Source organism: Trachypithecus francoisi, unplaced genomic scaffold (assembly GCF_009764315.1).
Source record: "Trachypithecus francoisi isolate TF-2019V2 unplaced genomic scaffold, Tfra_2.0 Contig01665, whole genome shotgun sequence".
Lineage (NCBI taxonomy): Eukaryota > Metazoa > Chordata > Mammalia > Primates > Cercopithecidae > Trachypithecus > Trachypithecus francoisi.
Genome location: NW_022681447.1, coordinates 824,367 through 965,388, shown reverse-complemented (window position 1 = coordinate 965,388; position 141,022 = coordinate 824,367). Strand labels below are relative to the sequence as shown.

General features: G+C 52.9%; 3 protein-coding genes and 1 non-coding gene across 9 annotated transcripts; 2 read left to right on the top strand and 2 right to left on the bottom strand.

Annotated features, from left to right (window-relative positions):
* Nucleotides 1–5,366: 5,366 nt before the first annotated feature.
* Nucleotides 5,367–19,227, top strand: MED9 (mediator complex subunit 9). The gene is made up of 2 exons (XM_033196827.1): nucleotides 5,367–5,713; nucleotides 18,488–19,227. Exons 1-2 carry the CDS (start codon nucleotides 5,490–5,492, stop codon nucleotides 18,702–18,704), a joined length of 441 nt encoding a protein of 146 aa, XP_033052718.1. The 5' UTR covers nucleotides 5,367–5,489; the 3' UTR covers nucleotides 18,705–19,227.
* Nucleotides 19,228–21,960: 2,733 nt separating this feature from the next.
* On the bottom strand, nucleotides 21,961–24,599 carry RASD1 (ras related dexamethasone induced 1). Of its 2 annotated transcripts, none has more exons than XM_033196810.1 (2): nucleotides 23,397–24,599; nucleotides 21,961–23,210 (listed from the first exon to the last, which is right to left on the bottom strand). In XM_033196810.1, the coding sequence occupies exons 1-2, from the start codon at nucleotides 23,680–23,682 to the stop codon at nucleotides 22,657–22,659; spliced, it is 840 nt and encodes a 279-aa protein (XP_033052701.1). In that variant the 5' UTR covers nucleotides 23,683–24,599; the 3' UTR covers nucleotides 21,961–22,656. The 2 variants fall into 2 exon arrangements, with proteins under 2 accessions (XP_033052701.1, XP_033052712.1); XM_033196821.1 differs by having other exon boundaries at nucleotides 23,054–23,136.
* Nucleotides 24,600–32,674: 8,075 nt separating this feature from the next.
* Nucleotides 32,675–118,008, bottom strand: PEMT (phosphatidylethanolamine N-methyltransferase). Of its 5 annotated transcripts, none has more exons than XM_033196761.1 (7): nucleotides 117,795–118,005; nucleotides 104,130–104,237; nucleotides 49,318–49,433; nucleotides 39,549–39,694; nucleotides 36,510–36,621; nucleotides 33,331–33,405; nucleotides 32,675–32,959 (listed from the first exon to the last, which is right to left on the bottom strand). In XM_033196761.1, exons 1-7 carry the CDS (start codon nucleotides 117,888–117,890, stop codon nucleotides 32,902–32,904), a joined length of 711 nt encoding a protein of 236 aa, XP_033052652.1. In that variant the 5' UTR covers nucleotides 117,891–118,005; the 3' UTR covers nucleotides 32,675–32,901. The 5 variants fall into 5 exon arrangements, with proteins under 5 accessions (XP_033052652.1, XP_033052681.1, XP_033052671.1 ...); XM_033196790.1 differs by having other exon boundaries at nucleotides 104,130–104,233; nucleotides 117,795–117,929; XM_033196780.1 differs by lacking the exon at nucleotides 117,795–118,005 and adding an exon at nucleotides 117,578–117,668.
* Nucleotides 106,117–106,223, top strand: LOC117074925. The gene has a single exon (XR_004433768.1). It is a non-coding gene; the product is annotated as a U6 spliceosomal RNA (small nuclear RNA).
* Nucleotides 118,009–141,022: the final 23,014 nt, after the last annotated feature.

The following is a 141,022-nucleotide window of genomic DNA, read 5'->3' as shown; positions in this document are numbered from 1 at the left end:
AACCATTTTTGATAAAAGCTAGTTCCTGGAATGGATTGCCTCTCATTTGTATTATATCAAAAGCCATTTGGTAATTTAAGGGCAGCTGGTGAAGGTCTGGTGAAAGATCATAAACAGAAGGACTAAAAGAAGGGACTCAAGGAGAACATTCTCTCAGTCTGAAAAAAATACAGTTGGATTTGTATGCTGAAATGCCCCCAAAACAAATGACTCTGAGAAATGAAACCACGACCAGAAATGAGTTGAGAAAATGAACATAATGGAGTGTCTCAGAATAAGGATTGAACGGCTGAAAAGAATAAACAGGAGAGATTCAAGTGGGGCTCAGAGAGAGAAGAAAGACAATCTGCAGGGTAGACCCGAGCAAAGGGTTTTTGTCTGAGGTTTATGCAATGAATCGTGGCTTCAGTGAGCTGATTCCTGGTATACATTGCACTACATTTGGCCAGAACAATGATTGCTGGGTTTTTTTTTTTTAACTCACAAAAATCAAAGTATTGTGTAGCTGTTTCCACCTGCCTGAGGCTCCAGGTTATGAAAAGAAAAGGATGAATCATAAGTAAGAATATAGCTTTGATGAAAAAGCCCTCTATCATATGATGACATGATCGGTTTAACAAGACCCATGGTGTTTGTCTGACGGAGACAAGACTATTTTTGGACTTCACGTAGCAGAATTCTTGTATCACAAGAATATTCGTAGATATTTGCGATATGGGTCCACTTTGAGCATCTGAAAGTTCAATTCTAGGTGCAGTCTGGTTTTTGTATGTGTTCTTGTAGTAGCAGTTTATTGCATAAAGAATAATTACTCAGGCCGGGCGCGGTGGCTCAAGCCTGTAATCCCAGCACTTTGGGAGGCCGAGACGGGTGGATCACGAGGTCAGGAGATCGAGACCATCCTGGTCTACACGGTGAAACCCCGTCTCTACTAAAAAATACAAAAAACTAGCCGGGCGAGATGGCGGGTGCCTGTAGTCCCAGCTACTCGGGAGGCTGAGGCAGGAGAATGGCGTAAACCCGGGAGGCGGAGCTTGCAGTGAGCCGAGATCGCGCCACTGCACTCCAGCCTGGGCGACAGAGCGAGACTCCGTCTCACCAAAAAAAAAAAAAAAAAAGAATAATTACTCCAGGGTTTTTTGAAAAAAAAAAAATTAAGTAGCAGTAGTAGCTAACACTTAGATGCTTACTATATGCCAGGCACCGTTTGAAGCTCCTGACATGCATTCACTCTTGCAACTGTTTCAGCAGCCCCATTAGGTAGGTACTGTATGACTCCATTTTGCAGATGAGGAGACCGAGGCTCAGGGAGATTAAATAACTTGCCCAATGTCATAGAGCCAGACAGGAGTAGAGCCAAACCCCCTTGCACCCACCCCTCTGTTTGGCAATTGCTCATATTTATCCTATTTGCTTCAAGTTATCTTATATACAAGAGATAAAACACCACGTAGAAAGTTGCTGTGCCTGTTATATTCCCAGTCCCTGCTTCATCCCCTGTCCCATCCATGTGGGCTGTACCCTCCAGTTCCTTTTTCAAATACATTTACATAGATGTCATATTTATAGACAATAGAGAATGTTAGTTTTCATGTTTCAACATTTGCATAAGTGGTAATACACTCTACATCCATTGTATTTTCCTCCATTTCCACCATTATGATGTGAGTGTCGTCTACATCGATATGAATCCATTTCTCTGCACCATCCAGTTCTGCAGTTGCTGGCCACATTTGGCTGCTGAGCAGTGATATATGACTAGTTGGAATTGAGATGTACCGTAAGTGTAAAACAGATACCCGGTTTCAAAAACAGTAGGAAAAACAGTAAAATATCCTATTAATAATTTTAATATTGATTACTTGTTGAAATTATAATATTTTGGATGTATTGGGTTAAATAAAATATTATTAAAATTAGTTTCACCTATGTTTTCTTTTTTCTTTTTTTTTTTTTTTGAGACAGAGCCTTGCTCTATCGCCCAGGCTGAAGTGCAGTGGTGTGATCTCGGCTCACTGCAACATCTGCCTCCCAGGTTCAAGCAATTCTCCTGCCTCAGCCTCCCAAGTAGCAGGGACTGCAGGTGTGCGCCACCATGCCCAACTAATCTTTGTATTTTTAGTAGAGACGGGGTTTTACTATGTTGGCCAGGCTAACCTCAAGTGATTCACCAGCCTTGGCATCCCAAAGTGCTGAGATTACAGACATAAGCCACCACACCTGACCTGTTTTCTTATTTTTTAATATGGCTGCTAGAAAACTGAACACAGCCTCTGTGGCTTGCGTGTTTGGCTTACATTTTTATCAAAGCACAGTGATGTGGATCATTCCCCTTAGCTGCAGTCTGTCTGGGTTTTGTTAGTTGGCGAAGTAAGCAGCCCTAAAACTGAATAGTAAGAAGAATTACTATTTACTGTGCACAGATACTTACTCTAAGTGCTTTACAAGTAATGACCCATTCAATCTTGCAAGATGGCATGGCTGCACGAAGTGAGTTTAAGCAATTGTCCAGTCACGAAGCTCCAAGGAAGCTGAGTTGAAGCTGAAGTCAGGCTGCTGGCTCCAAAGCCTGACCTTGTAACCACTAACTGGATAAGGCCCAGTGAGAAACGGCATAAATCCACCTAAGAAAGCAATGACCTTAGAGCTTACCTTGTGGTGGGGTGAAGTTTCCCTCACTACAATACATTCTCCTTACATATCAATGGAGTGTCTGTCTTTCCTGACTTTTAACAGAGCAGGTTATAAACAGACACACATTTGTTGCAGCAATTTCAGCTTTAATGAAACCAGCACAGGCAGTATTTTTCTGATATCCGCTTGCAACATTATGAAGTCAGCTTTACTCTTTGCCACTAATTATATTAACTATTTTTAGGGCAAACTGTCAATGCACCATACTGGTTCATGCTTCCTAGGTTTTCAATTTGTTTTCTTTAGCCATATCTATTTATACCTCAAGTGTTTTTCTTTTAAGAGGCATCCTCCTTTTCCTGACAGCGATATAGTTGTGGCTCACAATTAAGTTATAAAACATGCTGGGAGGGCAAGGATGACGTGTGATTGCCATGGGGGATATTATTGATGAATATTGGATTGGTTTTTGAATTCTGAATTCAAACCCACTTTAACATTTTGAATCATAAAGTTACAGAATTGGTAGGGACCCGAAGTCTCTTTAGTGTTGGTTAAGATCATAGGCTTGGAGTCAGCAAGCAGCGTGGACCCTTGGGCTAGGATTTTTTTTTTTTTTTTTTTTTTTTTGAGACGGAGTCTCGCTCTGTAGCCCGGGCTGGAGTGCAGTGGCCGGATCTCAGCTCACTGCAAGCTCTGCCTCCCGGTTTACGCCATTCTCCTGCCTCAGCCTCCCAAGTAACTGAGACTACAGGCGCCGGTCACATCGCCCGGCTAGTTTTTTTGTAATTTTTTAGTAGAGACGGGGTTTCACCGTGTTCGCCAGGATGGTCTCGATCTCCTGACCTCGTGATCCACCCGTCTCAGCCTCCCAAAGTGCTGGGATTACAGGCTTGAGCCACCGCGCCCGGCCGGGCTAGGATCTTAACCATTGTCTTGGTTTTCTTGTCTAGAAAATGGGGATCCTGACATCCATCTTCTAGACCTCTTTTTGTGGATTGAGACAGTGACTGTAACTCTGTTCCCTGTATATACTTTTATTCCATGGTAGTTGTGGTAATTACTATTATTATTATTATTACTATTACTATATCATTTTTCCCCAGATGACTCCAAGGGTATACAGTCTCTTCAAGCACATCTGGCCCTATTCTAACAGGCCTTTTTCTCCTCCATGCTCTACCAGAACTCCTGGACTTTCCCTTAGTTGGAGAGGTTCATGGTTAGAAGGAAGAAAACTCCGCAACCCACTCCCTCCCTTTGCTCTCTCTCTGGGGCACCCTGGGCAGCTCTTGCTGCAGAGAGCTGTGCTGAGGCCCTTTACTTCAGAACCTGTACAGCGCACCCTCCAACAGCACTTCTGTCTATGGTCCTACTCCGCAAGGATCTGCCTCCACACAGCCCTCCCAATGTGCCTGAAAATATCAGCATTGATCCTTTCCCTGGCCACCTTGCTCTTAAGGCTCCTGTTCATAGTGCTATGTGGATGTGGACCTCCTCGCCTCTCTGTAGTGCCCATGATGGTGGATCACAGCAGAATGGGCTCGCCAGTTGACAGTTTTCCCCACTCATGTCTTCTACTCACTAGCTAAGCTTAGGGTGGGTGTCCCCATTGCGCAGAAAATTGCTACTTAGCCTCATATCAAACTTGTTTTGAGAAGCATAACCATAAACCCATCTTTGGTCTACGATCCTAGGGAGTCCTCATGCCAACAAGACCTTTTGGGGTCAGCCACGAATGTGAAGTTAGAATGCAGTTTAGGCTCTGCCATGACTCTGAACTAAATATGATTTTAGGGGTGAGGAAACTGGGACCTAGGGGTTTCAGGAACTGGCCCGAAGGTATGGAGAATACCTGACCTTGTCGTTCTTCCAGGATATGATATTTATTCCTGGCACAAATCCCCTCTACCTTGTATTGAAAGCAAGGACAGCCTCCCTGCAACCACACATGCACCTGGCCATCCAGCAAGTGCATACTAAAAGTGTGTTGAGTTGAATTATCAGACTCTCAGCAGCCATGCAGCACTGAAGGGACCGCAATCCCTTTGCCTCTGCGTCCTTAGGGCTAAGCACGAGGTCTCGATGTCCCGGCACTGTGGGCCGGGACGGGTTTGGTGCCTCAGCCAGCAGGTAAGTGCTGTCTACGTCTCCTGCAGGTCCAGTGGTTCCTCTCCAGACTTGGGTGCACTGGGCCAGGCTGTGCCTTACTGACCTCAAGGCTTCCTGTGTTTGTGGCTTTGGGGCCCTCTTCATCGTGTGAATAGGAATAAGAAGATTGTTATTTCTGGCCAGGTGCGGTGGCTTGCGCCTGTAATCTCAGCACTTTGGGAGACCGAGGCGGGCGGATCACCTGAGGTGGGGTGTTCGAAACCAGCTTGATCAACATGAAAAAACCCCGTCTCTACTAATAATACAAAATTAGCCAGGCGTGGTGGTGTATGCCTGTAATTCCAGCTACTTGGGAGGCTGAGGGAGGAGAATCGCTTGAACCCGGGAGGCGGAGGTTGCGTTGAGCCGAGATCGCGCCACTGCACTCCAGCCTGGGCAACGAGAGAAACTCCGTCTCAAAAAAACAAAAGATTGTTATTTCTGAAATAAATCCCCTATTTCTCACTATTTAATAATTAAGCAATCTTGACTCAACCCAAAACCAGGCACCCCAGACCCACCCACGGCCCGTCGCCTAGCAACAGCCTCCCCACCCCGCCTCCGCCCGGTTGCCAGCCGAGTGCCCAGTGCGCACGCTCAGAGCCTTCCTCCACACCCCGCCCCTGCAGGGCGCGCGGTGGTGACGTATAGAGTCCGCGACGCTTTCGGTGACCCGACCTCTGGGTTAACCTAACCCCGGAGCCATGGCCTCTGCTGGGGTGGCAGCCGGGCGACAGGCGGAGGATGCATTGCCGCCAACGTCCGACCAGCCGCTGCCTGACACCAAACCGCTGCCGCCCCCTCAGCCGCCGCCTGTCCCTGCGCCTCAGCCGCAGCAGTCGCCGGCGCCACGGCCTCAGTCACCTGCCCGCGCGAGGGAGGAAGAGAACTACTCCTTTTTACCTTTGGTTCACAGCATCATCAAATGGTAAGAACCTAGGAGAGGACCAGGCCCCATACTCCCTCCGGCTTCTCGTCTCAGCCGTTTCAGAGCTTCAAGAGGCCTTGGCGCTCTAGGGCACGCCCCCGTTTCGCAGATGGGGAAACTCAGACCCAGAGTGGGAAGAGGCCTTTCCCAAGACCACAGAGACATTCCATGAGTTAAGCAAAAGATTTGAGCCCCGAGAGGTGCGATATCCTTAAGAATGAAGCCAGCTTAGAGACTACATACAGACTCTTGTCCAGCGGCTCAAACGTGCATCCCATCGATCTTGAGCAAATTAAATCTCTTTAAGCCTCAGTTTTCTCACCTTTAATGTTGGTAATACTCACTTTAGTTCCTTATTTCTACAGACTAACAGATAAGCATTATCTTCCCTGTGTGGAACACTGCCAAGTGCTATGGGATGGACACAGTAAAAGGGGCATAGAAGGAAAAAAAGACATGATTGGGAATAACCCGTAATTCAAAAAGATTGAGAGGGGAGCGGTGGCGATGGGAAACATTAGACTAAGCAAAAACACAGAAGTTGCCTGAGATGATTAGACCCACCTGTACTGACTTTGTTCTAACAGTACCAAAGGAAATAATTGTCATCCTTTTGGCCAGCCTTCAGGATAGCCTGAGTTTTCAAAGGGACTCTGTAAAGGAAAAACCAAAAACAAAAGCACAAAAGTCTTACTGATCCCCATGTTTGCCTAAATTATTTTTTTTTTGAGACAGGGTCTCGCTCTGTCACCCGGACTGGAGTACAGTGGCGTGATCTCCTCTCACTGCAGCCTCAACCTCCAGGCCTCAAGCCATCCTCCCACCTCAGCCTCCCAAGTAACCGGAACCACAGGCATGAGCCACAGCACCCAGTGAATTTTTGTATTTTTTGTAGAGATGGAGTTTCACCTTGTTGCCCAGGCTGTAAATTATTTTCATTATGTTACTTCACTGTATATCCACATGATAGTAGGTGTAAACCCTTAGGCTTATAATTCTTATTCAGCCATTAAAGACCAAAACAAAGTAAATTAAAAGAAAATTACGAATCCAGTAACATTCAGGTGAACATGAATGTGCTCTTCACTGTTTTACTGAAATGGAATTGTTACAACGTGAAGGTCTTGACTGTTAGTGGCCCACCCACTTTTGAGTTTAAGCAAACTAGATTCGCTTGCTGTGGGATGACCTGATGCTCTTCTGTCACTTTTCCAATAACTACAAAGGCTTTGTTCTCACATTAGACCCTGGCTTCACGTGGCTTCACTTGGTGTTTACTGTTTATAAGGGCCGGGCGTGGTGTCTCATGCCTGTAATCCAAGCACTGTGGGAGGCCAAGGCAGGCGGATCACGAGGTCAGGAGTTTGAGACCAGCCTGGCCAACATGGTGAAACCCCGTCTCTTACTAAAAACAAAAATTAGCCAGGTGTGGTAGCGGGTGCCTGTAATCCCAGCTAATCGGGAGGCTGAGACAGGAGAATCACTTGAACCCGGGAGGTGGAGGTTGTATTCAGCCGAGATCATGCCGTTGCACTCTAGCCTGGGCAACAAGAGCAAGACTCTGTCTCAAAAATAAATAAATAAATAAATTTTTAAAAATGTTTATGGGATAAGGCAGCCTGTTCAGTTTTTGTGAGCCTGTGATAATGATCACAGACAGAAATACATATGGAGCCCCTATAATCCCAGGGCAGTGCCGGATTATAAAGGGTTTAGTCAGATTAACCCCAGTTTACTGGTTTTAAGAAAAATGTGGAAAAATGAAAACACAAAATATACACATTCACAAAGACAGCCCGTGAACCCCCCAAGAGTATATTCTTGAGCCCTGGTAAAGCAGCTGGGTTGGGCTCTCCTTAAAGATGAAGTAGTAAGTTATACTATAGAGAAGAAGCTTTGAAGTTAGACAGTCCTGAGTTCAAATCTGTATACTGACACTTTCTTGCCTTCTAATCCTGATATAAATGCCTAACCTTTCTAGGCCATAATCTTCTTATCTCTAATATGTCCATAGTGGACCTCAAAAGAGAGGTTTAGATTATGTAATAGCTCTATAATGTGCTGACTGGGTGACCTGGGCAAGTAGCTTAGCTTCTCTGAGCCTGTTTTTCTCTTATGAAATGGGAATGCTTATGTCATAGGACTGCTGGGAGATGTACTCAAGAGCGTACCTGTGAAACCTGGTGGGTTGATCACATGTGCTTGTCTCTGTTTCATCTAAAGGGACACAGTAGGGACTTAAAAAAAAAAATACATAAAACCTTCAGACGCAGTGGCTCATGCCTGTAATCCCAACACTTTAGGAGGCTGAGGTGAGCCAGTCGCTTGAGCCTGGGAGTTCAAGACCAGCCTGGGCAACATGGCAAAACCCCATCCCTACAAAAAATACAAAAAAAAAAAAATTAGCCAGGCGTGGTGTGTGCCTGCAGTCCTGGCTACTTGGAAGGCTGAAGTGGGAAGATCACTTGAACCCAGATCATGCCACTGTACTCTAGCATGGGTGACAGAACGAGACCCTGTCTCAAAAATAAAATAAAAAGCATAAAACCGAAAAGAATAGGACAGGAGATGATTGCTACAAAGTGAATGACCAGCGCTAATTCATCTACCAACTCCTAAGCAGCTGGCTTGTTAACCATGGCCTACCCCCAGATCTCAGGAACTCTAGTGCAAGGACCCTCTGGAAATAGGGGTGAAGGTGGGTCTAAGAACAGGATGATTACTTGGAAGTCTGTTTAAGAAGCAGTCCCGTCCCACCTCCCATCCCCTCCAAGCGACCAGGTGACTACCCTTCTTCCAACTTGGTGGGTGGTTAAAAGATTACTCTCCCAAGATTTATTCTTAGGAACGAATAAGCCAGAGAGAACCTGGACTGGGGGACAACAGGCACACTGCAGGGGTAGGTAGGGGGAACCATAACTGAAAAGAGGGATTAAGAGAAAGTTCACAGTCTGAAGAGAGACCCCACCCAAGCCTTCCCCCACCTGGCTTCTAGATTGGCAGCCAAAGAGAGTGGAAGTGCCCTCTCTATCATGTGTGACCAATTAAGAGAAAAGACATTAAAAAAAAAAAAAAAGCCTACTCAATTAATTCTGAGAAAATGAACAAGCATCACTCATTTGCAGAGCTTCCACTAAGCCTTTTAATGTTTTATTCTTAAATATATGAGTGGATGGCCAAGGCCACTAAGCATAGGAAGAAACCCCCTGGTAAGAAAGACACGGGTCAGGTGCGGTGCCTCATGTCTGTCTGGAAGCCCAGCACTTGGGGATGTTGAGATGGGAGGATAGCTTGAACCCAGGGAGCTGAGGCTACAGTGAGCCATGATCACACTGCTACATTTCAGCCTGGGTGACATAGACTGTCTCAAAGAAGAAAGAAAGAGAGAAAGAGAGAGAGGAAAAAAGAGAGACAACACAGAAGAGCAGAAAAAGCCACTTGGAGGAAATAGTAGCTGCAAAGGAATGGAGTGGTTCTGCAGCTGTAAACATGAGAAGAGGCTAGGATCCAACCTGAAAACCTTCAGTATAGGCGTGTCTTTGAGTTTATAGGCTAATGAGGGAGGAATAAGGGCAGAGGAGGAAGGGAGAGGAGACCTCGTGAAGCCTGGGGGAGTCAGAAGGCTTGGTAAGAGTGATGCCAACAATGAGTCTTCAATTAGGAAAGGGAGGCAGGAGGAAGGGTGGTATAGGAAAAACATGTAAGGACACGAAGCCAAGAAATAGCATCTACTCATGGGAGTCAGCTTCTAGCTTGGTGGTGCTGAGCATACATCCAAGGCAGGAAGAGGGGACTGGGGAGAAGGGAAGAGCCAGGAAACAGCGCAGGGGTCTTCTGAGGAATGGGGAGCTAATGCAACTGTCAGGCTGGAAGCCAGTCAAGACACAGTCGTGGCAGGCGGAGATGAGGGCTAGCACCATGTCCAGTCCACCCAGGTGGTGCTCTCTGGCCCTGGGTCCCTTCCTTTCCTGTAACTTTCCCAGTGATCCTTTTGTTATTTGTTTACTTCTTGCACAGGGGATGAGTAAGGAGGTAAAACCTGAAGTAGTGAATTTAGCTTTTCTTGTTCTCATAAATCAGAATTTTTGAAAAATTATTTAATAAAAGTAACAACTGCAAGTTTAGAAGTACAGAGAAATGGAAAATGGAAAAAGGGTTCCTTCCCCCAAGTCCCCTCACCTGTAGTAACTGCTATTAATACTTTCCTAAGTTCCTTCTGGGAATTACATACGAATGGAATTTCAAAAATTTATATGTACTTGACTTTTTTCACTGATTAGTCTATTTTGGCCACCTTTCCATACTGCACATAAAGATCTGCCTCATTAAGACAGCTGCAGAAAATTGCATCTTGTGGATGCAGCATGACTGATGTAACTGGTTTTCTGTTGATGGGCTTCTAGGTGGTTTTCTTATTCTTGCTATGACCAGCAGTGCTAGGGTTAGCATCTTTGTATAGGAGTAAGTTATGATCGGACAAATCCCGGCAGTAGAACTGCTGGAGCACATTTTTTATTGTGATAGTTATGCTAAATTTAGAGCACTACATCTTTTTAGCTAACTCTTTTCCAAAATTCAGTCCTTGTAGACTAGACTGCTTCAGTTAACCTAAAATGGCCTATAAATCTGCCACCCAGAAAGCATTAAACAAAAATTAAAGTTGTAGATGGATCCTACAAGTACCCATGGATATGAAATGGAAAGAGGGCCTCTCCCTTCCCTCCTCCCAGCTCCCTTGCAAAGCTGCATAATATTCCACTTTCTGAATGTACTGTCGTTTATGTAAACAGTTTCTTGCTCAAGGACACTGTCGTTGTTTCTGCATTTTGCTGTTGGAATCAGCACTGCAGCAAGCATCTTTGCCCATGCTGTCTTGGTGAACTCTTGGTAGTCTCTGTGGGGGTAAATTTCTAGCAATGGGATATGTGAATTTACCGTTTGGGTCACTGTGAGCAAATTCAGAAAGAATGCCCTGATCTGTGCTTCCACCGACAAGGTTTGTGTCTTTCCCCATCACCTGCCATCACCATTAAACTTTTAACTTTGGCAGATCTCATATGTCAGAAATGATATATTGATTTCTCATTATGTTAGGTAAAGCATCCCGTCATAGGCGATTTTATATGTCGCTTGTATTTTTCCCTATAAACTGCTCATTTCTCTATCAGATTTTTTTATGTACAGAAAGGAAATAATGTCTGTCAAAGGTACTGTAAATACTTCCCCCAGGGTTATTGCTTTTCTTTTGACTTTGTTCATAGTTATGGTTTTTGTATTTGTTTTTCATTCAGATGCATAGAATTTCTTGTAGTCAGATTTGTTAAGCCTTTCCCTTATGGCTTCTGAGTTTTGGTCCTACTTAGAAAGGCTTTCCCACTCTAAAATTATAGGTGTTGATCCCTTTTTTCTAGAACTTTCATGGTTCCATTTTTTACTTTTAATTCTTTGAGGCTCCTGGAATTTATTTTGGTGGGAAGAGTAAGGGGGCCCTAGTTAGCCACATCTTCCCACTGCTGTTTTTGAATATTTGTTATTTTCCCTGCTTACCGTGCCACCTTTACCATGCACTGAATTCCCATATGTTTTCTGATCTACTTCTGGACATTCTCTCCTTCTCCAGCATCAAACTGTTTTAGTTCTTAAATCTTCATGATACATTTAATTATCTTTTAAGGTTAATTTTCTGCCCTTCCTCTTTCTTGTCAGTATTTCCCTGGCCCTTCCTTTCCCGTGGAGTTTTCTAGCAGCCTGCCTAAGATCATGATGCTTTTGGTTAGTGGAACATTTCGTCTTTAATCTTCTTCTTTACTTCCAAGCCTGTTGATACCACTCATTGGCCAGGTCATTCAGCCTTGCTTTTGGATATTATAATCAGTATTTAATTAGTATCTTGGCCTTTATGCTCATTTTATCATGTGACTATTATTTGGTTAATTGTTCTCTGTTCTCCGTTCTTCCCAAATTGAACCCAAACTTAGCCCTTCACTCAGGGATCTCCGCAGACCGTCTTCAGGTTGCCTGCCCGAATAACCCAACACAAGGCCCACAGAGGGTCCTCGTGCTGCAGGTGCTGTTGGGTGGGCGGAGTCCTCCAGGCTGGCAGACCCTCCAGCCCCTCCACTAGAAGTGCCCACGGAAATGCTCCACAGAGCCTTGTGAACCAGAGCCTCTCCTGTACCCGAGGGACCCGCCTGGTTCTGGAAGTGCTCTGGCTGGGACAGCCCTGCTTGGAGTTGGAACCCATAGCACTGTCATCTCTTCTAGTGTCTTTCCCGCAGTTGAATGAAAAATTAAACTACACATTTATGTTATTTTTAAAGAATGAGGAAAGGGAGGCCGGCCGCAGTGGCTCACTCCTGTAATCCCAGCACTTTGGGAGGCCGAGGTGGGTGGATCACGAGGTCAGGAGATCGAGACCATCCTGGCCAACGTGGTGAAAGCCCGTCTCTACTAAAAACACAAAAATCAGCTGGGTGTGGTGGCAGGCGCCTGTAGTCCCAGCTACTAGGGAGGCTGAGGCAGGAGAATCGCTTGAACCCAGGAGGTGGAGATTGCAGTGAGCCATGATCATACCATTGCACTCCAGCCTGGTGACAGAGCAAGACTCTGTCTCAAAAAAAAAAAAAAAAAAAAAAAGAATGAGGAAAGGGAAAAGAAATCACATTTTCGTGTCTGTAAGAAATATTATAAATCCCAACTTTGAGACTTTCTTGATATATATGGATGCTACATTTTAAAAATACATCATAAAGGAGTAATGAAATGGGCTCTGTTAGATTGGGGAAAATTATTATTTTTTCCTTCAAACTTAACAAATCGAATCTGAGTTTGGAACGAAGTAGCCCAGCCTAGGCCTTCTGAATTACAGTTGTTTCTGCCTTGCCTGATGGTTTTGGCTCCCTTAGTAAGGTAATCTGTTGACGTGGGTACTTTAAAAACATTTTTTAAATTCAATTTTTTAAAATTCTTTACAAGATCTGAGGCTGCTAGGTAGGTAGAGGGGAGCCGTCCTTGCCACCACAGACAGGGCTCCAGTGATAAGCACGCTGTCCCGGCCCCTCGAGCTTTTCAGCAGGTCAGCAAGACCTCAGAGCCCCAGCCAGACCTCTTTCGTGGGAACAGGGTGTTATTGACTGTCTTCTGCCCACTCAGGTGTCTGTTTTAATCTGCCCGGCCTTCCATGCCAGCTGAGACCTGTTCCCGGGTTGTGTAGGAAGCAGCCCCCGCTAAGTGCCCACACTGGCTTCCCGGGGATAGTCACGCAGTTACTGAAGGACTCTGCCGTTCACTTTCTTCTCCCTCAGCCACACCCCAGGGAGCAGGATGAGCGGCCACAGATAGAAGGTGTTCATAGACTGCTCGGACGAGGTGTTTCCAGTCTGCCTAAAAGCCTCTTCACTCCTCTGCCATGTCATTTCCATCCACTCAGTATGAATTATAACCAGAAAGTGGGCCCCACCAGAAGGCAAGCCCCACAAAGGTAGGCCTTTGCAAATGAGCACTTCCTTAGTGGGCGTGAGAAATGCCAGGCAGGCATTTACATGGGTCCTGGGAAGAGTGGGAAGCTTTGCCTGGAAAGGCTGGAGGTGCTTGTGGTGGCACTGGGGGGCCTCCTTCACAGTTTGAATTTGCCTGAAAGGTGTTGTCTGTGGGTAGGAGGCCATCATTTTTGAAATGGAGTCTCACTCTGTCGCCCAGGCTGGAGTGCAGTGGCGTGTCGTGGCTCACTGCAACCTCTGGCTCCCAGGTTCACTGGAATCACTTGATTTTCGTGCCTCAGACTCCCAAGTAGCTGGGACTGCAGGCACACACCACCACACCTTTGTAAAAAAAAAAAAAAATTGTATTTTTAGTAGAGACGGGGTTCCGTCTCTGTCTACACGCACACGCTACCATGCCTTTGTAAACATACAAAAAAAATTTTTTTTTGTATTTTTAGTATAGATGGGGTTTCGCCATGTTGGCCAGGCTGGTCTCGAATTCCTGGTCTCAAGTGATCTACTCACTTAAGCCTCCCAAAGTGCTAGGATTACAGGTGTGAGCTGCCACACGCGGCCGCCATCTGGGATTTTTAAGCAGCATAGTGACCTGCTCAGACTTGGATTTCTTTTTTTTTTTTTTTTTCTTTTTCTTTTTCTTTTCTTTTTTTTTTTTTTTTTGAGACGGAGTCTTGCTGTGTCGCCCAGGCTGGAGTGCAGTGGCCGGATCTCGGCTCACTGCAAGCTCTGCCTCCCGGGTTTACGCCATTCTCCTGCCTCAGCCTCCCGAGCAGCCGGGACTACAGGTGTCCGCCACCTCGCCTGGCTAGTTTTTTGTATTTTTTTAGTAGAGACGGGGTTTCGCCCTGTTAGCCAGGATGGTCTTGATCTCCTGACCTCGTGATCCGCCCATCTCGACCTCCCAAAGTGCTGGGATTACAGGCTTGAGCCACCGCACCGGGCCTGACTTGGATTTCTAAAGGTGGGTGGGGCAGAAGTGTTTCAGAAGAGGAGAGGACCTGGATCCACAGGAAGGCAGTGGCAATGGGCGGTGGCTGGTCTAGAGGAGATGGAGCTGGCAGGCTGGAGGCTGGGAGAAGGGGGCACACAGGTGCAAGTCTGGGGGTCTGGGAGGGCAGGCTCCTAGCTCGACCAGTAGAGTGTGTAGGTGGGACTGCGCCCTCCCCCCATCTCCTGCTGACAGCGAGTCTATGCTGGACGTTTGCCGTCTCCCAGACTCCAGGCAGGAACGCCTTGGTAACTGTGGGGAGGAAACTGAAGTGCAGGAAGGAGGGCTGGCTGGGGAGTGCTCCTGGTGTCCAGGGCTCAGGAGTGGATGAACATGTTCTGGGCATTTTGTAGAGCAGTGATTTTTCATACTCCATTTAGCAGCAAAACCTTTTGTCACTCTTTGCTAAAAAGAATATTTTTTACATGTAATGCTGTGAGCAGATGAAAACAAGGGTATAAGTTCAAGGCCTTCCTCTCTGGAAGGCCTCATAGGTCTTGGCAGAACTGGAGCAGAGAAACACAGTTGATAGGTAAGTAGTAGCCAGTATCATCCAGGGCGGGAGGGAGAAGTACACCCTCTGTGGCTACAGAGAATCTGCATCAGTACAGTTTTTTTTTTGGAGGACATTTTGGTAATATCTGTCAAAAATTTAAATATATATAACCTTTGACCCAGAATCCCTACTTTTAGGAAATGATCTTACCAAAATAGTTGTGCAAGTACGTAAGGGTATAAGTACAAGATGTTCACTGTCATTCTAGTACATTACAAATAGTACAACCACCCGTGAATAGCCAGGGTGATTTAGCTGTCTGATTGTATACGTGCTAGTGTGGAAAGACATCTGAGGTGCACTGTTAACTAGAAAAAGCAGGAATGAGAACCATGGATGGTCACATTTCTGTCAAATAAGAAAAGTTTGTGTGTTTTTTATGCTATTGTAGATTTCAAAACCATCTGAAACAGTGGACACCACGTGTTAACAGAGGTTCTCTCTGGAACAAGGGGTTAATGAGATTTCCCTTTTCTAAGCCTTGGCTGTCTGTCATTTTTGAATTTTTTCCCTCAAGTACCTATTACTGTCATTTTTTAAAAAATGATCTTAGAAAAATGAAAGCCACAGGAGTTAGTACGGTGTGAGGAGAGCCTGTGGTCAGAGGAGTGGACTGGTAAGGGCTAGTCTGAGGGCAAGGCAGCTAGGACAGAGTGGAGCATGAGGCACAGTGCATGGAAGTTGTGAGGAAGAAGAAATGGGAAACGTGAGTCAGATGCCACCAAGAGGTCAAAAGAAATGACTGTCAGGTTTGGGAGGAAGTCCATGTCAGTGGTTCTAATACAGTTATTGGCCAGTTTGCATCTGTACTAAAGCATCCATACCAGAAAGAAGAACAACAAAGAAAATCAGGGCATGATTCTCAGACACACCCACCTAAACCCTGTGATATTGCCCGTGAGTCTGGTGACACAGATACAACTGTCTGTTATCCGTGGGAAGGATGCTCAGAGGATCACCCCTAGCGGTAGTATTTTTGTCTACTCTTTAAAAAACCATAGTAGGGGGCCGGGCGCACTGGCTCACGCCTGTAATCCCAGCACTGTGGGAGGTTGAGGTGGGTGGATCACCTGAGGTCGGGAATTCGAGACCAGCCTGACCAACATGGAGAAACCCAGTCTACTAAAAATACAAAATTAGTGGGGTGTTGTGGTGCATGCCTGTAGTCCCAGCTACTCAGGAGGCCGAGGCAGGAGAATTGCTTGAACCCAGGAGGCAGAGGTTGCAGTGAGCCAAGATTGCACCATTGCACTCCAGCCTGGGCAACAAGAGTGAAACTCTGTCTCAAAAAGAGAAGAAACCACAGTAGGTGGGACCAAAGTGCTCTGACCTTGCCTTGTTTGTACGATGTTCATCCTCCTTGACCTACTGGCTTTTTTCATTCCTTCTATAGTTGGCCGATGACTAACCTTGAACACAAAGGCAGGCCCACTTAGAGCTTTCTGCTTTTATTCACTCAGTATTTGGGCCTGTCCCTTTTCTTTTGGCTTGAATATTTCACAGTCATCCTGGCTTAGCAGGTGCCCACTTCTGAATAGCGTGTTTTCTTCACGCCAGGAGTTCTGTGCTATTTCCCTCCACCAACTAGGGCAGTTGGGCTTGCAGAGGTGCCTCCCTGTGGGCTGCACGGCCCCTTTTGGCTCAGCTGCCCTCCAGGTGGCTTGTCTTACAGCTCCTTTTTTATTATCTGAAGAGTGTCTCCTTTCCCAAAAGTTCACCAAAGAACAGGCAACCCTTGCGATTTGGGGGTTTTCAGAGATGAGCATCTTAAACATGACCCACTTTCAACTTTCAGAACTAAATTTTCTTCTGGGTCAGGTTATGTTTGCTTCAAGAATGGAATTATCTGTCATCCACATTTCTATTTTAAGTACTTTTTTGTTTGTTTTACCATGTCGTTTCAGACTTATGTGAGTCGGTTTTTTAAAAAACTATATTTTAATTTTAAAACTTCCTTGGGACTTAAATTCATAACAGTATGTTAACATGTATGCCATCCAAGTAGAAGGATTTCAGAAGTCCAGATGGTTTCTGTCCACGTTTGTGGATCAGAGCTGAGACCTCAAAGAATTAAAATAAAAGAAGTTCCCTATTTTCTTCATTCCAAAGGATGTTTAGTTCTCATGAATACCAGTTCATCCTCTCTAGAATCTGAGATAAGGTATACTGTTAATGGTGTCTCTCAGTTGAGGGCATCAAATGACAAGAGATGTTCGGCTGGCCTCTGATTTCCTGGAAAAAGTGATTGATTCTCCATACCTCCCTCTGAGTTTAGAGCTGTTGGTAAATACTGAGCTGCCCATGGTGGCCATCTGATTTGCAAGGTGTGAGATGTAACTGATGGATCGCCAGGAAAGATGGATATTTTGCCTGCGTAAGCAGAGAAATGATGAATAGTAAACATGAATTAGCACCATCTGGGTTGAAATTTCCCGCTACGGATGAACATTTATTTAAAAAAATTAATGATCATTGACAGTTTTTCCCTCTTATGCCTCAATGGCTTACTTTCAGAACAGCTTACTGAATTGCCTTTTAGTTTTGGTCTCAACCACTTGTTTTCAAAAGCTCATCCACTTACTAACTTTTTAAAAATGTATAGGAAGTTGGGTGTGGTGGCTCATGCCTATAATCCCAGCACTTTGGGAGGCCAAGGCAGGTGGATCACCTGAGGTCGGGAGTTCGAGACCAGCCTGGCCAACATGGTGAAACCCCATCTCTACTAAAAATACAAAAATTAGCAGGGCGTATTGGCACGTGCCTGTAATCCCAGCTACTCAGGAAGCTGAGGCAGGAGAATTGCTTAAGCCGGGACCCGGGAGGTGGAGGTTGGAGTGAGCCGAGATCGTGCCACTGCCCTCCAGTCTGGGCGACAGAGTGAGACCCTGTCTCAAAAAACAAACAAATGTATAGGAGCAACTGCCAGGCTGTTTTTTTTATATTAAGGGAGATTGTTCTTGCCTCATTTTTCATTGAGTAGGACCTCTGTGCAGCTAATAGCTGTGAGATAGAGCGAACGGTCTGCCTTGAAAGTGAACTTGACTCAAAGGCAGGGAGTGTCCATCACCATGGCAGAAGAGAGTCTGTGTCTGCTGAGACATTTAAATCAGTTCCATTTTAACTAATTTAAAATTTATGAACAGCTCTGTGGAAATTAGTCTTTATGTTAACAGGTTCAAGCCAGCATCAAAATCTCAGCTAAAATTAGCTCTTGCTAGCTGGTAAAGCCTCCTGATTGGCCTAGAAATGGCTCCAATTAGACAAAATGTCATATTTTAGCAAGTTTTGTTTGGCCTTTGTCACCTGATATTGGTATTGGTTTGTTGATTGAACCAACATGTTCATGAGCTTATTTGCCAAGCATTCATTCTTTCCACGGACATTTCTTGAGTGCCTGCAGTGTGCCACACACTGGGCCGGGGGTAGGGAGACACCTGTGACCAGGCAGACATGGTCCTTGACCTCAGAGAGTGACAGTTGACTTGACAGAAGATCAAGAGTGTCTGTGTGTGATCTGCAAGTGTGCTAGGCCTGGGAGCTCTTTGCTGGCTGCCTAAAAAAGAACCCGTCCCTTCCCTCTGGGGGTGGACAGCCTAGTCAGAGGATAGACACATAAAATGAAGTGTTCTAAAAGCTATCGCAGGAATGACAGCGAGCTCTGGGGGGTGCAGGACGGGAAAGCCAAGACATGTATCAAGCTGCGAATGCTAACAGCTGTTCTTCCCCCACAGCATGGACAGGGACAGCCCAGAGGTCCACCAGGACCTGAACGCCCTCAAAACCAAGTTCCAGGAGATGCGCAAGCTCATCAGCACCATGCCCGGCATCCACTTGAGCCCTGAGCAGCAGCAGCAGCAGCTGCAGAGCCTCCGGGAGCAAGTCAGGACCAAGAACGAGCTTCTGCAAAAGTACAAGAGCCTCTGCATGTTCGAAATCCCCAAGGAGTAGAGTGAGGCCGACTTCCTGAGAAACAAGGGGAAGCCAATGGCCTGTTTCCCCACTGCCATCCCCAAAGGCTCCTTGGGGCGTGGTTCCTGTGGACCCCAGCTCGGAACGTCAAGGTGCAGAGGCGGGGCTCCTGTGCTGCTGCGCGCCCGTCGCCTGTGCGGGAGCCAGCCTCCGAGCTTGGCTGCGCTGGGGCTTCGTGTAGATCCATATGTCTAGATGCATAATAACTGGAGTGCCTGCTGGTGGAAGTCAGAATGCTCCTAGAGGCAGCGGAGGGGGTGGAGGGCTCTCCCCTGCCTCTGGGGAGGGGGCCATCTGCTGCGCCGGGCTCCACTGACAGATCTGAAGAGCACAGTAGGAAGGGAGGGAGCTCCTCTTTGCTTCCTTCCCTCCCTCTCCTCCCACCCCCATAGGATCAGTGTGTACCAGGTACACATTGTTCCCGTTAACAGCAGCTTCTTGAAACATTTGCATAGAATTCACTGGACGAAGTAAACTTGCGCTCATCTTGCGCTCATATGGCATAGAACTGTGAGATAATGTTTTGAAAGGCCAGAGGGTGGCCTTTTTCCCAGTTTGGTTCCTTTTATGTTTGAGCCAGTGAATGGAACTATAGCTGTGGGGGTGTCAGCCCAGAGCCCTGCCAGGCAGCCCCTGGCTCCAGGTTCCCTGCCTCCTCCAGGTTCCCTGCCTCCTAGGCGCTCCTCGCCTTCACTTCTTGCTCCCTTCCTCGCTCATCACCCTCAGTCAGTGCCCAAGAGTGGCCAAAACGCTTCACATCTGCATTGCTTCCCCAGGGTTGACAAGGGGCCATCCTTTCCACGCAGGCTCGAAGAGGTCTTCAGGCGAACAGACCTTCCGCCTTCTCGCATTTCAGATTCCCATTGCTCTGGTTAAAAGGTCTTTTCCTCCTGGCCTTTGCACTTGTGGCAGCAACATGTACTACACTGCAGAGGGGTTCACTATGCACCTTGTGTTCAGAGAGAGGCAACCCTGGGGGCCAGTTCAGGTGGTCCCCAACCGTGAGCTAGGTCCGAAAGTTACACAGCCAAGTTTGAGCTCTTAAAAGTTTGTGAACAGGCCGGGCGCGGTGGCTCAAGCCTGTAATCCCAGCACTTTGGGAGGCCAAGACGGGCGGATCACGAGGTCAGGAGATCGAGACCATCCTGGCTAACATGGTGAAACCCCGTCTCTACTAAAAAATACAAAAAACTAGCCGGGCGAGGTGGTGGGCGTCTGTAGTCCCAGCTACTCCGGAGGCTGAGGCAGGAGAATAGCTTAAACCTGGGAGGCGGAGCTTGCAGTGAGCTGAGATCCGGCCACTGCACTCCAGCCTGGGCAACAGAGCGAGACTCCGTCTCAAAAAAAAAAAAAAAAAAAAAAAAAAAGTTTGTGAACAGCCCTCATTTCCCCAGCTTCCCTGATTTCTTCCAGATGGGATGTTTTGTGTGCTCTCCCTTGACTGTCAGACTGAAGTAAGAGCAGTTCTCTCCCTTTCCTCTCGAGGAGGAGGTGTGAAGTCCTAGAGTATTGTTTGGGTCTAGGAATGGGCACAGAACCTGTGCTGACCAGTTTAGGGGCTTAACAGATGCCCGCCAACTGACCTCGTTGGCAGGAGGATTGGGTGGAGATGTTTTTAGCAGAGCTTCCATTATTGTAGACCTGTAGCCACGTGTCAGAAGGTGGGTGGCATATTGGGGACCTGGGGATGTGTGAAGGAGGAGATCAGATTTCAGTGGCTTTGGGCAGAAAAGCAGGCTCTGGATTTAAGTGGATGGTCACCTGTGAGACCACTTCTACCTTGGGACTGTTATTTAACTGAATCAGTTATTTCCTTGAAATGTCACAGCAGTGGGTGGGCCAGTTTTAAGGCTCTGACAGATACCATGAAACATGAAGCACGTGGAAAATACAAGACCGCCAGGGTCTTTCTGAGTGCAGGGCTGGAATGGACAAGGCCTCCTCGTGGGGGCGGAGGGAGCTGGAGTCTGCCTGTGTTCCTTTTTTGACTTGGGACATTTTTCAAATGCATAATTAAAAGAACTTATGCTCTGCTGTCTCAGGACATCGTGCTTTTTGGACTGAGAAATGCATAGTGGGATGGCTCTCAGGTAGCTGAGAGGAAACTGTTCTGTCTGTTCAGACACAGAACCACACCTCTGCTTATCACCTCCCTCCGCCAGGACACACACCTGCTGAACCAGTGTGGAACAGGAACTCCTCTCCCGGCTGGCCTCAAGGGCAGTTTGCCTGGCGGGTCGTCCCTGCCCCTGCCTGTCACAGGCCCCTGGGCCATCCGTGTGGTTGCCTTTTTTTTTCCGGTGGGGCGGGGCGGGGTGGGGGGTGCCTTTTGGTGACTGGAGGAGGAGCCACCCTCACCGGAGCAGGGTTGAAATCCTTCTAGGACGATTTTGAGTGTCTCTCACAGGGCTGAACACCCTCTCAAAGCCACCAATTATTTGGATTACTGGGTAGCCAGCATTTGTGCTAAGTGCTTTTCAAACTTCACACTTAATCCTCATAGCGAGCCCATGCCAGGGGTGTTCGCTCTTCCTGGGGTGAAGAATTTGAGGCTTGGCAGGTGTCGCCCACCACAGGTTTACAGTACTAGTGGCAGAGAGAGTGGTGCTCCAGGGTGCCTTAGCCATGAGAGGGAGACAGCAAGGCTGAGGGGGGCATGGGGCTCCACACCTGGCCATGAGCACTGCCTGGAGCTAGTGGGGAGCAGAGGCCAAGGAGTTTCCTGTCTCCAGACAGGGTGGCACCCTGGAGTGAGGGGGTGGGGGTGGCCACCAGGATGGGCCTGCTTCCAGATGGGTCTCAGGCTCTTTCCCCAGGGCCTGAGTGATGCCTCCAACAGTCTGAAAGTTTGCCCGGGCCCACACTGAGTCTGGTGACAAAATGGCTAGGCACAGTTCCAGTGGCCTTTACGCTGAAGAATTCAAAACATTCTCTCAGAAAATGAGGCCTTTTGTCATCAAACCCAAAGAAAATTAAGCAGATGGATGGCTAGAAAGAGTTCATCTCCGGGGGAACCCTGAAATCCTTTATATTCATCCTGGTTTTCTAGGGAACCATCCCCTGCATAGATGCCCCAGGCATCTGGGGCTTTTCTGGCAGCCAAAGCTGCTTTCAGAAGGCCAGGGTTATTTTCCAGTTCTGGGGAAGTTCTAGTTCCACCTAAGTCAGAGCCCAGCCCCTTCCTTCTCCGCACCCTTCCCCACTCCAGCCATCTCTAAAAGCAAAGAAAAACTGGTTTTCCATTTTAAATTATTTTATTGTATATTTAAAAAACAACAGCAATAACTTTAAAGACCTCACACACACACACACAGTATAAACACCTGGGTAAGGTTTTGTTCGTGTCCATGTTGACACCGGAACTACCGTTAAAGTGCAAGTTTAGTTTTGTGTTCCTTTGTGCAGTTTCACTCACATGTAAACGAGTCACTTGGCTATGATTTGACCCACCCCCCCCTTAGTTTCGGGAGGGCAGAGGCTCTGCCGGCTGTCACGGCAACCCGGATTCACAGACAAGATAATGCCCCGTGGGTCCTGACCCACAAGCGGGCAGGACGGTTTCTTGAAGCCTAACAGGGGCTGGATAACTTCACATCCCCCCCCACCCCGCGCTCATTCTTAGGTCTTTGAGAAGACAAATCCACCCTCAGCTGGGCCCTCGCCCCCCAAGTTGTGGGGGTGGCTGGCGCCAATGGGGGAACGGGGGTGGGGGAATAGTCCCAGTCTTGGCCAGTTCTCTTTCCTTCCGGAGCAGATGACCGACCCTTCTCGGTTCAGTGGCGCCTCCCCAGTGCTGGGGGCGAATCGCGGGGAGGGGAGACGCCAGTCCTCGCGCTCGCGGCCCGGGACGCACGGGGCGTGCCGGGCCGCTGGATTTGACTTTTAAACAAAAAGGTCCTCCTTAGGTTGTGTCGCCGGCGCGGCGGGGCTCCTAGCTGATGATGCAGCGCTCCTTGTCCTTGGCCTGGCTGCCGGCGCTGGCCTTCTCGCGGATGTACATGAGATCGCTGTGCACGCTGGGGCGGCGCGCGAAGGGTGCCACGATGCCGAAGGCGTCGCCCGGGTCGCCGCCGCCGCTGCCGGCCCGCAGCAGCTTCTTGTTCCGCAGCGCCTTCTTGTGCAGCACGTCGCAGTACTGCACGGAGACCTTGCGGTGCAGGTCCGGGCTCATCTCGCTCGGCAGCTTGGCCATGGCGAAGAGCGCGCGGAACATCTGGTCCAGGCTGCTGTTCTTCTTGGCCGAGATCTCGAAGTAGGCGCAGCGCTGGGGGTCGTCGCCCACCAGCTGCTCGATCTCGCGCTGGTCCACCTCGCGGTAGAAGTCCCGGTCACCCTTGTTGCCGCAGATGACCAGGGGCACGTCCACGTTCTCCTTGGTTTTGTTCTTGAGGCAAGACTTGGTGTCGAGGATCTGCTGCCTGAGCCGCTGCACCTCCTCAAAAGAGTCGCGGTTGTCCAGGCTGAACACCAGGATGAAAACGTCTCCTAGAGGGGTCACAGAGAGTAGAAAAGGAGAAGGTGAGGGTGGCCGCCCAGGGGACAAGTCGGGCTGACTTTGAGGCCGCGCGGGGCGCGCTACTCGGCGCGTGGCAGCGGGACCGGCGCTCACAGGGCGCCCTGGCCGAGGGTTGCCCGCCCTTCCCTCCCGTGCCTGTCCGGCCCCCGGCTCACCTGTGAGGATGGAGAGGCGCCGCATGGCGGGGAACGGGTGGTTGCCGGACGTGTCGAGGATGTCAAGCTGGTACACCTCACCGCGGATGGAGTAGAACTTGCGGTGGAAGTCCTCGATGGTTGGCGTGTAGGCGTCCTCGAAGCGGCCGGTGAGGAAGCGCGACACGATGGCCGTCTTGCCCACCTTGGACGAGCCGAGGATGACCATGCGATAGCAGTTCTTGGCCGGGATACTCAGCTCCGAGTCGCTCGGGCACATCTTCTTGATCATCGCGGCCAGTTTCATTGGGCAGAGGGGCCGCGAGGGCGGGCACGGGGGCGAGAGAAGGACTGAGAGCCGCCGGGGGTCGCTGGGGTGGCGCACGGGTGAGCGGCCGGAGGGCTCTGCTCGGGCTGGGCGCGGTTCGGGCTTGGAGCTCCGGTTCCACTTGGGCTGGGCTTAGGCTAAGCTGGGATCGCCTCGGGCTCTCCCAAGCTCTGGGCAAAGGCAGCTTGCTCTGGCTTTGGCGCCCGCCCGCCGCCCTTATATACAGCCTGCGTCGCTGCCCCGCCCCGGCCCTCCCAGCTGCGTGCGTCACGTCCCGCGGGGCCCGCCTCCCCCGCACCCGCTCCCAGCCCCGGCGACCTCGTCGCCTGCTGCCCGGCTCCTGCCCTCTGGGCGCGGGGGCTTGAGGGAAACAGTCCAGGGTCGGGCTGAGGCTGGAGGCGCTCGGACTCCTCCACTGCCGCTTGCTCGGCGGGCGCAGGGGCGTCGGGGTTCTGGTCCCGGCCGTGCCCCTGTCCCTCTGCGACTTCAGGCTCCCGCGCGCGTACACTTACTTTGTTTGGTTCTGTTTCCCCAGAGAATAGTTATCTAGTAAGTCACCCAGTAAGCGCAGCAGCGTTTGCTGGGTGCTTGCGCGGACCGTATATTGCAGTCCTCAGAGCACAGCCCCAGCCCCAGCCCCCTCCCGCTCCAGTCCCCAGCCCAGCTCTTGTTCTCGGGAGGCGACCGCCGGGCGGACGTGGGGTTTTGGGGCCTCCGGAGCGGAGCTTGGCACCCCGCGCTCGGGCCGCTAGAGGGCAGCAGAGAGCCCGGCCGACGGCTCCGGGAGGCTGCGGGCGCGGCGCGCAGAGCTGGAACAGAGGCTAGGCAGGCAGGTGGGGAGCGGGAGGAATGGGGCAGGGGCCTCAGGTAGCCAGGCTGGGGCCCAGCAGAAGCGGTCCCCAATCCCGCGCTCTGCTGCAGGCCTCAGCCTGCTACTTTCTCCCAGCCAGACAGGCTCTGTGGCATGGAGCGCTCTGCAGCCAGCGGCCCACCCCCTCCATCATAGCATTTTGGGCCTTTACTGTGTGCCGCGTGGGCCGCCGTTTTCATTGTCTAGCTGAGAGAGCTGGAGCTCAAAGCCGCACCGCGCCCAGAAAGGGCCCTGGGAGTACAGTACAACCTCTTGCCTCCTCCTGGGCCTCAGTTTTCTCTTCTGGAAGATAGTGATTCTGGTTCTGTGATTAAGGATGAAAACATGCAAATGTTTAGGAGGGCGGGGCCTGGCAATAACAATAGCAACAGTAACAGTAGTATTGACCTGGAGGCCTGGTGGGGTACTCTCAAGAGCACACCGGGTTGATCAGTAACCAGGAGTGGGGTCATGTTGTTGAACACTGGCAACAAGCTATCTGGAGCCAGCTCCTCAGCCCTGAGCTCTTGAGGAAGTCACTGCTCCAAGCCATGACAGACAAGCTCTGTGCTCAGTGTTTTGCTTTGGCCACGTCTGATTTAGGAGAAACCTAGAGGGCCATTAGCTGGCACCACCGGCCCAGCTGTCAGGTGGGTGAAGGTTGCATGGGGGCACTCAGTCAAGGTACGGACCTGAACCACCTTCAGACTGAGCACCGCCTTCCCATGCCTCCCCAGCGGCACTGCATGGGCAGCCAGGCTCTAACTTGGGATGACTGATGGCCAGGGCTATAGTGAAGGTGGACCCCACACAGCCATTGCCTTCTGGGGCCCTAGTCCCAAGAGAGTCCATTTGATATGAGTGGAGGGCCTGAGGGTCAAGGATCACAGCCCAGCTCTCCCCTGGTCAGTGTCCAGGCTGGCCCCTTAAATCAGGAACATGACACTGGCAGGCACTGACCCAGCCTGGGTTATCAGAAACAGTGACTCCTGGTACCATCTGTGCATGGCTGTCTGCCCTACGGATGCTGAGTTGTGAAGACCCAGGCCCACCTGCCATTCCCATTCTGAATGCCCCAGAGCGCCTACGCCTCCTGTCGAGGAGGTGGCCTCTGGGACTTTACTCTCAAGCAGCAAGCCGACTTCCTTGTTTCTACCCCCCTCTTTTCTTTTAAAAGGGCATCTCTTTCTTTTTATTACAAAAGTAATAAATGCTCATGGTTTTTTAAAAATCCAAACCATTTCAGAAAGGACCAGAATGAAAGGAGCGCTGGGACCAGGGCCTCTCTCAACCACACCCAGGACAGCTTAGCCACCAATTCTGTGGGATGGCATCTCCTGATGTCCCCACATGGCCAGACTCCCAACTGCATGAAGGAAGCCTTACCCCGGCGCAGCCTCTGCCACCCAGCTCCTTGTACATGCAGGTGCCCTTTTTCCTTCTTCTGGGGTTTGCCTGTGTGACTTTATATAAGGTCCTGCCCTAGCCTAGAGTGACTGGGGAGGGCCGGGGGATGGAAGACAAGCAGGAACAACTCGCAACTCACAGAACCATCCGCCCCTTGGATCCCGGAACCCCACACAGAGGGAACATGTGTACTGGGCTTCTCAGCACTTGGGCCACCCGGGTCCTGCCAGCTCTCACAGCATTTGATGTCCAGGTCCATCACAGTCCCATGCTGTATGCAATAAATAATTCTGTTTTCTCTGTGTTTGGGGAATGAGATAACAAACGGCGTGTGTGCGACTATGAGCCTGTCTGTAAATAGTATTTACCTGCAGTGCAGTGATTTTCCTGCTCAGAGGGGAGGGGAATTGTTTAAAATATTTGACTAAATGTCAGGACTGGTCTGGGGGTGGGCAGCTGTACCCACCCCCCCGCACCGGCCCCAGGCAGGAAATGCCAGCCACACAGCCTTGTGTGAGGGCAAAGAGCAATTAGAAGGTTCTTGAGAGCTGGGCCAGAGGAGAATGCTGGGCACCCCATCAGAGCTTTGCCTGTGGTGGTGTCCTGAAACAGAGTCCACACAAAGGCCAGAAGTGGGCACTTCAGGTGACAGGAACCCAGAGCACCCTCGGGCCCGGGCACTGCTGTGCTGGCCTATGCGGCCAGAGCCCATCTCTACCAGCGCCTTGCACAGAGGAGGCCTTGAGGTGTGCTTCTCTCCTGTGTGACCCTGGTGTACGCCACCTCCTGAAGAGGGGGAAAGGAGCAAATAGCGCTGGCTTTGCATTCCCTCTGACAGGCTCCCCTCATCAAGCTGAGATCATAACCTTGGTAGATTCTTCATCAGTGATGAGCTCTGTTCCCGGTAGAGCAGACCCTCCCAGCAGAAGCCAGCTCAGCCCAAGGCTCCCGGCTCTGCCCCAAGAACCAAGGATCAGGATGCACGCAGCTTTGCTGCCTGGCTCAGGCCATCCATCAGCCTCAAAGGCTGTGTGTGCAGAGGTGTTGGCGGAGGGAGTGAGCACCTGTGCAAGCAGCTTAGCAGGACCGAAGCACTGGATATGGTCAGACCGGATGCCTCTCATGCCCCTCAAGCCCTGAGACCGATTCTGGATTCTAGAAAGCAAAGAGAAAACCTTGAGGAGCTACATGGGCGACAAGGGAGGGAGGCACTGCCTCAGCACCTGCTTTATACACAAGGCAGGCATGACTATCATGTCCATTTTACACATAAGGGGCTGCAGGGTCAGTGTGTACAGCGTCCCCAGGCTGTGCCTCTCCTCCCTTGCCGTGGGCTCAAGTATTGCGAGTGGAATTTGAAGAAGTGAACCCCTCTCTCTGCCCCTCAACCCCAGCACAGCACGTTCCCACAGCCTGGCCCTTGCCAGCCTACAGGAGCCCCTCAGAGGCCGAAAGAAGGTGGAACATCAGGCTGGGCATGGTGGCTCATGCCTGTAATCCCGGCACATTGGGAGGCCAAGGTGGGCAGATCACATGAGGTCAGGAGTTCAAGACCAGCCTGACCAACCTGGTGAAACCCTGTCTCTACTAAAAATACAAAAATTAGCCAGGCATGGTGGCGTGCACCAGCACTCTTGGCTACTCCGGAGGCTGAGGCAGGAGAATCACTTGAACCCAGGAGACGGAGGTTGCAGTGAGCCAAGATCGCACCACTGCACCCCAGCCTGGGTGACAGAGTGAGACTCCGTCTCAAAAAATAAATTTAAAACAATTTTAAAAAATAAGGCAGAATGTCAGGCGTGTGGCCAGGTGGCAGAGGGGCATGCCCACACTTTCTGACAACCCTTGGATCACCCCACAGAGTGACTCTGCCTCCAGGGGTGGCTGACCCTGCTGGCCCTGGTGACCTGGGGTTCAGAACAATATAATAGTCCAGGCCCAGCTTCCTGCGAACACACGGGTGCCCAGAGGCTCAACCCCTTGGCCTGCCCCTCGAGGGACCAGGTGCCCAGGGTTGGCACCCTTGGTAGCTCAGTCCTTCAGAGCTGCTGCTTTGGGGGCACTGGGACCTTGTTTTTACTTCAGGACCTTTGCATTGCCACTGCCAATGCCCGGAGGCTCTTCCTGCCTCCTGCTTCCTCTTGCAGTTGGGTCTTGGCTCAAATGCCACCTCCTCAGCGAGGCCCACTTGACCACTATGGCGAACACAGGTCACACTGCCTGTGTCCCTTTCAAAATTTCCCATGTGATGGTTGTCACTGATCATTTTCTGGTTCATACTATTCACACTGCTCCATTTTCTCTTAAGTTTTTAGGATACTAGTTTGAATCATAGAATTTTTTTTTCTTTTTTCTTTTTTTTTTTTTGACGGAGTCTCGCTCTGTCACCAGGCTGGAGTGCAGTGACGTGACCTCGGCTCACTGCAACCTCCTCTCGGGTTCAAGCGGTTCTCCTGCCTCAGCCTCCCGAGTAGCTGGGACTACAGGTGCGTGCCACCACGCTCAGCTAGTTTTTTGTATTTTCAGTAGAGACGGGGTTTCCCCATGCTGACCAGGATGGTCTCAATCTCTTGACCTTGTGATCTGCCCGCCTCAGTCTCCCAAAGTGCTGGGATTACATGCGTGAGCCACCGCGCCTGGCCGAATAATACTGCTTTTCTAAGTTAGAAATGGTCACATGCAGTATTGGCAACTTTATATGGTCCAGCTTGATATGACTTGGCTATAGTAGTGTGCGCAGATGGAAAGGTTACAGCTTGAAGGTTCCCCTATATGCACACCTGTGACAGCACCGCATCCAAGCACAGGGCACCTTCAGTTCTGAAAGGCTCCCTCGTGCCCTCACCTCGCTAAGCCCCTGCCTGGCTGAGCCCCTGAGGTGGCTCACACCTGTAATCCCATCACTTTGGGAGGCCGAGGCGGTCAGATCACCTGAGGTCAGAAGTTCGAGAGCTGTTCCTGACCAGCATGGTAAAATCCCATCTCTACTAAAAATACAAAAAATTAGCCGGGCGTGGTGGCGGACACCTGTTAATCCCACCTACTCAAGAGCCTGAGGCAAGAGAGTCGCTTGAACCTGGGAGGTGGAGGTTGCAGTGAGCCGAGCTTATGCCACTGCACTCCAGCCTGGGCAACAAGAGCGAAATGCCATCTCAAATATAAATGAATAAAAATAAAAAGTTATCAAGGTGGGCATGTAAGAAGATGCAGGTGCTGTGAAAAACAGGCTAGAAGTTCCTCAATGTGTCCAACATGCGAGTTACCATGTGACCTAACAATTCCACACGGAGGAATTTGCCCAAAGCAATGAAAATGTGTCTACACCAAAACTGTCCACAAGTGTTTACAGCCACATTCTTCACAACAGCCTGAAGGTGGGGGCAACCCAAGTGTCCCTTGCCTGATGGATAAACACAGTGTGTCCATCCACACAGTGGAACATTGTTCAGCTGTAAAAATGAACAGTGCTGAGGCATGGCACTACGCAGCTGAACCTCAAAAACACAGTGCCGAGTGAGAGAAGCCGCACACCAATGGACAAATACCGTGATTCCTTCATAGGAAGTGTCCAGGAGAGGCAAATCCATAGAGACAGAGCGACTTGGTGGTGATTAATGCTGGAGAGGAGTCGGGGGTGACAGCTCAGGGGTACAGGGGTCTCTCTGGGGAGTGATGAAAATGTGTTAATGATTGTGGTGATGCCTGCACAAGTCTGTGGATAAACAAAAACTCAGACTTGTATGTATGGCTTGTCAATTATATCTCAGTAAAGATGTTAAAATTATAATAGAAATGAAAACATGAAGCTGGCCAGGTGGCAGAACTGTGCACACCAGGTTGAGAATTGTGGATCTCGCCCCCTGATGAATAGGTACTGGTTCCAGCCCAACCCTCTCCAGGCACCCAGCAGCCACCTGCCTGTTGCAGAGGGACTCAGGATCTCTCCCAGCTCGCCTGGATCCGCCCACCATGGGGGCTACACCCCTTTGTTCCCTCATTCATCCCCAAATCCTGGACATTCTTCCCCTTACACATCTCTCACGTCCCCTCTTCCCACCTCACACCTCTGTCCAGGGCCCAGCACCATCACCACTGCCCAGAACAACTCTGTACGTGCCTCCCCACCCTGGGGGCCTCCTCACAGTAGGAGACCCTGTTTCCACCCTGCAGCCAGGGGGAACCTGTCACTTTTCTGCAATACTCCATTTGTTTCTTGGAAACTGAGCCCCTCACCAGGCCTGCCTGTTGCAAGGGAGACTCGGGGGCCCTGGACCCTCTCCTGGTCGGCCCACTGCAGCCACGGCATATGCTGTTCCCTCGGGTGCGAAGGCTCCTCGCCCACCCCACTGCCTCACCTCCTGACACCTGCCCATGCCCAGATCTGACTTCAAAACTCACCTCACCAGCGAGAATGATTCCGCGGAACCTGAGGACACAGATCGATTACGGCAGCGATGAGATGAAAACATTCAGCCCTGTCCCCATCCTGCAGTGGCTTGTCCCAAGGCGTGGCATGCCCCTGAGGGCAGGGCATGAAAACCATGCTCATAGCCAAGTGAGTCCCCTGCCCGTGTCCTAGAAGGACTAACTCAATATTGTTGGATGGACGGACGGACGGACGGACGGATGGATGAGTGTAAGGGGAGGGGTGTCCAGGTGGAGGGAATGGCGAGGGTAGACGCAGGAATAAGCGGAGGTGATCTGAGACCTGAAGACATCGCAGGAGCCCAGATGGAGGGAAGGAGGCGACGGTGGGACAGGCTTTGGGGAGAGAATAAGTCCTGGGCCCCAGGGGTAATGGGCCAAGACTTACTTCCGAGGACAACAGGGAGCTGAGGGGGTGTCCTGACCACATTTACATTTGGCAGGGGGTGGTGGTGTGAGGGTGAAGCTCAGGGGTGAGTGGGGAGTGGGCGGGACGTGGGATCCCTGAGGGGAGGGGCCCACCAGGCTGAGCCAGGCCGGTTGCCAGGGAACCAGGCTTCCTCCGGCTGCACACACAGCTGGGTGCTGAGTAAGTGGTACCTAAAAATAAAGCCCCCAGCAGGGGCTGGGACTGACGGGGAGTGGAGGTGGGGAGCAGGGAACTGCCCAGGAACATGAACAGTGCTCAGCTGAGCCTTTCTGGCACCTCCCGTCCGTGGCCCGGATCCCAGGCTGAGCATCCTGGCTGGGGAGACGGGGAAGGAGGCCCAGAGAGAGAAGGAACCGGCACAGTTGAGGGATGGAGGGGCTCTGTGGCCCAGACCCTGAGGGCCACCTGCCTGGGCTGCGGGGCCCGGTCAACTGGGCACCTGGGATTGTGAAGACACAGGTGAGGGTCAGCTTTGCCCAGCAGCCCTGGCACCATCATCCTCTGTACCTCCACATGCAGAGTGGGAAGTTGGGGAATCTGCCTAGGGCCAGGGGCGAGGCGGCTGGGGCTGGGGCAAGAGGAGTTCAGGGCTGGCAGCCCTGCCTTCACCGTGTGCCCTGGGGGCCAAGAGGCCATGTGATGAAAGGGTCAGGTTCACTCCTCACAAGCTCTGTGGCTTCTGACAGCTCTGGCCTGGAGACTCCTGTGCTGGGGGGTGAGTCTCCTTGCACCCACCTCCAGCCCTCCCAGGAGAGGGCCAGGCTTGCCTAGAGGGCTCAGGAATGCAGCCCGGGAGCCCATCTTGGCGGTGGGAGCAGGAAGATCCTGGACTGAGGGCGCTTTGTAAATGTCCACTCAGGCCATGGCTTTGCAGCCCTGAGTGAAAGTAATGTCAAGGGAAAGCCGGCCCTCGGTCACTGTCCCTGAGCTTAATTGAGGACGCCTGGAGCTGGAGGAGGGCAGTGACCAGCCTGAGGAAGAGGAGAGGAGCTGGAACAAGTGGAGGCCTCTCCCTGCAGAACCCTGATCCCCACACGGCCTCTGGGAGCCCCTGACTGGCCTTCGGGGCTCACAGACCCTGAGGGATAATGTTGACCAAAGCTGAAGGACTGAGGGCCTCTGGCACCCCCAGGAGAATCACCCCAAAGCCCACCAAGCTTAGAAGTCCCTGACCTGCCCCAGTCAGGGGGCCTGGTGTCCTGGGGACTGAGGGGTGACCCTGCCACCAGCAGCAGAACTGGAATGAAAACAGGAAGTGGCGGCATGGGTGCCAGGAGAAGGGAGGAAGGGTGTCCTCTCTGCCCACCTCGGGAGCCCCAGTGGCAATGCCTGAGCCTACACTCCTGGTCACTGTGTCCGGCTTCCCCCAGATGAGGCTTCCCCTTGCAGGGCCCACTTCCCCCCTGTACAGACACATAGGGCGCCCAGCGTGTGTCCAGATGCTGGTCAGCACAAGGCCATTCATTTAGGAATGACAGTGTCATCTGCCCAGCTAGACTGGGGTGGCCAAGGACAACGTGACCACACCTCTCCACCCTCACGCTCACAGACACGGGGCTGGATCCTCCAAGGGAACAGGCAGCAGAGGAGCTGTCTTGGGTGTGCTGGGGGGGGCGTGGGAGCAGGTGACACAAGACACCAAGTCTCCTGGGGGTGAAACCATGGCCATGGCCAGGTGAGCCCCTGATGCCTCTTAAGTACCTCCTTTGGAGGCCTGGAGACAGGTGTCCACCTCCCAGCTCTGAGATTTCAGAGAGAGAAAGGCTGGGGCCAGCCTGGCCCGGGAGCTACTGGACCCGATGCTCATGCCCCAGGCCTGCTCCTTCTCCACGCAAACAGACAGAGGCTGGAGTAGATGCTGGGGTCAAGGTGCCTTTATTGGTGAATGGGAATGTGTGGGTTGGAGCTCAATGGCCACATGTCGGCATGTCCAGGGTCCCCAAGGCAGCAGGTTCCAAGGCACTGGAGCAGCCCACGCCAGGGGCAAGCCCTGAGCAGCAGGCACCATTCTCGCCCTGTGCAGGGCCTGGCACTTGGGGCAGGCCAGGAGGCCGGCCAGGCCTTCAGCAAAGCTGTTGCAGCTCAATCAGCTCCTCTTGTGGGGCCCGGAGGCTTTCTGCCGGTAGATCTCAGCGGTGAAGGGCCTGCCGGGCAGCAGGGGGAGGCTTCAGTCAGCAGGTCCTGGGAGTGACCCACTGCCCACACCAGAGCCCTGCCTCCACCAGCTTGAGAGTGTCCCAATGGGAACAGGATCCCCTTCATCCCCCAGAGCCGCTGCAGTGGCACTGACTTGGAGCCTTCAGAGAGCAGGAGGGAGGGGAGAGGGGCCAGGTGCCTGCTGGGTCCTGCAGGCCGCATGGTAAGCTGCTGTGGCCGCTCTGACCTGGGAGCCCTGGAGTGGGCCTGGCTGATGGCAGCCTGTCCTGAGCCTGCCCTGGCCATAAGGAAAGGTTCTAGAAGGAGAGACAGGGCCAGCCGGGCAGCCACGCCCCCACCCGCCACAGCCCCTACTCACTCTTCATACAGGAGGGCCACCATGTAGGTGAGGGCCACCAGCACTGTCAGGAGCAGGCCCGTGGGGCTGGCGTGCCTGCAGGGAGAGAGGCAGGTTAGGCCTGGCTGGAGCCAGGGTCTCTCAGGGCCACTGCCCTCTTGCCCTGGCTGGCCCTTCCTACTGTGACCCGGGTCTTCCGGCCGACGCTGGGGCCACTTGGGCCGACCAAGCCCAGGCAGCACTGCCCCTTCCTGAGTGGGGTCCCCATGTTCTCAGTCCTGATCCATTTATCATCATTGTCTGCCTGTCCGTCCTGGCTGAGTTGCCTCAGGGTGGGGCCTGCTCACTCTTTCCGGGTCTCCAGCCCCCAGCCCAGAGCTGGAGACGCAGCCCCAGGCAGAAGAGTCCCAGTGGCTAGGGCTGTTTGTCCCGCACAGGAGGAGGTTCTGGGGCAAAGTGCTCCACTGTCTCCCAGAAACCATGCTCTGAGGAACAAAGGCTGTTTTCTAGAAATGGGTCCAGGGTTCCCCAAAGCCAGTTTGGTCCACTCTGAGCCCCCAGCCCCCAGCCACAGGTGCAGCCCCATAGCCATGCCCTGGGAGGATCTGGCTGTGGGGAAGGGGGCTTAGGAGCTCCTGCCCCACCCAGAACCTCAACACCGAGCCCAGCTTGGGCTCTCCCAGGTGGTAGGACAGCAGCCCTATGCCCAGGAAGCCCCTGCTCGCCCCGGCCCAGAGGATGGGAGGCCCAAGGCAAAGTGTGCAGCAGGCCCAAGGCTGGATGGAGCATCGCCAGGGACTCTGTGCTGGTGACCAGCTCCTGACCCCGCCACACCAGTGAGCAGCGGCAGCTCGTCAGTGACGGCACCGAGGAGCCCGGGCGCAGCTGCCTCAGGTTTCCAGAAATAGCTGCCGTCAAGCTGTCCCCCAATCTATTTCTATAGTTACCTCTGATCCCACAGCTCCCGCAGGCACTGGGTTGCTGCCGGGGAGGAGGGAGGGAGGGAAAGAGGGAGGAAAGGACTTGCCTGGCAGGCACAGAGGGCGCATGGGCAGGCCTGGGCCAGGGGCTGCACCCTCCTTGGCTGCCTCTGTGCCAAGTTGCCCCCTCCCCAGCCAAACCATCACAAGAACCCCAGGTAAGGCTGGATCAAAGTGAGGGCTGGAGGGCACCTGTGGCCCCTGTGGGGACCCTCTGCCCTGCCCACTGCCTTCCACCCCTGGACCTCACACTGGTCTGCCTGTCTGGGAGCTGCAGGGGGCAGGGCAGATGTAAGGACAGCAAAGATCCAAGCCCAGGTTCCAGCCCCAGGGTTGGCATCCAGCAGCGACCCCATTGTGGGCACTGAGGGGGACAGGAGCCCCTGCTTACACGACATGAAGCAGGAGGCCCACCTGTCCCTCACAGTCAGGCCCCCACCTCTGCCATCTGTCCTCTGGCATCGGGCTCACTGCCACATGGCCTGCCGGGGTCCTACATGCCAGGGAGCTCAGACACCTGGAAGGCCCATCTCTGGGGCCCTGGCAGGTGAGAGACAGACGGGCTGTGGGAGGCCTGCGGGGGTCCCTGCTGTGTCAGCGTCTGGCCAGGTAATGGCTCATCTCTAATGAGCTCCTGGACCATTGATGCCATCTCCCAGCACACCGCGTGGCTGATGTCCTCTGGAGGCGGCTTGTGTGTCCTGAGCCCCAGGGTGACTCTCACTCCAGGGCACAAGGCACTGCTGGGGACACTAAGCCACTGGGGAGGCACCGAAGGTTGGGGGGTGTCAGGGAGGGATTCTTGCAGGAGGGGACACCTCACGTTGGGTTTGGAAGGACTGACAAGGGGCAGAAATGGGAGGGTTCTAGGCAAGGGAACAGCGTGTAAGTGCATACGTGCATGTGTGTGTGCACACAGACGAGACAGGGGGCCAGGTGTGTTGGGAACCCTAAGCCTGCAGGGACGACCTGGGTGGGGGCGATTGTTTGAGTCTGGGCTCACCCTGTGGCCCCAGTGGGGGTGCTCCATGGGCCGGTGAGCCTGGGGGCACATAGTCTGGGCCTCAGGAATGCACTGCCCGAGTCCGGGCAGGGGGCCCAGGCTAGGAGGCAGGTGGGAGGTGTCCCTGGGGACTGCCTGGCCTGGACGCGGGGTGGGTCCCAGCCAGACCCACAGCCCCCCTTCTAGCTTCTGCTGTCTCCAACCCCAGCGGCTACGGTCCCAGCCGCTGAGGGCAGGGAGCCAGGAGGCAACATCTTGCTCTTGACATTCACCGTTTACAATTCACTCCTTTGGGATCCTTTGGCCCCTCAGGTCCTGAGGAGAACCTGTAAATTCTAGGCCAGTGGTTTGCAAGCATTAAACAAAAGCAGTGGAACACTGTCTGCCAAAAAAAACCTTCTATGGAAGAAAATGGCTAAACTAGAACTGCCAGGGTGGGGGCTGGGTGTGAAGCCCAGTGCAGCTCCCGCTGTGCCATCCTTGACTGCAGGCCCTCTGACCCCCCTGCGGGAGCACGTCCCCACACCTTGTCAGTGCCTGTACCTGGCTGAGGCCGACAGCACTTCTAGGCTTCCCTCGTGGCATGGGGCCCCCTCTGTGGGAAGGGGTGTCTGCCACATGGGCAGAGGCTATGGGGCCACAGGGAGTTCTGTCAGCTGCAGGTGAGGTGGGCCCTGGTGGCTCTGGCTGACCCCTCCTGCAGGGAAGATGACTCGGGTGGTCCCAGCCCTGATGTCCCAGCACAGGGGTCCGCAAACTACAGCCTACGGGCCAAGAACACCTGTTAAATTTTTAAACAGTGAAAAGCAAAAGGATCAAAAGAATGTTTCATGACATGTGAAAATGATCTGAAATTTAGGCTTTAATGTCTGTAAGTGGAGCTGTGCTGGCGCCAAGCACACGCATCCGTTTTCCTGCGTCCGCAGCTGTTTTGCGCGGCAGGACCAGGGCTGAGCGGCTGTGACCTGCCTGCGGCCTTTGAACCTCCACACTCCAGCCCTCTTGGAGAAGCTGGCCACCCTGTTCTGGGATGTGCTTTCTGTTACCATAGATGAGACGCTTCTGAGAAAGGGAGAACCAGGGCGCCCTAGGCCCCCGCAAATGACACGTTCTTCCTTTCTCTCTCTCCAGGGGCCCCGGCCCCCGCGTCCTGAGCTGCAGCAGCTCCTCCCCGGGAGGTGGCCAGCAGGGCAGAGGGCAGCAAGCCTGGTACTCACATGACGGCCCAGCCCAGGTAGTTGGCTGTGCTTCCCCAGTACATGGGGTTGTCCAGGATGCTGAAGGGGAACACAGTCACTCTCGCCTCCTTGAGGATCCCGAAGTAATCACCTGTGGATGAGGCAAGGCAGGGTCCCTCGGCTATTCATCAGCCCTGGCCACACCATCACTGAGGAAGGCCCCAGAGCGGGCTGTGGCGGGACCTGCAGGTGAGACAGGGCCCTGCACTCCAGGAGGCTCCAGGGGGTTCAACAATGGACAGAGTCAGAGGGACCCACCAGGCACGCAGACAGCAGAGGGCGTGGGGCCCAAGGACTGAGGTGCTGAGCACCGCCCCTGCCCCACTGCTCCTCTTCTCGTGCACTCTGACCCAGCCACGCTGGCCTTCCTCTTCTTCCAGGCTCGCACACGCTGTTCCCTCCCCTGCGATGCCTTTCCCTGCTCTCTGTACAGAGAGCTCCATTCCTCCTCAGGACCTTCTCCCTCTGCTCATGGCGCCTCTTTATGCAGACCCTTCCTTTTCCTGACCTACCTCCCACTCTGCCTCACTCTGGTGAGTTCCTCACCCTCTGGGGGCCTCAGCTGGTTGCTAAGGGCTGCTCTGCTCCACGCCCCCAGCTGCATGGCCCTGGCACCAGGGCCCGGCCACGGCACGCCTCCTGTCGCTCTGGGAGGTCAGCCCTGGTATTATTGTTTTCCCACCCAGCTGCCCAGAGGAGCTAGACCCAGTGGAGAGAGGGTGACTATTGGACAGCCTGTTCCAGACAGGCCAGCCATGCACCCGTCAGCCACATGGCCACAAGGCATCCCCCGGCAGGACTGCTCTGAGCCATAAGCAGTGGCCAGTGTCACAGTCACAGAGTCTGTCCCAGGCCTACAGAGGACGATCCCACTGGACACAGAGTAAACGCTCCATAAAGGGTGCGGCTTTGTTCCTCCCAGCCTTCTGTCCCCAGAAACCCCTAATTTGTCTCTCCTCCAGGAGGACAATGGAGCTTTATCCGAGGCGGAAAGTAGGGCAGCTGCCTGACAATGGGCAGCACAGGCAGGAGGGGTCCAGGAGCTGCGTCACTGTCTGGGGACACGGGGCAGGGCCCAGGACCACTGGGAAGTTCTTTCTTCCCAGGAAGCAGGAAGTGGGGCAGCAGGGTGTGGGTAGATGGCACAGAAACCCAATTCGGGCTGAGTCACAGTGGGAAGTGACCACCTTTGCCTACATCCCGCGCTGCTGGCCCTCGGCGTTTCTAGGCCATGTCTGCTGGCAGGGCCGCCAGGAGTCTGTGGCCACTGGTGTCTGTGGGCTCCTTCCCTCCCTCTGACTATCCAGGGCCCTTCAGCTTGTTCTTCCACTGCCGAGGGGCTCCACCCACCATCCTGGCTCTCCCTACGATGCCTGCAGCCCTCCCTGTCCAGATCCACCCGTGCCCTGACCGCTGGAGGGCCCCTGCCGCTGGTCTCCCATAGGACCTGACTGCACAGCCCAGAGCCCCGTTCCATGTGGCTCTCATCGCCCTCATATCCTGGAAGGGCCCTCCACAGCTCCTGAGCCCCACCGCTGATCCTGGCTCCATCAGTCCAACCTCTTCCTTGCTGGGACCCCCTCTGTGGCTCCCACTTCTCTGGGGATGGAGCCTCAACCCCTTGCATGGCCTTCAAGCCCTCGGCTCACCCTCCAGCCCTGTCCCGACCGACAGCACCTGTGCGGCCAGTCCAGCTGCTCCCCCACCTCCAGCCGCCCACCACTCTGCCCTCAACCTCCCTCTCCTTGCACCAAGGCCTTTTCCTCTTTCTACCTGCCCACACCTGCCCCCACCTGGCAGATCCAGACACTCCTGGCTGCTGCCCCCCTTCCTAGACCAAACTCCCTACAGCTCCTGCCTGAGCAGGAAGCACTGAACCACTTGTGGGTGCCCCCGACAGTCCCAGAGAGGCCTGGTCATGGGCGATCCAGAATGCTGCACCCACAGATGCCACTTCCTCCCTCGGACGACCCCTGCTGCCGAGCACAGGCTCCTTGAGAACTTGGAGTGCCCTGTGAGAGCCCACAGTGCCCTGGGGGCTGGGCCCAAGAAGCTGCAGCCAGCATCTAAGGATGGGGGTGGCAGGTGGGCCCGGGAGCTCCTCAGGACACTGTTGGTCCCAGGAGGCCACTGAGGCCACTGAAGCCGAGTGACGTGCCAAGCTCCTGCACCGGCCAGGGCTGACGGGGAGGAAGACGTGGGTCTTCCCACCCATGACAGAGAGTGGGCAACGCCCCGCTGGGCCAACTCCCTGCTCACTGTCCCCTTGGACAGGGGCTGCCTTCTTCTCTCCTTCCAGGTTCCGAAGGCTCCCTCTTGTCCCCCACCCCTGCCCCCATCTCCCCTCCCACCCCCACCCCTACTGCCTTTCCCATGGCTGCTTTTCTTTCCCAGCTTCCAAGGAGCTGGAAGTTGCTGCCATCATGAGGGTCATTGGTGGGCGTCTGGCCAGGCCAGCACTGGGCTCACAGCCTGAAAGCACCTCAGCCACAAGCAGAGGGGAATGGAGAAGGGATAAGGTGCCTCCACCCCTCATCTCTCCCCAGACCTATGATAGCCCTGCCTGCGGCCAAACACAGCACAAACCACAAGCCTGCTTGGCCTGAGAGCCACGCGTGGCGGGAGCTGCCGGGGAGGTGGCTGACTCACCACCACCTCAGGCTTCTGTGCAATAGGGCCTGAGAGCCTTCTGCAAGAGGGAGCTGGTGTGGAGCTGGACTCAAGGAGTCACAGAACAGGTGTTGAGTGCATCTTCATTAGCTGGAGAGAAGCAGCAGGAGCTGTCTTCACTCCACACAAGGCAGCTGCTCAGCACCCTGGGGTAAGAGTTGCTGTTGGAGCCCAGCCTCCTGTTGTAACCATGGACAAGCCAGACCTGGAGGGAAGATGCCCTGATGGAGCAGGGCCCCCAGCACTCCCACTGATGTCACAGACAGCAGGACCGCAGCCACCTGGCCTTGCTCCTCCCTAGGGCTCCAGTGGGCCTGCTCAGGGTCACACCAGCCCTCAGGGTCTTACCTAGGAAGGTTCCAGCGAACCCCAGTGCAAAGAAGCTGGAGAGCACGAGCACAATGCCCAGTCCCAGGAGCGCAAGGCCCAAGCCGTAGGCCGCGGGGGTGTCCAGGCTATCCATCTTGGGCTGGCTCGCCATGGCCTGCGTGAAGCTGCGGGCAGGGGATGGAGAGGGAGGATGTCATGGCCCAGAAGGAGGCCAACCTCACCTTCTCGCCCTCTCCCCAGGGAACCTGAGAGAGTAGCCAGCCCAGGGCTGCCAGGCCAGGCAGGCAGCAGGTGGGGTCCGGTCCACCCGGGAGAGGGCGTGACAGCAACAGGGAGGGGCCCAGGCCTGCCAGATATTTAAATTTTTTCAAGAGAAGCCAGAAGTCCTGACTCATATGTGAACTGTCCTAATTTTCAGAAATAGACAATTCATGAAAACCACTGCAGACCCTGCATGTGAGGAGGCTGGATTCAGCCCAAAGGTCACCAGCTTGCAAACTCTCATCCTGTCCAATGAGCAACGCATACTATGGAGAAAAGTGAGGCTCAGAAAAGATGCAGGTGCCAGGTTGCAGGGCAGGCCCAGGTGTCCCATTCTCCAATTAGACTCAGTGCCCTGAGGCCTGGGGCGTGCTCTGTGCTGGGGATTCCACTTCCACAGTCCCTGCAGGTCTGGCCACATCCTGGGTGGCTTGACTTGCATTTAAAGGCACTTTGGGGGCCCTTTATGTCCTCCTCCACACCTGAATTCCCCCACCAGGCTCCCTTTGGGGCCAAACCACTGAAGGCCTTGTTAAAAGGTAGTGGGGGCCGGGTGCGGTGGCTCATGCCTGTAATCCCAGCACTTTGGGAGGCTGAGACCTGTGGATCACCTGAGGTCAGGAGTTCAAGACCAGCCTGGCCAATATGGTGAAACCCTGTCTCTACCAAAAATACAAAAATTAGCTGGGCGTGGTGGTGGGCACCTGGAATCTCCGCTACTCGGGAGGCTGGGGCACAAGAATCGCTTGAATCTGGGAGGCAGAGTTTGCATACCACTGCACTCCAGCCTGGGCAGTAGAGCGAGATTCAGTCTCAAAAGAAAAAAGAAAAAAAAAAAAAGGAAGTAGCATGACCAAAAGGGGCTGACTATGATAGCAGTGGGTCTAGAGGCTCAGGTTCTCCAGTTGGCTCCAGGCTCCAGAGGACTGAGGGCCTGGTGCAGGGAGGACACAGGGGCTAGGTATGTGCTGACACACCCGGGCCTCACCACAGGGGAGCGGGCGCTGGTGGGAAGGGGGCCCTGGGTGCTAGATGAGAGGCACACTCACAGGAAAGGCTGTGTGTGGGAGCACAGATACGTGTGACCAAACGTGCACTTCCCATGCTCGCAATAATCACAACACAGAAGAGACATGGAGATCTGCTGCCTCACGCAGGGCAGTGCCTTTTACACTCAGTCTGGATGGCATCTCTCAGCAGGGCCAGCTCACCATCCACCCACCCACCCATCCTTCCTCCATCAATCTATCCTCTGTGCACCCACACATCCATCCATCTGTCCATCTATCCATCCCTTCATCCATCAATGTATCCTCTGTCTGCCCACACAACCATCCATCCATCCACCATGAAGTATCTTTGCCAGGCTCTTTCAAGCAGATTGAAGCCCCCATCTTCATCCACCCATTCCATTCATTGGTGAATTCAGAATGCTGTGACCCTCCTTATGCTGAGCTAAGGACACACAGGCATGTCTTTATGCCTCCCTGGAACTCCTTCCTCCAGCTGGACTCGGAGCTCTTGGGGAACAGAAGCTGCTCCTCCTTCCCTGCATGTCCCCCCGGCACTTGGCCCGGGCCACAGAACGGACATATTTAGTGCATATTCATTGACTGGAGAGAAGCAGCAGCTGCTCCTTCCTCCTCCTCCCATCCCCCAGAGCAGAGAAGGAGCCAGGGCAAAAGGGAAAAGGGCCTGTGGACAAAGCCACCAGGACCCGGTGTCAGAGGTGGGCACACCGACCTGTCAAACAGCGGCATTCGGGTATCAGGGCAAACCCACTGCAGGTCATGCTGCCCACACCCTCAGCTCTCCACCCACCAGCGCCCTGCCCTGATCCTGCTGCTGCCTGGGCTCAGGGTCACCCCGCAGCTCCAGGCCAAGCCTCTGGGATTGGCTCAGGGTCACGGGCTGCCATGGAGTAAGGTGGCCACATGCACACCCAGTGTGGTGCCACAATCCAGGCACACCTTCTCCCCTGCCTGGCACCCTCCACTCTCCTGCCTGCAGATGGTGGAGTGGGAGGGAAAGGAAGGGTGCCGGCCCCGCTCAGGAGCATGGCTCCCCTGCAAGCATCTGGCTCCTTGGCTGCCACTGCAGTGGGGACTAGAAAACAGACGGGGGTGGGGAGGGGTGAACAGGGGAGAGCATTCCAGAAAGCGGAAACAGCAGGGAGCTGTGCCTTAGAGTCTGGGGCAGAGCATGGAGCAGGGAAGGTTTGACGGAGCCCGCCAGGTGCAGGCCTCGGCCCAGCAGGGTTTGGAATGCACTCTGCCTGCTGTGGAAAATGCAGAACCAGGGAGACCCATCCCGTGCTGCATTAGGGGGAGGGCGAGGAGGCCAGGCCTGAGGACGCCGGAGGGTCACTCTGGAGGGAGACCCTGTCGCTCTTACCCCTTCCTGCGGAGACCCGAGCCAGGGCCTGGGTCCACACCCCATGCTCAGGGTTCCTCTGCCAGAATTCATCTGCATCACACAAGCAGGCAGCAGATGAAAGGGAACTTCCTCCCTCTGGTGCGGCCCAGCCCAAAGCCCAGCGTGTTCAGGGCCCAGCTTCCCTGGGGGCGTGGCTCAGTAGGAAAATCAGATCTGTCTGGAAGCAGATTCCTGATGAAGGGCAGATCTGGGGCCAGGGGAGCGGGTGGGAGAGGCCCCAGATCTGCCCCAGACCTGACCCCCAGTCCTCCAGCTGCTTCCCCGCCTACGGCCCCAGTCCTGGGGCCTTTCCTTTCCTTTCTCTGAGATGACAGCCTGAGTGCTCTGCGGGTCGTTTGCTCAGAGTCAGCAGAGGAACTGGGCTGAGCTCCTCCCTGGCGTTCTCACCAAGTGGCCCCTTACCTAGTCAAATACACTCTGATTGTAGAATCCAGGTTTACTGGAATCTCATGGCCCCGATTAGGCAATCGACAGTGTTCTAGCTCCTCCATTAAGCCAGGAAAGCACAGTCCGTCCATTCCACAGGGAAAATTAGTGGATGGATGAGTAGCTCTGTGACCACAAGCTCCCTAACAGAATGAGGTAATAGGACGCAATTTCCCCTGGAAGTATTCCGCACTGGGGGTGGGGAACGGAGATTCATTCATTTGCCTTGGGTTCTATTTTTAAGACCTGGATTGAACCTTCAGTCATTAATATGATTTGAGGCTGTCTGCACTCTGCTCCCATAAAATCCCGGAAACCCTGGGGTGGAGGTGGGGAGGGGGCATCGCTGCCTTCAGTGTCCCCACCCTGCCCCCAGCTGGGAGTCCTGGGCTACACACCAGGCCACAGGCACACGGCCCCACCTGGGACAGGCCTGTCCCGTTTCTGTCTGCAGCCGACCAGAAACACTTCCCTGACTTTGATCATCCCGGGGTGTCTCTGCAACGTCGTCCACATCCCCGTGTGGCCTGAGTGCCGTGTATTCCACATCCTTCACCCAGGCTTGGAGTGACTCGCTCTTTCCACTCCGTCTCAGCTACACGACGCTAGCCATGAAATGAGTCGTCTGATGGGCTCATTTCTTTTCCAAGACATATTAAAATAAGCATGTAACTACTCAAACAAAAAAATGTTCAGCTATGCAACCCCCGAAACCATCAAGGGGCTTGAAATTCCGGGCTTTGACGTTGCACTAATTCTGAGCATCTGAATAACACGTCATCTTTCCAAAGTGTTTCCAAAACCCATCAATAGCTGAGAGAGAGTCTGTCTTGTTTTACCAACACGGAAACAGATGGTAGAAAGCAGGAGGGGCAGGACGGCTCTCCTGCCTCCTCACGACCTGTAAACAGTGGGACAGGCTCAAGCCTCACGGGCAGGCCAAGGACAACAGGCAGCAGTATCCCAGCACCCCTAGCACCTGGGAATCCTGGGCTGACACCCATTTTCCTTCCAGACTTCCTGGTGGTGTGTGCTTTGGGGATGGGGAGGGTGCCTCTTCCCTCCTTCCCAGCTGCAGCCCCTCAGGTGCTGGCCTGGCCTGGTCTACCAGGGCCTGGGCCCCACTCTTGCTGAACTGCAGCCGCTTTCCCTCCTTCCTTCCCAGCAGCTGGGGCCCCTTGTGCCCAGGTTCCCTGACCTAGGTGCCCCTCCCACCCCTTACTCTCCGGCTGCCTGCATGGATCCTGCCCAATCGCTACTCCAGGCCGCTGCCCTGAGGGAATCACTCTGGTGAAGGGATTTCACAAATAGAATTCAGGTCCTGATCAGTTGGCCTTGAGTTAATCAAAAGGGAGGTGACCCTGGGTAGGCCTTTCCAAAAGGGTCTAGAAGCCAGAGAGACCCAAAGCCAAAGCCGCAGAGCTGCCTGCTGTGCTGTGGGGAGGCCACCAGGAGCTGGGCCTCACGGACCCACATCCTGCCAGCAACCTGAAAGCGTGGAGGACCCTGCCTCGGGTGAGCTCACACCCAGCAGGCACCTTGATTCCAGCCTGGGGAATCCCCGAGCAAAGACCCCGCCCCCCATCCAGCCTCCTGGCCACAGAAACTGTCACATAGTATGTTTGTGTGGTTTAAGCTGCTAAGTTTGTGGGAATTTGTTACACAGCAGAAGGAAACTAATACACTTGGCTTCCCAGTGCACAGACTCTTCAAAAATTCTGGAGTGTTCTGCCCAGACGGCAGGAGTCACTCTTTTCTGCCGTGGAACGCTGCACACGCCCAGCCCTCCATCACTCCATCAAAAGCAAACTGTCCCATCGGCTCCATGCCCTCCCTCCTTCATGCACCCACTAGACCCCTGGCCTGGCCTGACCACATCCTGGAGCAGGTCTAGCCAGGCACTGGGATGCATGCAGCAGTGACTAGGACATGTGGTCACTGGGACAGAGGGCCACGTGTGCCAGCCTCCTCCAGGGCCATAGTCCCCAAGGGCCTGGCCTCGAATCATCAGGGAGTTTTTGAAAACAGACTTCCCTGGGGGAGAGGGGCTCTGGGGTGACTCTGGTGTCCCACAGGGTTGCACCTGCCCCGTGGCCTCTAGTATACAAAATGCTGAGGTGTGTCCCCACCTGCCCTGCCCCTGCTGCCCAGCCTGTGAGTGCGGGCCGCCCTCTCCCGGGACTCACGGGCCCCACCCAGCCATCTGAAGAGCCAGCTCACTCCTCCAGGCCTTGGTCACGACGCTTCTTCAGCCAGGGCTCTGCCTGCACCTCACCCACCCAGACCACCTTCCAGAGATCATCCTGCCCCTCCAGTTGCCTCTTTGCCCAGCCTGGGAGCACCTCCAGGTCGAGGAAGATTCCTGATTGACAGCCACACTCTGAGGCCAGGATGCAGCTTCTCAGCCTGGCTGTGCCCACCACACCAGAGCACACAGGAGCTTCTCCCCTCAGAAGACCCAGAGGGAGCCCTGGGAGACTCCAGATAATTCCGATGTACACGGGAATACAGTTCCATCCTGTGACTGGTGAACAACACCAGGAGCTCGCTGATGCTCTAACAAGCTCGGCTGTCTCCTCCCACAGCCAGGAGGGAGGAAGGGCCGCAGCCCAGTCCTGTGAAGCATAGTCGGGCCCTGCCTGGCCATCCATGCCTTGCCCGCCCCTGTGGGCTTTCTCGAGACCAGCCCTGTGGCTCATCAGAGGGTAGCGCTCCAGCCAAGGCTGGCCAAGTTCAGTTGTGCAGCGGGCAGCTCAGGCAAGGAACTTCAACAAGTGCCGTGGAGTCCATCAGCCTTCCTTCCCATCCATAGTCCACAGCCAGAGCAAACAGGTCTATGCTAATGGCCCCCTTGGGACTGGATGGAGCACATCTGCTTCCAGATCGCAGTGGCTCATCCTGCCCCAGGCCTCCCCTGACCACCTCTGGATGCACTGCTGGTGCGGACCTGCTAACACAGTGGCCTGCTCTCCCCTGGGACCTGCTGGCAGGTCAGCTGCTGGTAGCCTCTCGGATATCCTGGCCATGATCCAGGCTTGGCTCAAGCACATGCCTGTGTTCTCCGCCCACCACCCGACTTCTGCTGGGTACAGAGGCTTTTGAGCACAGCCTGGACCCCACGAAGCTTGCCATCTCCCATGGAGAAAGATGCCACACCCCAAAGGTCCAGAACAGGCACACCCATGAGGACAGAAAGCAGATGAGTGCTGCCAGGAGCTGGAGGGCGGGAGGTGACTGCTCCAGGTGTATAGGGTGAAGAAAAAGCTCCAAAACTAGTCAGGAGGAAGGACTGCACGACATCGGGAAGCTGCTAAATGTCACTGAACTGTAAAGCTTAAAATGGTTCAAGCGGCTAATTTTATGTTATGTCTATTCTACTGCACAAAAAAGAATACCCACCTCTAGGCAGCCACTGAAGCGATGCGTGCATGGGAAAGGGTGTGGGGGTGTGGGGGTGCAGGAGCTGGTCCTGAGGGTCCTGTCAGAGCCTGGCCCCAGAGCCCGGTCCAGGAGCCCCAGCACCTACCACCTGTGTGCCTCACTGGCAGGTGTGGGCAGGAAGGATGGGTCAGCAGTGCGTGCAGCAGGGGCATGACAGGACAGGGTGTAGACAGGGGCCTGGAGGGGAAGGACAGTGGGGGAGAGAGTAAGGACCATGGCACGCCTCTGCCTTTCAACCCAAAAGGTGAGAGTAGAAAAGCAGTCCTGCAGCAGCCCAGGACATCCTTTCTCTCCTCCCCAAAATCCAGGAGTGGCTAGACCAGCCGAAAGTCATGGCCCTGTTGGCCAGGCAGACGCCTGGTGAGGCCAACACTGATATGAGAGGTCTGGAGAGGAGGAAAAGCTGGGAGCCACCATCTGTAAGAAGCTGACTTCCTCCAGCTACCCCAGGAGGACTCCCAGGGCCTGGGATCCAAGAACAAACCAGACAGTGCTTTGCTGCTGTCTATATGCCTGGAGCTGGGCTATGAGTAGGCCTGTCCCCCTGGTCTCCTAGGTACACGCAGCACTAGGCTGGGGCCTGGAGGCGGAAGGATGACCCCTGCCAGGGCCCTGTACTCTCTGCCTTGAAAAGTGGTGGATGACGGGGGCGGACCTCCAGGGTCACGTAGATCACAGGCTGTGCTGCTGGACCAGCAGGGAGGTGATGGGGAGCGCTCAAGGAAGCCTCTGGGGTTTCTAGCACAAGATGGGATTGGGCAGGAAGTCAGAACTCAGCAGACTCAGAGCAGCTCCCAGGGGCAGGGTCGGCAGGAGGGGCTCGATCCAGGCAGCTGCCTTGTGGCACTGGCTGGTGTTTCTGGGCAGTTACCTGGCCTGGCCTAGCTGCCCCTGGAGCTGTGAGCGCTGTGGGCTCCAGCCCACTCCTCCTGCTTTGTGCCAGCCCTGATGGTGGTCCCAGCATGCTCTGGGGAATAGGGGTGGTGGAACAGCTCAGCGTGCCAGCCCTGGGCTGAGTCTCAACCCTCTGCAGCCCTCTACCTGTCCTCAGCCTTGCCGCTCCTGTAGGGGGCTCCGAGCTCCAAGTGTTCACTCAGCCAGCACTAGCCCACTCCCTCCTGGCCACTGGGAGTGCGGATGTCTGGGGGCTGGAAGGCACAGACCCCCGCCTGTCCTGCCAATGAAGCCAGGGCCCCACCCCGGGTAAGGAGGGATACTCTGCCGGTGGCCCAAAAGGCAGCAGGGGTGGGAAAGAGGCCCATCTCCCGTACCCTGATGTCCCACTCCCATAACCCAGCCTGGGTGGTGCCAGTGCCTGCCAGGTTCCTCTGGCCTACATGGATGGAATCTTTTCTCCCTAAGTCACTGCTGATCTGTTCTCAGACGCTGGTCAGTGCTCCCTGAGCTGTAAAACCTCAGACAAACCATTGCTTCTTAACAAGCCTCACTTCCTCCATCTGCACAATGGGATCCTCTCTACCCAGAGGCTACAAATGTGAAAACGTTCCCGGGGCCGGATAGCCTAGGCGCTTGTGCGCACGCAGGCTGTGCAGACCCCGAGGCCCTGAGGCGGTGCCATGGGCCAAGCCCCTTGCCCTCCGAGGGGTGAAAAGCCCTCTCTGGGGAAGCCTCTTCGCATCATTCAACCCAGGGCAGGTGCCAGGGGACCCACCCCTCTGAGGACCACGACCCTGGGATACCCACCCAGGCCTAGAGACAACAGGCAGCCCTGGCCCAAAGGGCCAAGAAGCAAAGCCCAGGAGCCAGGGGTTCAGTGCAGAAGGCTGACCTCAGTAGGACCCTGACCATGCTGCTCACCAACATTCCTGTGGCTAAGCCCACAACAAGGATGGGAAGGCAGCAAGGGTACCTGGCCACAGACGGGGAAGGCCTGGGCCACCCTTGGTGAGTGTGCATGGGGCCTGACCACCAGCCAGGCCTGCCCCAGCTCCACACATGCCGGCATGGAGCATCCGTAGGCCCCTTCCTGTGCGCACCCAGTGCCTGCAGGCCAGGCTGGTCCGAGGAAGATGAGGCCATGGGGAGAGCCAGGCTGCACGCACCCCATCCAAAGGGGCAGCTGTGCCTCGGCCCCAGCGAGTGTTCCATGTGGGGTGTGGTCAGGCACACACAGAGCTTCTGGTCTGTCTCGACAAGTCAAAAATGGGGATTCTCTCTGGTGCAGACAGTTTCTCATTTTTTGAAGCACCACGTGGTCCATGTTTAGTCCATGAGCTGCCATGTGCAACGATTCTCAGGGTATGGTGGGAGGTGAGACCGGGGCCCAGAGATGGGACAGCTGCCCTGCACAGCCTGCATCCCCAGGTCGCCTGCGGCCATCACAGTCCACGCAGGTGGGCCTTGTCTAGCCTGGTGTCTGGGCAGACAAATTCGCTTCTAAGTGCAGTGGGCTGTGCCTCATCACCTAGTTCCAGTTCCTCTTCTCTGACCTTTTCATTTGACAGCAGGAAGGGGCCTGTCCCAAGTCCAGAGATGGGCAAAGAAGCTTTCTTTTTTAAAAAAAATTTGAGACGGAGTCTCGCTCTGTCGTCCAGGCTGCAGTGCAGTGGTGCAATCTCGGCTCACTGCAACCTCCGCCTCCCAGGTTGAAGCAATTCTCCTGCCTCAGCCTCCCAAGTAGCTGGGACTATAGGCGCGTGCCACCATGCCCGGCTAATTTTTGTATTTTTAGTAGAGACCAAGTTTCACCATGTTGGCCAGGGTGGTCTTGAACTCCTGACCTCAGGTGATCCACCCACCTTGGCCTCCCAAAGTGCTAGGATTACAGGTGTGAGCCATCGCGCCCGGCCTCTAAGAAGCTTTCTGACGCTGCTTCAAGCCTGACCTGACGAGACGGTCAGGCCTGACCCCTGAGGGCTCCCAACCTGGCATCTACCTTCTGACTGGGTGCTTCCTGGAGGAGACTCCTAAAACAGCTTTGGCTGCACGGCAGAGGCTGGGATGTGACCTTGGGACCACCCAGGCATTGTCCCCGGTCCCCCATTCACATACCCCCATTCCTGAGGTCACTGGGGCTCCTCTGCTGGCCAGAGTCTAAACAACTGGGAAGGGTAGGGTGGCTCACTGTGGCAGGTGGCTCTGAGAGTTGACCCCTGCGTGCTCAGACACAAGGCTCCCGCATGGTGAGGGACGAAGTACCACCAGTCGCGGCCCTCCCGCTAGCCCAGGGGTTGTGGCTCCCCAGTGAGAGGGCTGTGCTTACCAGTGTGAGCGCAGGAAGTTCAAAAGCAGGATGGTGACACTCAGGGAGTAGCAGGCCAGGTAGGGGGATCCGAAGGCCCTGCTCAGTTTGCGGGTCTTGTGTTCCCATCGTGCAACCTAAACCATGGGCAGAGAACAACAGCGAGATGTTTGCTGGGGAGACTCCAGGGTGGGGGTGGGGGGCACATGCCTCTCTCTGTTTCCCAGTCTCCAAAGCCCCCATTTTTGAAGAAGAAGAATTACACAGGAGCAGCAACCACGCGCACCCCAGCCGCCCATTATCTGCCCTAGAGCAAGTTCCACAGGGATTTTCATACTTGCTCCGTTCATCTGGACGGACAAGGTCCTTCTGGAAACAACCCTTCAACCAGACACAGCCGCGAGCCCACCAAGAGGCAGAAAACAACCCTTCAACCAGACACAGCCGCGAGCCCACCAAGAGGCAGAAAGAGAGTCTGGCTGAGAAGATCTGTCCCTGGGCAGACACATGGGGTCTGACCTCAGGCCCTACCTGGGAGCTGCTGAATGCCTCCCACAGACTCTAAAAGGGCCCAGCAGAACTGCCAGAGGAGCCCAGGGCTGCAGGAGCACACAGCCTTCAGGGCACAGGCCCACATTCCCGCTGGGGGCCTCACAAAGCGTCCATCACAGGCGCAAAGCAAAGCAAATCCCTCAGCCTCCTCCCTCTGCCCAAGTGCTCTTCCCAAGGCACAGACTTTCAAACAGTGACTTGTAGCCTCAGAATCCTTTTACTTTATTTTTTTCAAACTAATCACATCTGGAATCTCAACATCTAGCCACCAACAGTGGAGAGAAGGGAGCTCTTCCTGCCTCTCTGCTGTTTCCATAGTCCTGAGCTGGTCATCCCCTGGGGCCTGGCCCAGCACTCTGAGGAAGGAACGGAGGGAGAGAAGGGGAGGGGGCAAGGAGGATGCAAAAAGACAAACATTGCAGCCTGGAGTCAGGTGCTGGGCTCTAGGTACGTGAGCAAGTTGCCTGTGGGCCCAGAACAGGTGCCTGTGTGTGCACAGAAAGAGCCTCAGGGGCCTGCTCCCAGCCACCTATCTCCACCCCAGCCCCAGCCATGACTGCTGCCTGCTCCACTTCCCAAGTGGACCTGCCTTTCCCAGCAGTTGCAGTGGGAGAGTGATTAGCAATGATTTTGTCAAGGCCACTGACTCCCAGGAGGTGGCTCCCTAGTGAGTCCTCTGGCCAGCCCTGGCCCCTGTCCTCAGAGCCCCTTGGCAGTGGTAGGCCAGGGAGCAGCGGATGGTGGGGGCGGGGGACATGCCAAAGTTTACAGGAAGGAGAGGTGACGGAGGTAGCTCCCGGGCCTTCCCCTCAACCAGCTGTTGGCACTGCAGCCAATTCTCCCAGAAGGTAAGAAGGCCCTAGTCCAGGTCTCAGCAGGTGGCCGCTGCTGACTCTGTGGGAAGCTCAAAAGGAGGAAGGAATGCGCGCTGCAGGGGTGAGAAGGGGGCTGCGGTGACTCTGCTGGGAATGTGTGGGTCAGAGGTGGGGGCAGAAGAGAAGCAGCCTGCAGAGAGCGCTGCGGGGGCCCAGGACCACAGCCTGCTTTCTTCTGTTTTGTTCCAATTTTGAGATAAAACTCAAAGTGGTTTTTAGTTGTGCAACCATCACCACGGTTCAAGTCCAGAACATTTCATCACCCCAAGTAGAAACCTCATCCCCATCGGCAGTCCCTCCCCATCCCCCCTCTGCCAGCCCCTGGCAACCACTCATTGCTTTCTGTCTCTATGGATTCGCCTATTCTGGACGTTTCATATAAACTGAATCATGGTTTTTTTGTGTCTGGCTGCTTTGACTTTATGTAATGTTCTCAAGGTTCGTCGGTGCCACAGCGCATAAATGCACTTCATTCCCTCTTACGGTTGAATACAACTCCAGTACATAAAGATTTTGTCCACCAGTTCAGCAGCTGATGGACACTTGGGTTTTGCGTTAGCAGCATTGTTCACAGTGACCAAAGCCAAAGCCAAGCAACATTCAGGCACTTGCTAGGAACAATCGTGCCCAAGTGTTTTGTGGATGTGTGTTTTCATTGCTCTCAGGTACACACCTAGGAGTGGAATTGCTGGGTCACATGGTAAATCTATTTATTGAAGAGCTGCGAAACTGTTTGCCACAGTGGCTGCCCCATTTTCCAGCCCTACCAGCAACGCGTGAAGATTCTAGTTTCTCCACATCCTCCCCAACACCAGTTATTTTCCGTTTTTAAAAATTATAGCCTTCGGAGGGGGGGAGGACACTGAGCGTGGTGGCTCACACCTATAATCCCAGCACTTTGGGAAGCTGAGGTGGGAGGACTGCTTGAGCTCAGGAGCTCAAGACCAGCCTGGGAGACATAGTGAGACCCTGTTTCTCAAAAAAAAAAAAAAAAAAATCTAATTAGCCGGAAGATTGCCTGAGCCTAGAAGGTCGAGGCTGCAGTAAGCCAAGATGGCACACCACTGTACCCCAGCCTGAAGACAGAGCAGGACCCCGTCTCAAAAAAAAAAAAAGGAAAAAAAAAAAATTTTTGTAGCCATCCGAATGGGTGTCAGGTGGCTTTGGTCTGCATTTCCCTAACGATAAAGAAATACCTTTCCGGCCGGGCGTGGTAGCTCACGCCTGTAATCCCAGCACTTTGGGAAGCCAAGGCAGGTGGGTCATAAGGTCAAGAGATCCAGACCATCCTGGCTAACAAGGTGAAACCCCGTCTCTACTAAAAATACAAAAATTAGCCGGGCATGGTGGTGCATGCATGCCTGTAATAACAGCTACTCGGGAGACTGAGGCAGGAGAATCGCTTGAACCCGGGAGACGGAGGTTGCAGTGAGCCAAGATGGCGCCACTGCACTCCAGCCTGGCAACACAGCAAGACTCCATCACAAAAAACAAAAGCAAAAACAACAAAAACCTTTCCTTCAAGGGCTCTCTCTGCCATCCTCGGCCTCCCATACAGCACCCCTCCCCCAACAGAGTCAAGCCACACCTGTCCCTTAGCCTCGGAAAGGGCCAATGCTAAATGAGCTTTCAGAACAATCTAACGACAGCAGAAAAGCATCAAGCAAGACTAGCCCATGTGGAAAAGAAAAAGAGGAAACCACGCCTTGCCTCCCAGCAGGCTGGTATTCGATGGGGCTATTATTCCGAGGCAATCGATAAACCAGCAGCCAGCAGGACTCCCAGAACTTCCTTCCCTGCCTGGCAGCACCACCGTGCCCTCTCTGGGAGCCCAGCTGCTTGTTTCATCCAACAATGAGCAGGTGCGGGACGCAGTCGCCTCCCAGGGCCATGCATGTGAGCCCTTAGTGGCAGCAGCGTGGCCCGGCGCTCTGCTGTCACTGCTCCTGGTTTTTGTCTGTCTTCTAGATTTCCAGAATCCTAGAGTGGGGATTCATTTGCCCAACCCTTCATGCCCCTGGCTCAAATTCCCTCTCCCCGGGGCTGCCAGGACCCTCCAGGTAAATGTAAGCTTCAGATAAACAACAAACTGGCCAGGCGCAGTGGCTCACGTCTGTAATCCCAGCACTTTGGGAGGCCGAGGCGGGAGGATCATGAGGTCAGGAGTTTGAGACCAGCCGGGCCAAGATGGTGGAACCCCATCTCTACTAAAAATACAAAAATTAGCTGGGTGCAGTGGCGGGCACCTGTAGTCCCAGCTACTCAGGAGGCTGAGGCAGGAGAACCGCTTGAACCCTGGAGGCGGAAATTGCAGTGAGCCGAGATCACGTCACTGCACTCCAGCCTGGGCAACAGAGTGAAACTCCGTATCAAACAACAAACAAACAAAAAGCAAACCATGTTTTGGTGCAAGCTGTCCCATGGGACTGCTTTTAATCCTAAAACAGTCTGTGCTGTTGACCTGGAACCCTAATGCAACCAGGCCCTGGGTGTGTGTTTGCTCCATTCAGTAGCCCAGCCTCTCCCAGACCCTGGCAAGGAGTCCCCAGCTGAGCTCTGGAACACACAGGTCTCCTCCCCAAATGCTGGCTCCCTTTCTTTTCTTTTTTTGCAAATCTCACCCACAGCCTCTATCCTAGGGCAGAAGAGACAGGCCCAAGGCAAGTGGAGTGGGAGGAAAACGGATGGGGTCGAGACCCAGGGACACCATCCTGGCCTTGACGTTCGCCAAAGCCGACAGCACTTCATAGGCAAATCACTCAGCTGTCCGCTACCTCAACTGAGTTACCTGCAAAGTACGAAAAACAGGATGGACAGTACCCCCCACCCCGATCCCTGAGCCAGCGTGGTGGGAGGGGCAGAGCAGGTGAGGGATGAAAGGCTCCCGGCCCTGGCATGTGGCCCAGGGCATGTGAGAGCGCCCGTCTCTCCCCCTATTCGTGGCTCAGAGCAGAGACTGGGTCTGATTTCCTTCTGGCTCCCACTCAGATGGGAACCACCTCTGCCCATGCACATGCCCGTGGTGCCTGTCTGGCCTGAGGTGGCAGCTCTGGCCTCCGTCTCCAGGCCAGGACCCATGCTTCTTCCCTGCCCTTTCCAGGGCACTATTCTTGGTGTCCTCGGACTCAGAGGTTGTAACTGGCAGACTAGATGTGTCCTGGTCAAACTCATAGCATGTTTAAAATATTTGGATCAACAATTAAACACTCAGTGTTTTTCACATAAAAGCCAGGGCTTCCCAAATCTTGGCAATGAGCACAGCCTCCCAGCCTGCAGGGCCTCCACCAGTCCAGCTATGCAGTGAGGGCCCAAGAAGCAGGACCCCCTTCTGGGACAAGACCCTTTCCTAGAAACTTCCCATTGGCCTCTCAAATTTCCTATGCGTCCTTGAAGTGAGGCCGCAGAAAGCAGAGTTTATTTTTGTTTTTGTTTTTAGATGGAGTTTCGTTCTTGTTGCCCAGGCTGGAGTGCGATCTCGGCTCACCACAACCTCCACCTACTGGGTTCAAGCGATTCTCCTGCCTCAGCCTCCCAAGTAGCTGGGATTACAGGCATGCGCCACCATGCCCAGCTAATTTTGTATTTTTAGTAGAGACGGGTTTTCTCCATGTTGGTCAGGCTGGTCTCAAACTCCCGACCTCAGGCGATCCGCCTGCCTTGGCCTCTCAAAGTGCTGGGATTACAGGCGTTAGCCACCATGCCCAGCGAGGGTAGAGTTTTTTCTGTTTTTGTTTTTGTTTCTGTCACCCAGGCTGGAATGCAGTGGCGCAAACTCGGCTCACTGCAAGCTTTGCCTCCTAGGTTCACGCCAGTCTCCTGTCTCAGCCTCCTGAGTAATCGGGACTACAGGCGCCCGCCACCACGCCTGGCTAATTTTTTTTTGTATTTTTGGTAGAGGCGGGGTTTCACCATGTTAGCCAGGATGGTCTCGATCTCCTGACTTTGTGATCTGCCTGCCTCTGCCTCCCAAAGTGCTGGGATTACAGGCGTGAGCCACAGCGCCTGGCCTGTAGAGTTTTTTAAACCCCCTTTGAAGTGAGACATGGCTCCTTCACATTCATTGAAGGACTGATGGGCGAGTGTCTACCCCAGTGCCCAGCAGGGCAGCTGACGGTTCCCAGCGCCGGGTTCTGGGCTCAAACACCGGCTCCTCTACTTGCAGTTTTGGCAGGTTATTTCCCCTCTCTCTGCCTGTTTCCTGATCTGTAAAATGGAGCTAATAATACTCTCTACTGCGTCACAGAGTTGCTGTGCGGATTAAGCTAATTCCTGCCCATGAAATGCCTGGAGCGATGTCTATACCACGGCGTGTGGGCGCATGGCCGTGCTGCTGTTTGTTTTGTTTTGGAGTGTGCAAAAGGGTGAGAGTCAAAAGGCATAAGACCGAGCTATTGGCCTGATGGGCCCCAGCAAAGCTGATGAAGAAAGTCTGTTGTGAAGCAGTGTCCCTAGGGAGAGGACAGGCAGACAGAACTGTGCCACATTGGGCTCGCCAGCTGCCAGGCTTCTCCCTCTGCGGCCAGCCCTTGACTGACTCTCAGAAGCACCTTCTGTCCCACCTCGTCCTTTCCTGGCTAAATCCGCCTAACACCCAGCTGCAGTGGCAGGTCCCATCTGGATTCCACAGCCAGGACCCCCACCAGCTGGCCCAGGGCTCCCAGCCTGGGCACCTGGGGATCTAGAATGCCCCAAGCAAAGGGCTAGTGCTTCGCATTGGCAATGGATGCTGGGGACGAGCTGGTGCTTCCAAGAGCTTTTCCAAGGGCCCACAGAACCACTGAAGGAGCCCGTCCCTTTCATTCAGAGGACGTAGGACGTGGGCCGTGCGCCAGCAAAGAGGGGCTCATGTGCTCCAAGCTTCCTTTTGCCTTCCTGCTTTTGCCTCCTGAACTGCCCCTACCTAGCTCCTACAGCTGGACCCACCCCTCTGCCTGCCTGACTGGCCCCTTTTCCGCCCCGGGAGCCACAGCCAGTGCCTTCTCACTCCTGAACTCCTGCCTCACAGCCCCGGTGAGATGTGGCCGTGGCCTAACAGTTCACATTGCGTCCGCCTCTGCCTGCAGTATGCTGAATCCCGCGTGGGGCTGCCACCCGAGGAGGCACTCAACAAGCACGGGTCTGTGTGGAATGATGGATACGTCAGTGCTCTGAGGCCTTCTCTCCTCTCCTCTTTCCCTGGCCCTGCAGGGAGCCAGAAAGGAGGGGGCCACTAGCTGGGTTAAATGAAGAGAGGAGGGGCCCTAAGGCCCCCCGGGTACCTGTAGGTGACATATAAAGGTCTGAGTGAGAGGTCCCCAGGGCAGCAGGGAGCCTGCCCATGATTCCTGTCTCTCTCTCATCCCACCCTGGCCCCCTAGAACCACAGGCTCCTATGAGAGGTCAGGGACATCAGAGGCGGCGGAGCCCAGCCCTCCATTGGCCTTCTGAACAGAAACTCAGAGCTCCACTGGCATCAGGAGGCGGGATTCAGGATCCCCCAGTCCCACTGGAGTTGACAAGGATGGCTGAGGCTACCAAGCTAACCGGGCACCCCACAGGCCGGCCCCGATGGCCCAGGCCCAGCAGCACGAAGACAGCCCATCAAGGCGTTTCCTCCCCAGCCCCAGATCAAGGTCACTGTGATACTGTCACATAAGCCTCATGTGCACGCCAAGTGCTGTCCACACTGCGCGTCCCAGCGGGGCCTAGACCCCTCTCCCTTCTCACCAGGGCTCATGGTGGATGGGGTGTGTGTGGGGGAGCTCAGCAGAGCCCAGAACAGGACCCAGTCATTGCCAGCTAGGCAGGCCCTGGGCCAGTGAGCAAGTGTGTGTATGAACAGGCAGCTCTCCCAGGTTGCACCGTGTCAGCCCTCTCTGCTCTGCACATGCTAGGCCCAGCCAGCCCCGTGACCTGGATCACACCTGCCCTTCCCAACACCCAGCTCCACCTGCCCTGCCAGGTGTGCACAGCCCTGGCTCCTTTCAGATATGCCCCAATCTGGCCAGTGCCGCTGAACCTGGGCCAGGGCCTCTCCAGGACACAGGACCAGCGGCAGCTCAGGGCAGCATCCAAAGCGTCCCACAGCACATTGCTCAACTGCCCTTCCACGTGACACTGCCTGCCCAAGGTCTCCAACAGTCATTGTCTGTTGGACAATGTTGACGAGCCCAATGGGTCAACAGACCTGCCCGCTCCACCAGCTAGTCCGGTGAATCAATCACTTTCCAAGGTACACCCAAGCTTTTGCCCTGCGGTGGGTGCACTTTTCACTGCAGTGCCAGAGAGCAGGTCCCAGCACCAGCTGCCCACTTCCAGACAACCCACACCTGAGGCCCCAGCAAAGCGGCATGATCCAGCTTCACACCTGAGGGGCCATGGCACAGTGGGGGACGCTCGCCTCCCCCAGCCTCAGTGCTCACGCTCAACCTCTTCACTCCGCTTTGCTCGCCGGCTCCTCCATTAGGACGGTCTGCATAGCGTAGGAAAAAGAGCAATAGGAACATGGGATCTGAGTTTAAATTCTAGCTCCAGCACTACCTATAGCATCCTATAAAGATGGAACCCACCCCAGTGTCCACTGGCAGGGGGAGGGGCTGAATGAACTGCGCTACAGCCCCACGCTGGAGAAGGGCTCCTTGGAGAAAGGAAGGAGGAAGATTTCTATCTATTGCTATGGTGTGAGCTCCAGGATATATTTATTAGGTAAAAAAGCAGGTGCAGAAGAAGGTGCACCCAACCTGTTGTATAAGAAAATGAAGAGGGGCTGGGGGGAGATACACACACAGCACTTGCTTACATTTTCAAAAAGAAACGGGAAGGACAAACCCAAAACTGATCAAAATGATTACCTACAGGTGAGGGAGGAGACATGCCAGACATTTACAAATGTCCTTTGTTGACTATGGAACCATGTAAATGTTTTGCATAATTAAGAATAAGAACAGGGTGGGTGTGGTGGCTCACGCCTGTAATCTCAGCACTTTGGGAAGCCAAGGCGGGCAGATCACCTGAGGTCAGGAGTTCAAGACCAACTTGACCAACATGGTGAAACCCTGTCTCTACAAACATACAAAAATTAGCCGGACATGATGGCAGGTGCCTGTAATCCCAGCTACTTGGGAAGCTGAGGTGGAAGAATCCCTTGAACCTGGGAGGCAGAGGTTGCAGTGAGCTGAGATGGTACCACTGCACTCCAGCCTGGGTGACAGAGAGACTCCGTCTCCAAAAAAAATAAAAAGAGTAAGAACAAAGGAACTAATAGAAATCCAAAAACTCAATCAATGAACCTGGCAGAAACACAGATAAGAAGTTTCAAGTGATTCTGAAACATAGTATTTTGAGTAATCCTCCCTCCTGCTGCACAATCTGAGGACAAAAGAACCCAGAAAGATTCTAGATTGCATCGAGTAAATCTATTGTTGGTTATAAAATATTTAAGAATACAGATATTATTTTGACTATATATACATTAATTATGTTACTGTATTTAGGATCCAAGCTTCCTATAAGAGAAAAGTGGCCGAGTGCGGTGGCTCAAGCCTGTAATCCCAGCACTTTGGGAGGCCGAGATGGGCGGATCACGAGGTCAGGAGATCAAGACCATCCTGGCTAACATGGTGAAACCCCGTCTCTACTAAAAAAATACAAAAAACTAGCCGGGCGAGGTGGCGGGCGCCTGTAGTCCCAGCTACTCGGGAGGCTGAAGCAGGACAATGGCGTGAACCCGGGAGGTGGAGCTTGCATTGAGCTGAGATCCGGCCACTGCACTCCAGCCTGGGCGACACAGCGAGACTCCGTCTCAAAAAAAAAAAAAAAAAAAAGAGAAAAGTGGTACAAAAATGAAATTAAAAGGTTGAACAAAAACTTCTGAAATGGAAATATTGGTATGAATTCATGATTTATTTCTATTTCTAACAAATTCATTTTTCCATTACAAAAAATTAGCCAGGCGTGGTGGCAGGCGCCTGTAGTCCCAGCTACTCGGGAGGTTGAGGCAGGAGAATGGCGTGAACCTGAGAGGCGGAGCTTGCAGTAAGCCAAGATAGCGCTACTGCACTCCAGCCTGGGTGACAGACCGAGACTCCATCTCAAAAAAAAAAAAAATAATTCAAAAAAAAAACACAAAATTCATTTTTCCTAGAGAGGCCTGGAACAGTGAGCACCCTAGCATTCAAATCGTGGTCTCCAAATATCATTTTCCACTAAAAATAACGAGCGCTCCTTGTTTAAAGGCCGAGTCCAGTCTACTCAGGAACAGAAGATGTTGAACCTGAGACTGAAAGCTATGAAAGAGGAGGTGGAAACGCCGGAAGAACACTAAGAAACACTTGAAGCTCCCCAGCTGGCCAAAGGCGGACATGCCGAGGTTGCTAGGACACTAACGCATTATTCTGAAATTGTTTTTTTAATCTTTTTTATAAGACAGGATCTCAGTCCGTCTCGTTAGGATTGTCTTTATTCACAGACAACAATAATTGTCTATGTCAAAAATCAGATGGAAACCACAAATAGATGGATATGAAAATACAAAAAACTTAGAATACTTTGAAATAAAAGGACAAAGTGGAACTAACACAACCAGATTTTGAGATGTCTGACAAAGTGCTAACGCAGTTCAGTGGAGCAAGGACATTTCCATAGATGCCACTGGAACAACTGGCTATCATACGCCAAAAAAAAAAAAAGTGAATTTCAATCCATAACTCAGAAAAAATATAAAAATGAATTCAAGATGGACAATAAATAGAAATATAAACCTAAATCTATACATAAATATATCAATCTAAATATATAAAGCCTTCTAAAACGTTTAGAAGAAAATAGACTAGAGAGAATCTTTATGATCTTGGATTACATGATGATTTCTTAGGCAAAATATGAAAAGCATGATTCATAAAAGAAAAATGTGATAACTTGAAATTCATCAAACTTCTAAAACTTCTCTTCAAAAGACATTCTTGATAGAATGAAAGGATCAGCCACAGACTGGCAGAAAATACCGGCAAAGCATGTACTTCTTGAGGGACTTATATCAAAAATATATACAGAACTCTTAAAACTTGATAATAAGGAAACAAAAAATTCAATTTTTTTCAATGGGCAGAAAAATCCAGAGCTAACATCATACTTAATGGTGAAAGACTGGATGCCTTCCCCCTAAACTCAGCAACAAGACAGCGAAAGGACATTCACTCTTACCACTGCAATTCAACTTTGTACTAGAGGTTTTAGCCAGGGCAATTGGGCAAGAAAATGAAATAAAGGCATTCAGATTGAAAAGAAATATGTAAAACAACTCTATCCACAGGTGACATAATCTCATACATGAAAAATCCTAAGGAATCCACTAAAAAAAATTCAACCTAATAAATGAGTTTAGCAAGGCTACAAGATATGATTGTATTCCTATATACTTGCAATAAAAATTCTGAAAGTAGGAATCAAGAAAACAATTCCATTTGCTACAGCATTTAAAGGAGTAAAATACTTAAGAATAAATATAACAAAAGTACAAAACTTACTCTCTGAAAATGAAACACTGTTCAAAGAAATAAAAGATCTAAATAAATGGACAGACATCCCATGTTCATGGATTACAGACTGGTTAAGATGGCAATACTCTCCAAACTGATGTAGAGATTCAATGCAATCACAGTCAGAATCTCAGCTGGCTTCTTTGTAAAACTGACAAGCTGATTCTAACATCCATATAGATATTCAAGGGTCACGAAATATCCAAAACAATCTTTAAAAAAAAAAAAAACTGCCAGCCTCCATGGCTCATTCCCATAATCCCAGCACTTTGGGAGGCCAAGGCAGGCAGATCACCTGAGATCAGGAGTTCAAAACCAGCCTGGTCAACATGGCGAAACCCATCTCTACTGAAAATACAAAACTTAGCCAGGTGTGGTGGCAGGCACCTGTAATCCCAGCTACTCATAAGGCTGAGGCAGGAGAATTGCTTGAACTTGAGAGGCGGAGGTTGCAGTGAGCCGAGATCACGCCACTACACCCCAGCCCAGGCAGCAGAGGCACGCTCTGTCTCAAAAAAAAAAAAAAAAAACCAAAGTTGGAGGACTTTCAAACTTACCACAATGCAACAGTAATCAAGACAGTGTGGCACGGACATAGGGATAGACATAGACCAATGGAATAGCATAGAGAGCCCAGAAATAAACTTCCACAGACATGGCAAGTGATTTCCAACAAGGCTGCCAAAACAAATGTATGTGGAAAGAATAGTCTTTTCAGCAAATAGCACCAGGACAACAGGATATTCACATGCAAAAGAATGAAGGTGGACTCTCAGCCTCACATCATATACAAAAACTAAGTCAAAACGGATCGAAGACCTAAATGTAAGAGCTAAAACTATAAAACTCTTAGAAGAAAACATAGATATAACTCTTCATGATCTTGGATTTAGCAATGGTTTCTCTGACGCGACACCAAAAGCACAAGCAACAAAAGAAAATAAATTGGCTTTATCAAATATTTAGACTTTTTTACTTCAAAGGATTCTATCATGAAAATACAAAGACAACCCACAGAATGGGTGAACATATTTGTAAATTATTTATCTGATAAAGGATTATATCTAGAATATATAAAGAATTCTTATAAAATGGCTAAAAGTAAAAAGGGTTGGAGAGAAGCAGAACAACCGGAATGCTCACTCCTTGCTGGTCAGGATGGAGAATGGCACAATCACTTCCAAAGGCAGTTTGGCAGTATCTCTCTTTTTTGTGTGTGATAGAGTCTTGCTCTGTTGCCCAAGCTGGAGTGCAGTGGCGTGATCTCGGCTCACAGCCTCCCAGGTTCTAGCAATTCTCCTGCCTCAGCCTCCCAAGTAGCTGGGATTATAGGCGCACGCCATCATACCTGGCTAATTTTTGTATTTTTAGTAGAGATGGGGGTTTCACCATGTTGGCTAGGCTGGTCTTGAACTCCTGACCTCAGGTGATCCACTTGCCTCAGCCTCCCAAGGGATTACAGACATGAGCCACCGCGGCCAGTGCAGTTTGGCAGTCTCTTGAAGCATTACTCACACACCTACCACCACATGACCCAGCCATTCCACTACTAGTATTTACTTAAGAAAGATGAAATCAGCTATCCAGGCAGACTTCAACATGGTTGTTTACAGTAGCTTTACTTGTAATATCAAAACCTGGAGACAACCCAAATGTCCACCAACCAGTGTGAATGAGTAAACAAACCATGGTGAATGGATACAATGGAACAGTACTCAGCAATAAAAAGGAACTACCAGTCCCTGCAAGAGCATCCATCACCCACAAAGTAACTATGCTGAGTGAAAGAAGCCAGACAAACATATGGTATACTATATGATTCCATTTTCATAAAATTCCTGAAAATGCAAACTAACGTCCAGTGACAGAAAGCAGATCAGCAGCAGCCTGGGTCAGAAGGGGCAAGAGGGGCCGGGGGATCTCAAAGATGGGAATGGATTTGTTCACAGTCTTACCCGAGCACATGCCTCCTGGCTAGAGAAACATGTCAAAACTCAAATTGTAGACGGGGCACAGCGGCTCTCGCCTATAATCCCAGCACTTGGGACTTTGCGAGGCCAAGGCAGGAGGACTGCTTGAACCCAGGAGTTTGAGACAAGACTTGGCCAGATGGTGAGACCCCCACCTCTACAAAAATAAAAACAGTGGCACATGCCTGTAGTCCCAGCTACTCTGGAAGCTGAGGTGGGAGGATCGCTTGAGCCCTGGAGTTCGACGCTGCAGCATGAATGCACTCCAGCCTGGGCAACACAGCAAGACCCCATCTCTAAAAAAAGACAACTCAAATTGTATGCTTCATGTAGGTGCACTTTGTTGTAAGTTGGTTATTCCTCTATGAGGCTATTTTATTTTATTTTATATTTTGAGATGGAGTCTTGCTCTATCATCCAGGCTGGAGCGTGTGGTGCAGTCTTAGCTCACTGCAACCTCTGCCTCCCGGGTTCAAGCGATTCTCCTGTCTCAGCCTTCCGGGTAGTTGGGATTACAGGAGTGCACCGCTATGCCCAGCTAATTTTTGTATTTTTAGTAGAGACAGGGTTTCACCATGTTGACCAGGCTGGTCTCAAACTCCTGACCTCAGGTGATTCACTAGTCTTGGCTTCCCAAAGTGCTGGGATTACAGGCTGAACCACCACGCCTGGCCTGTAAGTCTATTTTAAAATGAAATTATTAATTTTGCTGAATGTTTAATGTATTATATTATTAAAAGTTCTTACTAGTGGCCGGGTATGGTGGCTCATACCTGTAATTCCAGCACTTTGGGAGGCCGAGGTGGGTGGATCACAAGGTTGGGAGATCGAGACCATCCTGGCCAACATGGTGAAACCTCGTTTCTACTGAAAAAAATTGGCTGGGTATGGTGGCGTGCACCTGTAGTCTCAGCTACTCAGGAGGCTGAGGCAGGAGAATCGCTTGAACCCAGGAGACAAGGTTGCAGTGAGCTGAGATCGTGACACTGCACTCCAGCCTGGGCAACAGAGCGAGAGTCCATCTCAAGGAAAAAAAAAAAAGTCCTTACTTGTTAGAGACACATTCTGCATTTCATATGTATGTGAGATATTTACTGATGAAATCTGATGTCTGGATTTGCTTTAAAACACTCTAGTGAAAGGAAGCAGACAGGAGTGAAGGGGAAGAGGTGGAGATGGAACAAGAATGACATATTGTGAGAGAATTCTTGAAGCTGGGTATTGGGTACGGTGGTGCAGGGGTCATTAAATGGTTCTAGTTTAGTGTATGTTGCATATTTTTGAAAAAAAAAAAAGTTAGAAGGCAAATCCAGGCTTCACTGTTTCCCAGCTGTGTGAGCTCAGGCAGGTCCCCAACTTCCCTAAGGGTGACAGTCCCCATCGGTGAGCAGGGGATGGTCCTGCCCTCCCTTGGGTTCTGTGGGGGACTTGTTCCAGTGTCTGGCGATGGCTCCCTAATTCTGCCACTGTCTCCCCAAGGGACTGCAATCTCCTTAACTGTGGCATGCAGGCCCTGTGCCATTGAACTAACTGTGGTATGCAGGCTCTGATGACACCCATGGCACAGTGACGTCAGCCGACACTGGCATAGGGCTTCCTGTGCGCCAGGCGCTGAGGTGAGTGCAGCCATGTATCCTATTCAATCCGCATGCCAGCCCCATGGGTGACGTCCGATAGTGTGCCTCCCTTACAGGACTTGCCAAGGACACACAGTGAGTAAATGGATTGGAACTCAGGTCTGGCTTCAGTTATGACCTCTGCCACATGCTGTTCCTGAACATTCCGGGGCCTCCCAACTCTGACGGGGGGATCTGTGCCAATCTGAGTTCACAGGACCGTCTCCCCTCACTCGGACCCCAGCCTCTGTCCTTGGCTTCATCCAACAAGCTCAGGCCAAGTTCAAAGGCCTCCTCTGTCTGCCTCTGGGTCCGAAGCAGAACCAGGCAGCCCCCACCCAACCTTCCTCCTCGACAAGGGAGCCCCAGGGACGCTTGTCACCTCCGTGAAGAACTCAGCAGCCCCGCAAGGACCAGACCAAGACCAGCAAAGGTGACCTCATGGGAGTGTCCACGCCCTGGCTGGCTCCTGTGGGTTTGAGCAGAGGGAAATGGCACGGAGCTGTCCCTCTCTCGCCCAGTGGGAAAGTCAGTGGTGTTCCTCTCATGAGGGCCTGCCACACCCGCCCGCCCACCAGGTGCAACTCATGCTCCATGCTCCTTGTATCCACTGAAATGGTCCATTGGCCCCGTGGGACCTGGTATGGCCGGGAGCAGGACGAGGCTGGCCTGGCAGTGTCAGCCCCTACTCAGGGTAGCTCTTGTTCATGGTGCTGTCGGGCCTGGCCCAGTCTGAATGGAAGGCAAGAGGCCCACAGCCCGAAACCCTTCACCAGTGCCAATACCCAACCCAGGAAGTCAGGGAGCGCGCGGTCTCCCTTGGCAGGTAAGATGGCCTCAGCTGCCCTTACAGGCTGGGGGGCATGGGAGGGACAGGGTGTCTGCCACGTGCTCCGATGACAGGTCCCAGTGGAGATTTCAGGCTGGACGATGACAATACATTTTGCTCCTTTTCCATATCTGTCTGAGGGTCTCTGAGCCCTGCTTACGCAGATGGCTCTGTCCTGAATGTTGGGCTGGTGTTGCCCTGGAAAGAAGGAGGGAGCCGGCATGCTCAGAGTCTAGCTCAGACGTGGGAGCCCAGAGCTCCTCAAATCTTGTCTTGCTCCTGTGAGGACACCACACCTGCTCCTGGGCCTACCCCCTTTACCTTCCCCTTGCCTTGCTGCTAAGAAACCCCCACCGGCCAGAGGGCAGATGCTGTCCCTGCAGGTCCCCAAGCCCCGCCCTCCACGGGTGACTGTGGTTCAGCAACAGCAGAGGCCAGCTCCAGCCCAACACACCTGTGCTCCCCCAAGCCCAGCCCAGCCCAGGACCCCGAGCCAGCCCCATGCCCAGCAGCCTGCAGGAGCCTTCCCCATGCTGGCCCAGGCCTCAGACGGGATCCCCTGTGTGTGCCACTCAGCCGCTGATCAGTCATGCTCTGCCACATGGCCACCTCTTCCATCCCTGATACTTGTCTTCTGGGAGAAAGCAGGAGGAGATAAGATAGAGTGGGAGGAAGAAAAGGAAAGCCCCAGACCACTCTTTGCTCCTGGAAGTTCTGGCCCCGAGGCTGGGAGAGGTAGACAAGTCTTCCAGCAGTGTGACCTGTGCCTGGATTTTCTGGGGAGGGAGATTTGAGACACGGACAGTGCCTGCTGGAGGGCCCAGCATGGCATAGAAGACAGGTGTCTTTCCTTCCTGCCACTCAACTTTCCAGGAGGCTCAGAGAATGTTTGTTGACTTGGAAGACAGTCACACAGTTGTGACTTGGGTGGGACCTCGTCCTCACATCCAACCTGCCACCTCCAGGGAAGATCAAGTCAGAAAGCACCAGGGAGTGGTCAGCTGTCAAACGCCCTCCTCAGGAAGGGACAGCTGCTGCTGGGACCCATGGCACACCCATCCTTGCTGTCTGAGGTGGTCTCCCTGATGCTGCAATACGGGGCCAGTCAGAGGCCTGGGTCCCAGCCCTCCCAGCCCTCAGTGACCCACAGGCCCCACAATGGTAGAGGGAAGGTGCTAAAGAGCTGGGTACCTGAGCCCAGCCGGAGAGAGAGGCAGAGAGATCACTCCATCATGCTGAGTGGCTTCTCCAAAGACGATGGCCACCAGAGGCACAGAGAGCCCCAGGCCAGGACAGAGGCAGTATTGTGTCGTTGCTGTCACAGCCCTCACTTAAATAAAATATATATTTAAAAATTTACCTCAGGCTGGGCAACAAAGTGAGACCCTATCACTACAAAAAATTGAAAAATTCTCTGGGCATGGTGGCACATGCCTGTAATCCCAGCTACTTGAGAGACTGAGGCAGGAGGATCACTTGAGCCCAGGAATCTGAGTCTGCAGGGAGCTTCGATTACACCACCGCACTCCAGCCTGGGTGGCAGAACAACACTCTGTCTCCAAAAAAAGAAAAAAAAAATTAATAAATACACTAAAGGGGAAGAGGCAGTTGTTTCCTCAGAAGATTCGCTGGGTCATTTAAATAGGGAGGCTTTCTACTGCATTTATGATGTCCGATTTATGCACAGCTTTTTAAAGTGTCTTTTCTTTCTGTGTAAAACAAACCCACCTGTACAAAGCAACTGAAAAAGTAGCTAAGGAGTGACTCCAACTATTAACCAAATATAGCACAAAGCGTGGTCCGCCTTCTTGGGTCAATATTTACCTGGACTTCAGCCTGCCTCGGAAAGGAAATTTGAAAATATTTGGTGAGTGGCAGAATGGTTGTCTGGCTACACAGGCTGATAAGCAACTGGGGCTCAGGTTTCCAAGCTGGCCTTTTATGGGCAAGAGACATTATCACCATCAACGCCCATGTGCTAGTAGTAGCACCCACTGTCAGCCAGCTTTTTGTTTTGTTTTTGTTTTTTAAAGATTAGTTTATTTTAGAAGGGGGGACTTTAAAAATCATTTTTAGGTCAGATTTGTGAAGGTAACACATAGAGTAAAATGTACCCTTTTTAATGTACAGGTCTATGAGTTTTGTTGTTGTTGTTTGATTTTAGTAAAGATGCAGTCTTGCTATGTTGCCCAGGCTGGTCTCCAACTCTTGGCCTTAAGCAACCCTCCTGCCTCAGCCTCCCAAAATGCTAGGGTTACAGCTGTGAGCCGCTGTGCTCCAACCAGATGTATGAGTCTTGACAAATGCATACCACCACCACATCAGGACACAGAGCACTTCCAGCCGGCTCCAGGCTCCATCCCAGAGCCGGGCCCTTCCCTGTCCCACCCCAGACACTCCTGGCCTATGTTCCATCCCGTTTCCCTCTTCCAGTGTCACAGAAGTGGAATCGCACGGGCTATGGCATCCTGCATTCGGCGTGATGCCTCTGCAATGCGCCCAGGGTGTCACATGTATCCCCAGCTTGTTCCTTTTTGTGGTTGTGCAGGATTCTTTGGTGTGGACGTGCCACAGTCCGTGTGTCCCTGACCCAGGTGAGGGACTGCTCGTGGGATTTTGCTACTGTAAACAGGTTTTGTGTAACCATGTATTTTCATTTATCTGAGGGCCACTGTGCTGTCAGCTAAGCACAATCATGGGGCCCGAATCAGCTCACAAAGTCACTGTGCAAGGGAACCATTGCCCTCATTCAGGGGCACAGAGCCCCAGGCACAGCCCCACAGCTGAGAAGTGTTGAGGCATCCGGCCTGTGGGACTCCACCCCTGTATTACCACCCTCTGTCTGCCACAGCCACTGTGCCCCACCCATGCACTGCTGCCTGAATCTCTCAGGAGCGTGGGCAGGAGGGGTCCTGGGAGGCTGGTGCAGGAAAGACTGACCAGGCAGGTGGCAGGGAGCTCACAGCCTCCAGGCAGGAGGCTCGGGAGCAGGAGGGCCCACCACAGGAGTGCAGGGACAGGGGAGGACAAGGAACAAAGGCTGGGGGCCTGGAAGGACAGAGACATCTTCTGCAAAAAACAGAATCTGAGTTGAGCCTGGAAGCAACGCCCCAAGGGAAGGGGCCAAAATGGACAGCAGCCAGCCCTGGCCATGGGTGGGGATGGGGCAGGGGGCAGGACGGAGGGTGGGGCCTGGAGGGCTCATGGACGAAGGAAGGAGAACTGCAGAGGGGCCTTCCAATCTCAGCCCCAACCTCCCTCCCCGGTCAGAAGACCCCCAACATGGGGCAATGGCCGGGGCGAGAAGGGGGCTGTCCCAGGTGGACTCTGCACTCTATCCCAGTGCCTCCTCTGCGCCTGCTCTGTCCAGAGCACACAGGCGAAGGCACCAACTTTGGACTGAGCACAGCACACAGAAGGGAGGGTGGCCGGCCAGCATGGGTTCTGGCATTGTGTCAGGGAGTCAGGGGAACTGAGCCCCAGGAAGACTCCTTAGGCAGGTGGCAGTAGCCACTGTGCAAGGAGAGGAGCCAGCGAGTCAGGAGCACCGGTTGGCCTCCACCAGCCAGACCCCCAGAACCCGCGTCTACTTGAGGACACTGTCAGAAGGAGCCCAACATCCAGGCAGCTGTAGGATGAGAGGCCCCAGGCGGGCTCTGCCCCTCCCCACACTGCCTCTCTCCAACAGGGTCCCCACAGCGCAGCCCGCTCCTCCAGGCAGGCTCAGGGTTCAGTGGGTCACGCAGCATGCAGCCTCCTTCTCACCCTCTTCTGCAGTGACCCCCTTGCTTCCCCGCCTTGGATGGCACCTGGCATACTGCCCACTCATCACTGGCAAATGAATGGTCTCCCGAGTGCTCCCCTGTGAGCACCGCAATGCATACAACAGGTACTCAATAAATGTTCACTGATTATAAATCTGCAGTGGGCAGGGAGTGTCTCCACTGCCTGATATTTGTCTATTCTCTTCTTGCTTTCTGTGGGCACGGACAGCAGTCACTGCCAGTTTCAGTGCCAGCCCCGTGCTGAGTGCAGGCACCCTGGCCTCTGAGTGCGTGGCTGAGATGGGGACAGAGCCACCACTGGGATTCTGGGGTCACAGATGCATCTGCATGTTTATTCCAACCAACAGGATTGTTGCTGACGTTAGCGGAGTTGTGCTTGGCCTGCTACTGTATAGAGCACCCATATGAGTAGGCACCAGGCCCAAGGCTAGGCATTACAGGAGCACCCCTGTCCTCCCAGAGCCCTGCAAGGAAGATGTTCCCCCCTCACACACGCACAGGTGCGGTGGCGCCTCAAAGTTCCCCGAGTCAGCCGAACCACCTGATCTCGAGCCCCACATCTTTCAACTCCTCCAGCTCCACACATTCTTAAAACCCAGGCTGCCCACCAAACAGGAAGTGGGGAGCATGGCCCACAGCACCTGTCGCCACTTAGCTCCCAGGAGAGAAGGCTGGCAGGCAGCCCCAGGACCACCGGCCGCAGCAGCAGTGGGGCGTGGGCAGGCTCAGACACGGCAGGCCTCATCCCAAGGCGCCTCCCTGGGCCCAGCTCCAGCGGGCCAGAGGCCACTCACTGAGCTTGAAACATCTGCCCAGACTTGGGGCTGCTGCAGGGCCTAAAGCAGCGGTGAGCACAGGTTTGTCGAGGCTTCCGGGGGGTAAATATTTTGATAATCTGTGCTCCAGGAAAGGATTCTGAGCTTCAGAGATGAAGCAACCTGCCCAAGAAGGCTCCTCAGCGACCGGGGCCTGCCCTGCGCGTCTCCAGCCAGCACAGCTGTGGCCTGGGCTTCCAAGGCAGAAAGGTTTCCTCATGAGCCCGTTGCCCAGAGAGAAACGGCTGCTACCCCTGGCCCCAAGGCTAAAATGACAGGCCACAGACATGTGAGCCCAACACCCAGGGCCCACCTGCCCAGCACTGGCCCCTGAATATCAGTGCCTGAGCCAGAAGGGCACAGCCCACCTTCCTCTTTCTTCTTTTTTTTTTTTTTGAGATGGAGTCTTGCTCTGTTACTTAAGCTGGAGGGCAGTGGCGTGATCTCTGCTCACTGCAACCTCCACCTATCGGCTTCAAGCAATTCTCCTGCCTCAGCCTCCCGAGTTGCTGGAATTACAGGTGCTCGCCACCACGCCCGGCTAATTTTTGTATTTTTAGTAGAGATGGGGTTTCACCATGTTGGCCAGGCTGGTCTCAAACTTCTGACCTCAGGTGATCCACCCGCCTCAGCCTTGCAAAGTGCTGGGATTACAAGGCCCACCTTGTTCTTCTTTAAGGCAAGCACGGTGCCAAGCAACCTGTTTTGCCTGATTGAGCTCCCGCTCAGTTAATCAAGAAACAGGGGCCTGGATGGCCTCTGGGGACTGGCTTGGGATAGAAGGTGCTTGCTCAGGTCACCCCAGATGAGCCTTCTCCATGCCCTCACCTCACCACAGTCTCCCAGGATTACCTCCCACCTCCAACTACCCTCCTGGCTAACGCTTTCCTCTCAGGCCATGAGGAGAGCAGGCTGAACCATGCCAAGGACGCAAACAGATTGAGGGCAGGGCCTTCATGTTTTGGTGGGATTGTCTTTCATGGAGGAAAAACAGGGGAGTGGGCTGCGCTCTCTAGTAATGACAGTGACCACAATCCTGGTGTTTCTAGAATCTCTGTTTCGGGGCTTTTCAACACGCACAAATCCATGAGATCCTCGCCTGGGCTCTGTGAAGTAGCTGGGATTATACATGTGATCCCATTTCACAGATGAGCAAATCCAGGCTGAGGGCAGCCTGCAGGGACCAGGCCGCCCCCTCCTTTGCACCCTTCAGCCACCGTTGGGGGAACAGGACCCAAGGCTGCAGGGACCATCCCAGGGGATGGGCAGTGACGCTGCCGTTCCTGCACACTGCCGCACCTAGAGTACCCTGAGGCTGGAAGGGGGATCCCCGGGGGCATCATTCTTCTCCTCTCCAGCTACCTTCCCCCAGAGCCTGGCCTCCTCGCATCCCCTAAATCAGTTACTTAAACCCAGTGTGGTTCCCAGACTAGCAGCACCACCGGGAAGCACGTCAGAATGCAGACTCTCAGGCCCTGGCCCAGGCCACTCGGCCACATTCTGCATCTGCTCCCGATCCCCAGGACTGCGGAGAAGCCACATCGTGTCCTACAGAGTCCTTCGGGCCTCACACGTGCATGTGACCACTGACGGTCCACTGCCAGGGCGTTCTTCCCAAGTGCGACCATGGGGGCTCTCCTGAGCCCCCTTTCCCTAGTCTGCCTTCCTCAGGCACGCAGCAGTGAATCCTGCAGAAGTCTCAACGGGCTCAGTACCAGGACCCAGCCCTTCACCACATTCAGTGGCCCTTCCAAGCGTGTGGCCCCAGACCAGGAGCTCCTGCGGCACTGGGAAGGTGGCTGCCCTTTGAAGGGGCCATGGAAGATAGCACACGCCTCCTGGACCCTGGGCCCTCTGCCTGAAGCAAAGCAGTGACTTTCATGAAGGCATGAAATGCTCTCACGACAAAGGGCAAAATCCAGCTTGTGCCTTTTTTTTTTTTTTTTAAGATGGAGTTTTGCTCGTTGCCCCAGCTGGAGTACAGTGGCACGATCTCAGCTCACTGCAACCTCCGCCTCCCAGGTTCAAGTGATTCTCCTGCCTCAGCCTCGTGAGTAGCTGGGATTACAGGTGTGCACCATCACACCCAGCTAATTTTTGTATTTTCAGTAGGGATGTGGTTTCACCATGTTGGCCAGGCTGGTCTTGAACTCCTGACCTCAGGCATCCCAAAGTGCAGGGATTACCGGCATGAGCCACCGCATCCGGCCTCCAGCTTGTGTTTCTAACCATGAAATCCCCCCACTGCTCCGATTCACTGCACAGACCACAGCCTTGGTGTCCTCAAATGTAAAGGGCTGGCACAGGTGCTCATGAACATCTGAACCAGCTCTGGCTTCCTTTAGTCCTCCGAACAAAAAAGACATTTCAAAATGGAGGCAGAACAGGGCGGCTTCCTCCACTTCCCAATCAGCAGACACGGGTCCAAGAGCATCTTCCCGGCTGAACCAGGACCATCATCCACGTGTGAAACAGGGGGCAGAAATGAGGGCATTTTAGCCACCAAACTCCAGTCCTGAGACTGACCCCAGCTGTAGCATTCTCACCAGGGGACCTGGACGTGTTATTTTGGAAGGAAGGAGAAAGGAGGCGAACAGGCGAGCCGTTCTCTCCAGAGGGAGTCCAAGGTGGGCCCGGGCCCACACTAACTTGGACAAGGCACTTCTGGTTTCAAAGGGCCATTCAGCCTCCTGTGCAGTTGGCCACCAAGGAGCTGTCTGGCTTCACATCCCTCAGTGTCCTTGCCAGGCCACACCCTATTTAAAACCTGACCTCTTAGGGCAGTCTAGGAATCATGGCTTGTTGAGCAGGACAGCCACGACCTCAGTTGTACTGTTCTAGAGCATTCTGAGGGACCCCACCCATCCAGGCAGGTCACCTGTGTAAGGATAAAGGACAAACATACCTTAAAGCCCCTCACTGTCCCGGCATCCCAGCCCACCACTCGCCTAGGTCTGTCCAGGATGCGCCCAGAGGGCACATGCCCTGTGGTCTCCAGCACATTCCATGCTCCTCACACTGTTCCTGTCACCTGGAGGAGCCCACTGCCTGCCTACATTACAGGTGCTATCAGGCCATGCTGAAGATCCTCCTCTTGTGGCCGCCATTGCGACAGGTCCTAGCCCCAGGGCCATTCCCACAGGCCCACTGGAGAAGCCACAGCCCATGCCGCCAGGCTGGGCTCCTTGTCCTGCGTGCTGAGTCTTGGCTTCAACTCCTCCACCAGAGACGGCCTCCTCCGCTCTTTCTGCGGGGCTGGGTCCAGCCCATGACTCATTCATTCATTCCATTCCAGAACAAACCCTTCTCTTGCCTGCTTCTAAACTTTTGCTCAAAATGTTCTCTTTTGTGATAATGAAGTTGTGCCGAGGTAGGAAATGTCCTCCGTTTTAGAGATGCTATGATGGAGTGTAGGGGACAGGTCACGGCGTTCGTGATGTCAGCTACCAAGGCATGATGTTCTGGAATCTAAGTGCTGGTGCTTAGAGGTTTGTCCTCTCTACTTTTCTGTATGCTTAAAATTTGTCAATTTAAAAAAAGTACCCCTGTGCCTGAAAAACCAATTCCTTTCCTTGCTTGTCTCTTCCTGCTAAAATCTCTCTTTTCTTCTGGAAGGAGGCCACAACCGACCTCCTTCCATGTTCTGTCCCTGGGCCACCTCGCCTGTGCTCGCTCCCAGCACAGCATCTGCTGAGCCCTGAAGCCTCTTCTTATGTTCTCAAGCAGCCTATAAACTTGCCAGGTGGGGCCGAGCCTCCCCACACCTCCCTGAGGCTATACACAGACGCTCTGGCTGGATCCAGTGGCCTGGGCTAGAGGGTGGTGTCACCTGAGGCCAATGAAGCCATCACTAACGGGAGAAGAAAGGAGATGATGGCACCTGTGGAGAAGGGCATGTGTGGGCCACAGCGTGGCCCGATGCCTGCTGGATGCCACTGCCCCCAGGTTTGGCCAGGCTTTGCTCTCCCGTGTCTTGGTGGCTAGCCAGGCAGCCCTGAACCCACCAGGCAGAGTCAAATGGCCTGGGCCCCTCCCAGGAGCAGCAGGGCTTTCTCCACCACATTTTCAGAAGCGGGCTTCAAACTGGTGCCAGGCTGGTGGGGGGTGCAGTGGGCATGATCAGGTTTAAGTGACTCTTATTGTTTCTGACATTTGCTAATAAGTCTGATAAGGCCCCGGGAAGAAAATTACAAGATAACAGTATGGCATCAGCTGGGCTAGGAAGAGTAGCCTGGCCACCTGCCACCCATCCAGCCCTCAGGCCTCTGCCCACAGGTGCCTGCTTTTGTCCAACCCTGGGGAGCCTCCTTGTCCACCCTGGGGCTGGCCTAGCCTATGGCCAAAGAGAGGCTGGGACAAGGTGGGGCACTGGTAGCCCAACAGGGCTTGCAATTTGGAAGCAGGCCACGAAATCCCAATTAGCTGCCGACCATTGCTGAGTTTAGATGACAACCAAGGCTGCCTCATTATCTTCACAGCTGCAGTCAAAGCGGAGTTGGTTCATTTGCTACGTGCTGACCCTCTCCGTTTAAAGGACAGAAAAGAAAGAGGTGGCCGTGGCTGAACCTCTGCATGCACTGGTGACTGCAGGATGAAGCTGCCCATCTGCCGAAGAGCTCCAGGGGGCCTGTGCCCCCGAAGAGCTGGGCTGCCCACTGCTCTCCAGCTCCAAGCGTGCTCTCCAGCCACATGCTCCTCCTGGGGGCACCCAATGTTCCCTATTAGCAGCTTTGCTGTTACTGCAGGATAATTAATTCAATTGGAAGTAATTGAACAGGCAAGGAGCTCCAAGGTGCTATTTCATACCTGCTGAGGCAGAGAGAAATATTTGCAAACCGACCCAACCCCAACTGCAAGCAAATGCCAGCCACAGTCCTCCCAAAGTACAGAGCTCCTGACCCCTCTCCACACACAGATCTGTTCTTCAGGTAGCTATGGAGGGCTACCAAGTGCCAGGCCCTGGGGCACTAGGGCGAGCAGGCCAGGTGTTCAAGTCCTCTGCCCAAGGAGGCCTCCTGTCTGTGCTGCAAGGACTCTGTGTGATGATGCCAGAGATGCGCTCACCAGAGAACAGGGTACTGGGAGAAAGAATAACCTGGAGCGAGGGTGGTCAGGGAGGGTGATCTTCACACTGCAGCGTGCAGGATGAAAAGGAGACACCACACAGAACACAGAAAGAAGGGCCTTCCAGGCAGAGAAGCATTGCATGCAAAAGTTCCAAGTTCAGCCTGGCTTGTCTCCTGCATGGCTCCCCCAGCCCTGCCTGTGTGTCTGGAAAGCCTCCCTCCTCTTCCTCCTCTTCCTCCTCTTCCTCCTCTGCCTCCCTCCTCTTTCTCCTCCTCCCCTCCTCCTCCTCTTCGTCCTCCTCCTCCTCCTCGTCCTCCTCCTCCTGTCTGGGGCACAGCCACAGGGCCCTGCCCTGCGCCATCTCCTTCCTCATGCTCAAGGACAGAACCCCCAGGACCTCCAAGCGCCCGCGAACTGAAAGCAGGTTTATCTCGGACTTGATATTTAAGGGTAAGGTGTCTGCATGACAGAAGCCAGAACACACTAGTGAGGGGAAGGGAAAATCTAAATCACAACTGAATTCTGTGGGAAATGTGAAGATGGAGAAGCCAGAAGGAAGGAGCTAAGAGCAAGAAGAAAATCGGGAAACACAGAGAGCGTCATCGAATCAGAGCCAGTGCACAGGCCACCCCAAAGAAATCTGACAGCAGCCACTCTGCTGCACGCACAGCAGCAGGATGCTCTAGATGAACCTCCCCCCACCGCCTGGGATACCCATTAGGCTCCAGTCTCCCTCGAGGGGAGGGAACAACTTCCTTTGGTCCTCAAGAACACTTTGAGGTAGTTATCGTCATGGCGGCAGTCCACAGACAGGAGCTCCAAAGCTGGCCAAGCTGCACACAGCCCTGCTAGAGTCCAGCCTGGCTCTAGATGAGGCCAAAGCTTGAATGCCCTGGGCTGGGTAGGCTGGGCCAAGCTGTGCTGCCCCTGAGGGCTGACCATCCAGTGGGGACGGACAGCGTGTATACAACGTGCCATTCTAGAATGGTCCCTGGGCTCCCAGGGGTCTTCAGGAGGTGGGGGGGGGGGTCTCAGGGAGGGAAAGGGATTCCAAAGCTCTAGGCTACACTGGAGATTATGTCACCTGACCGAAGCTCCTCGAGGCATCAGAACATCAAGTCTGTGGCTAAATTCATACCAGAGTCTGAGAAGGCTTCATGGTGAGTACAGCTTTTTTTTTGGTTTTTTTGAGACGGAGTTTCACTCTAGTTGCCCTGGCTGGAGTGCAATGGTGAGATCTCGGCTCACGGCAACCTCCGCTTCCCAGGTTCAACCAGTTCTCCTGCCTCAGCCTCCCAAGTAGCTGGGATTACAGGCATGCGGCACCACACCCAGCTAATTTTTGTATTTTTAGTAGAGACGGAGTTTCTCCATGTTACGGCTGGTCTCGAACTCCTGACCTCAGGTGACCCACCCACCGCGGCCTCCCAAAGTGCTGGGATTACAGGTGTGAGCCACAGCACCTGGCCAAGTACAGGTCTTGAAGGACAGGAGGTAGAGCCTATCTGGGTAGTGTGTAGAGGGTGGCGTGTGTCCACACTATGTGGTGTGTGTCCGGAAGGCACCGTGACCAGGTCACATCTCCTCAGCAGGACCCTGACCAGGCTGTGAGACGAACCCTCTGCAGCAACAAGCAGCCATGGAATTTTTTCTTTTTTTTTTTGAGACAAGGTTACCCAGATTGGAGTACAGTGGCACAATCACAGCTCACTGCAGCCTTGACCTCCCTGGGCTCAGGTGATCCTCCCACCTCAGATTTCCAAGTAGTTGGGACTACAGGCATGTGCCACAATGCCCTTTTTAAAAAAATATGTATATATGTATGTATGTATGTATGTATGTATGTATGTATTTTTGAGACGGAGTCTCACTCTGTCGCCTAGGCTGGAGTGCAGTGGCACAATCTTGGCTCACTGTAACCTCCGCCTCCCGGGTTCAAGCTATTCTTCTGCCTCAGCCTCCTGAGTAGCTGGGACTACAGGCATGTGCCACCACGCCAGGCTAATTTTTGTATTTTTAGTAGAGATGGGGTTTCACCATATTGGCCAACCTGGTCTCAAACTCCTGACCTCGTGATCCACCCACCTCAGCCTCCCAAACTGCTGGGATTACAGGCATGACTTTTATATTTTTTTATAGAGATGGGGTCTTGCTATGTTGCCCAGGCTGCTCTCAAACTCCTGGGCTCAAGCAATCCACCTGCCTCACTCAGCCTCACAAAACACTGGGATACAGGCATGAGCCACTGCGCCCAGCCAACCGTGGCATTTTTTACCTTTTATTTTAGAACACTTTTAGATTTTCAGGGAAGTTGCAAAGACAGCACAGGGCAGGTCTGTGTGTCTCCACTCAGCTCCCTGAGGCTAGTACCTCACGAAGCCACAGGCCACTTATGATAACCATAGCTGTGACACTCTGTCCATCCTCCTGGGCAAAAGCAGTGCTTTCCAGGTGGGTCTGGGGCTTCCACAGCTTTCCAGCCCAGCAGACAGGAGGCACGTCCTCATCTGGACCATGCACGTCCTCATCTGGACCACGCTGTACCTGCACACACACTCAGTCCCTGAGAGTCCACAGCTTCCAGAGGCCATGCTGATGGGGGGTGGGCAGCTTGGGCGCAGGGAGGGAGTACACACTGCCCAACAGCAGGGAGGAGCACGAAAGTCAGGACGCTGACGGAAATGGATCCTCCTTCGCAGGGTGGTGCGACTGTCCCTGAAAACAGTTCCTCCCTGATAGTGGGGAGGGGGGATCAGCAGGGCTGGGCACAGGGACTCTCTCTCCTCGCCGGTACAGCCTGGATTCAAAATACGACATTCTGTGCTAACTGTGCTCCCCACCAACCCCCTCCGGAACGTGTCCCGTGACCCTCTGAGGACAGGGACGTTCGTGGTTCTCTGTCACCCAAAGGGAGGGACAGGACAGAACAGCACAATCTCTGCGTGTTCCAGGGGCTGCTGCCGCTCAGTTTCTCTGGGGACGATCTTCACAGCTTTTCTATGCCACCGATCAGGTCGAATTTCAAGCAGGAGTCCATTTGAGCTTTGCAGATGCACAGCTGGGATGGAATTTAGAGTCCCCTGTGGCACTTGGGGGTCAAGGGGCGTGTGCACAAGCCACACCTGAACGGTCTGCTTCAGGACCCCACTTCCCCCGACTCCCTGCAGCTATCAAGGGCACGCCACAGCATCTCCTACCACCACACAGTTCAAAACCAAACAAGAACAGAAGTGGTGGACTCAGAGTGCATTCGGATTCCATCATTTATTGTCGTGCATCTGTGTGATTGTTGCAGACGTCACGAATTTTTAGTTGACAATTACTCGTATTCATTCATTCATTTTCCAGCTCGCTTACTCTAGTTCAAGGTCGCAGGTGGCTGGAGCCTCTCTCAGGGCACAAAGCCTGGACAGGATGCCGTTTCATCACAGGACATGCTCGCACCCACACCTGCTCAGACTGCGACCACTTAGATGTGCCAGTTCACTAAATGTGCACATCGCTGAGATGTGAAAGAAAGCAGAGTACACAGAGATAACCCACGGAGTCGTGAGAGCACACAAACTCCACACAGACAGTGGCTGCAGGAGGGAATCAACTTCTTATCATCAACATTGTAACTAAAGAACACTATTCCAGGCAGATCTTGCATGTACCTGCCCACGTGTGCAGACTGGTGCTATCAGGTGGTTTAATTTAGCACTGTGCATAGTAGGAAAAGTTGGAAATAAACCAAATGGCCATCAGTGGGAGAACGGGTGCAAAGGTCAGCACCTGGGAAATGCTAATAAACATTAATTACTGTTGTTATTACGGGACTGTAATCCTCCACTGTTGATGAAGGAAACGATGTTAAACGCCATGCAGACGGCTGCAGAGAACATCTCAGGAAGGGACCCAAGACACCGGAAAGGGGTGCAGGGGAAAGGGATTCAAGGGGAGGACATTGTCACTATTCGCCTGTTTGTGCTGTTGGAATTTTCATCACGCATCAGTGTTAACTGCTTAAAGTTTTAACATTTTGAACATAATAACTGCAGACTACGCCTGTCCTGGAGGCAAGGGGCAGAGGGCCACACACAGTGGTGTGCTGGAGCTGATGGGTGCCTCTGAGGCCCAGCAGGGCGGAGAAGCTGGCGCGGGCTTGCAGGCCTCCACAGCAGCCCAGCCCAGGTCCCGATGAGAACACAAGCTGGTGTGGGAGCGGTCAGGCCTGTCTGGGGCTGAGATGCTGTAGGATTCCACTCTATGTAGGATTCCAACTGGCCTGTCACAGGGTGTCCCAAACAGCAGATAAAGAGCAGCAAAACAGGAGAGGCAAGGGACAGGCACCAGGCACCATGAGCAGCAATGTGACACTGGAAGGAGGGGCCAGAAACACTGAACAAGGAGAGTCCTGAAAAAGTGTAGCACCCTTGGCCACCAGCGCAGTGCACAAGGGCCGTGTGTCCCAGCTGTGGTGAGCTGCTGCCCGGCGACCCCTCGTCACCATGACACGGTTGGATGGAGGAGGCCAGGGAACCTACCTGAGACTGAGACAGTTAACTTTTAAAAAAGACGAAACAAAAAAACTTCGGGCATTGAAAGTTCCACTGAAGGCCAGGCGCAGTGGCTCATGCCTGTAATCCTAGCACTTTGGGAGGCCCAGGTGGGCAGATCACCTAGGTCAGGGGTTCGAGACCAGCCTGGCCAACGTGGCAAAACCCCGTCTCTACTAAAAATACAAAAATTAATCAGGCACGGTGGTGCATGCCTGTAATCCCAGCTACTTGGGAGGCTGAGGCAGGAGAATCACTTGAACCTGGGAGGTGGAGATTGTCTCTACAAAAAACACAAAAATTAGCTGGGCATGGTAGCACATACCCGTGATCCCAGCTACTAGCGAGGCTGAGGCAGGAGAATCGCTTGAACCCAGGAGGCAGAGGTGGCAGTGAGCCGAGATCTCACCACTGCACTCCAGCCTGGGTGACAGAGGGAGACAAAAAAAGAAAAAAAAAAGTTTCACTGAATACTGGAGAATTCTCTCATGCAAAATGGGTTCCTCCCAGAGGGTCCTGGGTAAATGGGTATTTCATCTGCTATTTGGGATTCTCATGTCTCATAAGGGCCTTGCCCAAAACGGCCACCACCGTCCCTCCCATTCCCTGACCCTGTGCTGAGCCCCGTGAGGAGACACCTCTGTGGGTGAGACACTGCTCCCTCCCCGCGCTGCACCCAAGCCCCCTCAGGGTGGTGGGAAGTCCACCCCCAGTCCCGGTTGAGGGATGTGGGTGCCACGGAGACCGACCTGCAGGCTGCAGAAATGCGGCCACAGTGGCCCTGCGGGGTGATGCCCCTCTCATCATGGAAATGTGCTTGATCCATAATTAACAAGGGGGCAAGGCTATGCTGTCGTTTTCTTTTTTAATTACCCTGCTGTCGTTTTGACATGGAGACCCAAGATCTAAAATTAGGCCACTGGATCTCGCACCTGACTTTCCGAGCTCCCCAGGGCAGGGGCGTGTCTCAGCGCTGACAGTGAAGAGGTGTCAAATCTGCACTCAGGAACAACCTTTTCTGAACACGCTGCTCCCTGCGTCCCTCATCCCTTGCCCTCTTTCCTCCAGGCCAGAAGCCTTGGCTGGAGGGCAGCCCAGCTCCCCGTGGGTCCACTCTCCTCTGTGGAGTCCCAGTCCCTCACTGGCCTCCCAGAAACTGCAGTCGCAACCTTTTCTTCATGGAAACCAGCACACAGGTTTCCATTTAGGTGTGAAGGTGCCTGGCTGGCTGGGGGATTAGGAAGGCTTTGCTGTCCCCACACACGGTGTCCTCAGGGACCTGTACCCTCGGCCAGGAAGAAGTTAATGTCACTGCTTCCCTCTACCCAGGCCACAAAGTTTGGGGCAGGGACAAAGAACAAGGTGTCAGGGCCCCACCCCACCCTCCAGGAGGGGTGACCTGGTAGCTGGGTGGGGAGGGCGCCCCACATCGCCATCCTGGCTCAGGGCAGTGTCTGCCTAGAACTTGGCTGCAGGGATGCAGGGCGCCTGCACACCTCGGACTTTCTGTGTCCTCCCTGTAACTATCCCTGTCTCCTGCGGAGGCTGTGAGGAGCCGACAAGAGATGGAAAGAGCGTAGGCAACCACACACACAGGCCCTTACCCGCAGCCACCTGGGTCTGCTGGTGGTGCCACTGTCTCAGAATGACCCCTCACATGAAATTGTGCTCCAGCCCCTCACTCTGGATCCCCCCAATCTACATCTTTTAAGCCCATGGCAGCTCCCAGGCCCATGATGGGCCTGTGTCCCCACAACGGCCGGCACTAAGCTGACCCCGCACCCCCTGCTCAGCTCAGATCCCACGCGTGGCCTCCTCCCAGGAGAGCCACATCCAGCACCTTCAGCAGGTTCTCCCCGGAGCACCTGGCAGTCAGATGTGGCCAGATGGTCCCTTCCAGCTCTGCACCCTATGTGGAAAGCTGAGCAAAATCTAGAAACTTCTCTGGACATCTCTCCTTAGTTCCCCACTATGTCCTCTCCCTGTCCTGAAAGCTGCCATGTCCCTGCCACGATAGGAGAGGAGCTGCACTTGGGGGAGGCACTCACCCTCCCTCCCCGCTGCCCAGCAGTCACAGCCCTCCCACCCAGAGCACACCCAGCCAGGGGTGGGGTGGGGGATCCTCTGGACTGGAGGGTCCTCCGGAGGCTTCTCTGGGAGGAGGCACTGGACCTGAGACTTGGCCGGTAAGCAGGAACTGGCTGACTGGGGAGGCCAGCAGAGGCCAGGCTCCGGACCTGGTAGCCAGGATCCTGCAGCCAACAGCAACCCTTTGAGCACCTGCTCCATTCTGTCCTCTGGTCTGTTTCTCTCACAGACATACCTTGTGCAGAGAAGGTGTTTGGTTTTCAGTACAAAAAGACAGAGTTAGAGACCCAGCCCCCACACTCAGCCACAAGCCAGTGGGAGGCTGGCCTCTATTCCTCAGTAAACAACGGTGCAGTTCCTGACAATCCATGAAGAGAAGATGCTACCCCAGATGTTCACAGCCCCCGCTCCCACGTCCTACTCTAGAGAGAGCTGTCGTGGCCCCAGAGACATGAACATGGCCCTCCGTGCAGGGCCAGCAGTGCAGGAACGTGTTCCGGAAGCCAGAGTGCGCGGCCAGCAGGATGGGCAGCTTGCCTCCCAGCTCTGGCTGCTTTTAAGCCAGCAAACAAACACAAGCTGTGAGCTGCACAGGCTGAGCCAATGGAGCCCTTTTCCCGCAAGGTTTCATCAGTGATGGCCAGAGTGAATTCAGCAGGTTTTTAAATTTTTTATTATTTTTATTTTTAATTTTTTGAGACAGAGTGTCTCGCTCTGTCTCCCAGGCTGGAGTGTAGTGGCACAATCTTGGCTCACTGCAACATCTGCCTCCTGGCTTCAAGCAGTTCTCCTGCCTCAGCCTCCCGAGTAGCTGGGACTACAGGCACCTGCCACCACTCCTGGCTAACTTTTGTATTTTTAGTAGAGACAGGGTTTCACCGTGTTGGTCAGGCTGATTTCAAACTCCTGACTACAGGTGACCCACCCACCTTGGCCTCCCAAAGTGGTGGCATTACAGGCACGAGCCATCGCACCCGGCCAGCAGACTTTTTAAAAGTTCCCACAGCACAAAAGTGAAAGGGAGTACGTATCTACTCATTCAAGGCCATGCATGGCCTCCACTGGGGATGGGGATGGGCACCAGAGTAACCACACACACGTGCATGAGCACGAATGGGCACAGCTCTAACCCCTGCACAGGAACCAACTCACTGGATGCACACGACGACCCTACAAGCAGGTACTCCCACTATGCCCATTTAGCAGAGGAGGAAACTGGAGCCCAGAGTGAGGACGTGGCTTGTCCACGTCACCCAGCTGGGAAGCAGTGGAGCTCTGCAGAGCACTGTACCCACCCCCAGGAAGAAGGGCAACACGGAGGGATGAGGCCGAATTAGGGAAGTGCCGGAGCTGGCTGGAGACAGCAGTGGGACACATTCTGCTATGGCCAGAGCACGCGGAAGCGGAGGAGATTCTCACCAGCACTTATCCCGGCTCAGCCCGGCCCACCTCCCGAGCCTCAGCTCCCACCTGTCACAGTGTGCTACCCTGGACAAGTGCCCTCCACCTCAACAGGATCCCCTGCAAGTGAGGGGGAACTTTCCAGAACTGCCACCTCTAGGCCTGCATCACAGAAGAGGGTGGGGCTGCCATGTCCCTGCCTGAGTGAGTCTGAACCTCCCCTTTCCTTGGGTCCCTCCAGGACCTATGCTGGGGCTTTGGTTCCGCTCAGAAGGTGCTCCAGGCTCCCCTGAAGGCCAATTTGGTCACATTGGCTCTGACCACGGCCCATCCACCCAGACCACTAAAGTCTGTCATGATGATCCCAGGGCTCAGCCAGCCCCTGTGCTGCCCTCGGACCACACAGAAGCAAATGCTCACCCTCTGCAGCGGAAGCCACCTGTGTGTTTCTGCCTCCCATCCTCTGAATAGGGGCATCTGGGTGGGGCAGGCAGAGTGGCTCCCATAGAAGGAGGGGAACACATGGGTCCCTGGACTTCTCCTCCAGGTGTCCCTCCGCCTGGGAAGAGCCAGCAGGCTTGAATGCTCCATTCCTTTCATAGATGATGTGGCTTTAAGGAAACGTGCTCTGAAGCCTTGAAGTGCTGTGCACTTCAAGGCCTCCCTGATGAGCAGAACACAGCCACTCCTGGGTAAGGACACTTACCAGGAAGCGGCTGGATGGATGCCAGAGAGTCCAGAGGCAGGTGAAGGGGCGTCCCCCAGACCATGAGCTCCAGAGAACAGGGCCAGGTCCTGCTCAACTGAGCATCCCTAAAACTCAGGAACAGGTCTTCTGACTCTCAGAGAAGCCCTGCAAGGCAGCTGTCATCAGGAGTCTCATTGCCCTAGAGAGAAGGGCCTGGCCCTGGTGCCCAGCAAACTGGACACTCAGCCAAGGCTGGAGCCTTCTGAGTGAGAGCCTTCCTTCCTGCTCGCTCTCTCTCTTTTTTTTTTTTTTTTGAGATGGAGTCTCGCTCTGTCACCCAAGCTGCAGTGCAATGGCGTGATCTTGGCTCACTGCAACTCCCCCCTTCCTGGGTTCAAGAGGTTCCCCTGCCTCAGCCTCCCGAATAGCTGGGATTACAGGCACCCGCCACCACACCCAGCTGTTTTTTGTATTTTTAGTAGAGATGGGGTTTCTCCATGTTGGCCAGGCTAGTCTCAAACTCCTGACCTCCAGTGATCCGCCTGCCTCAGCCTCCCAAAGTGCTGGGATTACAGGTGTCAGTCACTGCGCCTGGCCCTTCCTGCAAATTCCTGCTGCCTCTGAACATGCATGGGGCTGTCTGAAGCCTCCTCCCTCCTTCAGAGAGGCCACATGAGCCACTCCAAGCAACTGGGACTGAGAGGAAGGTTAAAATGCCCTTTGTCTGCTGAAGATCCTTGGAGTGGGAGCTTTGCTATTAATGGGGGAATCAAATGCGTCTGCAGACGCGGTGGCTCCCGCAGTGCTGCGGCCCACTGCCTCTCAGCAGGAAAGCAAGGTTCTCATCTTCAGCCAAGCATAGGATGCCAAAAAGAGACAGAGAAGCCCTCAGTCTTGGCAGATCCGCAGGGGCTCTAAGAGAGACATAATTTGCTTCTGATGCCTCAAATCTCCCTCACCTTGCTGAGTTGCTTCTAGGTTCCTGCCAGAGGATTCAGTTCCAGATCGAGTGCCTGCCTGGTGTCCCTTAACCCCTGGCTTTTCCCCCAGAGCCTCTGCACTCAGCAATATGCCCAACCACCACCACCCATGCACCGGCTCCTGGCCTCTGGGCAGCCTGCTTGTCTTTCCTGCCTGGCTGATTCTCGCCGCCACCTCCCCAGCCTGACCCTCACGCAGAGACACACCAGAGCAGCAGACCTACATGGAGCCGACACCTCTGGCCACGCTGTACTGGGCTCCACTGGCCTTTGTTTCTTTGTCCCTTGCTTCACTGTGAAAGGGACGTGACGTGCTGACAAAATTACACATGGTAAACAGATGGGAAGCGCAAAATGGAAGATGCTGGTGCACACAGAAAGTCTTGGAGAAGGAGAGTCAGGGGCGTGGTTGAGAAGCCCCTGCTGCCTCGGAGGCTCCTGCCTCGCTCTGGGACCCAGGCGGTAACAAGGATGCCTGAGCAGGTCCCTGCAGCCTCTGGAGTCAACTTCCTGCTCATCTCCAAAAGCCCACCGCTCCCAGAACAGTACTTTCCATGGGGCAAATGCCCAGGAGATGTTTGCTGAATGAATAAAGAACTGAGGCAAAGCTCAGCAGGACTGAAATGGGGTGGGCCCAAGCCAGCACCAAGGAGTGGAGGGGGACATTGCAGGGGCTGGTGACAATGACAGGCCACTCTCCCAATTCCGTGTAGAGTCAGGTGACTGGGACTGGCAGGTGTTCCCGAGGGAAAGTACTGGCTCCTCGGGCCCATGGCTGCCAAGCTGAGTTTCAAGCCAGCCTCGCCCTCCCCAGGGTTTACTAGGAGGAAACGACATCTCTAAGTGAATGGCCAGGGAGGGCCGGGGACTGGCTGGGGACAGAACCATGCTTGGCTGGCTGGGCTAGATACCAGAACCCCAAGAGCTTGGCACCTGCAGTGGCTTCCTGCTGCAGGACAGTCAGAGGAGCCAGCTGGAGGCACGGAAAGAAAGGGCATTGGAGGCTGGGCACAGGAGTGCATGCCTACAGTCCCAGCACTTTGGGAGGGTGAGGTGGCAGAATTGCTGGAGCCCAGGAGTTTGAGACCAGCCTGGGCAACATGGCGAGACCCCCGTCTCCACACACACACACACACACACACACACACACACACACACTAAAAAATTAGGGCTGGGCGTGGTGGTTCATGCCTGTAATCCCAGGGCTTTGGGAGGCCAAGGCAGGTGGGACAACTGAGGTAGGAGTTCAAAACCAGCCTGGCCAACATGGTGAAACTCCATCTCTACTAAAAATACAAAAAAATTAGCCTGGTGTGGTGGCACATGCCTGTAATCCCAGCTACTTGGGAGGCTGAGGCAGGAGAATTGCTTGAACCTGGGAGGCGGAGGCTGCAGTGAGTTGAGATCGTGCCATTGCACTCCAGCCTGGGCAACAAGAGTGAAACTCTGTCTCAAAAAAAAAAAAAAAAAAAAAATTAGCCAGGCATGGTGACGTGTGGCTGTAATCCCAGCTACTCGGGCTGAGGTGGGAGGATCGCCTGAGCCCAGGAAGCAGAGGCTGCAGTGAGCAGAGATGGTGCTACTGCACTCCTGCCCAGGCAGAGTGAGACTCAGTCTCAGGAAAAAAAAAAAAAAGAAAGGACAGCAGAGTGGACGGGAGCCTGGCTTGGCAATGGGTTTGTAGTGATTTCTGAGCCCTCCTAGGCCTCAGGTGCTCCATGTGCACTATAACAGGGTCCCTTCCAGCCACCACCCCCTCCCAGAGCCTGCCCCCAAACACCCAGCAGGAAGCACCACTCCAAGGTCAGCCCACCCAACCAGGGCCCTAAGAGAAACATGAAACCATTCTTAGCAAGTCTGACGGGAAAGGTTTCCATCAGCAAGTCCTTCACCATTTCCAAAATGCATCCCATCCCAACCCTGTTCTTCTTTCTGCATCCCTGCCATAGCTACAGAAAACTTCATAAAACCCAAATCAGACCTTGTATCTGCTCACTTCACACCGTCACAGCTTCTTACTCTCCCCATTTTTACAGACAAGGAAACTGAGTCCCAGAGGCCCGATATCACCCGCCCGGGCTGCAGAGCTAGCAAGTGTGCCAGTGAGGCTGGCCTCAGCCCTTTCTCCACGCCTGGCTTCAAGGCATAGGACTTCAGAAAAGGGGACCCTGGGGAGGTCTGGAGGCAGTGGGGTCTGAGGGAACACTATGTTAGGACTTTCCATGCAAGCCTTGCCAGTGAGATCAACACCACTGTACCCATTTCACAGAAGAGGAAACTGAGGCTCACAGAGGCTAACTGACCTGCTCGAGGCAGGCACAACAGGACTGGAAGCCGGGCAGCCTGTTTAAGGCAGGTGCCTGCCCTCAGAGGCCTGCTGGGGAAGGGAGCCTGCTGTGAAGGGGGCCAGCTAGAGCCTGGGCACCTGTGGAGAGGGACAGGAGTCATCTCTGTCAGGGGCAGAGTCCAGCACTGAGCTCCTTGAAATGAGCCTGTGAGTCCTCAGAGGTGCCAAAGGCTGGTGGGGCCAGATGAAGGCCAGTTCTGGCTGGTAAGGGGCATCCAAGTGGGGATGGAGGAATTGTGGCCTCTGGATTGGGTGGACATTTGTGGTTATTGGTGAGTCTTGGCCAGGATTCCCAGGAAACCCTGGGTACAGAGGGGAGCCCGAGAACAGGATGGCAGCAGAAGTGTGGGGACAGAAAAGGCCCACTGTGCATCCCCACCCTCTCCCAGTTTCTGAGTGGGGAACCTGTGGCTCAGAGAACTGAAACAGCCACCCCAGGCCAATCAGTGGTATGACTGGGGCTGGAACCCCACTGCACAGCTGCGAGTGGCCCAGTGCTCTTCCTGGCCTGAGTGGACCCCACCTGAGTGCTGGGGAGTCAGAGGCGGCCAAAGCTTCTGAGGCCCGCCGGCTACTCTACCCCACCTGAGGCCTCCACCAGGCCCGCCAAGACCCAGCCTCTAAGACAGTCACAGAAAAGCCACGGCCTGGCCTGGCCAGAAAGTTCCCCGGTGACCTGGCTGAGGCATGTCCTTTGCACAGCATCCCATGTGCTGTATGCTCTGCACTCCTTGACCATCACATGGTCAGGGCAGGCATCAGGTGAAGGCAGACAGGGAGGCCTCCAGTGTGCCAGGTGTGACAGGAAGGCTCTGGGTCCCGCCCTTGGGGACACCAGAGGCAGGAACGTGCCTGGGTGCAGGAGAGACGTGCCCTGGGCCAGGCCGAGCTGCCTGCCTGGGAGGCAGGAGCAGACACCAAGGGGCCGTCCCATCCTCACCACTCGCCAGCTGGGGCCAGGTCCTGGACCAGCTCTTGGCACACGTGGTCTCATTTCATCACCAAATGCCACAGCAGAGGTTATCTGAAAAGGACATGGAGGTACAGGGTAGGCTAACCTGCCCAAAGCCACATAGCTAAGGAGACACAGGGGCTACCTGGGGCCTCGAAGCTGTGCTCTCTTCACCACACCGGCCCCGGGGAGGGGTTAGAGAACTGGGAACAGCAGCATGGGCCCCTGGGGATGGTGGAATTTGGAGCTGCATCTGTGCAGACGTCATCACCTTTTAACCAAACTGGCCCTTGAGGAAAAGCCCTGCCTAGCCAAGGAGCAGCATGGTGACTGGGTGACAGGCCCCGACCAAGCCACCCTTCCTGTCCACACCAGCTGCATGTCCACACAGGCTCCCTGCCGCCCTAGCCACAGGGGCAGGGTGTCCAGCCTCCCCTCAACACTCCTCCCCACCTCCACCTCACCCCACACCCTCACCTACACACTGCCTGAGCTGCCTGCTTGTCCTTCCCAAGACTGCCTTTAACCAACCATCCCCTGGGCCCTGGGAGCCCTGAACCCTGGGCCTGGCCTGATACACATCTAGGAGTCAGCAGTGCGTAGAGTGTGACTAAAGACAGCAAGGACCCCGGCTGTGCCTTCCTCTCCCCTCTCTCCTCCCTTCCTCCAGACCCCACACTCAAATCCTCTTTGCCCTAAGTTCCAGGGAGTCTCACATGATGGGCAGGACCCACGCACACCACAGTCATCAAACATTTACTGGGCACCGTGGGGCAGGGCCTGGAGGACAACAGCCACTCCCAGCTCACACTTATCAGGCTTCAACTCTGCCTGGCTCCCTGTGCTGCACACAGAGTGTGTCACTCATCCTCACACGACCCAGGAGGTAGAACCTACGGGTAACCCTCTTTCACAGTTAAGAACGCCAGGCCGGGCGCGGTGGCTCAAGCCTGTAATCCCAGCACTTTGGGAGGCCGAGACGGCGGATCACGAGGTCAGAGATCGAGACCATCCTGGCTAACATGATGAAACCCCGTCTCTACTAAAAAAAAAATACAAAAATTAGCCGGGCGAGGTGGCGGGCCTGTAGTCCCCGCTACTCGGGAGCTGAGGCAGGAGAATGGCGTGAACCCGGGAGGCGGAGCTTGCAGTGAGCTGAGATCCGGCCACTGCACTCCAGCCTGGGCGACAGAGCGAGACTCCGTCTCAAAAAAAAAAAAAAAAAAAAAAAAAACACAGTTAAGAACGCCAAAGCACAAAGCTTAGCACAGTGAATGGCCGGCCACAACTGGAACCCAGGTGCTGAGGCTGCCAGCTGGGTGCTAAGTCCTCCGGAGTCCCTGCCTGCGCCCACTCTGAAGAAGCCTGGAAAGGTATCAAGACAAAAAGTCACAGAGCAGTTCCACAACCAATGCCCTGGGGTGGCTGCCTGAGGGGAAGCGGATGGTAAGGCGGAGGTGGGAAAAGGAACAGACAACGGTCACCGACGCTGAGCCGGTTCCAGGCACCACCGCAGCCCTGATCCTCCCGGCCCTTGCAACAGTCAGCCAGGCAGCTGTGCGCGGGTCAAAGACAAGAACACCAAGGCTCGGAGAAGCCAGGAACCTTGCCCAGGTCCTTCTTGCTATCAAAGGCAGGACAGACCTGTGTGCTGAGAGGCCCAGAGAGATGAGGGGGGCACAGCCATGCCAGGCTCCCGAGGACAGCAAGGGGGACAGACTCCAGTGGGCTCAAGGACACGGGGTACCACTTCCACGTGGCTACCTCACGCGGACGCCCCACGTGCGGCCTGTCCCACAGGAATACAGTCATAATTTAACACAGACAGGGCACACAGCAGCCGGGAAGCTGGGCTGTCACGAAGTTGGCGCAGGGCACATGAGGGCACCCCAGGCTCCAGCGGGAGGGGCCTCAGGGCTGGATCTAGGCCAGATCCATGAGAGGTGCTCGGAGGGCCTTCCTGCCAGAGGGGCCGGCATTCTGGCCCATTGGAGCCGGCTGTGCTGCGGCTTGAGGCTGTTTTTCCACTTTCCCGCCATGATGCATCCATGCACCAGGCAGTGAGGGGCATAGGGGGCATGAAGCACAGGGCGGGACCAGCTCTGCACACACGGCCGAGGCCCTGACAAGTCAAGTGACTTCTCGGGCCCTCAGCTGCTGCTTCTGTAACACCAGGGGCTGCCCCTTAAGGCAGATTGGATCCGCTCAATCCATGTATTGTGTCTCAGGCACCGAGCTCGCTGCAGCAGCAGCCACGACAGTGGCAGGAGTGCTGCTGATGACAATGAGGCTGACTACCGTGACAGTCACAGTGGAGGCACAGTCAGCACTGAGCTCCCGCTGTGGAGGGCACTGTCCCTCACCATGGGCTGTCCCCACCCTCAAGACAGCTGCAATCCCTTCATCCCACCCTCAAAGGCTATTGGGGAACATGTGCCTTCAAGCAGACAAATGCCCCTGGCCAGGGGCGGTGGCTTACCTGTAATCCCAGCACTTTGGGAGGGCAAGGCAGGCAGATCACCTGAGGTCAGGAGTTTGAGACCAGCCTAGCCAACATGGCAAAATCTTGTCTCTACTAAAAATACAAAAATTAACCGGGCGTGGTGGTGCCCACCTGTAGTCCCAGCTACTTGGGAGGCTGAGGTGGGAGAATTTCTTGAACCTGGGAGGCGGAGATTGTAGTGAGTGGAGATTGTACCACTGCACTCCAGCCTGGGTGACAAAGCAAGATTCTGTCTCAAGAAAAAAAAAAAAAGAGAGAGAAATGCCCCCAGGTCTCACCAGACCTCTACCCAGAGGAGGCCATTTCCCATCCCCCTGCCCTATGTGGCTTCTCTGATGTCGGGTGTGTCCCAGGTCCCCACCCACCTGACAAGGAACCTGCATGCAGCCACCCTTTCCTCGCAGATGCGCCCTTTTCCATGCCTCTCAATTGAACGGGAAGGAGGCCTCAAGTGGCTGCTGGTGACTTTGACACCTGTCTTGTGACTAGGAGAGCCTGGCCGAGGCTCCAAGATCTGTCTCAGAAAGCGGCAGGGGAGAGTTGGGTGCTAGGGGGCAGGAGGCCTCAGCCTGAGGAGCCAGCAGACTCAGAGCCCCTGAGGCCCTCGGAGAACAACACATTGGGGGTTCCCACTGGCTGCTCATTAACAGCACCTCCACCTCCCAGGGAGGCTTCCTGACCTCAGGCACATGGGGCTTCTGGGCAGACACCTGGTCTACATGGGTGTTGTTATTGGCACCAGCTGTCGGTGGGGCCAAACCTGGCCTCTGACCCCTCAGCCCCTCCAAGAACCACATCGGCAGGGGCCCCCTCCGCTCCACCTCACAGGGAAGTGTCATCTCTCAGCTACACAGAAATGTGAAGGGGGAAGCCCCAGGATTCTGCAGCAAGAAGCAGAGGGTGCCCCTTAAGAAGAAGGGGCAGTTTGGGCCTGAGATGGGGGAAGGCCAGAAAGGCGACTAAAAACTTCATTAGCAAAAATCATTAATAGCAATGGCAACATCGCCCATCCACACTGGCTTTATTGCTTTATTACAACCATGCTGCTGCTGTAGGGGGGGTGGCAGGCAAAGCGACAGGTGTGCTGGGGCCACTGTGCGCCTGGAGCCCGGCTGCCCACACCAAGCTCTTTAGCCAACCCCGAGGAAGGGACGCTATGCTCATCTTAGAGGAGAGACCAAACACCTTTCTAAGAATGCACACGACCAGGTTTCAGGCCACAAGGGTACCCGGATCCAGCATCCCAGCCAGGGGGCAGCTGGCAGGTTGGCTGGCTGGCCTGGGTGGGGTTCTGTCCGGGACCCTTCCCGCACAGCCCCACCCACCTCATCCAGGAGCAGGGAACTGTCTGCCCGCCTCCCCAGGATGGCACTGGCTGCTGGAAGAGGGGGTTCTCCAGCACACGGCTTGTGAGACCCTCACAGGGCGGGGCTGTGACCTCGGCAGCTTTAATCTTCTAGAGGCCCTGTCCAGCCCCTTGAGGCCTGGCTGTCCCCTATGTTCTACCTCCTGAGTCTTGGAAGGAGCCCTCTTGGCTAAGGTGGTTTTGAGAGCAATCCCACCGGCCCCAGGACAGAGGCATGGGTGGGTCAGGGGGAAGGAGCAGAGCCATGGACGCCACCAGGAGGATGCGGCATCCAACACCAGGTCCTTGAGCAGTGATGGTGGCACTGGCCCTACAGTTGCTCCCCACCCATGGCTCTTCCTGCTCCGGGACTCTCACCCGCCCATATTCTGCTCCTGGTAGGGAGTGAGGGACAGGGATGGAGTATGGGGCTTGGGCAGGGGGGTTCAGCTGCCTTCCCTCTGCCCCCAGTGGAATCTTCATCCCTGAATCTGGCTGTTTCCAAGCCCTCTTCCCCATCTCCCTTGGAATGACAGAGGATCCAGAATGGAAAGGACCTTGGGAGATAATTTAGCTCCTTTGATTTTAGCCCAGGAAACTACAAGCAGGAGAGGGGACCACAACTTGCCAAGTTCACACAGCAGGGCGGTGCAGAACAGAATTACACACGACAAGGGCACAGAGGCCAGTGAGGGCAGAGGCACTTCAGCAACACCCGGCCAGCTCACAGCAACCCCCAAACCTCAGTCTCCTTGGAAACTCCAGCTAAGTCCCATGGGCAGCCCACTCCACCTGGGAAGGCAGGTACCCCCAATCTCTCTTCCCTCTGCTCCCACAGCAGCCCAAGGGGGACAGTGCCTAGCAGCTGCTAATGCTGTCCTCACCAGAGGGGCTCACACCCACTGCCCATGCCAATTCTCACAAGAGACTGTGACGTCAGCTGGACAGGTGGGACTCAGCCTGAGAGGGGTGCTCTGGGCAGGGAGGGCCTTGCGAGCAAGGCCTCCAGACACACACACTCCTGCACTGCACACACAGGGCTTGTCTCTGCCTCAGGTCATTTTCAGCATGGGATGGTGGGACAAATGTCTTCCCAGGAGGGTGAGCCCAGCGCCTGCCTCCAGGGCTCAGCCAGTGCCTTGTGAAACAGCAGCTGGTTTTGAAAACTGTGGCTGGGGGATCTTTGCAATCTCCACCTCCCACCCTCTGGGTCCATCCTCAGGACCCTCCTAGTTGGCCACTTCCCATCAGGCAACCAGATTCTCCAGCCCCCTTCCCCCAGGACCTTTGAGTCGGGCTGCTCTGCTCCAACTTCAGCCTCTCTTGAGATCTCTGCCCACTGCCCAGGGCACACCCTGCCTGTAAGCAAAGGGTCCCCACAGCCAGCCCAGGCTGGCCAGCCACCAACACCTGCAGGAGACCATACCTCTGTGTCAGGCCAGTGTGCCCTTTTTCGAATAAAATGATGAAATCATCTCAAGGTCCAGCAGTAACACAAACAAGGGAAACTCCCCTAGAACGGAAGCTCAGTGTTCTCAGCCCAGCATCTTCCGAACTGGGAGGCCCAATGGGCAGCCTAGCACTTACCATCTCCCATCTGAGCCCACCTGAGTCTCACTGTGCCACGCCTGGCAGGGAATGGGGAGGACAGGGAGTTGGGACAAGGTGGCAGGAACAGGGCTGCCTCTAGGGCAACTGATGAAGCCTGGCAGCAGCATCCATGACACTGGAAAGCCCAACACCAGCTGCCGCTGTGTGGCCCTCTGGCATTGGCCAAGAATGACCACAATCAGCTCCTGAGTCTCAAGCTGTCCCTCTCAGGCTGACTCCACACTTCTGGAGAGAAAGGGGCCGCCAGCTACAGAAGTACTCTCCAAGATATATCCCTAGGACATGAGAATTTTCTGGGTAGGAGTTTCTGGGGCCAAGTGAAAGTGTTTGGCCTAAAGCCGGGAGCAGTGGCTGGAAGAGGCAGGCCTGGGTGTTTCCACTCATGCAAGAGCTCTTCTGGACATGGAGCAGCCAGGCAGCTCCCACAGCTGCTTCTCCTTGGAGCCCAAACCCTTTTACACCCATTCCCTCCCTGAAGGCCTTTTTGCACCTCTGAGCAAAGTGGGGCAGAGGCTGTTCCTCCAGACCCAAAGGAAGGGTCTTGTTTTGGGTCACCGAGTAGGTTAGCAGTGAAATGACACAAAAACTCATGACTTGGAAATTGTCCATGGAATTTCATTCAGCCTCCAAAGAAGACCCAGGAATGGGTAAAGCAAATAACAGCCCCGCTGGGCTGCATCTCAGTTCCTGACAGTGCAGGCGTGGGGACTGGCAGGGAGTTACTACCCTTTTTACAGGGAAAGAAAGAAGGCATGAGAAAGTGGGCAACAGTCAAGCGGGTCCTACGTGATCCCAGCAGAGCTGGGGATGAGTGTGCCTGGTTGCATGGCTTCCTGGGGCCACCTCAGGGTTCCTCCTCCAGGAAAGAGGGCATCCTTCACCATCCATGCCTCACAGTGCCAGGCCAGGCCTGGGACACCCACAGGTGCCTCAGACCCTACCCCTAGTTTCCAAGAGCTCTCAGTCTAGGCAGGAGGCAAAACACACTTTCAACCTCAGTTCCCAGGGCTAGGGCTCAGCACTGCCGCAGGGCTCGGGAAGGCACAGGGAGGAGGGCCCAGCCATGTCTGCACAAAGCCAGGGCTTAGGGAAGCCAGACTGGAGGAGCCAAGGCAGCCAGGTGAAGGCGGGAAAGCCGGTGAAGAGGAGGAAGCAGAAAGTGCAAAGGCACCGAAATACGGAGAAGAACGCGTGTGCAGAACAGTGGTGGCTCAGGTGGCCCAAGCTCTGGGAGATAAGTCTCAGGAGATGCACCCAACTGGGCGCAAGGGGCAGGTCACGAATGAACCTCTTCAGCCATGCTTAGCCTGAAGGCCATGCCGGGTCTACAGAAAGGTGGGAGTAGGAGGCCCAACCTACTGGGAATGCCTAAGAAAAGGGAAAGTAACTAAGGCCACCTGGGTCCACTGCTTCCTCTCCCCACTGTGGGAGGGATCCCGAGAGATGCCTACACCAAACCTCACCGCCCAGGGCTGCACGCTGCCTTTCGGTTAGGGTGATTCTGCTCACACTAGTGGTGTCCAATAGCCTTCATCATGCTGTAAATGCCAGAACCAAAAATAAATCATCCAGGGGAGACACGCTTGGGTCCCACTCAGCCATCTCAGGAGTATGAGGAACCTGCAGGGAGGGATGGGCCGGCTCAGTGGAAGAGCTTGGCTCAGTGGCGATCCTGCCTGCCAGGCTCCGGGCGCGAGTGTGCTCCCTCTCCCCTCCCTTTTGTTCCTGTCCATGTCACTCCCAGTCATCTTGGCACAGACTGTGAACTGACCCAGTTCGAGACACCTTGTCGTACACTTTGTCACCATGTTGCTCGGGCACCACAATTCTAAAGTTAGCCCTAGCCTGATGGCAAAGGCTCCCCACCAGGCCGGTGCCAGCAGCCCACAGAGCAATGCTGCTGCCTGGATCAGCTGCCATTCAGAGGCAGGCAGTGCCCCAGGGGCAGCAGGGCTGTTCCCAGCTAAAAGCCCACGTCCACTGCCTAGCTCTAAAAGATCCCACACTCACGTGCCATGGAACGGCTTGCACTTGAGACCAAACATCAAGGGGCCAGGGGAGTGAGCGTGGGTGCTGGGGACAAGGAACTGACTGTCCCCAGCCATGAAGCTGAAGCTAGACCTGCCATTTGTTCTGCAGGAGTCCACCTGTGAGCACAGCCCAGACAGGAGCGGGGTAGAGCTGGGAGGGCCACAGTATCTTAGGTGACACTGGTCTGAAGAGACAAGAGCCCTGTGCTCCTAGAGCCAAGGTCTCAGTCAGGCCTGATGAGCCAGCTGGCTCTGCTCAAAGAAAAACCCTTCTTGTGCCACAGGCTCCGCCAGTAAGCCCAGCTCAGCTCAGTCTTCCCGAAAGTGCAAGAGGCCCTGGCAGAGGATGATGCTTTCTGGTCCAGAAACACTGGCTTGGAGCCAATTGGATATGCGGCCATGCCCTGGGAGCCAGATTTCTGAGCCAGATGGAAGCAAGGGTCTCAGACAATTTGGCTCATGCCCCCATCCTAACTTCTGACACACACACACACACACACACAAACACACATGCCACCATCCTCGAGCAGACAGTCCAGATTGCAGGTAAGCATTTGGCGTCCTCCCTCACAAGCCCCAGGCCCACCTGTAGTCCACCTTCTGTCTACTCTCATATGCCTTTCCTTGGCCTCCTCCACTCCTGCCCACCCTGCCCCTACGACTCCTCCAAAAGCCCACGTAGGCCAACTACTGCCCTGCCTATGGCCCACTGTCACCTCCTCCAGTTGCCACGACCCTGTCTCCCCATGCGTTACCTGGTTATGCTCTCTCCTGTGACTCCTTGGTTAATAAGTTGTGAGCTTTCTTATTAACCAAATGCTGATTTTCCTACATCACATCTAATGTCCAATCTGACCTTGCTAACCAAGCGCCAGCCCAGGAGGGCAGGGTCCCGTCCCGGCACAGAGCCGCCCCAGAGCCAGGACTTGGTAAAGCGAGGGGACTGCAGCATTTCAGAGCTAGATGGGGCCTCAGCTGGGTGTCCTCACTTTATAGACCGAGAAACTGATGCCCAGGGAGGGGATGTGAGTGACAAGGACATGGGGCCTGGGCTGATCCCACAGCACCTACAAGGCTGGCTTTCCCGGAACCTGGAGGGATCCCTTGGGGCACTCAGAAATGAGCCATAGACCGCTGGCTGGGGATCTGAAAATGGAAACTGAGGCAGCAGCAGCAGCAAATGCACACTAAGGGTGGTAGGCAGGTGAAGGAGCTGCAGGTGAGGAGGTGACTGAGGTAAGGCAGGAGCACCCATACCTTTTCCTCCTCCTCCTGGCTGTCACCTCCTCCTCACAGCAGCCAGGAGAAGCACACCTCACCTTGCCCACAGCGCCACCTACCGTCTGGCCACCCTGGGGTGCAGCTGCTGCCAGTACCAGCAAGCAGGTTAAACATCCAGGCCCTGGAAACCCCAGGCCCAGCCAGTGGCCCAGCGCAGCAAGCGGACTCTCACTTCCCAGAAAGGAAACGCTGCCTCTTCCCAAACTAACTCTCCAGACTAGTGTGGCCAGCTGTCCTGGTCTGCCCAGGACTGGCTTGGGTTCTAGGGAAAGGGACTCTCAGGCTGAAAGCAGGAAAGTCCCTGGCCAGAGAGACAGGTCAGCTTCCTGATACAGACATAAGGCCTGCTGCCCCGCTACAGGTATCCTCCGCAGGGCTGAGGGCCGGGGCTTTGGTCTGGTTGACAGTGAGTGTCGGAACGCCTGTCTGCAGCTGACCTGTCAAATGCCTTCCCTCCCTGGAGCCCACGCTGCCCCTGGCCCGATGGAAACCCCACCCTCAGAGCGAGAGGTCTTGGGCAGGGTGCACTGTGCGAGAGAGGGGCCTCGAAGGGGAGGGGCTGCACACTGACCTTGAAGGGAACAAACAAAGGCACCAGGAAGCACCCTCCCAAGGCTGGAGGAAACCGGCGTGACTCTGTGTGCATCTGCCGTCCTGGCAGGATTCCTTACAGCTCCCCTTCAGGTTCACGGGGTCCCAGTGACGATGGGAAGTCAGACACAGGCAACTCTGCCTAGAAATCCTTCTAGGTGGGAAGTAGGGTCCCAACTGGCTGTGTCTCCAGCAGCTTTGATGTTGGTTACATGCAACTGGTCTTCAACAAAGTTATAATACCAAAGCATGTGCACACTTCACTCTTGTAAATAACAGTGCTCAACACGGCTGCTGTGCCTCCCGTGCTGGCTCCCTCGGGATGACACAGGGCATGGCAGGGCAGGGCAGGGTAAGGCAGGGGGACTCCAGGAGCTGGAGTGGCACAGGCTGCCTATCTTATCTTCACTGGGATGCCAGGAATCACTGAGCCTGCTACAAATGGCTGCTGCGCTTTACCTCCCTGCGGTGATTTATTTCACAAAATCAGGGTGTGCATAGAACCTGGCACAATGGAGCCTCACCTTGTCCACCAGGTGCCACCGCAAAAAACCAGTCAATGGGCAGTCCATGCTCACGAAGCCAATAAACACTGCCTGGACATCCATTTCTGTCAGGCATGGTGCTGGGTACAGGCACTGAACTACAACAGGTGCCCTGCCCTCCCTGATGCAGAAGGTCAGGCAGCAGCTGCCACCCAGAGCACTGCACATGCAAGGGCTGGCGACGCAGGAGCAGAGCAGGCTCCGCTTCAACTCTCTTAGGATGCTCCTGGGATGCTCTAAGAGGACAGTGAGGGACAAACAGTGACAGTGGGTATGACAGGCTGTGCTGAGAGGTAGGCACTCAGACCGCCCAGGCAGCCATGCCCCTCAAGGGACATCAGGCAATGTCTGGAAACCGCTCAGATGGCCTGGACTTGGGGTACTACTGACATCTAGTGGGCAGAGGCCGGGGACGTTGCTGGACAACTATAGTGCCCGGGATGGCGCCAAATGTCAGCAACCCGGAGCCAGAGAGGGCAGGGTCACCTGGAAAGGGACACCTGACAAGGACCACTCCAGGCTGTGGTAGCAAAGATCTGTGGGCAGCCTTGCACAAGAGAGGCCAGATCACCTAGGAAGGCCCAAGACCTGGGATGACTGAGGATGCAGGTGGGAGGACGCCTGCCAGAATGGCCTCCCGGGTCAGGGGAAAAGTTCCACTTCCTGGAAGACCTGGAGACCTCTGAGCATGGCTCTCAGGGGTGGCTAGAGAGAAGCAATGGGGAGACTGGCTACAAACAGCTGCTGCTGGTGATCTGGTGGGGGCGAGGGCGTGAAGCCAGGTGGAGTCTGCAAGGCTTCCACAAGACCTGGGGGCAGGTGAGAAGAGGGAGTCCATGCTGGTCCTTGGACCACTGCCCTGGCATCTGGAGCGATAGAGAAAGAACAGAACATCGGGGAGGTCCTGGCAGGGGCTCCCTTTGGAGACTGGAGACTCCTAGGCAGGGCCACAGTGCCTGGACCCAAGGTCCTGGAGCCCTGAGGAGTCCGGGCCACAGACTGAGACCCAGACGACAGAGGGAAAAGCCTATCAGTCCCTCTGCAGCATCTCGATCTTTGTTTCCTGAGGCCTTATCACAGCATTCATTACAAACGTATCTGTGCTCTGGAAGGACAGAGGTCATTCACTCTCTGAGGACGCACACTGTGCCTGGTGCATGGCGGGTTCTCGGTGACTATTCGCTGAACAAATGAGCATCAGGCGGAGGAAGCAGAATTCACAAAAACAGCAGGAAGAGAGCCAGAAAAGCATTGTGGCACGCAGGAAGGCCAGTCTCCAGGAAGAGTGAGGGTCAATAGTGTGAATTCCCCCCGAAAGAGAAGGCCGGGAAAGCCTCCCTTGGTCTGAACAAGGAAGAGGAGGAGGAGGCCTTGGGAAGAAATGTTCCAACAGAGTGGAGGAGATGCCAGCTGGCCACATGGAGGGAGGGGTGGGAGCAGGTGGTTCACCTAGGAAGCCTGGGAGGGAAGAGGGGAGGGACGGGGTGGGTGCTGATGAGCAGGTGCGGGCAGCACCCCAGCCCAACACTGGGAAAACATTCCCTAGAACCACAGCCCAGGAAGGCACACAGTGGGCCTGGGGCCAAGGCCCCTCTCCAGTGCCCTCAGCTCCCCAGGAGTCCAGACTCACACACAGTCTGTTTTGTTTTTGTTTTTGTTTTTTGTTTTTTGTTTTTTTGGAAACAGGGTCTTACTCTGCCACCCAAACTGGAGTTCAATGGCTTGAGCACAACTCATGGCAGCCTCGACCCCAGGGCTCAAGTGGCCCTCCCACCTCAGCCTTCCGAGTAGCTGGTGGTCACCACCACACCTGGCTGAATTTTGTATTTTTACAGAGATAACATTTCACCATGTTGCCCGGGCTGGTTTCGAACTCCTGGGCTCAAGCGATCCACCTGCCTTGACCTCCCAAAGTGCTCGGATTACAAGCATGAGCCACCATGCCTGGCCTTCACATGTAGTCTGGAGCCCAAGGACATCTGTGTCTGACACGGGCAAAACTGAGCTCTTCCTCCACAAGCCTCTCCTCCCACGGTTACCCCAGGGCAGCCAACGGCCTTGCTTCCCACGGGTCACTCAGGACCAATCATGGGCTGGCCAAGCCACCTCTCTCGGCTCTCCCTGACCACTCCTCCCACCTCCGCCAGTCCCAGCGTGGTTAAGCTGTCATCTGGGGCCTGCTGGCCTCTCAGCTCCACTTTTACCTCTTTTCCTCTGTCCTTGGTGCAGTGGCCTTGAAACTCTGACTCAGATCATGCCACCTCTGCAATGGCTTCCAGCTCAGAGTCCGTGGAATGTCTCCCCATGGCTTGCAAGGCCTGCACCACTGTCCCCAGTCACCTCTCTGTCCTGCTCCTCCATTCTCCTTCTGCCTGGCTCCAGCAGCAGTTGTCCCTTAAAACCTCTGAGGACACTCAGAGTGCCCCAGGACTTTTGCACTTGTGTTTTCCTGACTAGAATGCTCTTCCCCAGACACCTGAGGGCCCTCCTGCATGAGAATCAGGTTTCTAGTCAAAGGACACCCATCAGAGAGGCCTTCCCTGACCATCACTCCCATCTGTCCCTTCTGTTGCCAGCTGTGTCCCCAGCAGTGCCATACATTCATTCACCACTGAAGCCGCTGCGTGAGGGCCAGGGGCTGGGATGGCGCCCAGTACGTAGCAGATGCTCAGTAAACATTTGAAGAATGTATGAATGAACCTCTTCAAGCTTCAGTCTCCAAAGGGGATATTAATAGCATTTGCTATGAAGATTCATTGAAATACTGCATGAAATGCACTGGGCACAACACCTGAGCACGAGTCCTGCCACCACCAGCCAGCCCTCTGCAGCAACTGAGGATAAAAATATTCAGGGGCCAGGCGCGGTGGCTCACACCTGTAATCCCAGCACTTTGGGAGGCCAACACAGGCAGATCACCTGAGGTCAGGAGTTCGAGACCAGCCTGGCCAACATGGTGAAACCCCATCTCTACTAAAAATACAAAAATTAGTCAGGCACAGTGATGCGTGCCTGTAATCCCAGCTACTCAGGAGGCTGAGGCAGGAGAATCACTTGAACCTGGGAGGTGGAGGTTGCAGTGAGCCAAGATCATGCCACTGCACTCCAGCCTGGGCAACAGAGCAAGACCCTGTCTCAAAAAAAAAGGAAAAGAAAAAAAAAAATGCCGGGTGCAGTGGCTCACGCCTGTAATCCCAGCTCTTTGGGAGGCCGAGTCAGGTGGATCACGAGGTCAGGAGTTTAAGACCAGCCTGGCCAAGATGGTGAAACACCATCTCTACTAAAAATACAAAAAAATTAGCTGGGCGTGGTGGTGGGTGCCAAAAATCCCAGATACTTGGGAGGCTGAGGCAGGGGAATCGCTTGAACCCCAGAGGCAGAGGTTGCAGTAAGCCAAGATCACGCCACTGCACTCCAGCCTGGGCGACGGAGGGAGATGTCATCTCAGAAGAAAAAAAGAAAGAAAGAAAGAAAGAAAGAAAGAAAAATTCAGAAAAAAATAAAAACAAAAATTAACAACAAAAAATAATACAGTATAATACAGGGTACAGCTACCTAGCATGTACCCTGTATTAGGTATAAGTAATCTAGAGATGATGTACAGTATATGGGAGGGCGGGCAGAGGTTACACTCAAATACAACATTGTTTTCCATCAGAGACCTGAGCATCTGCCGATTTTGGTATCCATGGGGAACTGGAACCAATCCCCTGTGGATACCCAGGGACAACTGCATTGATAACTATTAAGTTATTTAAGTGCTTCCCTGGTTGTGGCCTGCTGGCCTGTTTTTGTTTTTGTTTTTTAAGACAGGGTCTCACTCTGTCACCCAGGCCGCAGTGCAGTAGTGTGATCACAGCTCACTGCAGCCTCGACCTCCCAGGTTAAAGTGATTCTGCTACCTCAGCCAACCCAGTAGCTGGGACTACAGGTGCACACCACCACACACGGCTAATTTTTGTATTTTTTGTAGAGGCAGGGTTTTGCCATGTTCCTCAGGATGGTCTCGAACTCCTTGACTCAACTGATCTGCCCATCGGGCTTCTGGCATCCAGGAGCTGGGCCTCGTCATCCCACTCCAGATGCTGTCCGGATATTCTCCCCGGCAGCAGCCCACTGAACTGCAACAGGTTTCTGTAACTTGTTTCTGTAACTTTTCTCCTTCTGAAACCACTTTGAAGAGCTTGCTGTCTCTCCCACTAATGACCACAAACTGTTCCAGTGAAAAACTTTCTCAAAATGAGACTAATCAAAAGTTTATGACCAAAAAAAAAAAAACACCGTATGCCAAACACACAGACACATGCTGTCTGTCTTCCAAATCTTGCTGCATCTTTTTTTTTTTTTTGAGACAAAGTCTCCCTTTGTCACCCAGGTTGGAGTGCAGCGGCACAATCTCGGCTCACTGCAACCTCCGCCTCCTGGGTTCAAGCGATTCTCCTGCCTCAGCCTCCCGAGCAGCTGGGAATACAGGCATGCCTCACCACATCCAGCTAAATTTTTGTATTTTTAGTAGAGACAGGGTTTCACCAGGTTGGCCAGGCTGGTCTCAAACTCCTGACAGGTGATCCACCCACTTTAGCCTCCCAAAGTGCTGGGATTACAGGCGTGAGCCACCGTGCCCAGCCAAATCTTATTGCATCTTAACCACTCTGCCATTCATGAGCCACTACGAACCTTCACAAAGAACTGCACAAAAACACATTGTTGGCTGGGCCAGCGGGAAGTGACCTGAGGGGGCTTGTGTATAAATAAAAGCGTCCTCAGGACCCGCTACGCATTCGGCCAGCCAAGCCCCCAGTGCTGGGAGACCCACCTGTACCTCAATGACTGCTGGTCAACGTCAGGCCTGCAGGAAGCCAGAGGGCAGGGACCTGCTCCAGCTGTGGAGAAGGAATGTAGACAGGAAAGAGCACGGCACACCCAACACCCCAAGGCTTAGGCCCACGACATCTTCTAGTAGGGGTCTTTGGCTTTTTAAATACCCCAGCCTCGCTTCCTGTGGCTGCTGTAACAAATAACCACCAACTTACGGGCTCAAAACAACAGCAATCCCCAGTCAGTTACCCCTGGGCCAAAATCAAGGTGTTGGCTGGGCTGTGCTTCCACCAGAGGCTCTGGGGCAGACTCCGTTTTTTGCTTCTTCCAGCTTCTGGTGGGCCTGGCCTGCCTTGGCTAGTGGCTTGGTCACTCCAGGCTCTGCCTTCATGGTGACGAGACACTCCTGTGAGTCAATGTCCCTGTGCCACCCCGTTGTTAAAAGGACACACACAATGGCACTTAGGGCCCAGCTGAATAACTCAGGGCCATCTCCCCAGCTCAAGCTCCTTGACTTCATCACATCTGCAAAGATCCTTGTGTGTACACCATATAAGAGACCTTCACAGGATGTGGACGTCTTTGCAGGACCATTTTTCAGCTTCCAAACATCCTCTTCACCCTTCACTACCTCATATCTCTGGCATGCTGGGTGCGTGCAAAGGTGAAAGGAGAGGGGAAGCATGCAGGCCAGGCAGTGGGTGGGAATGCCAGGACGGCCAGGCACCGCGGTTGCAGCCCTGGCTACAGGGGCCCATGTCAGGAGGTTGGGGCCAGCTAGGGACGGTGTGGCTGAGAGTACAGGTGCTCCCCAGCCCAGCCAAGGCTTCTCAGAAGAAAGGGGTGTCCAGGAGGCCTGTGTTTGGCTACGCCAAGCTCGCCAGTCTCAGTCCTACCTCTGAACCTCCCCTTGAAGCCCCTCCTCTGTGGACCGCCGGGGCATCCATCCTCGGAGCGTGTCCAGCATGTTCAGGACAGCAGGGACAGGGCATTCTTTGGAATGCACTGTCTTTGACATGAGCAGGCCGGCCCCCACCCACTTCTCTCACCAGATGGAGAAAAATCTCAAGTTATAAACTAAATGAAAAACATGTCCTGTTCTGCCCTGGGATCAAGGGCTCACCTTAAATGAAAACTGTCTGGAACAATGTGCTGCTGACGCTGATCTTGGCCTTACTCTGCAGATTAGCCTCGGGGGTGATCACAGGGTGCTCAGGGCTCTGCATCAGCAAGCCCAACCCCCGCTGAGCCCCGGGACCACCCACTCCCCCAGCAGGATCCCCGGGAAGCAGCCCAGAAGTACCGCCCAGAGACAGCCTTGGGAGAGCAGGCCAGGAACGCCAAGAGCTTCACCCCACAGTCTGGGGAGTAGCGGGGCTCATCTCAGAAAGGCTGAAGAAGGAGCTGATGGCCCTCCCCTCCCACACTTTCCTGAAAGGGCCCCGAGCCCACTTCCCACGCAGTCCACCCACCCCTCGGTGCTGGTGCCCGGGCACCCAAACATCCCCTGGCACCCATCAGGAGCTGGTGCCATGCTGGCTGCTTGTTTTCAACTCATGTCGGCTTGCTCCTGCTGCCCAGCTCACCTGGGTCCTGAATGTGCAGGCCGTTTTGCAGGAAGCTTCATGTGGGAAAAATAACCGTGTTTATGGAACACACGAGGGGTGGGGGGTTCACAAGCAAGTGGTTTTACTGTGTGACATGGCAGACAGGGAAGAGAGCCCCTACTTCCTGGACAACCCACTTCATGCATGAGAAGGCCACCAGATTGCCGGGCACATGTGACCAATGGCAGCCCCACTGTGGGGCAGCGTTCTCCTGCAGGCTCTTGTGAGGCTAGGAGGGCCACCCCTGCAGTCCTGGACCATCCTGACACCAGCCTGGACAGCCCAATGGCTGCTGGACCCCCAAGGCGAGAGGGCAGGAAGCGCCTAGTACTCCACACCAGCCAGTGACAGACACAGGAGGGAAGAGCAGAGCTGTCTGTCTGTCTGTCTGGCCAGCCAGCAGCAACCGCCGCGATCCCCTGCATGTGGGGCTCAGCCAGCAATGGGATACTCCCGTCTGGACAGTGTCAGGCATATCACTTACCACATTCCAGTAGAGCGGATTGAAGGCAATGGTGAGGACGGCAGCCACAAAGCTGGGATCCAGGGGGTCCACGTAGCCCAGCAGCCAGGTCATAACGCAGAGGTCTGCCTGCGGGGACAGAGCCAGCATCAGCACCGCTCAGACACAGCAGGGCCTGTGAGCCCGTAGGAGTCGGAGACAAAGTTACCCTCTGGGAACACGCCGGGAGGCCTGGGAACATCAAAGTCCAGCAAAGGTTACTACAGTGTAGTCTCATAAAAGGGAAGATAAAAATCTGAAACCTAATGAGCTATGTCATGCCCTGGGAGGGCGGCCGCAGAAGTGTGCCTGGACGCCAGATGAGGAAATCAGCATCTCTGAAGAGGGGTGCCTGGTGCCCTGAGGGGAGGTGACACCAACCCTGGTGTGACCGAGACCCTCCGGATGAGGGTTCTCAGAGGCCCCAGAGAAAACCCAAGCAGCTGAAACAAATGTGAAGAGATGCTCAATCTCACTAGGAATCAGGTAAAAGCAAATTAAAACAACAGTGGTGCGCCTCTCCTCACCCACATTCGACAGGGCACAATCTTGAGTGCCCACAAAATCTTGGCGCAAGGTAAACTGAAAAAGTGTGCACCCACGCCCCAGCCACCCCACTCGCATACAGAGGGCACGTGGACACTGCCCCCCTCCCCATCAGCTTGCATGAAAACATCAGGAACAATGACGAACAACTGAGGTGTCCATTCCTACAGCAGCTATACTACAGCAGTTAAAAGCACTAGGTCTACACACAGCACTGTGAAATGTTCTCAAACACACGGTCGAGTAGTAGAGCAGGCTGCACGATTCAGTGCCTAGATAGAAATTTCTAGAAAACACCACAAAATATACTACCAAATATTCAGTTTTAAATTTTTTTTTTTTTTTTTTTTTAAGACGGAGTCTCCCTCTGTTGCCCAGGCTGGAGTGCAGTGGCCCAATCTCGGCTCACTGCAAGCTCCGCCTCCCAGGTTCACGCCATTCTCCTGCCTCAGCCTCCCGAGTAGCTGGGACTACAGGCGCCTGCCACCTCGCCCGGCTAGTTTTTTGTATTTTTTTAGTAGAGACAGGGTTTCACTGTGTTCGCCAGGATGGTCTCGATCTCCTGACCTCGTGATCCGCCCGTCTGCGCCTCCCAAAGTGCTGGGATTACATAGGCTTGAGCCACTGCACCCGGCCAATTTTTTTTTTTTTTTTTTTTTTAAGAGACAGAGTCTCCCTGTGTCGCCCAGGCTGGAGTGCAGTGGCGTGTTCATAGCTCACTGCAACCTTGAACTCCTGGGCTCACTTTGGGAGGCCAAGGTGGGAGAACCACTTGAGGCCAGGAGTTTGAGACCAGTCTAGGCAACATAGTGAGACCCTGTCTCTACAAAAATGTAAAAACTAGCTAGGCATAGTTCCAATTACTTGGGAGGCCAAGGCAAGAGGATCGCTTGAGCCCAGGGGTTTGAGGCTGCAGTGAGCTGTGATCGGGCCACTTGAACTCCAGCCTGGGCAACACTATCTCAAAAAAAATATTAATTAATTAATTTAAAAATAAATAGGCCGGGCGCGGTGGCTCACGCTCGGTGCTGTAATCCCAGCACTTTGGGAGGCCGAGTCGGGTGGATCATGAGGTCAGGAGACCGAGACCATCCTGGCTAACACGGTGAAACTCCGTCTCTACTAAAAATACAAAAAATTACCCGGGCGTGGGGGCGGGCGCCTGTAGCCCCAGCTACTCCGGAGGCTGAGGCAGGAGAATGGCATGAACTCGGGAGGTGGAGCTTGCAGTGAGCCGAGATGGTGCCACTGCACTCCAGCCTGGGTGACAGAGTAAGACCCCGTCTCAAAATAAATAAATAAATTCATTCATTCATTAAAATAAAAAACTGTTTCTAAAATGCACTGAAAAGTATTACGCTGTCTCTCCACATGCAACTCAAAATTTTTTTTAAATACTAAATTATAAAATAAGTGTAAAGTTGTGCTTGCTTCGGCAGCACATATACTAAAATTGGAACGATACAGAGAAGATTAGCATGGTCCCTGCAAAAGGATGATACACAAATTCATGAAGCATTCCACAAGGAGGGGAACATCACACCAGGGTCTGTTGGGGGGTGGGGGAGCTAGGGGAGGGATAGCATTAGGAGAAATAAGAACTTAATGTAGGTGATGGGTTGATGGGTGCAGCAAACCACCATGGCACGTGTATACTTATGTAACAAACCTCCACGTTCTGCACATGTACCCCAGAACTTAAAGTATAATAATAAAAAGCTTTTAACAAAATTAAAAACAAAAAAATTTTTTTAAAAAGTGTAAATTCATCACAGCTGTGATCTTTCCCATAATGGTGTATTTTGTTCTATTGCATTTGGAAATACAGTAAATTCCTTCAAAGAGCACTTTGATCTCCCACATTTTGGGGAAGGGGTGGGGAGGAGATGGTGCTTCTGCCCAGGGTCAGCCAGCCCTGGGGGGCAAGCACAGCCTCCACTCCAATCCTTGCTTCCCCAAATGACAGTCTCCTGACATAACTCTGCCTGCTACCAGGCCACTTGCAGGGTGTGACCATGGGATGTCCCTCAGACATCTATCAGTACAAAGCCATCTTCCGCTATGGCCTGCCATCCTTCCCATGTGTGGCCTCTCCACCTGATCAGCCTGCATCCCTGAGGTGCAAACATTCATCTCACTACAGGGCCAAGGGCAGAGCTAAGCAGATATTAAACGCTCTAGGCCAGGCGCAATGGCTCAGGCCTATAATCCCAGAACTTTGAGAGGCCGAGGTGGGTGGATCACCTGAGGTCAGGAGTTCAAGACCAGCCTGGCCAACATAGTGAAACCCCCTCTCTATTAAAAATAAAAAAAATTAGCCAGGCATGGTGATGCATACCTGTAATCCCAGCTACTCGGGAAGCTGAGGCAGAAGAATCACTTGAACCCGGGAGGCACGGGTTGCACTGAGCTGGAGGTTGCAGTGAGCCAAGATGCACCACTGCACTCCACTTGGTGACAGAGCAACACTTCGTCTCAAAACAAACAAACAAACAAAACGCTCCAATGCAGACCCCTCCTGAGGGATGAATGTAGCCAACATGGGACCAAAGGTGCACTGCTACTGGAATCTGGAGAGAACAGCTGAGTGGGTGAGTGGCCACGGCAGTAGGCATGGACATCAATAAGCGAATGACTAAGAAAAGCCACTCCACAAACGGCAGGAAGAAGGAACCCAGGGAAGCACCACTTGCCTAGCTGTGACACAGCCTCTGGGCACCGCACAGTGCCTGCCCAGCGCCTGCAGCCAACAAGGCCTGGCACTCCAGCAGGTGCCTCCAAACGCCTGGGGCTGTGAGCCAAGCCCCATACTCTCCAGAGCAGGCACTGGCCACTCATGAAGGACAACTGGACAAGGCTCAGAGCAGGCTGCCCTGCCCTGAAGGGAGGGGAAGGGAGGGGAGGGAAGGTCTCTGGTGCAGTCCCAAAGCTTCTAGAACCTGGGACTTAACCTGAGGCCTGGCCTTATCTTCAGTTTGATGATAACATCTATTAAGCACCTCCAGTCCATCCCAGCACTTTGGGAGGCCAGGCAGGCAGATCACAAGGTCAGGAGTTTGAGACCAGCCTGGCCAATGTGGTGAAACCCTGTCTCTACCAAAAATACAAAAATTAGCCAGGCATGGTGGCGCATGCCTGTAGTCCCAGCTACTCAGGAGGCTGAGGCAGAAGAATGGCTTGAACCCTGGAGGCAGATGTTGCAGTTGAGCCAAGATCATACCACTGCACTCCAGCCTGGGTGACAGAACAAGACTCTGTCTCAAAAGAAAAAAAAAAAAACACATCCGATTCCAAGGCCCTGTCCCTTGACAGCCTGGTGGGGGAGGGTGGAAAGCTGGCTCAGGGAAGAGTCCTGGCTTTGGTCATGCCTGGCACTTACGCAGTGCACCGAGGGTGAGTTATCTCCCTGCATGTGCACAGCAGACCCTATGAGTGTGCCAGCGGCCAGTTTTCAGCCATTCCACCCGCTCCCCATTCCCCATTCAGCTCCCAGCCAAAACCTGGCCTTGCCCCACCCCTCCCTTGTCTCATTCCCATTACCAATCCTCCCGTGGCCCATCTGTTATTCTGCCTCTTACACAACCACCTTACACTCCCTCCCCCAACCCTGGCTTTGCCGGTTGCTCCCCAGGGCACAGCAAAGGACCTCAGTGGCCTCCTGGCTTTGGACTTCCCCCAGAGCCCTCCCCATGGTCCCTTACCTATGGACCAGCATGCTGTTAGCCAAGCCAAAGAGGAGAAAGGGCGGAGTGTGAGTCACCGAGCAGAGCCTCACTCAGCTAGGGGAAAGGGGAAAGCAGGAAAGGCCTAGGCACACTGAGCCTGGGGCCAGGAAGGGACACAGGGCGTTTTCCAGGGCCAGCAAAAACACTTTCCATATCACTGGCACCTCTTCAACTCTACACCTAAGAGAGGTGCGTCTTCCTGAGTGTAAATGATCTCTCTACTGCTTCCCCGCTGGGCCCTGGGGGAAATGCTGCCTTTCATAAGGAATTCAACTCAATGTTAGTCACCAAATGCTGAGCTCCACTAAGGAGGTCCTCACTCTAGGGGGTCCAAGAAAACACAGGACCTGGCAGGGAGCGCACACCTATCTCTGGCCATCCTCGCAACCACCCTAAAAGTAAAGCCCTGTTGTTAGCCTACTTGGCAGATAAAAGAGCAAAGCCTCCAGACCCCAGACAGTGAGGAGCAGAGCCAGCCTGAGCAAGGCCAGCCCTACCGGATAGAAAGCCCCATAAAAAAGGACAAGGGTAAAAGTGAGTGCTTCTGGGTCTTGAAACCCGAGGAGACTGGGAAAGTGAGCAAGAAATATGCTTTTTTCACCTTTTGTGGGAGCCAAGATGAAGGAGGGAAACTGAGGCACTGAACGATTAAGCAACTAACACTGAGGGAACCCAGCAGCAGCTGACATCCACCTGAGTCTCCCAATAAGTGCTGAACTGGTCAAAGCTGGAACATGTCCACCCCCTCCCCCCTCTCCCTCCCGTAGCCAGATCCCAGTGGCCTCAGGTCAGCCTGTCTCAGGAGGGTGGCGGTGTGCATCCGGTCACTTCAGTCACCTTGAGGAGGATTTGTGTTGCCCAGAGAAGCGCCTGCTTCGCTGGAAAGAATGACTAATGGTTCAGAGTGGAATTCTAGGCAGCAGAGGGAAGCCCCTCCCAGCTCCCGGATCCCCACTCAGAGACATGAAGGTCCCTTTCTGATAGCTGTCATTTCCAAAACCCCCCTCAGGAGGGTGGACCTCCCTCCTGAAACTGGGTTGGCAAAAAAGAACCACATCCAGGTCAGACATGAGCAGAGTAGGAGAGTCCTGGGTCTCACATCCAGGCTGTGCCTCCGGGTGTCAGAGACTCCCTTGATGGCCTCCCCTGCACACCTGTGACCAAAGGAAGGTCTCCCATCCACTCCCAGCCTCAACTTCCTTCATACAGCGGAGGTCCCGGCTTTCTGCTACCCAGTAATTCCAACGGAACCCCCTCCAAGGCTCCAGGTTGCAGAGGCCTTGGAATCTGACTAAAAAAGAGGAGCTACCCACCACAGCCAGGAGGTCCGCTGAGCTGCAGGAATAGCTCGGGTCCCACGGGTCACCGACGAATGGCCTCAGCTGTTAACAGCCCAAAGCGTGGGTGAGGAAGAGGCTTACGGCAATTCACTCCATTGAGGGGTGCAGGGTTCTCAGGAGCAGCGCTCTGTGGTCAGGGAATGATCTGCATTGGGTCAACGTGTCACATTGTGACACATGGACAAACAGCAGGCCCGGACAGGCAAAGTCACATTGATCCCAGGCCACACACCACACACAACAAAGGGCAGGGGAATAGGTGGGGGCTGCAGGAGAGGGGATGGGGTCCTCCTAGGATCCATCACCCCTGCAGAATCTGCCTGCAGCGCTGCAGCCCCCACTGCCCCCAGAGCTGCCCTCATGCCCTGCAGGGCACCATAAGCTGACTCAGGTAATGTTTATTTGGGGCAACTTTGGGTTAGAGCCCTGTGCCTGGCACAAAGACATAAGGATGAGTGTGCCACAGCCTTTTTCCTCTAAGAAGTTTATTCTCTGGGCTGGGCCCAATGGCTCACACCTGTAATCCCAGCACTTTGGGAGGCCGAGGCAGGTGGATCACAAGGCCAGGAGTCCAAGACCAGCCTGGTCAATATGGTGAAACCCCGTTTCTACTAAAAATACAAAAATCAGCACGCGCAACTGTAGTCCCAGCTACTGGGGAGGCTGAGGCAGAAGAATCACTTGAACCCAGGAGGCAGAGGTTGCAGTGAGCCAAGATAGTGCCACTGCACTCCAGCCTGGACAACAGAGTGAGACTGCATCTCAAAAAAAAAAAAAAAAAGAGAGAGACAGAGAAGTTTATTATCTGGCCGTGCCTGGTGGTTCACGCCTGTAATTCCAGCACTTTGGGAGGCCAAAGCAGGCAGATCACCTGAAAGTCAGGAGTTCGAGACTAGCCTGGCCAACAAGGTGAAACTCCGTCTCTACTAAAAATACAAAAATAGCCAGACACGGTGGCAGGCACCTATAATCCCAACTACTCGGGAGGCTGAAGCAGGAGCTTGAACCCAGGAAGCAGATATTGTAGTGAGCCGAGATTGCACCACTGCACTCTAGCCTGGGCAACAAGAGCGAAACTTCATCTCAAATAAAAAAAAAAAGGAAAAGTTTATTCTCTGGTAGGAAAGGGAAAGCCATTTCACTTTAAGCCAGCCCCCTGACCCTGTTTTTCCACACAGAAGGCCACCTGGCTCAGAGGACTCTGGCCTTTGGCAGCCACTGTCTGAGCTGGGAGCTTCACCACCCGCCGCAAGGGACCATGGCAAGCCTCCATGACCAATCTAAGCCCAGGTTTCTCTTGAGTGGAATGCGGGTGATGAGACAGGCCACCTGAGGTTACCTTCTGCACAGAAGCGAGACCAGATGTAAAAGTACAGGGCACACTCAGGGCCGAGACTGGTGGCCCCTCTACTCTGTCTGCTTAATGTCAACTAATACAGGTCCCTCTCACCTCTCACTCTCTGGAGGGACCCTCCTGGGAAGACACAAATCCTAAAGGAATAGCCAGAGAGGGAACACTGACCCCCATGCTGGAATCTGAGGTCAGGCAAGCCCTGGGTAGCAAAGACCATCTCATGGCAGGAGGGGAGGAAGTTAGAACATCACAGTGCGACTGTGGTCTCTAGAACCCAAAGTAAAATGAAATGGATGGCAGCTGCTCCAGTTCCCCAGATCCATAACTCCTTTCAAGAGGGTGAAATGTCATTCATTCTTCATTTAACAAGTGTGACCGGCGCCAAACTCAAAAGGCACTCAAAAACAACAGTTCAGAAGGTCTCAGAACTGTTTGTTTCTTTTTTTTTTTTTTTTTTTTTGAGACGGAGTCTGGAGTCTCTCGCTCTGTCGCCCAGGCTGGAGTGCAGTGACTGGATCTCAACTCACTGCAAGCTCCGCCTCCCAGGTTCACGCCATTCTCCTGCCTCAGCCTCCCGAATAGCTGGGACTACAGGCGCCTGCCACCTCGCCCGGCTAGTTTTTTGTATTTTTTAGTAGAGACGGGGTTTCATCATGTTAGCCAGGATGGTCTCGATCTCCTGACCTCGTGATCCACCCGTCTCGGTCTCCCAAAGTGCTGGGATTACAGGCTTGAGCCACCGCGCCCGGCCCTGTTTGTTTCAATTGGCCATTTAAATTTAATAGTAAAAGACTGGTTATGATAACAATGCATTGTAGAAACTTCAGAAGGAAAAGAGAATGTTTTGTGGACCACTTTGGTTTTCTTTTTTGCCTGTGGCAGTTTTAACTTACTAGTTTTTTTGTTTTGTTTTGTTTTTTGAGACGGAGTCTGGAGTCTCTTGCTCTGTCGCCCAGGCTGGAATGCAGTGGCACAATCTCGGCTCACTGCAAGCTCCGCCTCCCGGGTTCATGCCATTCTCCTGCCTCAGCCTTCGGAGTAGCTAGGACTACAGGCACCCGCCACCAGGCCGGCTAATGTTTTGTATTTTTAGTAGAGATGGGGTTTCACCGTGTTAGCCAGGATGGTCTGGATCTCCCGACCTCGTGATCCGCCCGTCTCGGCCTCCCAAAGTGCTGGGATTACAGGCATGAGTCACTGTGCCCAACCGACTTACTAGTTTTTAAAATCAGTACTTTTGAATGGAACGACCAAAAATTTGTCACAGAATTTTGAGACCCATTAAAAAAGTCTAATGAGGAAAAGAAAGAAAGAGAGAGAGAGAGAGAAAGAGAGAGAGAGAGACAGGTGGAAATCGGTGAGGACACAGCTGACCTGAGCAGCGCCATCCAGTGGCTGGACCTGACCACAGCACACGACAGCCTTGGGAAAAGCCTGCAGTCTCCTTGGTGCCACCAAGACAGATCACACTCGGGGCCATCAAACAAACCTTAAATTTAAACGAATAGAAAGCATACACAGTATGCTCCCAAACCACCACAGAATTAAACTCGAAATCAGTCACAGAAAGCGATCGTGGAAAGAATGCACGCGAGGGCCAAATGGGAAGTCCTGGGAAATCTAGAAACATTTTGAACTGAATGAAAATGAGAATAGAACACATGAGACCCTGTGCGATGCGGCTAAGGCAGGGCATCTATTAGGAAGGAAGAAAAGTCCCAGGTCAGGAATATAAGCTTTGCCCTTAAGAAATTAGAGAAAGAGTGGCTGGGCGCGGTGGCTCACATCTGTAATCCCAGCACTTTGGTAGGCCGAAGCAGGCAGATTACTTCAGGTCAGGAGTTCAAGAACAGCCCGACCAACATGGTGAAACCCTGTCTCTACCAAATATACAAAAATTAACCAGGCGTGGTGGAGGGTGCCTGTAATCCCAGCTACCCGGGAGGCTGAGGCAGGAGAATCGCTTGAACCCAGGAGATGGAGGTTGAACAGTGAGCCGAGATTGCACCACGGCACTCCAGCCTGGGCAACAGAGGGAGACTCAGACAAGGAAGGAAGGAAGGAAGGAGGGAAGGAAGGAAGGAGGGAAGGAGGGAAGGAGGGAAGGAGGGAAGGAGGGAAGGAGGGAAGGAAGGAAGGGAGGGAGGAAGGCAGGGAGGGAGGGAGAAAAGAAAGAAATTGGAGACAGAGGAATAAGTTAAACCCAAAGGAGGCAGGACAAAAAAATTAAAGATAAGCAAAAATCAATCAAATTGAAAACACGAAAACAAAAGAGAAAACAAAAATCACACTCAAAGTTGGTTCTTTGAGGAAAATTTTTTTCCCGATAAAATTGAGAAACCTCCAGCCAGGCTGACCAAGAAAAAAAGAGAAAAGACACGAAATATTAATATCAGAAATAAAAGAGGGGACTTCTCTACTGACCTCACAAACATTAAAGTGATAATAAGGGAATACTATGAATAACACAAATTAAGTAACTTAGATGAAATGAACTGATTCTTGCAAGACACAACTGCCAAAATTCATTCAAGAAATAATCCTTTATCTTTTAAAGGAATTGAATTCATGGCTTAAAAACCTAAAAAAAGAAAAACTTTGAGCCCAGATGGTTTCCCTGGATGAATTCTACCAAACATTTAAGGAAAAAAATAATTCCAATTCCACACAATCTCTTCCAGAATATGGAAGAGGGAGGCAACACTTCCCAACTCACTGTATTACCCTAACACTAAAACCAGGCCAGTGCGGTGGCTCACCGCCTGTAATCCCAGCATTTTGGGAGGCCAAGGTGGGTGGATCACTTAAGGTCAGGAGTTCGAGACCAGCCTGGCCAACATGGTGAAACCCTGTTGCTACTAAAAATACAAAAAAAAAAAAAAGAAACCGAGCACGGTGGTGGGTGCACCTGTAATCCCAGCTACTCCGGAGGCTGAGGTGGGGGAATTGCTTGAACTCGGGAGGCAGAGGTTGCAGTGAGCTGATATGACGCCACTGCACTCCTGAATACACGCCTGAGCGACAGAGCGAGACTCTGCCTTAAAATAAATAAATCAAATAAAACCAGACAAAGAAAGAAAATCCCCCCAAAATTAGAGCAAATCAAATCCAGCAATATATACAAGGGATAATGATAACACGTCAGGACCAGCCAGGGATCACCCCAGCAATCCAGAGCTGGTTCAGCATTCAAAACATCAATGTAATTAATATTTACAGCTCAATGAGGAAAAACAGTATCATCTCAACAGAGGCAGGGGAAACAAGCTCCAAGAGTGTCTGTCATTTGCCCAAGGTTTTGATGAGCTGCCATGGAAAGCTTCAACCCTGCTCTGTCTTGGCTGATGCCAAAATTACTGAAGACAAAATGTATGGCCTTGAAAACACTACAGAGTAACTCATCTAATATAACGGCCTAATGTTTATTTCAACTAAAGTAATACAATCAAAAAAGTTTTAGAAACCATTTTGTATAGAGGCAAACATCTTTCTCTGAAAGGCATCAGGGTTTTGCCTCCAGCGCCTTGCTCAGGTGCCCATACTACACACAGTGACCTGTGTCCCCAGCCCCAGGTCTCTTGAGCCTTCTGAATACAAGGGCTTCGCCTTCTTGAAGACCACCCTCAGGTGGGCTGCACTCGACACTTCCTAAGGCTTCTCTACACCCCTCATCTCATTCTGGTCTTCACCATAACCCCCTTACTGTCCCCATTCTTCTTGACACCAACACCAAGCTGGAGACATCATCACTCACCCGCTCTGGTAAGCAGGTGATTCTCTATGGAAAAGGGACCTGAGACCTGGGCATGTGCCCTTGCTCTGAGGACCTCAGTGTGCTCTGCCAGCCTCGGTGCCCATACCCCTAGGCCCTACTGGAGCCATCTTCTGAATCCTGGAGGTGCCCCTGCCTGTGGACAGCAAGATGCAGACCCTGCTCTCATCCATCTGCCACCCCACTGCCTTCAGGCAGCTGCCCAGCTGAGGAGCAAGGCTCCAGAATCCCCTGGCAGGGAGGGCAACAAGGAGCAAAAGGGCCTCAGTTAATGAGGCGCAGCGGGCACACTCCTCACCCTAACTCCTCAGTCCAACGGCTGATATTTTGGTTTGTTTGGTTTTGTTTTGAGACAGAGTTTTGCTCTTGTTGGCCTGGCTGGAGCGCAATGGCGTGATCTCGGCTCACCGCAACCTCCACCTACTGGGTTCAAGTGATTCTCCTGCCTCAGCCTCCTGAGAAGCTAGGATTACAGGCATGCGCCACCATGCCCAGCTAAGTTTTTTTATTTTTAGTAGAGATGGGATTTCTCCATGTTGGTCAGGTTGGTCTCAAACTCCCGACCTCAGGTGATCCGCCCACCTCGGCCTCCCAAAGTGCTGGGATTATAGGTGTGAGCCACCACGCCTGGCCCCAACGGCTGATTTTTTTTTTTTTTTTATTAAAAACAAATGCAAGATTCTGTACCTGCTGAAACAGGCCCAGAAAAGAGCTGGTGGAGGGCATGGTACCCAGAGCAGCACTGTTTGTTATGACATGGCAGCCACTGGTCACAGGCGGTGCCACAGCTTGGAGTACCATGGGATGAAATGTTTTTGATATATATTTTGATAACAAGAAAATATATTGTTAAAATTACTTTTTCTATTTCTTTGCTATTTTCTATTTCTTCTTACTAATTTAATGTGGCTACCAGAACGGTTCAAATTATGCATGTGGCACATGATATTTCTACTGGACAGCACAGGGTTAGCACCTGAGATCCTGCAGCTCAGACACCCATGGGGTGAAGAAAACCCTTGCAACTCGCTCAGGCCAGGGACTGACATATTTTAAAACCCGAGATTTCGATTGAGGAGGGAGGAGACCTACCACATAAGCAAATACGTAATGTTGTATGTTGTGTATTTCTTTCTTTCCTTCTTTTTTTAAGAAAAATCCCTTGGCAACAGGAAGCTTAACTGCACCAACAAGGACAGCAGAAGAAAAACAGAATGTTAGTCAACGAGGGTCACCCTGACCCAAACCCCAGCCCCAGCTCTCTCCAGCTACACAGCCCCAGGGAGAAAGGAAAAGAGCAGAGAAGCCCATCCCTCACACACCCAGTGAGTCTCCCCTGCCCACTGGCAGGCCCTGGGGCAGCCCCTAGCTGGGTCTGCAACAGGACACTGCCCTCTTGCATTCTGCCCCCCTTCTACATGGCTCCCTCACCCACCCTTCTACGTGGTGGCTTCTGAGGGCAGCCCCTGGAGGTGATCATGACCTCCCATCTTGATCTGAGGATTATCAGATATAGGTTCACCTGGTGAAAATGCAGGAGCTGTAGGGGTAGGACCTGTCACTCATCTGACTGCATGTTGTAATTCAATGAACAGTTTACTAAAGTAATAGTTTTCTTCCTGTCCTCTGCTGAGCACTGATCTGGCCAACGGCCCTGCGCTCCCCCAGGGCCAGCGGCCCATCTGCTCCTGCGCCTCCTGGAGGGCTTCGCACCTGCCTCCCTCCACTGGGGCATCTTGCCCCACTGACTGACCCTTTGGCTCTCAGATCCCAGGTCCCTCTCTCGCAGATAGGGCAACAGGCTCTCTTGGGATTTCAATCCCACCTCCCCATCAGCTATTCACTCTTCTAAACACTAACTGGTGTTAGCTCCTTCAGATAACTCTCTGGCTTTCCAGGCCTACAGTCTCCCTCCCTAGAATGAAAGCTCAGTGAAAGAAGTGCCCTTAACCTTCTGAGTGACAGGAAGCCCTCAGCAGGCCCTGAATCATACTGGCTGGATCAGTGAGTGAATAAATGCACATGTAAGGAATGAAGGGAGTGAAGGAACTGGATTAGAAGCTGCTTAGAGAAGACATATGCCTTACAGGCTTCATGAAGAGTGGGTGATGAAAAAGGTAAATGGAGTATCTCAGAGGAAGTTTTGACAGAAGGGAGAATGCAGGAGAGGCTGGAAACTGGAATCCATTGGAATTGGGAGCCTGGGAAGATGCCAGGACAGGCACTCTCCGGCCTAGGACTCTGTAGAGGGCAGCCTCAGTAGGCTGGCCAGGTCCCCAGCTTTTGGGGCCGGTCGCACCCATCCTGGCCCCGAATGGGTTGGACGGTGGTCTGCAGCCTGTTCAGGGCCGGCTGGGAGAGATGCAGGATCCCCATCACTCTCCTCCCTCTGGGCAAAAGCTGGCCTCCTGACCCTGGGGGATGGACGGGAGCAGGGGCCACACAACACACTCCCAAACATATAATGGGTCTCCTTCACCCTCGCCCACGCTCAGTCACTCAGTCACACACAGCCTCGGTCATACAACACTCACACTCACTCTCCCGCACACTGTAAGAGCATCACATAATTTCAGTGAGACACACACAAGTCCAAAGACTAACACGCACAACCTCTGAGACTCACACAATCTCAGGGCCACACACGGGCACACAACCAGACGAGCTCAGGAACGCCCCCCTCTCTGACTTACGCAATCTGAGGTTTACACGCGCGCGCACACGCACACACAGAGACAACAGCCAGCGCTCCCGCACACAGCGACCCCGCACGCAGCGCCCCGCCCCTGCCACGCCACGCCTCCATTGCCTGGGAACTGGCGGCCCCGCCCCCTCGCCGCACGCTTTCACGCCCCTCGGGCCTTCCAGATCCCTCTCCCCGTTTCCGCGGCGGTCCAGTGCCGTCAGTACCTGCCTAAAATCAATATTGCCGAGGCCTCCGCAGCAGTCAGGGCCCGCCACCGAGCTACTTGTAGGCTTGGCTCCCGGGTCCCCAGATCTCTTCATCCGGGGGCCGCCTCAGGAGGAACCACGCAGGACCCCCCCCCCTTGCAGCCACGCGCCCCCGGAACGGGCCCTATAGCGCCGAGTAAGTGCCGCCAGCCGGGGCTCTTTCCCGGTGACCCCCCAACATATCCTGGCCTTCTGGGAAATGTAGTTCCCCATCACCGCGAAGCGCCTCTTTATCTGAGAGCTCGCGACAGCGTCTAGAAGAGATGAGAACTACAAGTCCCAGTGTCTTTCGCGGCACAGCCTGCCGGTTCCGAGGCAGCCACGTGGCAGAATCCCCTTGGATCCGACCTCCCGACCGGTGCCTTTGGTCGCCGGCTGCTGCACCGGACCCTCCAACTGACCTGGCGTCCCTGCTCTTGGCTGGCGGCGATGGGGCTAGAGGCCGGGGGCCGCGGGTCGTAGCTATAAGTAGTTTCCCACCCAGCCCCCTGCGGTGTTGGACTTGGCCTGGGTAACACACTCCCAGGGTCCCCCGTCCCCTTCTGAAATTCACTTTACTCTGGGGGCGGTGCGGAACAAGCACTGCCTGGAGCTTCCCGCCCCCGCGGCGCCCAGGCCCTTTAGCTCTGCCAAAGACCCCTCGTCCACTCATTTTTTCATTCATTCTCTCATTCACTCTCGAGTATTTTCTGAACTAGTCTGTGCGCTGAGGGTACTGGAGGGAACAACACAGAGTCCCCCACCCTCGCTGCCTCCTGACTGAGATAAAAGACAAAATGTGAATAAAGGGTTATAATTTGGATGACTACTGTGATGCAAAAAACGAGGTGGATCAAATGCTGTCTTAGAATGTGCAGGGGAGGTGCCAGACGTGCCAAGTGTGAGGGCAGGGCAAACAAGGGAAGACGAATGGTATGTACAAAGGCCTGGAGACAGGACGGGTACCTAAAGAACAGAGAAAAGACAGGTGAGCTGTGGAGTAGTGATGGAGGGGGGCAAATTGAAGGGAAGAGTTTAGATGATTGGGTCCCAAAAGAACCCCTTTTGTAGGCTGGGTGTGGTGGCTCACGCCTGTAATCCCAACCCTTTGGGAGGCCGAGGTGGGCGGATCACCTGAGGTCGGGAGTTGGAGACCAGCCTCACCAACACGGTGAAACCCCGTCTCTACCAAAAATACAAAAATTAGCCGGGCGTGGTGGCGCGCACCTGTAATCCCAGCTACTCAGGAGGCTGAGGCAGGAGAATCGCTTGAACCCAGGAGGCGGAGGTTATAGTGAGCAGAGATGGCGCCATTGCATGCCAGCCTCGGCGACAGAGCAAGACTCCGTCTCGGCCGGGCGCGGTGGCTCAAGCCTGTAATCCCAGCACTTTGGGAGGCCGAGACGGGCGGATTACGAGGTCAGGAGATCGAGACCATCCTGGCTAACACAGTGAAACCCCGTCTCTACTAAAAACTACAAAAAACTAGCCGGGCGAGGTGGCAGGCGCCTGTAGTCCCAGCTCCTCGGGAGGCTGAGGCAGGAGAATGGCGTAAACCTGGGAGGCGGAGCTTGCAGTGAGCTGAGATCCGGCCACTGCACTCCAGCCTGGGCGACAGAGCCAGACTCTGTCTCAAAAAAAAAAAAAAAAAAAGACTCCGTCTCAAAAAGAAAAAGAAAAAAAAAAAAAAGAACCCTTTTGTAGCCAGGTGTTACTTAATATGGGGAAATAGACTGAGAGGTTCTAAGATTTCCTCAGTCACCCAGCCTGCTGGGGACTCAGGCAGGACTTCTGCAGTCAGCTGCTTCCTGCTCCAGGTGGCCGATTTCTCTCCATCTTGGCCCACAGCACCTACCAGTATTGAGCATTTACTGAGCAGCCACTGTGTGCTGCTTTATAGGTAGTCCCAGTCTTCACAACATCGCTAGGATGGGGCAGGCCAACCAAGGAGACAGAAAGACTGGCTTTGGAGCATGCACTAGCTCTGTGACTGAGCCCACCTTCATTTTCCTCAAAGTAAAAGGGAAATACATGTTGGTAAAACTCTCACCCAGGAACTGGCCTGTGGGAAGTGCTCAGTAAGCACTGGCCCCCGGCAGGGCTGGGGATACAGGTTCAGAGCTGGTTCTCTGACTTACCACTATTACTAATGAGTGTCAGAAGCCTTTCCCTGCTCAGTGTCCAGGCAGAGCTGCTAGAGGCAGAGCCATTTCTGAGGAGCCCCTGGCAGCGGGAGGGCTTCTTAGCAAGCCTTTTCCCTCCGCCTACCACACATCCACTTCACTGATGCTCCAGTCTTCTGACCTAACTGGTCACTCCTGTTAAGCCCAGAAGACGAATTTTTGTGTTTGCTTTATCTGAGAACAAAGTAAGGCAACTGTAAGAGGTCACACCAGAACTGATGCAATCCGACGCGCCACTCCAGCCTACTCCACCCGGGCCACCCTTCCTCTGTGAAAAGCAAACACCCCACCCAGGAGACAGACTTGCAGCTTGAAACGTCAGATAAAAACCTCCTGCCTGGCTCACGCCTGTAATCCTAGCACTTTGGGAGGCCAAGGCAGGCAGATCATGAGGTCAGGAGTTCCAGATCAGCCTGACCAACACAGAGAAACCCTGTCTCCACTAAAAATACAAAAATTAGCCAGGCATCGTGGTGCACGCCTGTAATCCCAGCTACTCAGGAGGCTAAGTCTGGAGAATTGCTTGAACCCAGGAGGTGGAGGCTGCAGTGAGCCGAGATCGCGCCACTGCACTCTAGCCTGGGCCAGGCTGGACTCAGTGGCTCATGCCTGGAATCCCAGCACTTTGAGAGGGCGAGGTGGGCAGATCACGAGGTCAGGAGTTCAAGACCAGCCTGGCCAGCAAGGTGAAACCCCATCTCAACTAAAAATACAAAAATTAGCCAGGCGTGGTGCTGCACACCTGTGATCCCAGCTACTAAGGAGGCTGAGGCAGGAGAATCGCTTGAACCTGGGAGGTGGAGGTTGCAGTGAGCTGAGACTGTGCCACTGCGCTCCAGCCTGGGTGACAGAGTGAGACTCCATCAAAAAAAAAAAAACCCTGCCAAAGATACTTTGGGGCACAAGTACTTGCCTAGGCCCTTCGAAAGCTCCCAAATCGGATCTTGTAGAGAAATTATCCAGGCCAACCTCCCTCACTGGAACATTCCTTCTGTGGCACCTTGGGCAAACAGAAAAAGTTAGTTCTGCTTACATGTCCCCAGTAATGAGAGTGATGACAGGTTCCCCATCTCTTGAGGTGGCCTGCTCCACTGACGGACAGGGGTGGTTATTCATGCTACACACTAACCCAAAGTCACCCTTCCTGAAGCTTTACCAAACAAAAGTTCCTTTCTACCTGCAGGGTTGTCTCTCTTTGGCCCTTGATTCAGCTCTTCAGATATAGGAAACCATTTATCATGGAACAGCTCCCAGGGGAAACCTCCTGATGGCTTCTCTTTTCTCTACCCCCACCTCCCCGGCTCATGAATTCTGAATCAGGCTGCAGAAACTCCCAGCAATCACTAAAATGGGGTTTTAGTGCTAAAATTAACATGTGCTTATTGGGTGACTTTGGGTAAAACCTAAACCTTTCCCTACTCTGAATCTATTTTCTGTTCATAAAATAGAATATTTCTATCATAGAATATCTCTTGAGAATAGTATCTCTTGAGTGAGGCTGTTGTGAGGATTAGAGGTAGTAACTCGTACAAAAGTGCCTGGCATACAGTGGGCTCTAAGAAAATGTCCAGGCTGGGCGCAGTGGTTCATGCCTGTAATCTCAGCACTTGGGGAGGCCAAGGCAGGTGGATTGCTTGAGCCCAGGAGTTCGAGACGAGCCTGGGCAACATGGTAAAACCCCATCTCTACAAAAAAAAAAAAATTAGCTGGGTGTGGTGGTACGCACCTGCAGTCCCAGCTACTCAGGAAACTAAGGCGGGAGGACCACTTGAGCCCAGGAGAGAGACTTCAGGGAGCTGTGATTGCACCACTGTACTCCAGCCTAAGTGACAAGAGTTGGACCCTGTCTCCAAAAAAAAGAAAAAAAACAATGTTTCCCTCCTTTCTATATAATTGAGATTTGGTGGTTAAGGTCACGCTCATGGACATGCTGCTGGGATTTAGGACACCACTGGGGGCCAGCAGGGCTGGCTGACAGCTTAGGGACCTGCCAGAGTTCCTGGGAGGAGATGGGTGGGAAGGGGCCAGAATGGGTGGCCAGAGCTGCTCCCCAGACAGCATGTACTGCAGGTTATCAGAAACCCTATTGTCACTGGGAGTGCTTTAAAACCAGGAGGGTGGTGAGGGGCTGTGGCTGCAATGCCCGGCATCCCCTTCATAGACTCAGGCCTGATTGCCCTCATCCGAACCCTGGTGGCTCCAGGAACCACAGGATGGGAGCTGGGGCAGGGGAGATGTCATCTGGTGTCCCGACCCGCGGGATGAACAACGCAGACCCTGGAGGAGGGGGTGGGAATGGAAAGAGACAAGAGACACAAGAAATGGAGACAAGACAGTGCTCTGATCAAGTCTCGTTTAATGGTGGAAAAGCAACGCCTTATATAGCTGACAATAGGGGAAGGGCTAGGAGCAGGCGGGGAATGAAAGACGTCACCGGGCGCATGCTCGGTAGGCTTAGTCTCTCCCGGGCGTGGGAGGTAATTTACCCGCCGGCGGGAAAAGTTCGCGGCGCGGGAAGGTTTGATGATGAAGAACCAGGAAGTGCGCCATCTTGTCTCCGCATGTGGAGCTTAAGCAACAGAGGCCACAGCAATATCCGAGCCTCACGGCTCCGGACAGGTCCCCCTTTTTTATTATATTATTAAACGACTAGAAGATATTCCTCGGGAACTGCGCCTGTCTTAGGTTGGAGTGACACATCTCTTCACTGGTACCCGTCATGGGATTAGGCAGTAGCTATGACGGCCCTCCTGTCTTAGGTTAGTGAGGGATGACACTCTCTTACCCGTCATTGGCTGTTCAGTTCAGCGCACAAGGAAGGTGGTTTATAGCAAGTGTAAGTATGGACCACCGTGATCTTCTTGTTCAAGGCGATGATAATGGACCTGTATGGGTTTGGCTTGGATTGCCTCGATTTGTTGCTTAATGAATGTCATGAGCTTATTGAAGATTATAGGTCCTAAAGAAAGTAACAGCAATAAACAAAGCAAAGGGCCTAACAAGGGTAAAATATAGGGAGGAGTCCATGGAACCAGTCCAAAATGGGTTTTCAATCATTTCTTTCCGTCGTTTTTCCAAATCTTCTTGCAGTCGTTTGATTTTGTCTCTGACGATCCCGGACTTGTTGGCGTAAAAACAACACCTTTCCTGTAGAGCTAAGCAGATACCTCCCTGTTCTGCAGTTAGTAAATCTAGGCCTCTTCTATTTTGAAGCACTACTTCTGCCAGAGAGTCTACCTATCTTGTAGATCTTGTATAGTACTTGAAATGGCCTGTACATCTGAGATCAATTGGCGAGATAATTTGGTGTATTGAGTAACAGAACCCCTAGGCTAGTAGCCCCAGTCGTTACGGCAGTAGTTATGCCTAATCCTACAAGTAAAGGATAAATTGTATTGCTCTTTTGGGTCTTCCTAAAAAGTGATCTATGGCTGGAATAGGTATAGGTTCATCTCCAGGAATAATGTCTATATCTGGCAGAAGGGTGGCTAGGACACAAAGTCCCGTCCAGTTTGTGGGCAAGTATGTGTATGCTTTATTATTGCCACATACAAAAACTGAACTATTTGGGGCACACAGGGAATGGGAAGCATTAGAGACAATAGAGCAATTAGTAAATTCAACTATGCCTACATCAATATCATATGAGTCATTACGAAACGGGGAATAGATGCAAGAGGAGTTAGCAAACTCGAAGGGCTGCACTAAAAGGGGGGGAATGATGGGGCAGGAAGGATTGGATGTGGAATATGAGTCATTACTGGGTATGGCAAGAGGAACAGGATTTCCTGATGGTAAACATAGCCAGCAATCATTGGCTAGATCAGAGTTGGAATTATTGAGTAGACTATGTGTAACGGTGAGGAGATCAAAAGTCTGTGCATCAATTTTTTCTTTACCACGGGCTTTGGCAAGGCCAAAGGTGGTAGTGGAGTTCTGGGAACAGGGACTTTTGTAATTCTTCAAGTTTTTATGTACCATGATTTCTCGGGCCTTGTCTTGTGGTCCTCCTCCATCAGAGATATGAAGAGGAGGGCGAGTATTCCAGCATATAGGCTGCCCTACAATACCAGTACAGCCAGCTGCTACAAGGTTATTGGTATTTCCTAGAACTGAAGGGACATTACTGGCCCCTAAAGTAGGGGTTCTAGATCTAGTTAGGATAGCAGTATAATATGTTTTACCGCCAGAGGTACATTCTTGATAGGCGGTGTAACAGGAGCTGTGTATAGAATCCCAAAAATAGGTGCAAGGGCAGGGCCCAATATTTCTCCACTAGATATTGTTGGGGTTGATACACACTGCCACTTAAGGGAGTTAATTGGCTGGTATGCAGTGTGAGAGGAACAGGATACAGTTGTGATATAGGTTTCAGGTGGGCTGGCAAAATATCCCCCAGCGCAATCACAAGGCTTACCATGTCGCTGTTGTATTATTGTAATGGCTTCACGTGGATCACCAAAGCCGGCATGAACTTGGAATGCCTGGAATGCTTGGTAAGTCAGCACTAGGATCCAGAGGAATTTGTAATTGGGGTTCATCTCTGCAAATAGAGAAAAGAATTCTCAGGGAAAAATTACTCCCTGGATTGACTATTGTTAGGCACCTGTCTCACCAGCCGTTCTGGTAGCCATCTGGCTGCATCATGAGTTTGGGAAAAAACACAAACTGAGCCTCTGCCCCAGATTAACACTGGGTCAGGACCATGCCATGTGTTGTCTAATGGGTCTCTCCATTTGACCATGGCAAATTGTTTTTTGGAGTCAGAATGCCAAAATCGATCAGCTGCTGATTTGTTTAAATCGTCTAGATTTAAAAAATTCAAAATAAAGAGTGTGTGATTAAGAATATTTCTAGGGGTGCCCTTAGTAGGGTACCATTCCCCCTTTTATCTTTTCAATGGTAGTTTTTAAGGATAAGTGAGCTCTTTCAACGATTCCTTGTCCTTGAGGATTATATGGGATCAGTAGTATGTTTTTTTATTGTAATTTTAGGCAAAGTCTTGGAAACCTTTAGATGTATAGCCAGGACCATTATCTGTTTTTAATTGTTTAGGTTTTCCAATTACAGAAAAACAGTGTAGTAAATGGGCTATTACATGTTTGGTAGCTTCACCTGTTTGTAGGGTGGCTAATATAAATCCACTAAATGTATCTATACATACATGGATGTATTTTAAATTACCAAACTCTGAATAATGGGTGACATCCATTTGCCAGATCATATTGGGAACTAGCCCTCTTGGGTTTACTCCTAAGTGAGGGACTGGCAGATAAGTTATACATGTCTGGCATTGTTTAACAATTTGTCTAGCTTGTTCCCTAGTTATTTTAAACATTAATCTTAGGGTTTGAGCATTAAGGTGGTGTAAAGCGTGAGCGGTCTGTGCTTGATTCAAATTTGTATCTATAGTTGTAGCTACAGTCTTGGTTGCAAGTCAGCCATTTGGTTGCCTTGGGATAGAGGTCCTGGCAATCCTGATGAGCTCTAATATGTCCAATGAAAAAAGGTGTTGATCTGTTATGTATTACTCGCTGCATTGTAAAAATAGTTTGGCTGTGTCTGACACATGTTTGATTTGTGCTACGGTTTCAAGTAAAGGTATTGAGTGAGCTAAATATGCACTGTCAGTATAAATATTAAGGGCCTGATTAGGGAAGGCTGACAGCACTGCGATTAGGGCCTGCAACTCCACTAGTTGAGCTGAAGTATGACTGGTTTTGAAGTTAACAGTGGTGTCTGCAAAGTATATGCAGCAGTCCCTGTGGAGGACCCATCAGTGAATACTAATAAGGCATTGTCTAAGGGTGTTTTACTGGTGATATGAGGGAAGACAAAAGCATGCAGCTTACAAAATTGGATAAGCTTATTGGTGGGTAATGGTTATCCAAGTTACCAGCGTAAGAAGCGCAAGCAATCAGCCACGTCTCAGTGTTTTGCATTAGCCAATGGATTTGTGGCTTAGAATAAGGTTGTATGATCGTAGAAGTTCAATTCAAAGTATTTTTTGCTATTGTCTCTTCCTAGAATAATTAAGTCTGCTATGGCATCATAATAGGGGTAATACCTTTTTGGAGATGAAGGCAAGTGGACCCACATAATAGGGTTATCTTGCCAAAATAAACCAGTAGGTGTTAGTGTTGTGTGAAATATTAAAAAGGTTAATGGCTGTGAATAGTCTATGCTGGTGACAAATTGTTCAGCAATAGCCGCCTCTACTTTATGGAGCGATAAAAGCGCCTCTTTTGACAACGACCTAAAGGACTTAGGGTTGGGGTCACCTTTTAGGGTGTCGAATAAAGGTTTTAACTCTCCCGTGGTAAGTTTTAAGTATGGCCGGAGCCAATTAATGTCTCCAAGGAGTTTTTGGAAATCATTGAGGGTATGTAACCTATCTTTACGGATGACTGCTCTTTGATTAGTAATTTTTGGTCCGTTTATTTGGAAGCCTAAATAAGTGTAGGGGTCTTGTAATTGTATTTTTTCTGGAGCTATGTGTAACCCCGCAGTGGTTAGCTCTTGTCTGAGTTGTGCAAAACACTGTAGAACTTGTTCTCCCATTTTTCCTGCTATGAGAATATCATCCATGTAATGTATAATGTATATTTGTTTCCATGTCTCTCTAACTGAGTGTATGGCTGTAGCACATATTTTTGACATAAGGTGGGGCTGTTAGCCATACCTTGAGGCAACACTTTCCATGGTAACGCTTCATGGGTTTTAAAATTGATAGATGGTAAGCTAAAGGCAAATCGTTTTTGGTCGGCAGGGTGAAGGGGAATTGTAAAAAAGCAATCTTTCAGGTCTATGATAATTTTAAAATATCCTTGAGGGATCGCTACCGGAGAAGGTAGCCCGGGCTGTAAGGCACCCATGAGGACCATAGTAGCGTTTACTGCCCTTAAATCTTGTAATAGTCTCCACTTACCGGACTTTTTCCTAATGACAAATATGGGTGTATTCCAGGGAGAGTTACTTTCTGTAATGTGTCCTGCCTCTAATTGTTCCTGCACTAACTGTTGGGCGGCAGTAAGTTTTCATGGGTTAATGGCCACTGATCAACCCAAATGGGCTCATCTGACTTCCATGTTATGGGGTCAGCGCACCTTTGGGGTGCAGGCATGTCAGTGGCCAACACTAAAAATTTCCAAACCCCTTTGTGTCAGATTGTCCTAGAGTTGGAATAGGCTGTAGAATACCATTTTCTCTTTTTCCTAGTCCTTTTCCGGGGCTATACCCTTGGGTTAGCATTTGTGCAGCAACTATATCGTTAGGGCTGCACATTATGATTTTCATCTGGGAGAGCAGGTCTCGGCCCCAAAGATTAACAGGCAGTTGAGGGATAACAAATGGTTTAATGAGACCTGAGTTATTTTCTTTGTCTTTCCAGGTAAGGTATTTAGAGCTTTGTCTGGGATTATTGCTTTGCCCAGTTCCTCTTAAATTAGTTAAAGTTTCTGTGGTAGGCCAATGAGAGGGCCAGTCCTCTTGTTTGATAATGGTTACATCAGCCCCCGTATCTATTAATCCTGTGAACGACTTACCATCTAGCCACAAAGTCAGGGAGGGCTTTTGATTAGTGATTGGCTGTACCCAGTTACAGGAATTTTTTCGGGGCCAAAGGTATTATAATAATCTTGAAAGGCGTCTCCTACTCTACGCCATCTTTTTACATCAATGGTCCCCTCCTGAGGAAACCAAGGACAAGTATATTTCACAAAATCAAAAAACTTAAATAAGTCACCACTTTTAACCTTTACTCCCCGTGTCTTTAAAGCCTCTTTTAATTGTCCTACGTAGATTTGATGCTGGCTTAATTCTTGTCCCATTTCGGGCGCGGAACTTACCCTTAATTCCGACGCAGCAGGCTCCCGCGGCGGTTGAAGGATTTCTCTTTACTTTAGCTGCCGGCCGTCCTATGCGCCCTCTTCCTCACGCAATTCCCTCGTATCCAGCCCGGCGTTGGGCGCCACGTGTCCCGACCCGCGGATGAACAACGCAGACCCTGGAGGAGGGGGTGGGAATGGAAAGAGACAAGAGACACAAGAAATGGAGACAAGACAGTGCTCTGATCAAGTCTCGTTTAATGGTGGAAAAGCAACGCCTTATATAGGCTGACAATAGGGGGAAGGGCTAGGAGCAGGCGGGGAATGAAAGACGTCACCGGGCGCATGCTCGGTAGGCTTAGTCTCTCCCGGGCGTGGGAGGTAATTTACCCGCCGGCGGGAAAAGTTCGCGCGCGCGGGAAGGTTTGATGATGAAGAACCAGGAAGTGCGCCATCTTGTCTCCGCAATGTGGAGCTTAAGCAACAGAGGCCACAGCAATATCCGAGCCTCACGGCTCCGGACAATCTGGAGATGTGTCCCCTGATCACGAATTCCCTCCCCACTCCCATCGACCCTGAGCTTTGGAAGAAGCCCCTTCCCCAAGGACCTACTACTTGCTGGGAAGAGGGCATGGGAGTGAAGTCACCTGAATCCAGTTGACCACAGCCTAGGCCAGCCTGGGAAACACCAGCAAGGATGTTGGTGCTGGCAGGGCCTCACTGCCCCTCAGTGTCCACAGAGTATAAACCCCTGCCTTCCTGCTGGCCTCTGGAGGTCCTAAATACCCCAGGTACACACCCACCACAGGGCATTTGCATGTGCTGTGTCCTCCGCCTGGGTTGCTCTTCCTGGCATTTCCTTCCAGGACCCTCTTCACTTCCTCTGGGTTCTGCTCAAGTTCCACTTCTCCACCCTGTTGAACATGCTGACCTCCCTACACTTGCCATGGGCCTCTCCCAACTTTCTCTACATGGGCCATATCATTTAACAAATGTATTTAGTGCATTTATTTATTTTGTATAGTGTCATTCCCTGTCCATCCCCTATCATCTATGAGGGAACTTCACCAAGGCAGAGATTTTTTTTTTTTTTTTTTTTTTGAGACGGAGTCTTGCTCTATCGCCTAGGCTAGAGTGCAGTGAGGTGATCTCTGCTCACTGCAACCTCTGCCAGTAATTTTCCTGCCTCAGCCTCTGGAGTAGCTGAGACTACAGGCGCCCACCACCACACCCAGCTAATTTTTCTATTTTTCAGTAGAGACAGGGTTTCACTATATTGGCCAGGCTGGTCTTGAACTTCTGACCTCAGGTGATCTACCTGCCGCAGTCTCCCAAAGTGCTGGGATTACAGGCATAAGCCACCACCCCTGGCCTTTTTCGTTTGTTTTTTATTTTATTTGTTTTAAGAGACAGGGTCTGGCTATGTTACCTAGGCTGAGTTTAAACTCCTGGGCCCAAGCGATCCTCCTGACTTAGTCTCTGGAATAGCTGAGACTACAAGTACATGCCACCATGCCCGGCTAAGGCAGGGATGTCGTTTTTTTTTTTTTTTTTGAGACGGAATCTCACTCTGTCACCCAGACTGGAGTGCAGTAGCACAATCTCAGCTCACTGCAACGTCCCCCCAACCCCGGGCTCAAGTGATTCTCCTGCCTCAGCCTCCCGAGTAGCTGGGATTACAGGCGCACACTACCATGCCTAGCTAATTTTTTTGTACTTTTAGTAGAGATGGGGTTTTGCCATGTTGGCCAGGCTTGTCTTGAACTCCTGACCTCAGGTGATCCACCCGCCTTGGCCTCCCAGAGTGCTGGGATTACAGGCATGAGCCACCGTGCCCTGTCCTGAGGGCAGGGATTTCTATCTGTTTGTACACAGTCCTCTCCTGGGTACCTAGCTTTGGCACAAAGCAGGCACTGAATATACAATGAGTGAATGAATGCTGTAAGCTTTGCCACTCTGAGATGGGTGATCTTGGGAAAGCCACTTTTCTGGGCCTCATTGACCGTGTCTGTGGAATGGGGAGGGTGACTAAGTCTGTTACCTAAATAAGAGACCAAACCCACCTATTAAGATTGAAGTTCGGCCGGGCACAGTGGGTCATGCCTGTAATCCCAGCACTTTGGGAGGCCAAGACAGGTGGATCACCTAAGGTCAGGAGTTCTAGACCAGCCTGGCCAACATGGTGAAACTCCATCTCTACTAAAAATACAAAAATTAGCCAAGTTTGATGGCGGGCACCTGTAATCCCAGCTACTAAGGGAGGCTGAGGCAGGAGAATCAGTTGAACCTGGGAAGCAAAGGTTGCGGTGAGCCGAGACTGCACCATTGCACTCCAGCCTGAGCAATAAAAGTGAAACTCTGTCTCAAAAAAAAAAAAAAAAAGATTGAAGTTCCTGGCTGGGCGTGGTGGTTCACGCCTATAATCCCAACATTTTGGGAGGCCAAGATGGGTGGATTGCTTGCGCTCAGGAGTTCAAGACCAGCCTGGGAAATATGGTGAAGTCCTGTCTCTACGAAAAAAATATATATATATATTAGCCAGGTGTTGTGGCGTGCACCTGTAGTCCCAGCTACTCAAGAGGCTGAGGTGGGAGGATCACTTGAGCCCGGGAAGTTGAGGCAGCAGTAAGCCATGATGGCTCACTACACTCCAGCCTGGGCAGCAGAGTGAGACCCTGTCTTGAAAAACGAAACAAAACACACACACACACAAAAAATACCTAATCATGGAAACAATAGCTAATCTGCCTGAGCTCTTGCTGGCTATAGGTCCTAAGCTCAGCACTTTAAGAGCACACTTTCTTTAAGCCTCACAACAGCCCTGTGAGGTAGGGAATGTTACCCTGACTTTCTAGATGAGGAAATTGACTCATGTGGAAGGGACTGGCCCACAGTCACACAGCTGAGTAAGTGTCGGAGTTGAAACCTGCGGTCTGATGGAGGCAAAACATTCTTCCTCACCATGGCCCTGAGGTCCTGGATGGTCCAGGCCCAACCCACCTTCCCAGCCCTTCTTGCCCTCTGTACTCCAGCCACACTGGCCTCTTCGAGGTTCCTTCCAGCCACAGGGCCTTTGCACCTCCTGTTCACTCTGCCAGGCACATTCTTCCCTTCTATTCTTGGAGAGCAAGAACAGTCCCCTCACTGTCTGCCCTGCCCACCTCCACATCTCCTGCCGGCAGCCAGTACACACCTGGCACCCATCAGGCACTGGGTGAATATTTGCTGAATGAAGGAGGTCAGAATTGAATTTAAGTCCCATGAAAATATCCTTCAAAAATGGAGGTGGCTGGGCGCGGTGACTTTTCTGTAATCCCAGCACTTTGGGAGGCCAAGGCGGGTCAATCACAAGGTCAGGAGATTGAGACCATCCTGGCTAACATGGTGAAACCTCGTCACTACTAAAATAACAAAAAAATTAGCTGGGCATGGTGGCACACACCTGTAGTCCCAGCTACTTGGGAGGCTGAGGCAGGAGAATTGCTTGAACCCAGGAGGCAGAGATTGCAGTGGGCCGAGATCATGCCACTACAAACAGCCTGGGTAACTCTGTCTCAAAAAAAAAAAAAAAAAAAAAAAAAGCGGAGGCAAAGTAAAGCTACTTTCAGACAAACAAAGGCTGAGAGAATTGATCACCAGCAGGCCCAGCCTGAAAAGAAATACCATGGGCAGGTTCTGCAGGCAGCAGGAAAATGATCCAGTTGGAAGCTCAGGATCACAGGAAGGAATGAAAAAGACACATACGTGTAGGTAAATCTAAATAAGTATTAGTTGCTTGTAAAAATAGAATAATCTTGTGGAGTTTAAAATATGTACCTTGATGACTGAGAGAAAAGGCAGAAAAAAAATCGGTAAGACTATAGATTGGACATGATTGACATTCATAAAACTCTCCTCTTAGCAACTGTAGAATGTACCTTCTTCCCCAGTTCACACTGAACATTGGCCAAAACAGACCCTATACTGAGGCATAAAGCCAATCTCAACAGATTTCAAATGATTGAAATCATAGTTTATGCTCTTAAACATAGTGGGATTAAACTGGAAAACAAGATGATAACTTAAAAAAAAAATCTTCCAATTATTTGCAAACTAGACAATGCTTTTTCTTTTTTTTTTTTGAGACAGGGTGTCTGTCACTCAGGCTGGGGTGCAGTGATACGATCATGGATCACTGCAGCCTCGACCTCCCAGGTTCAACTGATCCTCCCACCTCAGCCTCCCGAGTAACTGGGACTACAGGCACTTGCCACAATGCTTGGCTAACTTTTTTTGTATTTTTTGTAGAGACGGAGTTTTATCATGTTGTCCAGGCTGGTCTTGAACTCCTGAACTCAAGCAATCCATACTCCTCAGCCTCCCACAGTGTTGGGATTATAAGTGTGAGCCGCCACGACCGGCCAGACAATACATTTTTTTCAACCCCAGAAACAAGGTCCAGCCTGGGTCAGGTGTCGTCCATGGACCGGCAATGGGGGCCGAGGGTTTCGGGTGCTATCACTGGCTCAGGGTGGGTCAGGTGACCAACTCTACTCAAGCAACAGTGGCCAGGGGAGGGGCAGGTGACCAGACTCTATGAGAAGATAGCACTTCCCATTTAATCTCACAGATAGAGGGCTGGGGTCAGGAGGAGGCCCGAAGCATTGAGTGCCAACTTAGTGCTACCAGGACAGACAGGGTGCTGTGCAAATAAACAGTAACAAGTAGTCCTTGCCGCAGCGGCTCAAAAGCGGCTAAAGCATAAGCAGGCCATCACCACAGAACGGAAAACTGCTCCGCACACCGGTGTGCACAGGAAGGGGAGAAGAGCAGCATTCAAGATTTGAAGGCAGGCTGGGCGTGGTGGCTCATGCCTGTAATCCCAGCACTTAGGGAAGCTGAAGCTGGCCCATCACCTGAGGTCAGAAGTTCGAGACCAACCTGGCCAACATGGTGAAACCCCGGCTCAATTAAAAATACAAAAATTGGCCGGGCGCGGTGGCTCAAGCCTGTAATCCCAGCACTTGGGAGGCCGAGACGGGCGGATCACGAGGTCAGGAGATCGAGACCATCCTGGCTAACATGGTGAAACCCGTCTCTACTAAAAAAAAATACAAAAACTACGGGCGAGGTGGCGGGCGCCTATAGTCCCAGCTACGAGGCTGAGGCAGGAGAATGGCGTAAACCCGGGAGGCAGAGCTTGCAGTGAGCTGAGATCGGCCACTGCACTCCAGCCTGGGTGACAGAGCGAGACTCCGTCTCAGAAAAAAAAAAAAAAAAAAAATACAAAATTAGCCAGCTGGCGGCCCCCACCAGCTACTCGAGAGACTGAGGCAGAAGAATCGCTTGAACCTGGGAGGCAGAGGTTGCAGTCAGCTGAGATCACACCACTGTACTCTAGGCTGGACAACACAGTGACACTCCGTCTCAAAAACAAACACAAAACAAAACAACAACAACATAAAAGACCTGAGGCCGGGCACGGTGACTCACGCCTGTCATCCCAGAACTTTGAGAGGCCGAGGCGGGCGGATTACTGAGATCGGGAGTTTGAGAACAGCCTGACCAACATGGAGAAACCCCGTCTCTACTAAAAATACAAAATTAGCCAGGCATGGTGGCGCACACCTGGGAGGCTGAGGCAGGAGTATCGCGTGAACCCAGGAGGCAGAGGTTGCGGTGAGCAGAGATCGCGCCATTGCACTCCAGCCTGGGCAACAAGAGGGAAACTCCGTCTCAAAAAAAGAAGACTTAAAGGCAGCCCTGATTAGAGCTAAGGATGGGGTAGGGCCCCACCAAAAACTCTTTCCCTCCAGTGGCACATGGATCTGCTTAACGCTGGAGTCTTGCTTAGGATTATTCCCTCAGGGTTGACCCTGGAAGCACAGAAGACACAGCCAAGCTGCTTTCTAAAGATCAGTGCCTGCAAATAGTACCGTTTCCATTTCCCTGCATACTCACCAGCACAGAGTATTATTAGTCCAAAAATGTTTATGTTACTTCAAAGTTGAAAAATTAGTTGAAAAATGTTATTTGCCTCTTTCCCACATTAGTAGTGATGTTTTCCCATGTGCTTTTCATGTAAATTAGAATAGTGTTTTATTTGCACTACTTACCAACACAACTTCTCTTTGTGCCTTTTTTTCAAAAACTCCCATGGATCTTAAGGGCCGGGCGCAGTGGCTCACGCCTGTAATCCCAGCACTCTGGGAGGCCAAGGTGAGCGGATCACAAGGTCAGGAGATCGAGACCATCCTGGCTAACATGGTGAAACCCCATCTCTACTAAAAAATACAAAAAATTAGTTGGGCGTGGTGGCAGGTGCCTGTAGTCCCAGCCACTCGGGAGGCTGAGGCAGGAGAATGGTGTGAACCTAGGAGGCAGAGCTTGCAGTGAGCCGAGATCACGCCACTGCACTCAAGAAAGAAAAAAACACTCATGGATCTTACTCTTAGCAATCTCTTGGATTTATTAATTTAAATGAATTGGACTGTTGTAATGTTTAAGTGATTCTTAAAAGTTTTTACCTTGCTGGGTGCTGTGGCTCATGCCTGTAATCCTAACACTTTGGGAGGCCAAGATGAATGGACCACCTGAGGTCAGGAGTTTGAGACCAGCCTGGCCAACATGGTGAAACCCCGTCTATATTAAAAATACAAAAATTAGGTCCGGGCACGGTGGCTCACGCCTGTAATCCCAGCACTTTGAGAAGCCAAGGCGGATCATGAGGTCAAGAGATCGAGACCATCCTGGCCAACATGGTGAAACCCTGTCTCTACTAAAAATGCAAAAATTAGCTGGGCGTGGTGGTGCATGCCTGTAGTCCCAGCTACTCAGGAGGTTGAGGCAGAAGAATCACTTGAACCAGGGAGTTGAAGGTTGCAGTGAGCCGAGATCATGCCACGGCACTCCAGCCTGGCGACAGAGTGAGACTTTGTCTCAAAAATAAATAAATAAATAAATAAATAAATAAATAAAATACAGAAATTAGCTGGGTATGGTAGCAAGTGCCTGTAATCCCAGCTACTTGGGAGGCTGAGGTGGGAGAATTGCTTGAACCCAAGAGGCAGAGGTTGCAGTGAGCTGAGATCACGCCACTGCATCTCGGGGGAAAATAAAAAAAGTTTTTACCTTGAAAATTTTCCAACCCAACAAAAAATTGCAAGAATTATACATTACACATCCTATATGTGTCACCTAGATTTGTTTTCAGCATTTTCTGGCCTTTATCGGTTTCTATACAGTGATTTTTTTTTTTTATGAACTGTTTGAGGGTAAGTTGCAGACTCTTCGCCCCTAAATCTCCAAAGAACAAAGACATTCTCCTATGAAACCTCAGTACTGTGATCAAAATCAGGAAGTTTACCACTGATACAACGGTGTTAGCTAATGTACAGTCTGTATTCAAATTTCCCTGATTGATCTGATAATATCCTTCACGGTGCATTTTCTCCTCAGATCCAGGATCATATGCTGTCTTTAGCAGGCTTTGATCTGGAACACTCCTTGGTCTGTCTTTGTCCTTCAGGAGAGACACTGACATTTTTGGAGAGCATGAGCAGGGTATTTTGTAGACAGCCCCTCAGGTGGGTTTGTCTAAGGCCACCTCCTGACTCACTGCAGGCTCTGCAAGAATGTCACCTGCGTGCTGCTCTGTCCCCAGTGCCTGTGGTACCATGTCACGGGGAGCTATGATTGCTGGTGAACAGCAGGCATCTCCTCTGCAAAGGCATGTGGGATTTTTGCTATTTTCTTTGCTCTGAATGACCACTGCTGATGTGTTGTTCTTATTGATTTGTCAGACTCGTGAGGCGTTTAAAGCCCCTCTCAGGAGGGCAGCTCAGATGCAGCTGGGTCTCAGCGAGCGTCTGAGGCTGACGGCGGGGCAAGCTGTCATCCCAGCCCTGGCTGCTTGGTCGATGCGTCCTTGTTAATGCTGACATCCTTGCCTCCCTCCTGACGCCAGGCGGGGGAGAGACTCTATGTGCGCTGAGATTGAAGGGGAAAATCACCTATGAGTGAGTGAGTCAACAGCCCAGCTGCAACAGACTCCCTAAATTCATGTCAGACCCAAGGAGATAACCTAAAAGGAGCCCCTCGGGGAAGGCTGGGGAGCTCAGAGCTGCTGCAGATATACTCCCAGCTACACCTTCCCAGTCCCTGCCTCTTCATCTGTAATAGGAAGTGCCTGGCTTAGATGCTGTTCAAGTGTCTTGATGAGGGCAGTTGGCATCTGAATGGGACAGTTCTTTGTGTGCGAGTGATCTCGCAAAGTGCAGGATGTTAAGCATCCTCGGCCCTCACCCCCAACCCAAAACACCCACAACCATTTCCACGTGGCTCCAAGGAGAGTATTGTGGCCCCCAGCTGAGAACGGCTAGGCGATGACTAATAAACTCCACTACTGTGTATGGAAGACATCTTATGTACCGGCCTTGTGCCAAGCATTATCCCATTTCTACTTCGTAACAATCCATATCACAGATGAGAAAAGTGAGGCCCAGAAAGCTTAAGCAGCAGCCAGGTAGGGTTGGAGCCAAGACGCCGGTCCCAGCCAGCCCAATTCTGTGGCCCATCCCGTTCACCTGTGCACTCATGGAGGTGATGCCACAGGTGGGCTGTGACCCCAGGTTCCTGAGTCAAGCCTGAGTGAGAGGTTGATATTGTCCACCCTTCCCCTGTCACCATGGGTGGAGCATGCTGCCCTATGCCATTGACATTTGGTTTGCCTCAGCTCACGGAATGAGAATGGACAGGACATGAATGTGCTTGTGCGATTTGCTTTGGCTTCTTGTGCTCCGGTGACATACCACGAGAAGCATATACCCTGAGTGACGACTGCTGCTCCTTTAGCCTGGCGCCCAGAACAAGTACATGTGGGGGAGACTGAGCCCTGCCCAGGCTCACTGGCCTGTGGACTGAAGCAGCTGCCCTACCCAGCCCAGCTGGATTAGATCAGTCAATCCACACTCAACCTGCAGACCCATGTGCGTGAGCTTACATACTTATTGCCATAAGCCACCGCATTTGTGAAGGTTTGTTATGCAGCATTACTGCAGCAATAGCTGACTGATACAAACGTCCTGGGTCCCAGGACCGGCTTGACCACTTACTGCCAGGGCTTGGGCAGGTGGTTTTGCCTGAGTAGATCTTTTGTTTCCCCACTGGTATAATGGTACAGTAATAGTACTGACCTGTCTGTTATGAGGATTGAAGGTGATCACACTCTCAGAGTACCTGGTATATAGAAAGTATTTAGTAAATGTTAGTTATTCATTGCTACTGTCAGCACCGCTATTACTATTATTGTTAACTGTGCCCCCTTGGGATCCAGTAGGGAGCCCTCACCTCTACTTTCAAGAATTCTGACAGTCTGGAGTTAATGAATGGGAGGGGACTTAGCCCTTCATGGGGGTGGCCTCAGAGCACCTTGCCCTGGTCCCACAGGTGCCCCCTGCCCCTGACTCACACTCACCAGGGCCCATTCACCCTCAACGAGCATCTAGAATGGACTGCTTGGCACCAGATGACCAAGTGCCTCACAGGGAGGCCCGGATGGGTTAAAGCGACCCAAAGTCCACAGGAAACCCAAAGCCAGCCTTGCCTCTCCTGACAGGTTCACCCTCCTTCAGCCCAGGATTTATTATGTAACCAACACTTTTAGCAACAAGCCGGAGCCCGGCAGCAGGGCCCATCCCCTAGTTTGAGAGTGTGAGCGTGTTTGCGTCTGTGTGTCTTTCAGTGTGTATGTGTCTGTCTGTCTGTCTGCTTTATTGTGTATGTTGCTGTATGGATCTGTGTGTCTCTTGCAGCGTGTATGTCTGTTTCAGCATGAGTGTGTTTCCGCATCTGTGTATGCGTGTCTGTTTTTCAGTGTGTATGTAAATGAGTGTGGCTGTGTTTCAGTGTGAGGACAGTTGTGTTTCGCCATCTTGGACAAGCTGATCACGAACACCTGACCTCAGGTGATCCACCCGCCTCGGCCTCCCGAAGTGCTGGGATTATAGTGAGCCACTGCACCCGGCCCTTCATTCCTTTTTAAGGTCGACTAACATTCCACTGTAGGTACACACATTTTATTTATCCATTCATCAATTGATGGACATGCGGGTTGTTTCCATTTCGTGCTATTGTGAATAATGCTGCTGTGAACATTTCATGTACAAGGTTTTTACAGACATGTGTTTTCATTTCTCTTGGGCATTCTCTAGGAGTGACATTGCTGAGTCACATGGTTACTCTGTGCTTAACCTTCTGAGGAACTTTCAGACTGTTTCCAAAGTGGCTACACCACTTAACATTCCCACCAGCAATGCAAGAAGGTTCCAACTGCTCCACATCCTGCCCTTGGTTTTGTTTGTTTGGTTTTGGCTTTCACTCTTTGATTATAGCCATCCTCAAAGATGTGAAGTCTTATTGTGGTTTGATTTGCATTTCCCTTATGGCTAATGATGTTGAGAGTTTTTCCCCGTGCTATTGGCCATCTGTGTATCTTCTTTGGAGAAATGTCTGCTCAGATGCTTTGCCATTTTTAATTGGGTCATTTGCCTTTTTATTACCGAATTCCAAGATGAAGCGGGACTACTCTTCAGGAGGGGTTTAAAATGGAGTGCCGGAAATCACGGCTTCTCAAGGTTGTCTCCTGTCTCTTGGGGAGACCCAGTCTTCATGTCCCAGAGGCAACCCCACTGCGAGTCCCTCCAGCCTTTCATCCCATAGTCCCACTCCACTCCATCTCTAGGGAAAAACGTCATTCCATCTCCCTAGAAAGTCGCTTCCAGGCAACCCCAAGACCTCTCCTTTACAGAATCAAGCGCTCTTTAAAGTGTTTTTCTAGGCAAGATCTGCTCTTATTCCAAACATCCGCTGCTGTTGCCTTGTACATATGCGGGAATAGCTAAAGTCAGCTCCTTGGAAATGGAACTACATGCTTTTTCTTCCAGTCACTACACAAAATGACTTCTACTTTTCCACTTCCTAGTCAGACTTCTCCTTCAGACTCTGAACTCTATTCACCCGCTGGACTCCTCCGAGGAGGTCTTCCAGGCACCTCACCACATCTCCTCTTACTCCTTCCCCTCCGCTCCCTATTTCTTGACCCCAGCCCTTCCCCACCCTAGGTCCCAGTCACCCTAACCAGACACCCAGGCGCCACTCAGACCCCCTCCCTCTTGTTCCCTGTCACGGCTAATCAGTCATCGACTCCCATAATTGTTCCTCTGAAATAGCACTGCTCAGGTTTCATCAGCTGGCACCTGGACAATCGAGACAGCTGGCTTTCCCAAGCTTAAATCCTTTCCAAAGCACCCTCCACCGAGGAGCAAGTGTCTCTCCTGCTCAAAACCCTGCAGTGACTCCTTACTGCCAGACCAAAATCCCATCTTCCCACGCTGGTGGTATGAGACCCTTCCATGAATCAGTTCTTTCATTTACTGATTCATACTGTGGAACAGAAGACAGGACTTTGAGACAAGCCAAGCAGGTGACCAGTGGTACAGTAGGGGCCTGTGGGGGACAATGGAAGCCGAGAGGAGGGGACCAAATCCAGGAGAAGGTGGTCACCCAGTACCCACCCCAACTCCAGCCATTTAAATTATCTCCAGTTCCCAGAATGCACCACACTCCTTCCCGTCTGAGGAACTCTGCAAACCCACTGAAAACTCTTCTCCTGTCGTCCTTTTGGCAAACTCCTTCGAGCCTTCACGACCCGGTTGAACTGTCTTGTCCTCTGGAAAGCCTCCCCCCAATGCAGAATTGATTCTGTCAGTCCTGCCTTTGAGCCCCCACAGCCTAGCAGAGACCTCATTACAATGTTGATCTCATCCAGTTATTGTTTTTTTGGTTTTGTTTGTTTGTTTGTTTGTTTGAGACAGAGTCTTGCTCTGTCACCCAGGCTGGAGTGCAATTGCGTGATCTTGGCTCACTGCAACCTCTGTCTCCTGGGTTCAAGCAATTCACCTGCCTCAGCCTCCCGAGTAGGTGGGATTACAGGCATGCACTACCACATCTGGCTAATTTTTGTATTTTTAGTAGAGATTGGGTTTCACAATGTTGACCAGGCTGGTCTCAAACTCCTGATCTCAAGTGATCTGTCTGCCTCGGCCTCCCAAAGTGCTAGGATTACAGGTGTGAGCCACCACACTTGGCTCATTCAGTTGTTTTAACTATGATGATTTTTATGGAAAATGAAATGCCATGTTGGTTTTACTTTCTGCTGGTACAGACACATCAGGGAACCACAAGTGCCTCTCCCCCAACTCCCTGCACCTCCCACCTCCACCAAGGAGGAAGCAATGTTTCCCATCTAAGCCTTTGGCATATGCTAACTCTGGTTCTCAAGCAGGGCTGATTTTTTTTTTTTTTTTCTTTTGAGAAGGAGTCTCACCCTGTCCCCCAGGCTGGAGTGCAATGGTGTGATCTTGGCTCACTGCAACCTCTGCTTCCTGGGTTCAAGCAATTCTCCTGCCTCAGCCTCCCGAGTAGCTGGGATTACAGGCGCCCACCACCACGCCTGGCTAATTTTTTGTATCTTTAGTAGAGATGGGGTTTCACCATGTTGACCAGGCTGGTCTCTGCCCACCTCGGCCTCCCAAAGTGCTGGGATTACAGGTGTGAGCCACCATGTGGGGCTGATTTTGGCATGCACACACACACACACACACACACACACCCTAGGGACATTCATCAAAGTCTGGACACACTTTTGATTGTCACAGCTAGGTGGAGGTGGGGGTGCTATGCACATCTAGTGGGTAGAGGCCAAGGAAGCTGCTAAAAGTCTAGGATGTGCAGGACAGCCCTCACAACCAACAATTATCCAACCCAAAACAGAACAGTGCTAAGGTTGAGAAACTGTCCAATCTCTAGGTAGAAATACAGTTGTGTGTGTGTGTTTCAGCATTACAGGGCATTCCCAGGCCTAGGTGGGCTCTGGAGATGGCCCATGCTCAGGTTTTTATGCCGGGAAGGTGCAGGTGCATGGAGGACATTGGCCAGTTGGGCTGTGAGGAGGAGCTGTAGCCAGGGGCTTGCAGAGATGAGCAAGGGAGCCCTGGGTCTGGCTGAATCCCTGGATGGATCATGGGGCCTGTGGGCCCCTCAAGGGGAGGAGACCTACCCTCCCTTGAAGCCAAGCTGGGAGATGGTGGTGCCTTCCAGGAGGGTAAGTGGGCACCTCGCTGCCTTCCACCTCTGAAGGGCCAGGTGGTGCCCAGGATAT

Coding starts and splice junctions, on each gene's coding strand:
- RASD1 (XM_033196810.1), bottom strand. CDS start 23,682: ATGAAACTGGCCGCGATGATCAAGAAGATGTGCCCGAGCGACTCGGAG. Junction 23,211..23,396: donor GCGCCTCTCCATCCTCACAG/GTGAGCCGGGGG, acceptor TGACCCCTCTAG/GAGACGTTTTCATCCTGGTG.
- PEMT (XM_033196761.1), bottom strand. CDS start 117,890: ATGAAGAGATCTGGGGACCCGGGAGCCAAGCCTACAAGTAGCTCGGTG. Junction 33,406..36,509: donor TACCTGGGCTGGGCCGTCAT/GTGAGTACCAGG, acceptor CTCTCCCTGCAG/GCACGCCAGCCCCACGGGCC. Junction 32,960..33,330: donor GTGGCCCTCCTGTATGAAGA/GTGAGTAGGGGC, acceptor GCTGCCCGGCAG/GCCCTTCACCGCTGAGATCT.
- MED9 (XM_033196827.1), top strand. CDS start 5,490: ATGGCCTCTGCTGGGGTGGCAGCCGGGCGACAGGCGGAGGATGCATTG. Junction 5,714..18,487: donor GTTCACAGCATCATCAAATG/GTAAGAACCTAG, acceptor CTTCCCCCACAG/CATGGACAGGGACAGCCCAG.